This window comes from Choloepus didactylus, chromosome 3 (genome assembly GCF_015220235.1).
Source record: "Choloepus didactylus isolate mChoDid1 chromosome 3, mChoDid1.pri, whole genome shotgun sequence".
Lineage (NCBI taxonomy): Eukaryota > Metazoa > Chordata > Mammalia > Pilosa > Megalonychidae > Choloepus > Choloepus didactylus.
The window spans coordinates 189,127,629-189,271,807 of NC_051309.1; the positions used below are offsets into that span (position 1 = coordinate 189,127,629).

A 144,179-nucleotide genomic window follows, 5' to 3' on the forward strand; every position below is an offset into this window, starting at 1 on the left:
TGCATTGAACATATATTTATTTAGACCCTACTATTTGCCATGCACTGTGCTAAGAAGTGCTCATGAGATATATATATACGACTGGATGAACTGAGAGGGAACTCATTATCTCCTCTCATATTCTCCCTCTGAGCACCACCCTCCTCCCAACCTAACCAAATTTGCCCCTCACCTGTGTTCCTTCTGTTTATAATGGCAATACATTCTTCACAGTATTTGGAGTTATTTTTAACCCCTTCATCTTTATGTCCCACAGCCAGTAGTTTGCCAAGATGGTTTGCTTCCAAATGTCTCTCAAATCTTTCCTCTATCGTTTCCATTATCAATGACAATACTAAAGTTCAGACTTCCATCATATTTCACTCAATTATAGTTGCCTTCTCACTGATTTCTTTACACTACATTCTGTGGCTTTTCTACTACATATTTTAGATTGATATTAGAAAGATCTTCCTAAAACACAGATCAGAAATGACATATTTCTTCTTGAAAATCTCCAAATGCCTACAAAAATAAGTACCAATAACTTATCTTAGCTTACTCTGTCGTCAACGTATATTTTCCAGTTACCAGTAATTAACCCTTACCCAGTAATATACCTATTGAAATAACACTCATTCTTCCATACTCAGCTAGTCAGTATTAATTGCTCTCTCCTCTTTCTAAAATAATTGTTCTTTTAGAAATGTTCTTTAAACACATTTTCTACTGCTGTTCATTAAGGTTAGTAATTATACAAAAGGTACTTGGAAGCCAGTGTTTCTGCTAATCCCTTTAAATTGTCATGTGATCCTTCAAAAGTCACATAACTTCATAAAGACTGCAAAATTGTGATGATATATATATAAAGCATCATAGAATTGTATGTGATTATGGTTGCTTTCCTCTCACTGAAGCCCTTGAGGACAGGGGGCAGTTTTCTTCATTTTTGTCTCTTTCACACCACCTAATAAATCTCTTCCTTGTACAAAATTGGCCCTCTTTAAATGCGTGCTGATTTGAATATTTAAGAAGCTAAAATTGCACTGTAATATAAAATAATGCCCTAAATTTAGGTCATGTTATAGATACTCAGGGGCTATAGTGAATTTGAATATGATTAGTAGAACTTGAATATGTGAGAAATGAGATTTCCCTTTGAGTTAAACAATGAGAAAAGCACAAAATGGATCAGAATGGCTTTAGGAGAGCAGGTCTCTGTAATATGATAGACTGTACTAAGGCTTTAATGAATTGATGCAATAATTGAAAGTATTGGAGACATTCTAAGTCATTGAAAAGACAAATTGGAGAGAGAAACTAGTAAAACATTTTTCTGTTTAATAGTACAGAATGCAGAGAAATGTGGAAGCAAATGTTGGCTGTACTGGGGGAAGTGATCTCAGCTATTAGACTGTAAATGTGAAAAATCATCTCCATTGTATAATGGATACATTTGACTACTCTAGTACAATACAAAACATAAAGCATTTGATTCTGATAACTTCCCTTGCTCTAATTTTATGATCATCAATCAACTTTCTATAGGGTGATAAAGAGAAAGAGTGATCACATTCAGTATGATGTGACTGTAACATTTCCTTTAGTTCTGAGTTTAAAAATCAATCTCATGAAAAATTCATTTGCTTGTAGCAAAACCCTATTCTGAGCCTTCAAGGCTAAGAACCAGCCCCCAATTAATGCAAATCCATCACAGTCATAAATGCCATCCTGCGAGAGCTGTTACCAGGTATTTTCACCTGATCCCATATGACCTTGGCCTCTTTCAAGAGTTTTTCATTTCTCTGGTTTATTATTGAGAATGACCATAGCCTTTTGTTGGATAGAATTTTGGAAAATACTCTGTATTATTTTCTTTGTTATAAGATTAATTAAAGGAAGAAGGAAATCATATATTTAACTTATGCATCAAAAACAAAAATCTCCAAGGTGAAATAAAATGATAAATCTGAATTCCTTCCTATACTCAATTGCCTACATTGGATTTTGCAGTCTGTTTTTAGGAAACAAAAATATATATATATATATAATACAGCACCTAAATTGCAACAACACTAAAATTTACACACATAGAAAACCAATGATAAAAAAAGCCAGTTTTAAATTTTTGAGAATTTTAGAAATACAGTAAAAACTATTTGCTGGCTTCAGGATTCAAAGTGACATTTGTTTTGGAAGAAATTCTCTGCAGGGCAGTGCGATGGATGAGAATTGTGCTGGTGTGTACGCACACACAACTACTTCATTTTGCTTCCTTTTTCACCCTTTCAATAAGAGCAGCAGCCTTGATGTACTTTTCTAGGCATCTCCACTTTTTTGTGCTTGTCTCATACTTTACATAGGAATATGAGCAGATATTTACTGGAAGTCTGGTTCTGGTGGCAGGTTACTCTCTTCAGAGAGCAAACGTTCACACGGCTCAGAAGACACAACTACAAGAAATTGTATAACATGAAAGCACTCTTTATTTTTTTAAATAAAAAATGGCAAACATACATTGTTAAATTTTTACAAAAGTAGTCCTCAGGTGTCATACCCTCAAGATTTTTTCTGTAATGCTTTTGTTGGAAGAAATTTTTTGGCCTCACTCTTTAGGACAGTTTTTTAAAAAAGATTATAAACATTGATATTGCTTTTTTATGTGGTTAATTAAACACAGAAGCAAACATAGATATCACATTTTCTACCTTATAACTAGGCGTATTCAGTTGTTTTAGCTAATCATGTCATTGATTATTTGAAAATAGAAGTACATGAGTAAGTAAAAAAGGGTGTTTTAAGTCAGACTGCAAACTTATAGTTCAATTTAAAAACTTGATTATAAAATTAGGGCATGGTAATGGTTAAAAATGTGTTTTTCAAAAGTGGAAATCGTTTTACTTTTCAAAAAAGCTTCACCCTACTTAAGTAAAAAAAATGAAAAACAAAAATTAACCTGAGATATTAGAATTCTTTGTTCATTTATTATAAATTTTTAAATAAATTAGGAAGAAGGAATATTAGCAAATTTTTTTTTCTTGAAATAGTTTTCTTTGGAAGATAACAACTTAAATATTTTGAAAATGATTAACTATTTGCAAAAGGACTGAAATCAATATCTTAGGAATGTATGTCCCCAAAACACACTATTTCTGATTCAGACTTTTAAACTGTCAATACCCAAGAGACAATGCCATTGACATGTACCTGGCACTAGTCCTTCTAGTTAATTTTTTCCCTGGAGAGTGGTTTTGGGCGACAGAGTGGCGTCCGGGCTTCCCAGGTTGTTGCACTGACAAACTGCAGTGGTGGTAAAGTCAAGCAGTCTGACAAAATCTCATTAATCATTTTAAATTAAATCCAACCTTCCTGTCCAACCATGCCAAGAAGAAAGCTATTTTTCTTAAACAAATGAAAATTTCCTCAGTAAAGATTTGGTATCTTTCTCTTGTTGGTGTTTGGTTCAATTAGACAAAAAATAAAATAAAACAATCCACTTCTCTACCCTTGAAAACAAAACATCTGTCCAGCTCTGATTTAACAGATTGACCAAATGTCTTAAAAATAAAATGAATTTCGAATAAAAATAACATGCTGAGAGGAAACTATACTAGTTAGTTTAGGGACACCATTTATCTTTATTTTCTGAATAGTTTGATAAATTTGTTTTGTTCTATCTAAAATATAAAATATTTAATAATATTTTAAAGAGTTACATAAAAAAATTTCATTATCCATAATATTTTGGTATATTTTATTCCAGTAACTTTTTCATTCCATAGGTTTTTGCTTTGTTTTTCATAGCAACTATAATGCCTTATATACACACAAATACATACATACATATGTGTATATACATTTATGTGCAATTTGATATCCTATTTAATATTTATCATTATCATAAGTGTTTTCCCATATTACTCATAAGCATCATGGCATAGTAGTTGCATGTTATGAGGATGTATCTTGGTCTAATTGACCAGTGCCTAGCATAGTGTCTGGTACATAGTATGTATTCAAAATATTTGTTGGTTATTTATTGGAACAGCCCTAAGGGTTTTTTGTTTTATTATTATTATTATTATTATTATTATTATTATTATTGTAATTCTAAAAAATTCAAACAATGACATGATTAAGGGCATATATGCAACCTTTTCCCATTTTGGATTATTTTCTTAGGATGGCTTCCAAGAAATGGACATATTCATTTATGAAGGCTTGAAAAGAAACTGTAGGCAGTTGTGTTGTTAATAGTGGTATTTAAGAAAAACTTCACTTTAAACACAGGTAAATAGACTCCAATTAAAATAAGCAGGTTGTTACTTTTGGTATTAAAACCTATGAATAAGGTTACTTTCATTGAGCACCATATTAATAATATTTTTAAAAAAATTAAAGACTAATTCAGAGATATAACATCACTGATGTAAACTCTTGAAGTAAAAAGAAAAAGTAGACAATCTTAAAGTAGTAGGGATTCATCTAGATACTTAAAATTAGAAGTACTGGAGAGATTATTTAAATCTAGAATAATATATAAGTTGACTCTATCTTAACTAATATTTTTAGAAATTTAATTGTAGTATATTCTGATTTGTAAATTGTGTTCACCCAGAAGTTCTGATATACTTTTAAAAACTGGAAATAGTAAATCCATCTTTCTGTATTCTTAGGAACTGAATCAGCTAAAATAATTCAGTTAGATTTACTGAGAAACTGCTATGGGACAAAGGCTGTATTAGATACTGAGGTAGCTATAAGAAGAATATTTCCACATGTAAGAATTAGAAAAGTTGCCCTGGAGGGGAGAAAATCTGAGAAAACTTTGAAGGATGAATAATATTACAACAGGTAAACATGGGGACAGGGTTAAGAGCATTCCAGAAGAGAAAACAGAGCAAATGAGTGGAAGGAAAAAAATACAGGGTGCATATAAGGAAATAGTGAGATTAGAGATACTAGTTTTAACAGAATGTACCCTGGAAAAATTGTTGGAGGGCTCTAGAAGTTCTAAGCATTTTTTTTTTCTTTTCCTTTTCTTTAAAAAAAATCTGATCTGTATCTTCAAAAATATAACTGGTGGCTATGTATAGGAAGGACTCACTAGCAATACCCAGTTAGTATATTATGTTCTGGACTTCAAATAGCCCTTATTGAGGAAGGAATTTTAGAGAGGCCTGAGTTGCAATGGACCATAATATTGATACTATTGTGGGTTTCACCAGAGCTCAGATTTCACATCGAGTATGGGAGTATTTGGCCAGAGACAACATAACAGCCATTAGCACTACTGTGCTTTTACTAGCCTCCAAAGAACTAGAAAGGTAGAAAAGGTAAATTCAGAAAGGCCTGAGCATAGATGGGTAAAAACTGTGCTTAGTTGGGCTTCAGATAATGCAAAATTCAGGATCCTTCTTAAAACTCCTTTAGCTCTTAGGACGCTATTCTTCGCTGGTCCTTCTACAATTTTGATGAACCCTCTTTTTCTGACTCCTCTTTCTCTACCCAAACCGAAAATGCTGTGTTTTCCAGCTATTTCTTTTAACTCAATATACTCCCTAGGGGAGTAATCTTTTCCTATGTTTCACTTAGTATAACATATTTTTAAACACTAATATGACCTCCAAACTTACATATCCAGCCTGACAACTTTTTTTTTAAATTCTAGTTCCTATTTTCTAGCTGTTCTCAGTGAATGTTCTACAGACACTTCAAAATTCAAAATATCCAAAATTAGGGTCATTATCTTTTCCATTTCACTCCACCAGCTGCTTCACCTAGTAGTCAACTATCTTTGGTAACAAAATCAACATCAGCTTAGACTCTCATATGCTAGAAATCTTTCTCCAAAGCCACCAAACCCTATTAGCTTCCAGTGTACCTTTGTCCTTTCCTTTCCTTCCTTCCTCCCACCCTCCCTCCCTTCCTTATCCAATTCCTCCTCTCTAATCCATCTGCCACTTCCCTGGTTCAGGCGTTATAACAGGACCTGACAGTCTGGGAGCAGTCCTTGACTTTAATATGATCACATTCTATTGAATCAGCTGGACATGCAGATGATTATAGTATAATTAAAACAAATTATGTGCAGAGTGCTATGGTTCACAGGAAAAAACAATTAACACTAGTGGTATGAATAATAGAGACAGCCTTTGAGAGCTTTGATGAAGAAATTACATTTGAGGTGGAACTTAGATGATGAGTAGGGGAAATTTAGATACAGAAGGGAGCAGGATATTACAGAAAGAAAGAAGAGCTTGTGCAAAAGCAAAGAAAGAACAGATCACATCTGAGGCATGTTGTTGGAGATGAAGCTTTAAAGATTAGCTGAGGCCAGATTGTGAAAGGAGTTTTATGCCATGCTAAAGAAACTATTAATTCATTTTGTAGACAGAAGGGAGACATTGAAAGACTTTTAACAGATAATGTCATCAGGAGATTTTGTGTTTCAGGATAAACTTGGCATATCTGAAAGAAGATTCAATAGCTCCCAGCTTCAGGCACTTGGAAATATGTGGGACATTATTTGTATGTCACAGTGACTGGTAGATGCTACTGGCATCTAGTAGGCAGAATCATGGCATGTTTATGTCCTACATTACATTGGGTAGTCACCCATAATGAATAATATCCTTCCCAAAATGCTAGTAGCACCCCCACTGGGAAACACTGAATTGCTAATTTACTATGTAAATGTTTACTATTAAGATTTTTCAGAGACAGAACATTTTAAAAATCCTAATCTAAGTTTAAAAATAACCAGTAATAAATCCCTAATCAGTAAGCATAGGAATCAACAAAAAGAATACTGCCCAATTGGAAAGGGTTCCAAGTCAAGTTGTGGCCAAGTATTGCCTTGAGACCAATCCCATGACAAAAACTACAAACTCTGTACAAAATGTAAAAGTCAACCATGGAAAATCATGGAAAGCAACCAAAAGCAGATTGATAATACAGGGGAGAGAATACATGGAAGAAGAGAATAGTGTTGGGTAAGTTTTCCGTTTTTATACTGTTAGCCTGAGAGTAGTCTCCAGTCTGCATCACGTGGCACTTACAGTTTTACTAGTTTAAAGAACCACAGGACAGAGCTTGGGACAATGATAGCTGCTGGGAAATGCAGGGGGAAATCCTGACAAGAGAAACAGAGAAGGTTAGCCTTAAATTCTGTGTATAAACTCTACCCCAAACTCTGGCTGGCCTCTGAAGTATGTGTGCACATAACCCCAAGCAGAGCAGCCAGATTAAAGAACCGAACTGAAATTTGAGCTGCCACCAACTACTGGGTAGTTAGAGCTTGTAGGTAGAATTCAGTCAAATTAATGGTCTGCTTAAAACAAAACAGGTCTTCAGAGAACTGTATCAGAATCCAGGTTTCTATAACATTTTATTCACCGTGTCCACGACACAATCTAAATTACTCAACATATGAAGAAACAGGAAGATGTGAGCCATTCTCTAAAGAAAAGACAATAAAAAGATTGACACTGAGATGATCCAGATACAGGAATTAGCAGACAAAATTTTAAAGCAGCTATTAAAACTATGTTCAAGAATGTAAAGAAAAATGTGCTTATAGTGAATGAACAGATAGGAAATCTCAGCACAGAAATATAAATAAAAACTAACTAAACAGAAATTTGAGAACTAAGAAATATAATTAAAAAAAAGAAGTTCATTGCATGGGCTTAAAAGAAGAATGATTATGGAAGAGTCATTGAACTTAAATACAGATCAAGAGAAATAACCCAATATGATGACAGAAAAAAAAAGAAGATTGAAAAATACCAATAGAACCTCACAGACCTGTGGGTCAATATAAAAATGTCTGACATATGTATAACTGAAGTCTCAGAAGGAGCGGAAAGAGAAATGGGACTGAAAAAATACTCGAAGAATAGACCATCCAGAGGAAAACTGCATTGTTATACACAGGAGAACAATGATTTGAATTATTTGAATTTCCACTGACTTTTTGGTGGAAATAACATAGGCCAGAAGATAGAGGAACAATATCTCTAAAGTGCCAAAAGAAAAAAAAAACTGTCAACACAGAATTCTACATCCAGAAAAATATTCTTCAAGAAGGAAAACAATATAAAGATATTTTCAGGTAAAAGAAAACTAAGGTAATTATTTGTCAGCAGACCAGAACTGTAATAGAGATTAAATTAAGTTCTTCAGCTGAAAAGAATGATACTACAAGGAAACCTGGATCTTCAAGAAGGAATAAGATCAGAAATGATAATGTGGGTAAATATAAAGAATATGTTTTTCTTAATTTATTTAAAATGCAGATGTCTATTTAAAGAAAATTATAACATTATATTGCAGAGTTATAACATGTTATATGTAATACGTATGACAACTCTAAGATAAAGGATGGAGGGAGGGGATAGATGGACCTACAGAGTTTCAAAGTTTCTACACTTTACACAAAGTGGAACAATATTAACTGTAAATAGGCTGTTACGTAAAGTTGTGTATCTTGATAGGAGTTTGACTTACACAGGTGTAGGCATTTGTGAGGACTCAATGACTAGTGCACTTAAGATTTATACATTTAATTCTATGTAAATTTTACCTAAAAAAAACTTTAAAAAATATCAATCTCTAGTTAATAATACACAAGTTGAAATTTTGGGGAATGAAGTGTACTATACTAATGTTAGAAACTTACCTTGACCTGTCTTAAAACAATACAAATTGTTGGTGCATGGATAGAGGGATGGGTAGATATGTGATAAAGAAAATATAACGTAATTTAAATTGTGGAATATAGGTGGTGAGTATATGGGTATTTTCTGTGATATCTTCCAACTTTTCCATATGTTTGAAAATTTTCATAGTACTGGAATGAAAATTTTTGTAATGTCCTATATGTTGGGAAAATGAATATTGCCAACCCACATTTATAATCAGGTCAGGATGGGGTGGGGAAGGATAGAAAAAAGAAAGAGATTGGAAATGGAGGACAGAAGAAAAAAAAGAGCTATAGAAAGTAAAACTAAAACAGAGAGGCAGAAAGAACTAGATAGCAAGGGAAAGACAGGGTTGGTAAAAACAAAGAAGAAAAGATAGAAGCAGACAGAAGGAGAAAGCAAGGTGCTATTTACTGGAAAACAGGAAAGACAATACATCATGTTATCATGTTCCTTTGCATTTTGAAACAAATTAGTTTTGAAGTTAAAAATTAAAAATAATAATTATTTTGTAATTGAGTCAAAATACGCACATGTGAAAATTATTTAGATATTTGCTTTAGAATCTTAGAAATTGCTTACTATCAGTCTAAAAATCCCTTTGATATTCAAAATTGTTTGATTTTCTTACATTTTGTTCTTGAAAACTCTGTACTACATTATGACATTTATAGTATTACCAACCACTATTGACTTAGGACCAGAAGTGGAAGGAGGCCAGGATGCTACACCTTTAGTAAGTGTTTCTACTCTCTCAATCCTCTCCCTACACTAGCAGCTATTCCCATCACATAATGCATCATTCCAAAGCTGATGCTTTAATTAGAGGCACTTCCAGCAAATTTCTAAATTACCATGTAAATATATTGTTCCCTATAATTCCAGTGCTGTGTATTATAATTGGTAAACAATTGTTAATTAAGATATACTTCATATACTTGCTCTCCAGTAAGCCATAATTCTCCTCTCATTATCCAATCATGTAACATTTGTGAAGGCAGAGCCCATGTCTTGGTATCACTAGTACCTAGCACAGTGCTTAGTCCATGGTAGTCCCTTAATAACAATTTCTTGAATGAATGAATAAAGAGTATTTACTACAATAATTCACAGTATCTCTCTCTTGATTGATTCTGAACAGAGAGCATCAAGATTAGGACAAGAGTAAAGTCTGACTAATTCAGATATTAGTAAGCAAAGATTTACTAATTTCGGATAACATTTTGTTCTCATGTACGTGCACAGTTTACATTTTAACATATTTTTCTATCCTAAATGGTTAAAGAACTTAGGACTTGACTAAACCAGAAGTTTTAAAAATGAAAACATCAAATGATAAATTTATAGTATTAAAAAAAGTGCTGGTTTTGCATAGTAATATAGTAACAAATCAACACTCTTTTCCAAGTTCAAAGGAAAGGGAAATTGGTATTGTATTCTATCTGAAGTCAGAGCCTACTTTTATAGACGGTAATAATCTCAGATCAAAATCAAATAAATTCAGAACTCAGTTTGAGAGAAAAGGAAAAACTTTAGTTAAAATCTTTACAATAAAATAATTACGATTATAAATCTCTTTATAGTTAAATATGTACATATTACATGGTATTTTATAAAAGAATGGAACTGGATAAAGTTTTTCAGGCAAATCTAATGCACAAACACACATCTTTTAGAGTATAATGTCAGTTAAACATTCTTAAATAGCTGTGTCAGACAATGGCTCTGCTTTGTGCAAAACATGATAAGCAAAATTAAGAAAAATTCTGCAAAATTCTTTAGTTCCCCAAGGAAATTACTAAAAAAGAAAATAGTAAAAGAAATAAAGGTTGTACACTCAAGCTTGATTGTATACAGAGGCTAGAATGATCGGCACAATGTAACCCCCATATCTGCTAGAAATAAGTCCTTGGGTAGCTTTAGTTTGGAGTTAAAAGCTAAAGTCCTAGCAAATGTGCTTTTATGCAGCCACATGGCCAATAAGGTAGATGTTGTCATAAAGATGCCCTACAAAATCTTCACTAATGTTTTGAGCAGCACGACGGGTGTTTCGAATAAATTCTCTTTTTGACATTTTATTCTTCACATGAGGGCTAGTGAGGTCAATGGATAGTAGAATCAAAGAGTAGCACAGTACATAGACCGCATCTAGAAGGAAGAAGAGATACTTCAAATTATTAGCTGGTTTAAAAAATATGATCCCAGTGGGATCACATAAGGCAAAAATAAAAAAAAAATGTTCATAATTACAAGAGAACAAGATTAGATCATAACTGAACACATGGCAACTGACTGACCAGTTCCAGTTTGCCTGGGACTTTTCCGGGTTTAGCACTGAAAGTCCTACATCCTAGAAAAGTCCTTGGTCCTACCAATTCAGTGAGCATTTTCTTCAATTGAAAAGAACTTTAGAATAGTTTAAGAGTTTACAGTGAAATCTCATTCTAGATTTAAAAATGTCTGAATTGGCTTTATTCTTGTCTTTGCTTTCAAATGTGACAATCCCATTCAAGTGTCCATAAAATATATTTATACTGTCAGAATATTTATCTTTCTATTCTAAAAAAAAATCCACATATTTATTTACATAGAATGCTTTTACAAAAACCTAATTTAATTTGAAAGCATCTTTAATAACAAGAAAATGTATTAATTTGGTTCTAGAAAATAAAATGTAAAAAACTTGTAAAGGGATTAAAATTCTCATTTGAGAAATGTATTTAAAAGGTCTATGAAATTTACATATTAATTTTAAAAGTAAATCTTTGGGGAAAAGGTTGCTATACCTGAGCACCATGCATCAAAATAATTTTCTTCTTTATATATGCTTAATGTTAATAGTAAGATAGTATCAAACACCATGATATTTGCTATTACGACTTGATGCTTGCTACTACTACGGTACAATACTACTTGCTACTTGCTTCCACTATTTGCTGTTCATATTTTGGAATCCTGCAGTCTTAAGAAAGCTAAGTTAAATGTTATGTCTTGTAAAGCATGTTTGACAAATTTCATGAGAGGTAAATGCTTTGTAATCTCTGCTTAATAAGATGAGCACAATAAAATTTTTGATAGGAAGAGATAAGTGAAGCTATAGAAAATAAAAAAATACATAGGAGACTGGCTATACACATACACATATGCATATATATATATATATATATACATATATATAAAACACAGAGAAAATGAAAACTGTATTAAAATAAAATTTTAGTAGAAAAAGTCTAGGCGTTACCAATGTAATATGTGGATTATTAGAAGTTTTAAAATAATTTTTTAAGTTTTCAATTTAGACTAGAAAAAATATCCAAAGTTCAAGCAACAATAATTTTAAAGAGTTTATGCAGTCTTTCTTCCTAAACGGTATATTTACTGTATATAAAACAATAGCTATGACAAATTGAGGTATTATGTCTAAGCTCACATAAATGATGTATTTCATAGAAATAATGTCACAACCAGTAAAACAGCTATATATACAGGGAGAAAAAACGTCTCATATTCTACTGTCTTTACCTGGAAGAGGGTGGGGAGGAATTAATTAACTGTATATTCTTACCAGGACTAAGGCCAAGTTCTCGCATTAAATCAGGGTTACAAGCACAGAACCTATGTGAGAACTTTGTTATAAGAGTTTCAAGATATTCCCCACGCTCTTCAGGGGCATGGATATGACGAAAAAATTCTCTCAGTGCATTTGGCAAGAATTGATTTCTAAAATTATGCAGTGTTACAAGGTCATCCAAGACATCTCTCCTAGTAGAAAGAGAAAAAAAAATACAGCCTTAATTAACTTTTCTCTACTAAAAAAAAGTGATAGGAAAAATAATCATAATTTTTGGATGAAATACATCATTATTTTTTTAAATGCAATTTTATCGAGACATATTCATATACAGTCCTCCGAAGTATATGATCAGTTGTTCATAGTATCATCATATAGTTGTGCATTCATCAATCTTTGAACATTTTCATTACTCCAAAAAATTAAATAAAAATTAAAATAAAAAAGAACATTCAAAGTATTCCATTCCCCTGCTCCCCCATTGTTCATTTACTTATTTATCTTTTTTTAACACTCACTCATTGCTTTTTTTTTTAACTTTGTCAAAAAATTAAAAAACAAACAGTAAAAAAAATTTCAAAAAAAACCAAAACAAAGGAATAAGAAAAAACAAAAAACCTAAAATAACTACATGGCTTCCAACATGTTCCAACCATACCCCAAGAAAAATAACAAACCATTATTATTGATTACCAGATCAGCTAATCCTGTAAATTTATACCTAATTCTAAAATGTAAAAATATCTAGGTATGACTATTTAAGTCTTAAATAGAAATTTCATGAATAGGCTATAAAAAATACATAAAACCTAGTAATTCTAATTATAAAATGAAAAAAAAGGAATTTTGCAATATCAAAGAGAGTGATTTCTTTCCAAGCACCTTCTTATCTAAATTCATATAGAACAGAATTTTTTATTTTTTTCCTTACCAAAGTAATCAGTCTCTAACATCCACACCAAACCATATCACCAGCAGCAATGGCTGTTTATATAGACTTTTTTCATGCCTACATATACTACATGTATTGTTCTAAAACCTGCCTTGGTGTTTTCACATAGTATATCATAATCAACTTTTTGTATCTATACATATAGATCTACTTCATTCTTTTTAATGCCACACAGTATCCCATCTATGGGTGTTCACAATTCTATTGATATATAGATTTAGGCTATTTATAATTATATAAATATTTGTGTACATATATGTATACATAACTGTTTTTTATCAATAGCATTCTAATACAAAGTCATCCCTTGTTACATCTTCAATTCTTATTGAACTATCATAATCTTCAACTTCTACTGATTGCTTTTTTTTTAAATAAATAAAGTTTTGATAGAACATTGCCACATATTCATTTATGTATTGTTTATGTCTGCTTTCATGATATAATGGCAGAGTTAAATAACTGCAACAGAGATCATATGGCCTGCAACCTACAATATTTAGAACAAAGTCTGGTTCTTTACAGAAAAAGTTTGCAAATCCCTAAGTACCTGGCACTTAAGGACAAAAAGAGTTAATGACAACATCTAATGACAAATATGCTGTATTATAAATGCCTCAAAGATAGGGATAATGTCTTAATCATCTGTGAAACTCCTATTCTCTAGCATAGTGAATGGTTGCAGATTGTTTTTTGAATGTTTACAGAAAAAAGGTGGATGTGAACAGGGAAGTGACACTGTATTAATTTCTAAATCCAGTAATTCTAATAATAAATATTTCCTTAACATATATATCTCAGTGATACCTAGGATACTATAAAACATTATACTTCTGATTGTTAAGATTTCTAAAAGTAAATAAAACTGAGAAATAAAAAGATTGAGAATCAAATAAAAAGCAAATATACTTCTGAGCTATTCATTATATTAGAATGAGATCTATGATTTTAAATATGGTAGTTCAGTAATGTTACATCAAAATATTGTCCCAATATTTTTATGACCATTGATAATGAGAATTAAAAAGTGCAAATGAATGACTATCAAATTGGAACAATCTACCAGGCATCATCTCTACCTGTGTAAAATATACTATTAAATGTATGAAAAAAAAGGAACATAGACAAACAATATAATGCACATGACACCTGTATTATGTGTATTATCTATAAGCAAATATACACGTATCTTATATCATTAGGATTTGTGGATTTATGACTACAATTTGTCTATTAAATTTTTATATGAACAATTACATAATTTAGAGCTTCTAATTATTTAAACACTTGGGTTTTACAGCTAGTTATTAAGAAAAAGTTAGGGCTGCAGCTTCCTCAAAAAATATTTGGCTTTTGTTTGCTATTACAAAAATGTTGCATTTCCCTTTTATTTGTTAGGTTTTTGTTTTCTGTTTTTACAATGGCAACTTTCTCGTTAGCATGTTAAAGTTCACAAAAGAAATGATGTGTAAACTACAGAAATCTTTTCTCTTGTCTTTACTCAATTTTGCAACTAGATGGTTACTATATAGTTTTAAAAGTAGAACTGAACTCATTAAAAGCCTTACTTAACTCATTTCTAAAGAATGGTTTAAACATTTTTTTTACCTTTCATCAAGATAGATTCTCAGTTTCTTCCAATTTAGTGTTCTTGTACAGAAGATAAACTTTGCTATTTCCTTTGGTGAATCATCTAGGATACCCTTGGACATAAAGTAGCTCACTCCCTAAGGCAGAAAGACAAGTCTACATGAATAAAATCAGTCTTTATAAATTTAAATAACTAAGCAGTAGCGGAACAATAACTACAAATTCTTTTCAGCGTTAATACACTTTTTATAGCTTTAACATGCAAAATACAAGCTAGAACTTGAATTGAAAGTATTATTTGTGGTTGATATTTTACATGCAATGAAAAGTAGGAAATTCAAAGTTAAGCCTCCTAAAGAAATCCTCTTCAATTTTCTGGCCCATGTCAGTTAAAACTAACTATACACAAATATGGCCTAAATGGGAGGAAATAAGAAACCATTATACAGACTTTAAAATAAGTCTTTTAACAAAAACTTCTCCTGTCTAATAGAAAACATGATTTTTTTAAAGCTTAGATACATATTCTAGTACACTTTTCAAGGAAATAGCTTTTGGAGAAAAAAGATTCTCCAAATGAAAGGCTAACATAATTTTATTATGGAAAAGAAAAATAATTATTAAACTTAAAGTAAAGTAGGCATGGCTCTAGGCCAGCTCATGGGTCATACTTACTTTGACTTTAAACATTGCTACATTCTATAAGAATTTAGCTACAATACACGCTGAAGCAAAACATATGACAAAATAATGTTTTTCACTGGATTTACCTTTGAATTTCCTTTTCTCTGCATGCAATGTTTTCCACAGAAGCATTATCCATAAGTTTGTATCTACTTTAGAGTTAAATCAACAACAACAAAACATCAACAAAAAATCAAAAGCTGAAACCAATGCTTTCTCATGTATATGGAGGTCACATTCAAATAGATGCCTTATGTGAATTTGAATGTGCATTTATTGAAATAAAAAGCAGGTGTGTTTATTTCAACTCGCAGTTATCCAGATACATGTATTCCCATGAATGCTTATGTCTGGACAATAGCACACTGTGTGCAGTTAATTGGTAGAGAAAATGACATATTATATACACGCATCATACTGTTTTCACACATAAATTCCTTCGGAATTTCTTCACTTTACAAACACTTACATAGTACTCAGAAATATTGTACACATTAAGAATTCAAAACAGAAGAATTTTTATAAAAGACTCCTCAAAATAAAAACTTTCTCATAAAATTTTTTATATGAAAAATTTTAAAAAGCAATTTGTTACCATGAGGTAATGCTTTTGGGAGGTTATAATTATCTGTAAATTGTAATTCAAAGATAAGGCTTTTTATGTAAAACTAATTTTATGAGCCATCAGGATAATATCCTAATAGCAATGTTATCAAATTCTCATGTGAATTTTATTAGTACAAAAACAATGGTAAGGCACAGATTTTAAAAATGTTTACAAAGAAGAGCAGAAGGTGATAACATGAAACTTTCTTGTCAACTCAATCTTAAGCCATATTTCAGACTGATTCCTGGATACAAGGGCTAGAAAATGTAACATGATCAAGAAGGAAAGCCAAAAAATTAGTTTGGAATGAAAGTCACAGTAATTGGTCTGAGGGGACAGGAACTAGAGAAATATTAATGCTTGTTTCCATCCTTTCCTCCATTAGTTTGAAAAATCGAGAGTTGACTGTATATTTAATTGATCTGCCTAGCAAAACCTAAGTCCTGCTTAATTGTTTCCAAAATTCCTCAGGTTAAAAAAATAACAATATTTCATAAGTATTTCCATTGCTTAATTTTAATCCAAGTGATTTCAAGATAAAAATGTCAATGAAGTATTATTTAATAGATTCTTTATTCATACCTACTTGTAAATCAACTTTTAAAATTTTGCAAAATAAATCCACTAATATGATCCATTAAATGGTTATATAATTCTCAAATTATATGATATATGCCATTTTAATATCATTTGATACTACTTAGTTGTAAATTAAAATTGGTATTTGCCCTCATGTAAGCATCATAAAAACACTGCTAGCCTCTTTTCTTTTTATGCAATATGTTTTGAGAATACCTGATGTAAGTTCTCAAAAATCAACCAAATATAGGGGAGTAAACATAACACTTGAACAGTTTTAAATCTGATACTGATAACTGGGAACACAGCCTGACATTAGCCTATTCTATTGGTTTTATTGGGGGAAATGAAGCATTATTTTCAACCCTGGGATTCCTATGGAAAAGAAGACTACTTTAGAAGGGATCTAAAGTGAATGGTAAAGGGATGACAAAAAGAAAAGGGCACAGCACCAGATTTTATCTGTCTTCAATATGCAAAATGGCAATCATCCAAATTCCTATCTTTTTATGTAAGCACTGAAAAAAAAAAATCACAGCATAAAGTCTGTTAATAAATTAACATTTGTTTAATAAGTGGTATAAGTATTTCATTTTTTTAAATAAAGCTTTGGAAGAAAGGCACAAAGAGGTCCCTAGACCACATGGCATATTAATGATTAATAAGGATTAAAATCCTCAACACTGTGTGTGTGTGGGGGGGGGGGGTATCTCACAGGCAAAGAGAATCATGAACATTAATATTAGTCTTTACTAATAATTAATACTTTCCAGGAAAAGTAGCATGAGTCTACATGATTCACTATAAAAAATCCAATTCTGAATGCTGAATTTCATGAGGCATATTAGCAAACTAGAATTTAATTGGATAAAGGAAATCAGGACCTTGTAAGATTGTTGAAGGGTCCAGAATTCGTGTTTCATAAGGAAGAGTTGAGGAATACAGAGAAATCAAGTCTAAAGAAGATAATTAGGAAAGAAGAAAAGATTAAGACTTTAAAGATCTGAAAGGGTGTGTCATGAGTTAAAAAGAACAGACTTATTGTGTGTAGTTCCAGGGAAGCGCTTAGGTTCTTTTTAGGGTCATGGAACCCTTTCAATATAAAGAAAACTATAGAACTTCTTTCCAGAGTAAAAATACACATTTTGATATATAAATTAAATGCTTTCTAAAGCCTATCTAAGGACTGCAGGTTAGGACCTCTATTCTAGATGAGTGATGTATGTCAGTGAGTGTCAGTTAAAGGGAGGTTGGTTAGTGACACACAAGAGCATTCTTCCAACTACAGCTTATTGAGTTGACTTGTTTCAATTTTTCTTATTTTTAAAAAACAAGCTTAAGCTTTAAATTTGTTACTTTAATTTGCTTGCTTAATCTTTAGAAATTACAACTTCATTATGCAAACTCTACTCTGTTTTACTGTTAGAATTATCTAAATTGTTGCAGTCACAGTGTGCTTCCTTAGGGACTTTTATGCAGGGAGAATTATGACAGCTTTGTCAGGTAATTCTGAGATAAATCATGATGGTGCCAGTGCTATAATATCCATCCATAGCATAAAGGTAGGCTCTTGTTATCAGACAGGAAATGATTACCTAAAATGAATTTTATTAAAAAAATAATTTTAAAGGAAAGTTACAGTGAGGTAAAAAAAATTCATATTATGAAAATAGACTGGATCTTTAGTCCTCACATTTCTTAGGAAAATGGTAATGGGATGCTACATTATTATTATTTAATGCATTACAAACATTAAATTTCTTAGTAATATGACTTTTCTTTAAGAAGTACCCATTTAACTTTAGATTTAGAGACAAAAATGACTACCCAATGATTAGTTTGTAAAATAGATACGTGTTAAGTTTCTCTAAAACATTGAATCTAAACAAATATATTCAAAATGTCTACATATCATTTAAAAATGTATTAAGACTATACAAAGTATTCAGTGAGAGACACTGAGAAGTAGCTTTACCCTAAGAAAATTTACAGTCCATCTGGGGAGATGGGTACAAAAATAATAAGAATACACATGTGATAAATCAATGATATGAGACAGTCTAATAAACACTAAATGAATAGGTATGAAAAGTAAGTGTTTTAGTAGTTTACTATGGGACAGGATATTTGGAGAATATTTTCTAGAAGAATTTGGATTTGAGTACCTACTTTGAAGGAATGGTAGGGTTTAGATAGTTCAGAATGAGGGGAACACTGGAGAAGAATATTTTGGTTAATATTGCATTATATAAATAAAAATCATTATAAGATAAAACTCAGGCTATTTTCAGGAAAGAGGTAGAATTATCTTGGATTTGAGAACAAGTCTGGAGCCAGACTATAGTAATAATGTTGAATTTTAGGACAAGAAGTTTATTCTTTATCCTATATGTAACTGGAAGCCTCTGAAGTCTCTTTAACATGATAAAGTGATAGGCTGCAATGTGAATTTGACAGTGATATAAAAAGAAATAATGAAAGGGAAATTAGACAAGAGGCCGCCACAACTGCTCAGGCTTTAACATGTGGAAAAGCAGTAGAAATGAAATAGAAAAAATAAGTCCTCAAAACATATGAAAACAAAACAAAACAAACCCCAAAGAAACATATGCTACATATATGAGAATAAAGAAAGCACTTGGCAAATATGCTGTCTATCAAGCCAAGAGGGAATGAAAAGTGATAGGTAAAGGTAATATGTTTCTGGCTTAGGTGAAGAGGGAAATGCCTGACAGAAAAAAAAAGAAGCAGGCTATGGGGATAGGGAGTTGGTTTGAAGTAATGGTGATGAGTTTGGTCTTGGAAATGTTGAATTTAAGTTGATGATAGCCATAATTAGAAAGGCATGGTAGGCAGTTGTTAATTTAATGTTATATAAAGAAAAAGTCAAGGTTGGAGATATTAGGGATTGTGAATGAGAAGAATCAGTAAGGGAGCAAGTAATGAAGAGGACAAGAATAGAATAATGTTCCAGAGGCTAAGAGCCCTTGACATTTAAAGAAGAAAAGGGTGTACAATGTGATCACATAGTCTAGTTGAAAGAGCGTATTTTTTCAGAAGCAGAACCAAATCTGCCACTTAATGATTATATGAACATAAACAATTTACCCAACCTTTCTGAGCCTCAGTTTCCTAATCAGTAAAAATCTCAGATGGCTATGGTGATGATATGAAACTGCCTAATATAGACCATGGCTTTTTCCCTTTTCCTTTTAGATAGCTCAAAGATACTAACATGGAAAAAGAAGCCACTGGATTTGGTAACTGAGACAAAAGAAGTAGTGACTTTTAAGAAGTCTATTTCCACAGAGTAGTGGGGCTTAAGTCCAAGTACAGAAAGCTAAGCAATGAGCTCAAGGTAAGAAAACTATGTATAGCCCAATCACTTGAAACCTTTATTAGTACAAGAGAGGAAAAAAAAAATAAAAGAAAAAATTAAAGGACAAAAAATAAAATGAATTATTTTCAGCATAATTATGCCTGTAAAGAGACAAAGGAAGAAGGAGATTTCATGCAGACAAGACTGAAGTACAGGAAAAAGAGGAGATAATTAAAGCAGCACAGCAGAGAAAAAGCACGAGAAAGGACAAAAATATAGGGAGTTTATAATGCTTTCTAACTAAAGGACAGGGTAGTATCACCAGTCCAGAGAGAGGTTTATTAAGAAAGTGGTAAAAGCAGAAAACAAAGCCTATGTTGGTCTCCTTAGGGAGCACTAACCAACTGTGAGAGTCAGAAAAAAGATTGCTGATTTGGATTTTTGAACAAAATGGCGACAATTTCTATCAGCAATGGTGTGGGAGTACAACTGAGAAGCCACTAGGGATAAATAGAAGGGCCAAATGGTAATGGGAACCTAGATGAAGCTGCTGTGAATTCATCCCATCTCATGTTAAAAGATTTTCTTTAATAGAAGGGCTGTTTTCAATGATTTAAGGGGGAAAAAAACTTCAAAAAATTTGTAAAGCAGTTTCCATAAGGTATACGACTAAAATTTGTCATGTAAATGATAATACCAAAACTTATACAATCAAATTAGAGCGATGAGCTCTTTTGAGTGTAATTTGTTTAGGTAGCGAAGATTTAGTTTAAGAGAATAACAAATTACTTACACCAATACTAAGAAGGGATTTAGAAGAAAAAGCTATACTGGATCCTTGTCACCTATATAATGCATTTTTCCATTATTCTCATTTCTGTAAGAATGGCTCTTTTCCTTAATAACTCATGTTTGAAGATATGTCTACTCTTTCTTTTGTTACATAAATACCTGCATTTTCTCTCCCTTTTTTATAGTCTTATTGTTTTAATCAAATCATTATTACCAACAGTGAGCTCCAACAGCAAAATCTACCATATATATGTTCAGAAGCAGAAAATATGTATTTGGGAACAGAGTGAATTCCAGAAAACCAGTCATGTAAAGCCAAATGAAAAAGTACTGACTGATGGTACTCAAAGTACTACTGGCACAAGACACCTGGCAGAAACATTGTTTAACAGAAGGTGTGCAGTAATTAAACAATTAAACAAAATTGTGATACACTAGGAAGTATCCTTAATTTGTTTTCCTAAGGAACAGTTTTAATAAAGACATCTAGAAAAAATTTTTGATTCAGCTAGTTTTGTTCGAATTTGCCCTTTTGTGCAATGTAAAATCCAGTTATCATGGCCACTGTTTTTCAGGTAATAAACATTGTCCTTAAAGCATTATATAATAAAAAGTAAACCAGAGACTGCATTTAATTTTCCTTTTTAAAAGGGCATTTTGAAGACTTTAAAAAACAATGATCCATAAATTTTAGCAGTAAATATTATAAACCAAAATAGTTCAATCTAGATTTCTAATTTTCATGTATGCATTTTTAACCACAGTGAAATGAACTGAAATCTAAATCAAAATACTACACTTTCATAAAGTAATGTAAAAATTAAGAGATATAAATATGCTATGAAAAATTTACTCTCTGGATACTAAAAAATAAGCACATCAGAGGCAGCATTCCACAGGTAAAATGAGAGTATCGTCATTGTCTTATTTGAAATCAGCAGCAGCAGTGGTTAATATGACTGCTGATTCTATTATTTTCTACAGTGCTTTCAGAATCGCTAAGAGAAATGTAAAAACTACTAATTTTTGTTCAGCCCATCAGTCCTCAGCTACTTAATCAGAGAACATGTCCTCTGTAGTTACAATGAAAAAAAAAAAAACCCCACAGAATTTGAGTTGTGAGACTAATTCATCTGGGGATATGAAGAAATTGACATTTTGCTTTTTAGCAGTGGTAAAATAAATTCAGCAGATTGCTTAATAGGCAAATTTAAGACTAGATATATAAGTTTCTATCATATCATTTAATTTCATTCTGCCAATTTAATTTTGCAATAAATATTTTCTCCCTTCTGCAAGCTTCCATGCCTCTCTACTATGAGTGTGTAACACTGACCTTCAGCACATACTTCAGAAAGGTCACACATGGCTTTTATTCACGATAATTTCAACTGCTCATATATATTATAATGTTTATTCCTAATCTATGTGATAGACTCAAAGACTAAAGTAAAAAATATGTTCAGGTGTTTAAAGTTGTCCTATGGAGAAAGATTACTTTATAAGAGTAATAAGAAATGCTTTCCTCTTATTCAGGTACTCATGTCTAGGTTATTCATAGGTAGGCTCTGTGTTATTTATAATTAAGAGGAAAGGCAGTAAAGTATATTGGAAAATAAAATTGAAGATGATTTTGAAGTCAGTTTGAAATGAGAACTACAGATTTCAATTTCTTCACTTCCCTAGGAAAAAGAGAGAGCACACACTGTCCATACTCATGGGAGAAACAGCAGCTGTGAAGAGAAGAGACAGTGCCAATATCCTGTAGCCAATTCCCTCTTCACTGAAATAGATGATCAGAACATCACATTTTATCTGCAGGATAATAAAGAGTTACACTTCCATTCTGACGATAGGAATTAGGATGAAATCAGTTTATTTATGGACCTTGTTGAACTGGCAACAAAGAAGGATTTCAGCCCAAGAACAATTTATGAAGGACTTTTCAGTACATTAAAGTACAGGATGCTGAGACATTACTAAGGCCAATCATACATACACCTTAAATTATTTGTAGCTTGAAGCTGTCAACAGGAAAGCTCACATAAAGAAGGAATGCTTATAAGAAAATCAAAAGAAAAATTCCCTTTGGAATTTTCCCAGTGGAGCCCAAGGAAAATGGAGGTGGGGTATAGGACAGATCTTTCTTTCTGCTTTTTCCTCATGGGAAGAAAAGCAATGAAAGCAGACAAAATGACATGAACCTCATTTAGCTAAGGTTTTAAATAAATTACAAAAAGCCCCTATTAATTAATTCTAAATAGACCCAAACAGAGTAAACAACACATCTGCGACTGGGATGGATCAATAAGATGATGAATATGAAGGTATTTCCTAAATGGTAAATTACTACTAACAAGTTAATTATAACAATCATTACTGTAATTATCACTGACAACAGTTGCTGGTAGCTGAGGAAAAACTAGAGAAGCCCCTTCTATCTCTAACTTGTCTTTAAATTGTAAAAATGTAAAAAGTAAACAATCTAATCAAAATATAGATACAAAACTCTTTTAGGTTAAGGTATAATTAAGAATTCAAATTAATGAGAAAGTGACACACTTGAACCCTGATGTTTGCTAATTAATTATTCTTTATAAAAATCACACAGATATTACAGTTATAATGTGCATATAAACAACTATTTAAATAATTCTACTTGTGTAAACAAGTAAAAATTGCATTTCTTTCATATTACCTAGATTCTAAGATGTACATTTATAAATATATAAAAAGAACTCTGAAACATTACTGTTTAAACATTAAAAAAAACCCTTGGAATTTAAATTGTAATTTCACTGCCAGCATATGTGTATACTTAATTATTCATGTAACAAAAGTATTTTCTCATTTTCCCACAATTTCAGCTGAATAATTTAAATGGTACCAAGACCCATGTTTTAGTTTGAACATAATTTTGGACTCTAAGTATTGCTTAAAATTCCTTCAAAAGGATTAAACTGAGAAGCACCATTGGAAAAAAAGTTGTTTTAGCGAACAACTACTGATCACATGCTAGGAAATACAATTAAAGATAAAGAGCATCACCAAAGCCAGGAGATGTTGGTATGACAGATCCATACTTCATGAAAGACCATTACTCAAGTATCTAATAACTCTACTAGAATATAAAAGGTCCAGTAGAGGAAGAACCACAAGGCCTAGAGCTCTTGGTAGTATAAATTGTTGTAGTTGGACCTGTAGTACAAATACATAGCTGCATTTTCATGAGCACTTAGAGGCACTAAACACTTAACAAATATTATTTCATTTAATCTTCATAACAACACCATGATATAGGTACTATTATTATCTCCATTTTACAGATGGGGAAACTTAAGCACAAAGAGGTTAAATAACTTGCCCAAGATCAAAGCCATATAACCAGTAAGTGGTAGAGATACTTAATAAATATTTGTTGAATGAAAGTCTGAATCTTTCTATACAAAACTTCCAGCTGACTTTCAAGAGAAACGTAAAATTTAAGGATTATATAATTCAACTAAGGGAAAAAATAAAATAATAATAAAAATAAAAAATTATGAATCAAACCAAATAAGAAATGCAGATAAAATCTAGTATACTTTGAAGTGCCTCAAATTATATACTCTCAAAGGTTGGAATCACCAGCTCAAATAATGGAAAGCAGCATGACCCCCTGATGCTATATTTAACTGCTAATGGCCAAAAATGTTTCAAAAAGCTTTATATACTTTTATTATGAAGGAGTATCTAAAAATTATGATTGTGATCTGAAAGAAGAAAGTCTTATATAATCTTATGGGTAAATGTTCATTACAGTTAGTTGGTTAAAAAATTGCATTTAATGCAGCATTTCTTTCATACTCTTGTATTTCAAAAGCTGCAATTACATTGGTGGATGCCTTACAACTGATGATATCCAAGAATTGAGGAAATATTGTCTTTTAGATTTTTGATAAAGCACTCATATTTTGGAGTGACATCTCCTGTGACTTTGGTAGCTGCAATTGCTAAATTCAGGAAAGACAGGTAGGAGAGACAATCACCTTGGACATTACAGCTCAGAACCCAAATCTATGAAGTGATGTCAAGTTTCACTGAAACTGGACATGTCAAGGTGGTTAGATAGAGTATGCTAAAGAAATAAAAAGCAAATTCAGAATTTTCTTTGAAAGGTATGTAAAACACATTGAAAAGTCTCTAGGTATATTTATCTAAATTCGCAACAATAACAAAAAATTAAAAAGAAGAAAAATCTTGCTTTTAGCATTTCATATTTTTTTTTGGTGGGGGGGGAAGTGGTTGGTAGTGTGGGTGGTGGGTAGAAAAGATGGTGAAATATTCTTTTTTCTCTCCTTTGGATTAAAATCCTAAATCAATACATTGCCCATTAATTTCAGTTTACTCTTTCCCCAGACAATTCATACTAAATAAGATAACAAATTAGTATCTCCCATAGCACACTGACAGAAAAACAAGGGCAAAATGCATCAAGTGGTTTGATCAAGGAGTAATGTAATGTAAAGCTCTAGGCCTGAATTTCTTTTTCAATTAGACTCAGAATAGAAGAGGGTCTGGAAAATTTGTTTCTCTTTGAAGTTTCTTAAAGGCTCATGCTGAGTCCACAAACCTCCTTCTGTGGAATGATTCTAAGCCACATGCTGAGTGACTCTTGGAGACAAGGGAGGGGGAAAAGGGGTCAGGGCAGGGTATAAAGTGAAGTTGACCTAAGAGACACAGGATAAAGTTGCCTTATATAAACAATGGATCAGATTAAAAAGGAATATATATATATATATATATATATATATATATATATATATATATATAAACACACACATACAACATTGTCTAAATAAAAGTGAATGGTTCAGTTGGGTATCTGTGTTACACCTGAAACAGAGCTAGCGCTCGGCAGATATGAATACCAGTATTAACACATATACAAACTGTTAAAAAAAAAAAAAAGCTGAAATACAGCCCAGACTTCATTAGAGATATGAATAAAGCAGATCTGGTTAAGACTAGAGCAAATTGGGCCAAAGGGTAAAGACTGAAACTGATTGTGTTCAAACTTCAACTCCCATGTGAGACCAAGGGAAGAGATGTTTATTTGGTATAGGAGCTATATTTTCTAAACAATATAACTTCTATAGTCAGTTTGTTCAAACACTGCAATTACACAGAACTCTGAATAGGAAGTGAACTATGGTAGGTCTGTATAGATTAGAATGAAATAGCAACACATCCTAAAGTAATTTTGGTAGAGAATAAAAATATATATTCGGGGCCCCCCTGAAGAGCTGGGGGGGAATGCAAAGGTGTTGGACTTCCTCACCTGGATTGTTGCTGATGTTCTCACAAACACTGGGGACTCACTGCTTGATGTGCTGAGCCCTCTGTCTTGGGGCTGGCCCCTATGAAGCTTGTTGCTGCAAGGAAAGGCTAAACCTGCTTATAATTCTCCCCAAGTACCTCTTGGTTGCTCAGATGTGGCCCCCTCTCTCTAAATAAGCCACCTTGGTGGGTGATCTCACTGCCCTCCCCTCTACGTGGGACCTGACTCCCAGGGGTGTAAATCTTCCTGGCAACGCAGGATAAGACTCCCGGGGATGAATCTTGACCCAGCATCGTGGGATTGAGAACATCTTCTTGACCAAAAGGGGGATGCAAAATGAAACGATATAAAGCTTCAGTGGCTGAGAGATTTCAAATGGAGTCATGAGGTCACTCTGGTGGACATTATTACGCATTATATGGATAACACTTTTCAGGTTTTAATATATTGGAATATCTAGAGGTAAATACCTAAAACTGCCAACCTGCAATCCAGTAGCCTTGACTCTTGAAGACGATTGTATAACAATGTAGCTTTCAAGGGGTGACAATGTGATTATGAAAACCCTGTGGATCACACTCCCTTTATCCAGTGCATGGATGGATGAGTAGAAAAATGGGGACAAAACCTAAATCTAAACGAAAAATAGGGTGGGATTGGGAGGGGGGTGATTTGGGTGTTCTTTTTTTATTTTTATTTTTTACTCTGATTCTGATTTTTACTTTTTCTGGTGTAAGGAAAATGTTCAAAAATAGATTGGGGTGATGAATGCACAACTATAAGACAGTGCTGTGAACAGTTGATTGTACACCATGGATGCCTGTATGGTATGTGAATATATCTCAATAAAGGTGAATTAAAAAAAAAAAGTGAATGGTTTAGTATGACTTGAATGGCATAACCAGATTGAAGGTATTAACTTATCTAGAAAGAGAAAGGTATTTAGTGTTTGAGAGGTATAGTTTTGCACTTTAACTCCAATGCTGATCAAGGAAAAGGTGCTTTGCCAATGAACCTGAAAATCTTAGCTCCTTTGGGTAAGCAATACTTACAGAAGAGAAAGTTGTTTAAGCTGTAGTTGAGGGACTCCTCTCATTGTCAACCAGCTTTTTGTTCTGATTACATTCTTATCAGCAAATTTGGGGATAAAATTAATCGACTGCTGATGAGACAGTGTTTATTTTTATAAAAAATAATTTGTGTTCAGGGTACCAATCAAACGCCTATGAGTTTGGGTAACAATAACAACAACAACAACAAATCAAGATGCAAACCACAGAAATCCCAAATCAAAAAATGTAAGAGATTTATTACCGTACATAACAAGAAGTATCAAACTAATATGGCCCCCCGAGTTGTCAGGCTCACAGATGGCACCATAGACCCAATTTTTTCTTTCTTTCCAATCTGCTATTCTCATTGTGCAGCTAACACCCCTAATGGCTTCAAGATGGGTACAAGTGTTCCTGTCATTGCATGCACATACACCAAACCCCAGAGTGGTGCGCGTGCGCGCACACACACACACACACACACACACATAAGTGCTACATACTTTTGTTCTTTTTTTATGCTAAATGAAAATTTTTTTGCCTTTTGATTTTTTTCACATCTTTTAATTGTGAAATACAACATACACAGAAAAGTGATAACTTTCAAAGTATGGTTTAGTAAGTAGAGAGCAAATTTCAAAGAATGTTATGGGTTACAGTTCCACAATTTCAGTTATTTCCTTATTGTGAAGTATAACATATATATATATATATATATAGAAAGGTGATAACTTTCAAAGTATGATTTAATAAGTAGCTATAGAGTGAATTTCAAAGAATGTTATGGGTTACAAGAGCTTCTGTTCACATGTCTCCTCCCAAATCACATGTCAGAAATGGATTATATGGAGGCCAAGAGAAATGGAATTAACATGATTAGCTTGGACTAACCTACAGTCAACTATTGGTGCTGGGAATAGAGCCAGCTTCTCAGCTGTTTGAGATTCTTTATCTAGTGAGGAGTTAAGTGGTGGGATCTAAGCCCTGCTCATACAGGGCTACTGGGATCTTTTTATTAGTTTTAGCATAGTATATATTAGTATTAGAAAGAACTCTATAGAAAAATAGGGGAAGGAAACAAACAAACAGACAAAGGTACCCAGTGTTCTTTTTCACTTCAATTGCTCTTTTTCACTTTAATTATTATACTTATTATTTGTGTGTGTGTGCTAATGAAGGTGTCAGGGATTGATTTAGGTGATGAATGTACAACTATGTAATGGTACTGTGAACAATCGAATGTACGATTTGTTTTGTATGACTGCGTGGTATGTGAATATATCTCAATAAAATGAAGATTAAAAAAAAAAAAAAGATAGAACTCTAAGGTACCTCCTGAGCTCCACCTATATCTTCCTCCCCCACATCCCAGCCCCCCCCCCCACTTGGTAGTAATAATTATTTCTCTCTGGTAATTAGGCTTTTCCACCCCAACAATAGCATAAGCACCTCCCCTCATACGATTTTTCTTCTTTTGGTCTGTCTGCTCAGTGGCGAGAAGACTTAAAATGGCATAAAAGTAGTCTCAATTGAAATTCATGTTCTGGTGTCAATATTCCTCCTTTGGATACTACAGCCTCTAAACCAACAGAGTCCAGAAATAAGGGAAACAGAGTCATAAATTTTGCAAGTGGGTCACTAGTTAAAATAGTGTGGCAGATAGTGGATGTCTGCTCAAAGGCCATTCCCCTCTCTTCATTGCTTCTAGCATTTCAGTGGCAGTTGGTGAATCATGGTAAGTCCTGGCCAATCACGTAATCCTTTTTATTTTGTTCTCCCTTGGTCTAAGAGGGTTCCTGTGACTCTGTTCTAGCCAATAAGATGAGCAGAGTATGCCCAAGGCTTCTGGGAAAGGATTTTTCACCCCTAATAATGGTAAAGAATATGAGGAAAGAGCTTCTTTTTCTGCCCCTCTTCTTTATGCAGGGGTCACTGTCATCTGAGAATGTGTTACTTTGAGTTGTGGCAGCCATCTTGTGAATGAGAGGGCAAAAGTCAACACACTGAGGGTCCACGTTGAGAACAACAAGCCACCTAAAATAACCCTGGGATATCCACCTCTGGGACACTTTCTAAGTAAATAATGTATATGGTTTAAGCCACTATTAGTTAGGTTATCTGTTCCTTGCAGCTAAAAACATCTGAGGTGATACATAAAGGCAAAGGTGGGTGTTGCAAGAACTAAGGGTAAAACCTCAAAAGGCTTCAAAAGACTAAACCTCATTTGCCAAATAAAAGGCATCTTAGTGGCCTGTAAGCCTGCACTGGAATACCTCTGTGTTGATGGATGTAATAGAACCAGTGTAAACAATGAGATACCAAAGATATAATGATAAATGATCTGTTAGTTCCAAATTATTTGGCATGGCTACTTACATCAATTTCCATGAGCAGTTATTTGAATATAATGTTGCTATCATGTTGGTTGTCCTACCCTTATTTTTCAAACTAATACTTTCCCTAACATATTAGAAGAACATGGAAAAATCTCTCAGACTGTCAAGACTGAACTCTCAATTTTTTTTTTTTTTTGTAATTAACACTATCAAACTAAAGGAAAGAAAAAAATAATTATAGATCCAATAGGTTTTCAGAGAAGACTACAGGTAAAATTAACACCAGATAGCTCAAAATGAACAACTGCTCATTTCAGCCTTTCAATCCATTTAGGAACACATATTTATTTACACATGGAAAAAGTACTGATAAACTATATTTTAGAGTATGTTCCATAAGATGTACCTTTACTCCCCCCCCCCCGCCCCGACACACACACACCAAAAAAAGACATCATGGTCAAATAAATTTGGATAACACTGTATACAATATCCCCCTCTTAATATTCACAAGGTACACAAATGCATTAAAAGCTTTGAAAGTTATGCTGTAAATAAGCCAACTAATTGTACCATATCATTGCCTAAATCTGTTAGACTTGGGAATCCCTTTGACAATGTCTATTATCCTTTAGAATAACTGTTCCAAAGAATACGTTTCGGAAATGCTGATCTGTATATTCTAATGATACCAATCAGGGTTTTCCATCTCTGGGATTAAAAGTTATTTTTCACCATGTTGACGCTATGAAGTAACAGTCATGAACATTTCGCTGTTGTATGTTGGAGCAAAAAGCAAGATTCAGTATCTGAGATTTTGTAAGAATTGAGTATAAACTCCTAAAAATTTCAGGTTTATACTTTAGCTGATCCAATAACAAAAAGAATATGGCATCTTGAAAATAAATTACTTATACATTTCCATCCAAAACATGAGTATAGGTCAAATTACAAATATTTCTCAGAAGAGATTCTATCCAAGTTCAATCTAATAAAATGCATAAAATTGTATGCATGTGGATCTGTATGAACACAGGAAAAACATATAGCTTTAAAAAGGTTTCTTTTATCTGACCACAATAAGGATTTTTTTTAACTCCTTGTAAAAAACAGATTTTACACAAACAAAAATAAGCCTATAATATATTAAAGTGAAACCATGTTCACTATCAATTTTTCAGACTCTGAATTTAAAGATAACTATGTCAAAATATGTTTTACATACTAAATGGAACACAAGAAATACAGTGTACTGGTTGGTAAGAAACTACTTTATTACTATACTGTTAACGGAATAAAAATGACACAGTCAACTTGTACATGCAGGGGAAATACAGCCTAAAGTAAACAGACGGTTTTCAGCACATTCCTTTACTAGAATGTGGTCACCTGCCACAAAGTACACAAGCTCATGCACAAGATCAAGACATTACATACAGCTGAGATCACAATGTCATGCATTTAATAACAACGTGCTAGATAATCATACCACAAACTGTGCAGATGTTCTCCCCCACCCCATGAGCCACTGTCAGCAGTTGTTGTAGAGTTTGGTTACCCATATCCGTGACATGAACGGTGTCCTTTGGAGAATCTTGTTCCCTGTGGCTGTAAGTATTCTTATTTTTATAATATTTTAGTGATGCTTGCCAGCAAAATGTTAAGTACAGAACTATAAATTATGGAAAAGTAGACTTTTTTTTTTTTTACAATACTGAACAATTTTATACATCTTATCTCAGGCACTTACAGTAAACATCAGTTATATTTAAACATATCACCAAAACTAATTTACTTCTCAGGCTTAGATGAATGCCTGATTACAGTGTTCCACTGAGAGGAAAAAAAAATCACTCTCCAAAAAGTAGTCCTTGATTTCTAACACTCAAAAAACTTGGCAAGATTATTCTAATGACCTGGCCAAAGTATAGAGTTCTATATAATAACATTTATTAGGATAAATTTACTTACATGACTTCAAGTTTGAAGACTTGACTTGGTAAACCATTAACCAAATTGACATTCATTATTCATATTAGTCAATGAAAGAAATTATAAAATACAGTCATTAAAATGCTTCCCCTTATTTCTATGTACCTACTATTCCAATGTCCTTTTTTGCCTATTTACACCCTAAGTGTATTCTAATAAAGATAGAATTCCATTATGATATTAGGCGATACCTATTGAATTACTGACATTCATGAAAGCACAGAATCAGAATTCCGGAGCCACAGTATACTTTGAGTGGTTTAGCTCTAATGACTCTCTGCAGCACAATATGGGCCTATAGATCTTTGAATTCAACACTTCTGGAATGTGCTAAGATATCTTTAAATCAGGCCAGGGAGTAAAGAAAAAGAAAATACAGCCAACTCTCAATAACAATGGGAGGTAGGATGGATAAGTAAAATCTAAAGATCTAAAACTCGTATTCTAATTAATAACTTCAATCCCCTCTCTTAGCAAATACTTGATTCAAATTTTTAAAAACTTTTTGTTAGATAAAAAAGGACCTGAATTTTACCTCTTTTCTCTGTCCCTGCCTCCAAACACTCTAGAGGAGGTACTAACAAGAACTCTAGAGTTTGATATATGTAGCTGCAAAGGATGGAAACATATTTTTACATCTAGCTTTTCTAATTCAGATATTTAAAACTATCCATATCATATTCTATGATAGCCTATTTATATTTTCATCTTTGCATAAGAATGGTTTTAAAAAATCATAGCAAGGAATGACTACTTACCATAACCAATATCTGCAATTAATCCAACTTTTCTGACCTCATAAATCTACAACTCAATACTTACCAAGTCACATTTTCCTTAGAATGTAAGATTTGCAAGTGATATGAACTGAAGATGACAGATTTACGCACATCAATATAATTCATTATGGAAACCAGTATCCTGTGACTAGACATAAGACTATTGCTTGTGATACCTGCCTCTCCTGATTCGTATGTATTTAGGGTAAAACATTGTGCTATTCTCCTCAGTTGTTCTCCAGTCATCATCACTGAATTACTTCATGAGACTGCTACAAATATATATCTTATTATTAAGCTCTTCATATAATCAGTTTAATTAGCAACAACTAATGTCCAATTCTAATGGAGAATTAAGAATAATGAAGAATCTGAAACCATGTCATTTTTCAAATAATTAAGTGTGACAGAATCTCTTGTACAGAGCATGTATGCCATAGTGCAAGAACAAAAGGTGACATGCTTACTGATGCTACATATTTACAAAGAAGATACTGGGATTTGACCAAGAACAATGTAAAAACAAGCATTTAAGAATAAAAGGCATCAGAAAAAACTTGCAATAAATGGACAAGTAACAAGACCTAAATTTATGATGAATACGTGGTTTATTTATTCATTTATTTGCCTTGCTAAAGAATGATGGTGAGATCCTAAAAAGCAATACTGCATTGGTTAACATATAATTTGAATTTAACTTCCTATAAATCATTCTACTCTCATTAAAAATATCAGTCTTCTATTCATTGAAAGTAAAACCTCTTTGAACAGTGGTGAAGGGAGAGATTACAACTGTCTGAACTTAAATATTATACCAGGCTTTATAGTATATATATTATAAATATGTTACACTGTGGGGATAAGCCTTAATTGGTAGTGTGTGCATAAGTAAACCTTTGCAATGGTGTTTTATTTTTTAATTTATGTTCAAGAAAAATTATAAGTGAAAAGCAATTTGCTTTTTAAAATACAATGTCATTTATATTATTATTATAAATGTATTCATAAAATCACTATTTCTGTTTAAAATTAGAATATTTCATACAGGAGAAAACTACGTCCCTAATTATAACATGGCAAAAGTTAAGATTTTTTTTCATAAAATATTTGACTGCATGATTTAAATAGATCTTAATGTCTCTATAACAAGTTAAAAAAATACGTTTTTAAAAATTAAGTAAATTAAAATAAGTCAGTTAAATTTTCTGCAGGAAAATAATGCACCCAGAAGTAGTAGTAGTTCTGAGGGTTGCATAATTTCTATTAGGTTCCTAAGAATAAGTCTATCTGATATTTAAACACTTCTGAAAATACGAACTTTTCCAGAACATAAAAAAACGAGAATAGGAGAAAATAATCAGTGAAAGACTTATCTTCACATTCTATATTATTTTATGAAATAAATAATTAATACAAAATTATTCAATTTTATAACAAAATCTATAAGCAGTTTCTATGTCAATATGGAATTGTTTTTTAAAAGGCATTATTTATAGAATATTTTGATATGTCAGAAATTAGAACAATGTCCACTGTGATTATTTCTGATAAAAGTAACATTATCAATGGAATTATATTGTTAAAGGCATTATTTAAAGACAATGTTTTGATGTGTCAGAATCTAGAACAATGTTCTCTGTGACTATCTCTGAGAAAAATAACATCATTATTTAAAAGAAACAGTAAAACAGGAAAACCCTGCAGACACAATTTGAAGAGCAAATCCTGTGTTCTCATTATCAAAATTTTGTGCTCTACAGTTATAATGTCTTAATATCTCAATCAGGTCCAGTAGAGGACTGCATACATGTCACGGGAGCTGCCACATAAAATGTGCAGGCAGAAAGATTGGAATATGACGTGGTATGGTAAAGAAAAATGACTAGGTCATATAGCAATAACTTCAAATACTGGGCTTCTCAGTGATTGAAAAGGCACCTTCAATGACTTGTTATTTTACCTGCAAGTTTATTATATTGGAAAGCTGCAGTAAGATAGTAATAAAGTCCAACTGTTGCAAATACTAAAGTTCTTCACTTACCTCATCTGGGTTAGCATTGAAGGTGAGGCTGCCTTCATCCAGCTGCATATACAATTTTCTAAAAGAAAATCCTAGAGGTGGGTTCTTATTGTATATGGAACAGTGACCCCAAGTGGATTTGCACAGCCTGTAAAAATAAAGAGTAAATCAGACAAGAAAACATTAGCGTATTTAATTTCCTAAGTTAAACATGCATATATATCACACAATAGTCATATAATAAAATGATATAAAATTAGATTTTATGGCTCAAAAGTTGAAAATGTTTAATTTTGTACTTGTTTTTGTTTACTAGAGTACAACAGATACCTTAAATTTAGCAGTTTTAATAGTGCTTAATGAGTTACAAAGATTAACATGAGCTTACCACAAAGGAGAGTCTAAAGTTGTATGTAATGGTGCCTAAGAGTCTCCCTGAGTACCTCTTTGTTGCTCAGATGTGGCCCTCTCTCTCTCTAACTGAGCCATCTCAACAGGTGAACTCGCTGCCCTCCCCCCTACGTGGGACCCGACCCCCAGGGGTGTAAATCTCCCTGGCAACGCAGAGTATGACTCCCGGGGATGAATGTGGACCTGGCATCGTGGGACTGAGAGTATCTTCTTGACCAAAAGGGGGATGCAAAATGAGACAAAATAGTTTCAGTGGCTGAGAGATTTCAAATGGAGTCGAGAGGTCACTCTGGTGGACATTCTTATGCACTATATAGATAACACCTCTTAGGCTTTAATGTATTGGAATAGCTAGAAGTAAATACCTGAAGCTACCAAACTCCAACCCAGCAGTCTGGACTCCTGAAGACAATTATATAATAATGTAGATTACAAGGGGTGACAGTGTGATTGTGAAGACCTTGTGGATCACACCCCCTTTAGCTAGTGTATGGATGAGTGGAGGAATGGGGATAAAAACTAAAGGACAAATGGGGTGGGATGGGGGGATGATTTGGGTGTTCTTTTTTCACTTTTATTTTTTATTCTTGTTCTGGTTCTTTCTGATGTAAGGAAAATGTTCAGAGATAGATTGTGGTGATGAATGCATAACTATGTTATCATACTGTGGACAGTGGATTGTATATCATGGATGATTGTATGGTGTGTGAATGTATTTCAATAAAACTGAATTTAATAAAAAAAAAAAGATTAACATGAGCACTAATAATAACTGTAATAATAGTCAATATTTACTGAGTGCTCACTGGATGCCAGGAACTACTTTAAGTACTATGACATTGGTGCTACAGAGATGATAAATAAGTTGCCAAGTTCATGTACATGTAGGTACAGGATTTGAAATCTAGGAGTCCTACTCTAACCAGCAAACTAAACTGGATTTACTTAGTAACCCATATGCTCTATTGAGAAAGGCTCTGAAAACTGAATGGGGGGAAGTGATTGCTAGCCAGAGGGGAAAATTTTCTGCTTTTCAAACAATATATATATTATCAACAGGCAAATTAAGCATAAAAACTGTTCTTATTGCTGTGATGGTTAGGTTCATGTGTCAACTTGGCCAGGTGACCCAGCCGTCTGGTCAAGCAAACACTGGCCTAACAACTGCTGTGAGGACCTTTGAGGCTGGTTAATAAACCAACAGGCTGGTTTATTAAATCATCAGTCAATTGACTGCAGCTGTGACTGTTGACTCACCAAAGGGCGTGCCTTCCACAATGAGAGAATGTAATTGGCTGGATTTGATCCAATTAATCAGTTGAAGACTTATAAGCAAGACAGATAGAGGACCTTCACTTCTTCTTCAGCTGCCCAGTGAAGCATTTCCTGAGGAGTTCGTCGAAGTTGCTGGTTCGTTTCCTGAGGAGTTCATCGGACACGTTCGTCGAAGATCCCAGTTCATTTCCTGAGGAGTTCGTCAAAATTGCTGGTTCGTTTCCTGAGGAGTTCATCGGACATCTTCCTTGGAGTTGACAGTTTGTTGACGGCTCTACAGAATTTGGACTCGTGCATACCCACAGTTGTGTAAGTCACTTTTACAATTTGATAATCAGAGACACCTCTCATTGATTCTGTTTCCCTAGAGAACCCTAACTAATACAACTTGGTACCGGGAGTGGTTCTTGTGAAACAGAATCTTAAAATGGGCTTTTACAATTTGTTTTCTACTCTGATTAGATTCAGAGGCACTAATGACTCTATTTCCAATAATCAAGAGGGCACTGACAGTCCATGGCAGGAGTTGGCAAAGGAAATACGCAAAATAGCACCATTTGATTCTCCTAATCATACTCTAGTACGAAGCAAGGCTCTGGGTGACAGTGTTTTCGACACCTTCACGGAGTTTTGCAGTATTAAGAGGTATAATGATGTTGGCTGGCTGCTCTTAGATACTTTGGATAAAGTTGTAAGAGAAAGGGATGAGCTAAAGGCTTCAAATGCAAAACTTAAACGCCGTATGACAGATGTAAAGGTTTCCATGTGTGCCCTGAAAGAAAATCTTATTTCCTGTGCCAGCAGACTGGAAGTTTCTGAAAACCAGACGCAATCTCTCATTGTGCGAGTAGCACAATTACAATGTAAACTAAAATCTCAACCTCTCAGGGTGTCTGCTGTTAAAGTAAAGGCATTGATTGGAAAAGAATGGGATCCGGAAACTTGGGATGGGGACATATGGATTGATAATAATGGCAGTGAGGACATTGGAACCCTGGATTCTGCTGGGTCATTGTTAGATTTACCTGTAGAGGGCTTTTTATTTATTTATTTTTATTTATTTACCTGGAGAAACAGCTTCCCCACCTCCAGTCTGCCCTAAGGAGCCTGCCACCCAACCCCCACCTAAGGAGATTAACCCTTCAGTGCCTGCTAATCCTGTAATCACCTCCCCTGAGGAAGCAGCCCTCACTCCTTTGTCTGGAGAGATTAATCCTGTTTTAAGAGATGAAAATGCAACAGAACGTCCTGCGGTGAATGGCTTGAGAGATAATTCTAACTCTTTTCATGACCCACCCCCACCACCAGTTTTTGCTTCAAGACCTATAACTAGGCTCAAGTCCCAACAAGCCCCAAAGGGTGAGATACAAAGTGTGACCCATGAAGAGGTACGCTATACTCCAAAGGAACTGTATGAGTTTTCTAACTTACACAGACAGAAACCAGGGGAATATGTGTGGGAATGGATATTAAGAGTGTGGGATAATGGCGGAAGGAATATAAGGTTGGATCAGGCTGAATTTACTGATATGGGCCCACTAAGCAGAGATTCTGCACTCAATGTTGTAGCTCGAGGGGTTAGAAAGGGTGTTAACAGTTTGTTTGGGTGGCTGGCTGAAACATGGATCAAAAGGTGGCCGGCATTACCAGACGTTGAAATGCCAGAACTGCCCTGGTACAATGTGGAGGAGGGGACTCAAAGGCTTAGAGAGATTGGAATGTTAGAGTGAATTTATCATGGAAGACCTGCTCATACAGCCCTGGAATGTCCAGAGGACACACCTTTTACCAGGACTGTAAGGAATAAATTTGTGAGACTAGCTCCATCATCTCTGAAGAGCTCTGTAGTCGCCCTTCTTTGTAGGTCAGATATTACTGTAGGAACTGCTGTCACTGAGCTGGAATCTTTAAACACAATGGGGATAATCGGGTCCCGAGTTGGCAGAAGCCAAGTGGCTGCAGTTAATCGTGAGCATGGCTACCATAATGGAAAACAGGCTCAAAGCAGCAATCAAAATAATATGACTTGCAGAGACTTATGGCGTTGGCTAGTGGATCATGGAGTACCAAGTAGTAAAATAGATGGGCAATCTACTAAATTCTTGTTTGAACTATATAGACAGAAGAATTCTAGGTCACGTGAACAAAGTCTCCCTCGAATTACAAAAACAGAGAGTCACGGCTCCTTAATCAATTCCCAGACTTGAGACACTTTACAGATCCAGAGCCCCTTGAATGAAGGGAAGGCCAGGTACCCTTGGGGAAGGACCCTGTTACACTGCCAAAAATTTATACTGTTAATCTTCCTCCCAGCCTTCCCCAGGGGGACCTACGGCCTTTTACCAGGGTGACTGTGCATTGAGGAAAAGGAAATGATCAGATATTTCGTGGATTATTAGACACTGGTTGAGAAGTGACATTAATTCCCGGAGACCCAAAACGTCACTCTGGTCCACCAGTCAGAGTTGCGGCTTATGGAGGTCAGGTGATTGATGGAGTTTTAGCTCAGGTCCATCTCACAGTGGGTCCAGTGGGTCCCCGGACCCATTCTGTGGTTATTTCCCCAGTGCCGGAATGTATAATTGGAATAGACATACTCAGCAACTGGTGGAATCCTCACATTGGTTCCCTGACTCCTGGAGTGAGGGCTATTATGGTGGGAAAGGCCAAGTGGAAGCCACTAGAACTGCCCCTGCCTAGCAAAATAGTGAACCAGGAGCAATACCGGATTCCTGAAGGGATTGCAGAGATTAATGCCACTCTTAAGGACTTGAAGGATGCACGGGTGATGATTCCCACCACATCCCCATTCAACTCTCCTATCTGGCCTGTGCAGAAAACAGATGGGTCTTGGAGGATGACTGTAGATTATCGTAAGCTTAACCAGGTGGTGACTCCAATTGCAGCTGCTGTTCCAGATGTGGTATCATTGCTTGAGCAAATCAACACATCCCCTGGTACCTGGTATGCAGCTATTGATCTGGCAAATGCTTTTTTCTCAATTGCTGTCAGCAAGGACCACCAGAAACAGTTTGCATTCAGCTGGCAAGGCCAGTAGTTTACATTTACTGTGCTACCTCAGGGTTATATTAACTCTCCAGCCTTATGTCATAATATTGTCCGAGGGATCTTGATCATTTCTCCCTCCCACAAGACTTCACACTGGTTCATTATATTGATGATATCATGTTGATTGGACCTAGTGAGCAAGAAGTAGCAACTACTCTAGATTTGTTGGTGAGGTATTTGCGTGGCAGAGGATGGGAGATAAATCCAACAAAAATACAGGGGCCTTCCACCTCAGTAAAATTTCTAGGTGTTCAGTGGTGTGGGGCCTGTCGAGATATTCCTTCTAAGGTGAAGGCTAAGCTGTTGCATCTGGCCCCTCCTACAACCAAAAAAGAGGCACAATGCTTAGCTGGCCTCTTTGGGTTTTGGAGACAACATATTGCTCATTTAGGTGTGCTACTCTGGCCCATTTACCGAGTGACTAGAAACGCTTCTAGTTTTGAGTGGGGACTGGAACAAGATGAGGCTCTGCGACAGGTCCAGGCTGCTGTGCAAGCTGCTCTGCTGCTTGGACCATATGATCCAGCTGACCCAATGGAGCTGGAAGTGTCAGTGGCAAATAGAGATGCTGTTTGGAGCCTCCGGCAGACTCCTATAGGAGAATCACAAAGCAGGCCCTTAGGATTTTGGAGTAAAGCTTTACCATCCTCTGCAGATAACTACTCTCCTTTGAGAAACAGCTGTTGGCCTGCTACTGGGCCTATGTAGAGACAGAACGCTTAACCATGGGCCACCAAGTTTCCATGAGACCCGAGTTACCTATCATGAGCTGGGTGTTGTCTGACCCACCAAGCCATAAAGTTGGGTGTGCACAGCAGCACTCCATCATAAAATGGAAATGGTATATACGAGATAGAGCTCGAGCAGGTCCTGAAGGTACATGAGGTAAGTTACATGAGGAAGTGGCCCAAATGCCCATGGCCCCCACTCCTTCCACCTTACCTTCTCTTTCCCAGCCCATAGCTTTGGCATCTTGGGGAGTTCCTTACAGTCAGTTGACTGAGGAAGAGAAGACTCGGGCCTGGTTTACAGATGGTTCTGCACGATATGCAGGCACCACCCAAAAGTGGACAGTGGCAGCACTGCAGCCCCTTTCTGGGATGTCCCTGAAGGACAGTGGTGAGGGGAAATCCTCCCAGTGGGCAGAACTTCGAGCAGTGCACCTGGTTGTTCACTTTGCTTGGAAGGAGAACTGGCCAGAGGTGCATCTGTACACTGATTCCTGGGCTGTTGCTAATGGTTTGGCTGGATGGTCAGGGACTTGGAAGGAACATAATTGGAAGACTGGTGACAAAGAAGTCTGGGGAAGGGGTATGTGGATGCACCTTTCTGAGTGGGCAAACAACATGAAGATATTTGTGTCCCATGTGAATGTTCACCAGAGGGTGACTTCAGCAGAAGAAGGTTTTAATAACCAAGTGGATAAAATCACCTGTTTGGTGGATACCAATCAGCCTCTTTCCCCAGCAACTCCTGTCATTGCCCAATGGGCTCATGAACAAAGTGGTCATGGTGGTAGGGATGGAGGCTATGCATGGGCTCAGCACCACGGACTTGCACTCACCAAGGCTGACCTGGCCACAGCCACTGCTGAGTGCCCAATCTGCCAGCAGCAGAGACCCACACTCAGTCCCCGATATGGCAACATTCCTCGGGGTGATCAGCCTGCTACCTGGTGGCAGGTTGATTACATTGGACCACTTCCATCATGGAAGGGGCAGTGATTTGTTCTTACTGGAATAGACACATACTCTGGATATGGGTTTGCCTTCCCTGCATGACATGCTTCTGCCAAACCTACGATCCGTGGACTTACAGAATGCCTTATCCACTGTCATGGTATTCCATACAGCATTGCTTTGGACCAAGGAACCCACTTCACAGCAAATGAAGTGAGGGAATGGGCACATGCTCATGGAATTCTGTGGTGTTACCATGTCCCCCATCATCCAGAGGCAGCTGGGTTGACAGAACGGTGGAATGGCCTGTTGAAGACTCAACTGCAGCACCAACTAGGTGGCAATACCTTGCAGGGTTGGGGCAGTGTTCTCCAGGAGGCTGTGTATGCTCTGAATCAGTGTCCACTCTATGGTGCTGTTTCTCCCATAGCCAGGATTCATGGGTCCAGGAATCAAGGGGTGGAAACAGGAGTGGCACCACTCACTATCACTCCTAGTGATCCACTAGGGAAATTTTTGCTTCCTGTCCCTGCAAGCTTAAACTCTGCTGGTCTACAGGTCTTGGTTCCAAAAGGAGGAGTGCTTCCACCAGGAAACACAACAATAATCCCACTGAACTGGAAGTTAAGACTGGCCACTTTGGGCTTCTTATGCCTCTGAATCACCAGGCAAGGAAGGGGATTACTGTACTGGCTGGGGTGATTGATCCTGACTATCAAGGGGAAATAGCACTGCAACTACACAATGGAAGTAAAGAAGAGTTTTCCTGGAATACAGGAGATCCCCTAGGGCATCTCTTAGTACTACCATGCCCTGTGATTCAAGTCAATGGAAAACTGCAACAACCCAATCCAGGCAGGACTACCAATGGCCAAGAAACTTCAGGAATGAAGGTTTGGGTCACCCCACCAGGCAAAGAACCACAGCCAGCTGAAGTGCTTGCTGAGGGTAAAGGGAACATGGAATGGGTAGTGGAAGAAGGTCGTGATAAATATGAACTATGGCCACGTGACCAGTTACAGAAACGAGGACTATGATGACATGAATATTTCCTCCTCGTTTTGCTATGATTATGTTTGTATTTGTCTGTAAAGCAAATATCTTTGATTTCTTCTCTGTCTTATCCCCTTATCATATGGCATAAGCTGTAATGTTCATTTTGAAGGTATGGGTTTAGGTGATGTGTATAACTGCCAAGTTGACAAGGGGTGGACTGTGATCGTTAGGTTCATGTGTCAACTTGGCCAGGTGACCCAGCCGTCTGGTCAAGCAAACACTGGCCTAACAACTGCTGTGAGGACCTTTGAGGCTGGTTAATAAACCAACAGGCTGGTTTATTAAATCATCAGTCAATTGACTGCAGCTGTGACTGATGACTCACCAAAGGGCGTGCCTTCCACAATGAGAGAATGCAATTGGCTGGATTTGATCCAATTAATCAGTTGAAGACTTATAAGCAAGACAGATAGAGGACCTTCACTTCTTCTTCGGCTGCCCAGTGAAGCATTTCCTGAGGAGTTCGTCGAAGTTGCTGGTTCGTTTCCTGAGGAGTTCATCGGACACGTTCGTCGAAGATCCCAGTTCATTTCCTGAGGAGTTCGTCGAAGTTGCTGGTTCGTTTCTTGAGGAGTTCATCAGACATCTTCCTTGGAGTTGACAGTTTGTTGACGGCTCTACAGAATTTGGACTCGTGCATACCCACAGTTGCATAAGTCACCTTTACAATTTGTTAATCAGACACACCTCTCATTGATTCTGTTTCCCTAGAGAACCCTAACTAATACAAATGCCATAACCTCAAGACATCCATCAAAAATGGTGACATTAGTCATAGCTGTTTTTAGGTACTGCTTCAAAACACTGATTCTTTCCTATTACAATGATACATGATTGTTTAAAAATTCTATAAAACCTAAAATGCTAACAGTTCATTTCTCAAAACACTATTTTCTGCAAACTGGAATAGTTGTTCTCAACTCAGTACAGGTTATTATTTGAAAACTAAAGTGTTATCTTATTATAATGTCTGTAAATTCTGGATATATACCATAGACGCTTAAGTGCATTACTGTGGAAACATAGAGAATACTGAAATTGTATTTCAATATACTTTTAATGAGTCTTTGTGTCAAAAGTCCCTGATTTTTTGTGTTCTAAATCACCTGGTTCTTGCAGAGACAAACATACTTTCTCTTTCTAATATTTATTGTTGAGTTTTGCCTTAAATGTCCTTCTTTTCACATATACACAAAGTATAGGAAAACAAGGAAAAGTTATTGTCTCAACCTATACCTTTGAAAATCATGAGGAGAAGTGGGTAAAATACTTAATATAATATTAGAATATCCTCTTATAGGTTAATTTATGCCTTCACTATTTTTAACAACCAAATTAAATCACTGATTCTAAAATTGTAAGCACAATAACTTATTTAGAAATGATCAATATTTTAGCAGTCTCGTTAATCTAATCTCATAGATTTTGAGTTTTATTACTAAACTATATGAAAACAACATGATCTACCAATATCAGTAAGTATTCAAGACATCCAAAATTAAAATAAAAATTAAACCAGACTTTAATTTCAATACAGGCAATTTACTTTAAAGAAACAAAATCCAAGTACCATAAAAAAAGTAATAATTATATGATAAGCAATAAAGAAAGCATTTCTTTCAAAGTAAATAATCCAGGTTTAAACCTCAAATGAAGAATGCATTTTGATGGATTTTATATAAGCTTATAAATGAATTTTTTCTTTTAAGTTCATATAGAGGAATACAAGTTAAACTTTTTGGGAGTCCTAAATTTAGAAAAGGGGTTATAAATAATGAGTATTTTCCTCTTGAACTCTCATAATAATGACTAAAAAATTAACTGTAATTTATTTTACACACTACTAATCAATAGAATTTTCTCTCACTTTCACAGTACCTTCCCTATGTTAAAACAAAGAAAGAATAACAAGAGGATACTGGTGATTTTTATCTAATAAGAGGTGGAGAAATAAAGTAAATAATCCATATTATAGTTCTGTGATGTCAGGAAGCCAAAACTAGGAATATCATTCCTGGTAATACGTTTTTAATAAATTTAGGCAATTTACATTAATTTATTAATTATCTCCATTAGGTTTTTGTTTAGAAATTACTTAAAGTCTCAAAAAAAGACTTCAGTTTTTAGGAATGTCCTACATCTTTATTATACTGGCATAACAGATGCTAAAATTTCTATATTAATTACACTTTCAATTACGCAAATAAAGATTATTTCCTTGTTATGTAATATTTGCCTGCTTCACTGATGAAATGGTGTTTAGAGAAAATAAATGTAGATAACACTTTCACCAGTTAATGTATCTGTATCTTTGATAAACATATGTAAATAAGTAAACATAAATACATACACACTCCATTTGCAACCAATGGAAACAGTAAGACTTGGGGAATATTTATTATTTTTTAAATATACTTATTCTTCATATGGGATGCATATGGGAAACACAAACTACCCTACAGGTAAAAAGGGGTGAGAACACTTTAAATTTTGGATTAGAAATTCTCATTTCACAACTCTGTTGTATTTTTATAATAAACACATCTTGATTGGTAACTTCTCTTCTAACTATAAAATGATTATTCAACTTTCTTTTGTACTTTTCTTCTTTTCTCAATATCAAATTTCACTATGATGGTAATTGTCTCTTGATTTTTCCAGGTTTTAATAAACAGAAAATCAAAGTATAAGCCCAAGATAAAAAGAAATATTTCATAATAAATACAGATCTATCCTAAAAAGAACATTTAAACATGACTATGTTTACAGATATTTGAATCAAATATTAGTTGGTTTAACTTACCCTTGCCAGAGAAGTTCATCATTAGCAAGATCTTGCCAAACACATGAAGCCAAGCAGAGGTCAGTTGCATTCAGATAGGACAAGATGGTAAAGCTCAGCTCAGGAGGTAACATTTCCAAATTAATGAATCCTTCCTGTTCTTTAGATTTCCTTGTCTTCAAAAGATGATATATATCAATGCCTCCCTGGACTTGTTTACGATGATTGGTGTTAGAAGCGTTGCTTGCAGCCATTCTCCTGCTATGCTCTCTCGTGAGGTAGCGTGGCTCACTAAAACTTTCCTGTTGTAGCTGTTGGTTTCTGGCCACTCTCCACAGCCCCTGACCCATCTGCAAGCCTGGGGAGAAAGACATAATGTAATAAAAGCTTTACATTAAAAAAGTAACCCATCATTTCCAGTGGCATAACAAATCTGACAGGAAGCCTGCATTTATCAGAATTAAAATTCCTCATTAATACATATTAAAAAGTGATACATTACAAAGAATAGTTGGAGTGCTGTAAATACAAATTTGGACAGAGCAAGTTGCAGAAATATTTGATTTGCTCATCACCCTTATCCCAGTTTGCTAACTACTTTTAATGTCCACAGGTAACATAATCGTTTTTCACAGGGTAAGATTTAAAAGTTACTGATGTCCTCAAGACTTTTACAAATTATAATTCTGTGGACTTATGGGCCAGTATTAAATACAGCTCTGAGCAGAGCACAGGACTTGAGTTAAAGGGCCTCTAGACCCCGCTTTTTATCACTATTCAGCTAAGCTAAACCAAACCCCGATATATAACAGCTGTGAAACATGCTTTTAGTTTCATTCTTGCCAGACTATACTTATGTTGTAGACTGCAATAAAATATAACATAGGCCCTGAAGTCTAATTCAAGAACCTTATAAATTAGACACCTAGAACTCTATGATAAATAGCTCAGTAGTAACTGACTGTTTGGTTTTGTTGTTGCTTTAAATTAAAAATCATACTTTAGACCATTTTCCAATTCTCCATATAGCCCTATGGATTCCTCAGAAGTACTTGGGAAAGGCACAAGAAGGGGAAGGTGTACTCTATTCTCCCCCACTGCTACTTGACCTTCAACCAGAGGAGCTCTATTATGTTACATTTATTGGACTCTCTGGTATGCAGATATTTAGAAAACAACCAGCCTAGACTGCCTATTTGGTCTTGCCTTTTTTGGGCAAATAATTCATTGAGAAAAACTAAATGAGAAAAAGTTTTTAACTAATACAAATGATTACTTTCATAGTCTCTTCTTCAAACAAAGAATTCTTGTTTTATAAACCCAGGTTGACTACTGAAATGTGTGTGTGTGTGTGTGTGTGTGTGTGTGTGTGTGTGTGAGTATATATGTATGTATGTATGCATCTGTATACATGTATATTTCAAAATTTGGAAAAAATATTTCTGCATTAAACATTAAAATACTCAAATAAATTTCATAGCAAGACTACAATTTAAAACATGGTTTTAATTAGTTGTATATAATAAAGACTAAAAAACAACAACAAAAACCACACTTATGACTGGAAATTTTGGAATTTATTAGGAATAATTTTAAAATTTAGTAGGATTTATAAGAATATCAAAGATATTATTTTCTTAAGATTGAAAAAAGGCATGATCCATATAGATGTATATTTACTGAATTACTGGACATTGTTTGAACGGCCACTAAAGTAGGATACTTGCTCATCAAAATAGTTCAGGATAATTTTTAACTCCTTCCTTACAGAGTACCGTTTGGAATCCTAACAGCTTAAGCTATAAAAGGATGGAGAGCACAAAGAGAAGGAAGTAATGAGTAATTTAAAAATATGGGAAAATGTGTTTCTGCAAAGAAGCCACAAAGATACCTTTTTTCCTTCTTAAGACAAATACCATAATGACATTAGCTCTGAAATCAGTGGTTACATTATACAAATTAAATTCTTAAAAAATACAGAATATCAAAAAATTATGAGTTTTAAGTATGCTTAATGTTTGAATGTGATGTCATACTACAACATTAGTATAATTTAATTTAGAAACAAATTTGACATTTTAAGGCTCCCATTCAAGAAGAGTATTTCATTATCACTATTGCTATTCCTGTTTAACTCCTCAAGAAAATATGTAGAAATTGCATTGATTACCGAGCTCATCTAGCATATCCTTGGTCATTTTAAATCATGAAATGTATTGCTCTCCTTTGCCTTTGCTTAACTAAAGGCAAATAAACAAACATGCTAACTACGGTGTTTGAAGTCTTACGATTTAAGGCACTTAATATTAATTTCTGTGTATTTCCCTTACAGCATCTTTCTAGTGGCATATGGTTAAGCAGCTGTTGTTACTGGCAGGGCTGTTGCTAGGGAACCGAGAATCAGGGTGATTTCCCTAGGCTCTGGACTTTAATGGGGACCACTTAAATTGAGCACTGGATAATGTGACTCAGAAAGCATCCGGCAGGTAGAAAGAGGTAAAGTCAGCAGCTGGTTCTTAAAAAGGAAAAAAAGAGTTGCTGGGGAGGGTGGAGGGTTGAGCGAGGCTAATTCAGACAAAGAAACTAAGCAAGGTTGTATCTCATTTGCACATACTTCAGACAAAGAAAACTGCAAGATTATACCTCATTTTCTATTCTACTGCTAAACAATACTGCAGGTTGCCCTCTGGGGACTTCTTTTTCCCTTTACAGCAAACTTAATACCCGGTAAGAACACAGTATGATTTCCCCTGGATCATAAGTCACTCTGAAGAAACTTAATATAATACATTTAGCATTTGGAGAAAGGAAAGGGTGTCTCTAGTGTTCCATTCCCAACCCCAAATCTTCCTTACAGTAATAGGATGTAGAAAGTGGGTGCAGCTGTCCAAAAAGTGATACAACTCTCAAAAAGACATGACATTCACTGTATAAGTTGTGAAACAAGTCATGAAAGGAGTATAGTGTTGTGGGCTCTGAAGTCAGACAGACCTGAGTTTGAATGCTGGCTTCACTAGTTATTAAGTTTTAGTTTCTTCATATGCAAAGTAAAAATAATAATTGTTGTAGCTCAAAAGCCTGTTGTAAGTATTAAATGAGATAATGCAAATAAAGTTCATTCCACAGTTAACAGTCAATACATGTTAGATATTACTTTGTTTTGACAAAATCATATTTTCATTAAGAGAAAACGATCAGTGCTTTGGTAAAGTTTACTAATGATATTGCAACTGTCCTGAGGTTCTATCTGCTGAATGAACTTACTTATTCATGTTCATACTTGCAAAGCTTTATAGGGCTTGGTACACCCAATTCTTCAACTCCTTTAGTTATCTGATTTTAGCCATGGTTTTAATTTTTTTTTTCTTGAAAATGCAATTCTTTTGTATCAATGACCAAAAAAATAAAAACAAAAAACAAAAAAGGCTGTGTTATTTCCACAAAAAATTTCAAAGTGTTCACTCAGCATATCTGGCGATAGTACCAATACAGTGGCATAAAAAAAGTCCTTTTGTCATCAATAATATGTCTGTATCTAGCACTAACAGATGTAAAATACGATGCAGTTTAATACTGGGTTCTTGCATGATTTCAAATCCTTAAAAACAGATGTTCTGATTGATACAATTGAAACTTGATTTCAAAGTCCAATGCCTTTAGACTTGTCTTAAAAATTTTAAAATAAAATCAGAGCACAATTTATATCTTTGAAATGCAGCATTATATGATACAGTACTGCATCACTTGTGCCAATTATTCAGTAAAAAAAAATTCAGCTGCTTAGTGAATTCATCGAATATACAAAGAGTTTCAAACAGAATAAAAAAATTAAATATAAAAGGAGTGTGGGAACCCTGGGCCCCCAAGTGTCTTGAAGACTGCATCCAGAAGTTTGTTTGACTTAGGACACTTAATGTTTGACCTATTCTCCTCACCCATGCTAAATGTAATCTGTAACTACCTCCTCCTTGAGACTCCCTGAGATAGTTATCTACAAAATAATCTATAATCCTCCCCTCCTCCCTGTTGATTACAATCAATCCCTCCCCATGTTGCAAGCCCACCTTATGCTCTCATACCCATTGGAATGTGGAGCCCTTATAACCAGCTTATTCAGCCCCCACAAAGTGCGGAGTATTTTCATGTTGAGCTCTGTTCAGAGCAGTTCCTGAATTCAGGGCAATGTGACTCGACTCCCCACCCTGTCGGTAAGCCCCATGATAAAGGCTTATGTCTCAGAATGTGTCCAGTGCTTTCTTTTGTCTTTTGTCTACAAAAGCCCTCTAGGGCTGTGACAGTAGTTTTTGTATTCGAAGTCAGTAGTTTTGGAGTAAATATTGATTTTGTAATGAAATCATTGTTGATAATATTCACTCAAAACAGTTGAGGAAAGTAGACAATTATTTCTTGGGAAAATATTTACTCTTATAAAAGCATAATTAGTCTATTTTAAAAGACAACTTTTTGAGTTAGAAATCAGATGCAAAGATAATGGAGAAGACAATTTCAACAAAGGAGTTTGCAAATAGAGTCCTATAAAATGAAAAAAAAAGTGAAATTATTAGCACATTTAGACCAAAATGACCTGGAACATCTTGAATAACATTAATTTCTCTTCTCCAAAAATTAATAATATTTATCGATTTTTATCAATACTATAAGAAAATAATGGTACAGAATAGCTGTCACTTTGTATAAGGTATGGAAGAAATGTTTTAGACTATATCTAAAAATGTGTCTTTGATGTAGTGATCTTTGTGATTGACTCATTTCGCCCCAAAGGACAGGTCTAAGCATTTATGATAATCTCATTCCCTTTGCCAGTGCTTGGTTTAAAAACAGGTAACTGACACATCCTTGCCAAAAAACAGAGAGAAGATTACCTTTTTTTCTTATTGAGGGTAAAGTTGACCTAGGAAAGATAGCAGAGTAAGGAGATGAAAAGAATCTGGGATCTTGATATGTCATTCAGTTCATAACAATTATGTGAGCATTAACACATTTCCTTAAATTTCAAGCCAAGTTAATTGAGTCAAGATTTTCAGCTAAAGACATCCTTGCTGAATTCCTTGGATTTCAACAATGTCAAAGATTGGGACTCTTTTACGCAGAATTTAAAATAGATTGCTTGTTATTTGAATAAAGTATCTAGCCAGACTTGGGAAAGACAAATTTTAATGGAAAAGCTGACAGCTTAATGTAAATCTTTTGAATTTAGTATCAATAAAGTTTTATGAATAACTAAAGAAACTTATGCACGTTTTCAATACTATTGATGTTTTCTATATGTATATGTGAAAAGATCTGCAATTAATTTAAAAAACTAAGTGATATGAATATGCAATATGCAAGAAGCTATAAAATTCACTGAAAAGACACTGAGTATATGTTAACCGTAAATGGAGCACTTCCTATGATTATTTTAACATAAGTTGTTGGAAACAATTCTTCAAAGGCATAGTTGGGTTGTATTGGTCAACTCTGCTGCATAACAAACAATTAAAAAAATCTAAGTGGCCTACAATATGTCTGCTTTACTTTGCTCTAGTATCTTCTCATTCCAGAACCCAAATTGGTGAGTAGACCATAAGTGGAACATTCCCAGTGTCATGGTAGAAAGCAAGGTAAAGTAACGTGGCAAAATGTTAAAAATTGGTGAATCTAGGTAAAGGGTATAAATGAGTTATTTTCATTAATCTTACAACCTTTCTCCAACCAGAAATCTCCTGATTGTGGAATTCAGGCATTTGAATTTCAGAAAGCTCTGTATTTCAGTTTGCTGCACACTCAATTTAAGAATGACTGCCCTAGGGCTCAGTGTAACAGACTAAAAACCATTGCTAAGGAGATAAATTTTAGTATTATAAGAGTAGCAGAAGACTCCTGTCATGGAAAATATCAAGATACCCAGTAAGAACTTTTATTTTTGTGATTTTTGATAGAAATTTTATTTAAAAGGACAGGGAAATTTTTTTTAAAAGAGAGTAGGAGAAAAAAAACAACCCTTTAACTCTTTTTTTAGATTTAAGCCTTGGAATTCCTGGCTGTGTTCTCTCCTTTTGTACATAAAAATAGGAAGAAGGCTGTCTGTAATTTTAACATTATTGCTTTTGGCTAGAAACCACCATTTATTTACTACTTACTCTGTGCCAAGATCTGTGTTAAAATTTTTCACAGTATCTCATTTAATCCTCACAACAACCTTAATAGGCAGGTATTATTCCCCCAATTTTATAGCTGAGGAAACAGCAGGCCAGGGAGATTAAGCAACTTTGCCCAAGTTCTCATAGCTGAGTTGAAAACTTTTATTCTTAGCCATCAAACCATATGCCCACAGCTGCTGGAGCCCATAGATTGCAAAGGCAATCTAGAATCTGTTTCTTCATCACTGGCTCTCAACTCTTTTACCTCTGAAATTGCTTATTACCCCAGTGTTACTCGAAGCCACAGCTGCTCTTTCAGGCTACTGTGCTTGTGAAAAACACTTTGATGTGAAAAAAACCTTGGTTCAAACCCAGCACAGAATTTGATTAGCTTATGATCTCTGGTCCTCATTTTTCTCATCAGTAAAATAATGGATAATAATTCTTATCCCATGGGACTTAAAGACGTAACAGTTAGAGAACCTTGCCCCAAGTAGGTAGTTTATAATAAGAGGTAGCTTGTATTCACCCTTCTTTAAATAACTTATTTTGGTTAGTCCATTTCAGAGTACACCTGATTATTCTGGACTTAATTACCTGAGTAGTCATAATCTTGGTCTTAAATTTCATAAATTTAGGATCTGTGAAATTTGGAGAGATGCCATTTACCTTTGCTAGGAGAAAAAAATAACAAATAGTAAATATATAAATTAAGTAGAAGCTAATTTTGCTTAGATCAATATACTATATTATTTTTGTATCAAAACAGAATTTGACAAATAAGGTCAAGTATTTAATCAGCCAGTGATAACACAGATACCTTTTTGGCAGTTAAGCACTATCATCCTTTTTAATCCACTATCAATAAGTTTCTAGAAATAATAACTTCAAGAGTTCATGGGAAGATTCAACAAGTGAACAAATTCCTTTTGGTAGTCTAACAAAATAATACTACCAAAAGGAATTTGTTCAATTAATAAGAAGAAATTTCTACTATAGATCTTTATGACACCCTCATATCCCTGTTATCTGAATTACGAAGTATTTTGTGGATAGTAAGTTAACTTCTTATACCTTTGAAATCAATATTATAATTGTTGAGTTGGATATTTTAAAGCATATCTTGATTATAGTAAAATAATATTTAGTCAAACATTAAGACTAATAATTTTGGAACTCACCTATCATGTTGTGTTTTTGTTCCTTTTTATTAAGAGTTTATTTATTAAAGCAAAATGAATATTAATATATATTTTGTGTCATACCATGCTAACTACTGACTAACAGTTACCTTGGGACCATCCAAAGTGAGACCACAGTTTCAATATTCATAGGTTTTAGTTTTTAGTTAACATGATACTGTGCAAAATATGGACTGCCTGTAAGGACTAAGACAAGGAATTGATTCTACATGATAGGCTACCTGAATAAATCCAGTATCAAAAACTGCTTTGTACATGTTAGGTGCTCATAAATATTAGCTGACTGCATGAATGGATGAATGGTCAATCATTGACAAATAACTGAATTAGATGAACTTTGACCTAAACCTCACACTGTACAAACATTAATTCAAATGTAAAACTTTTAGGAAAAAACATAGGAGGGACTCTTTGGGATCTAGAGCTGGGCAAAGAGTTCTTAGATTCGATACCAAAAGCATGATCCATAAAAGTAAATATTGATAAATTGGACCTCATCAAAATTAAAAACTTTTGCTCTTTGAAAGCCCCTGTGAAGATGAAAAAAAGCTATAGATTAAGATAAGTTATTTGCAAACCATGTATCTCACAAAAGACTAGTATCTAGAATATATAACAACTCTCAAAACTCAACAGTAAAAAAAAAAAAAAATCCAATTTAAAAAGACAGAAGACATGAAATTAACATTTCACCAAAGATGAAAAATAGATGGCAAAAAAGCACATAAGATGTGCAACATCATTAGCAAAGGAGGGAAATGAGTGTAGTTAAAAGGGCAACAGGAGGGATCTCCTGTTATACTGAAACTTCTCAGTGTCATGGATGTGATGGCAGACTTGTGAACCTGTATAGAACTGAATAACATACATACACACATGAGTCAAAGTAAAATTGAGAATCTGAATAAGATAGGTGGATTCTATCAATATCAATATCCTGGTTGTAATATCTCATCTCATCTCATAACATATCATATCATATTAATATTTTTGCAAAATGTTCCCTTCTGGGGAAACTCAGCAAAGTGCACAAAGGATATCTTTGAATATTTCTTGCAACTGCATGGCTATCTACAATTATCTTTAAGAAAAGGCACGGGGAATTATATATTTAAAATGTATGAATTTTATGGTATGTAAATGATGTCTCAGTAAAGCTGTTAAAAAATGAATTAGAGAGAAACTCTAATGAATGCTTTAAGGAGGTAGACCAACGAAACAGCAAGTCTAGTGTCATCTGACAAAGAGTAAGTATATTAGATTTTAAGCAATCCAACAAATTATTAACAATTTACTACTTATGAATTATCTCTGACTTCATGGAATTTACCACATGGATCAAAAGTAGACAATCAAGGAATATAAATCCTTAAAAAATATAATGATGTTTTGACTATTTACATAGGAGGTATCAATTATTTGGCTAAGGAATAAATTACAAAAGGACTGACACTTATGTGACTCTTCTTTGGTCTAATAAAAAAGGCAATGTAAATATAAAATATGTTATAGTGAAAATTGATATAATTTCTCATAAAAAACAAAGAACATAAACTAATGTGATTAATGTGGATTGCTTCAAATAGTATTGTCACATATTTTCAGTATGTGGAAATAATGAAGATTTTATTTTAAAATATTTTAAAAATCACATTAACTTCTGTTTAAATCTCCGAAATTCTTATATATCCTTGTTTCTATTCAAATACCAATAGCAATATTAATAATACCGTCATTATTCATTGACCCAATCATTATATGGAAAGGCTTTTATTAAAAAAAAAAATCTAAGAGTTTAGGTCTTTTTTTTTTAAATTAATTTCCAACTTCATTATGCTAAGATTAGAGAATGCAGGCTATAAAATGTCTGCTTTAGAGAAATTGAGGGGTTTCTGGCACCAATACTTCAGGGTGAATCTAAGGTTGGAATCCAGTTATGCCATAACTTGCTGTGTAACTTTAGGCATTTCAAAGTTTCTGAGCCTCAGTTTCCTACAAAATGGGGGAAATAACTCTTACCTATTTTACACGGTTACTATAATATAAGCTATAACTAGCACAATGTATATGAAAGCATCTTTTAATTGGTAAAGCAGTATGTAGTTCCTGGCTCGATTTCTTATTTTCCAACACAAAAATTTAATGGTATTTTTGCACTGGAGTACAGCTGACTCTTTAACATGGTTTGGGATGTAGTTTTCTTATTTTTAAAAAAGAAGTAAAGTCTAATCTAAGCAAACTGTTGTAACATGGCATAAAGGAACTTCCACCTAGAAGGTAGTACAAATAACTTTAATTTATAGTACCAATACTGGTAGTTACCAATAACTACGTAGTTTACTAATAACTAAATTATTTGCAGTTACCAATAACTATATCAATTACTAATTTATTAAAGTTTATAAGAATAATAATAGTTCTATACTGCTTACTTCCAGTAGATGGCTACATTTCTAAAAGAAGTGGTATTTTTTTACTGTATTTGTAATGTTCTGCTCTCTTTTCAAAATAGTATGTTTCCACAAAAGAATAAATAGACCTTTATTAATAGCTGTTGGTATGTCTAATATCAGACCATGTGTACAATATTAAGCAGTTTTAATCAAAATATCAATGTTGGAACAAGCTGAACATCAAATAAAGTAGTATTCTTATAGGAAAAAGGCAATTGTTCTAACGCTTTTAGAAATTATAGAAAAAAGGTAATTGTTCTAACACTTTTAGTAATTTCATGATACTAAACATTCAAATGGCACATGCTGTGGAGACAAATCTGTGCAATAAAGAATGGTTTATATACCAGATAAGTAGAGAGTACAGAGTGGAGGATGGGAAGAATAAAACTTGAGTATGGAGGTTTCATGAAAGTATTCTGCTTTAAATACTTTTGTTTGAAGCAAACTAATTCCGTAAGTCTCTTCCCGAGGAAACAGTATTAAATCATTGGTATGTGATGATCAGCATATGAATAGCCTCATTTAAATACCAATTATAAAGGGTTAGTTTTCTTCAATATTTCCTAAGCAACAAAACAGTGGGAGTTATAAATAAGAAATATGCTATCTCAGATAAAGATCCAAAATGTAATAAAAGACTTACTCTTAAAACGCAAATTCTATTAAGATTTAAAGATGAGAAAATTCACTTATTTCTATCTTTTTAGAAATGTTCAATCTTTTTCAAGAAGAAAGAAACAACTCGAGTTTTGTTTGTTTTAGGTCTGAAAACATCTTTAAATGATATCATGAGATATTATTCAATGGTATAAGAATGAGGGAAAATCTGTGAGACATTTAAAATCAAATTGGCAGTCCAGCATTTATTTCTGTACTTCCAAAAGAACAGACCACCAAAGTAGTTCAGAACAGACTGGGTAGAAATTTTTTAAAAATCTCATACCAATCACATCCTTAAAACTTAAAGGGAACAAGTACAGAGAAATGAAGGAAGGGTAAGCCCACAAGGAGGTTTTTCTAAGTAAAAAAAGGGAAATTGCTAAGTACCAAGAGGTCATAAGGTACATTAAACACATAAAAAGAAACCCACTCATTAAATTTAAAGATCTGGTCCTGCAAGAACAGTTTTGTTACTAAAAGGAATACCATTTGTAGTTTTTTGTCTTTTATTATTCAAAAAGATTTACAATATCACTTTGTTTTCTGAAGGTTTTCTTCCTGTACCTTAATTTCATTCTATGTGAAACTAAAATGGCCTTTAAACAATTGTAAAAATTAAGATGTGTCATTTAAATGTTAACAGAAAGCTGAGAATTTCAGGCTTACTTAATTTCTTCAGTTTGTTTTGCAAGAAATGTTACACTGTTTTTAACTTCAAAATAAGATAATTTTGTCATATTTCTCACAAAATTATTTTTAATTGTACTGGTTCATACTTAACTGAGCTACTATTTATTCAATCAACACGACTGTAATCAGCAGCAGCCACAGCAGTGTATCCCAACCCACTTCCTCAGAGCACATCACACTCCCTGCCCACTAACCACATGGCCATTCCTATGAATGCTATACAATTAAAAACAAAACAAAATTATAATTTTCACTGAGTTGCTTTTACCAAAATAAAGCAAGGTATTAAAAGAAAGTAAATACTAAGAGGAAAAGGAATAGGAGGAAAGTAATAATGAGATGAGAAAACAGCCAGTAATGAAGAGACTGACAGAAAACATGGATTTGATTCAGGCTCCTCGTTTAGTTAGGTCCTAAGTATCCGCCAAGTCACTTAAATTATGAAGTTTAATTTAAACCCCTCTAAAACAAGGGGTTTGAACTTGATCGCCAAGGTCTCTTTTAGGTTTAAAATTCTATAATTCTACCAAAATAAAATGGAGAGGTAATGGATGTGTGTGTGTGTGTGTGTGCACATAGTAAGCATGTGCCCTTTCCATTTCTTTTCTCCCCCATATTCATGACTTCTACAAATTACTACTCAGTATAAACAGACAGGAGCTCTCCAAGCTTGGCTCACTTGGTTCCTTCATCAAACAGCTTATGAAATCCAATATAATCTATTCTTAAAGAACACAAAACTGCTGGTCACAGAGCTACACTCCCTAAACCTTATGCCTAAACTTGAAAGGACAGATATCTTTCCTCATCACTATATCACTAAAACAAGTGCTCCAAATATGATGTAAACTTACTCAAGTCAGCCAAGGATGTCTTAGTTTATTGTAGAATTTATGCCAAGATATTCTTTGGAAAAATTAAAACAATGAAAAAAAAAAGAAACAGAGAACATAAATTGCTAGATGTATTTCATTAAAATTGCTTTTAAAATTACTCAAGCAAAATATTGCACTGAAAAAGCAACATGAGTTAGATGTACACATTTCAAAAGCTTTAGTATTATTGATTCTGATGTATTGTCATAGGCTGCCGATGCAATAGCCTCAGTTTCCAAACCTGAATCAACACATAGAACGAAAAATTAGTTGTGTGTTAGCAGTTGGTTAAGTAATGGACTAAGAAATCATAAACCTGAATGACTAATTTCAATGTACTGTGATCAAAGAAAAAATCAATCTCTTGATAATTAAATATTTTTATATTGTGAAATGGGGAAAATGATTTTTTTTTAACCTATAGGAAAGCCCAGGGAGCACAGAAAATATGCCCCATTAAACTGATCATATATATTAAATTATAATGCAAGTTTTGGCTCATCTAGAAGTTACTACCATATGATATTTTGTGGAGAGAAGTATTCAAACCATTATTTTCTGAAACATACATTTAAAATTTTGCATAAATCTAAGCATCCAAAACTATCCTGGTTAATTGGCTGTAACCTACTACAAATGAAGTGTGTTACCCTGAGAGGAAGCCCTGATTTGAAAGCCAAATTTTACAATTTGAGAATTGACACATTCAGGCTGGTGTTAAACACCTGAGATATCAGAAACAAACTTGAATAATACTTTACTAAAAGATTTACAACATCTTTCAAACAGTGAAGAAACATAGGCAATTTTGCATTGGATCACAGCAAAAATAATGTTAAGATGAACCCTGAAGGATGTACCTTTTATTTTCAATAAGCTTATATGGTTGACTGACAAAAAGCTGTGCTGGGATATGCAGCCAAGGATTTCAGAAAGAGGTGATACTTGTCACCTAATAATGTTTAAAAAGAGGAAACCCAGGGATTGATTTAGATGATGAATGTACAACTATGTAATGGCACTGTGAACAATCGAATGTACAATTTGTTTTGTACGACTGCGTGGTATGTGAATATATATCAATAAAATGAAGATTAAAAAAAAAAAAAAAAGAGACAACCAAGATACATTTCTGTTCTAAGACATTCTTCCCTCCAGCCACTATTTGATCTCACACATAAAGGCTGCCACTGACCTGCATTCTTTCAAAAGCTACCTTTGCTCATGTTTATTTTGACTCAAATTCAACCATATAAAATGGCAGTGAGTAAGGAACACACATTCACTAATTGTAATATGCTCTGTTCATGTTGCCCCAAGAAACACACACATGCCTCTCATTTCATATCATCTCCCAAGCAGAGCTTCCTAAGAAAAATAAGAAATATGCCTCTCACTAGATAAGTAATGCGGGGGGGGGGGGGGGAGGGGGGGCAGGGAATGGGACACAAAAAAAGCCTTTTTCCAAGAAAGAGAATGCTTATTCAAGTTTGTCTTATTTATTTCCTTACAATCAGGGATTTTTCCTTGTCTGATTGCATTTCTTTAGGAAACATTTTTGCTAAAGTAATTCTGCCTATTAACTCATAAAAATTATCAACCAGAGTGTTTATGTTAGGTAGCCTCTGATGGCCCCCAATGATACCTGCCTCCTTGAATTCATGCCCTTAGTGTGATCCCCTCCCCTTGATTTTGGGTTGGATTTATTGACTCATTTCTAACAAACAAAACATGGCAGTAGTGATGGGATATCAATTCTGAGATTAGGTCATAAACAACTGTGGCTTCTATCTTGGGTGTTCATTTCTTGATAGCCTGCCTTAGAGGAAGCCAGCTGACACATGGCGAGGCAGCCTCCCACAGAGGCCCATGTAAGGAGGGACCAAGGCCTATCAATAATCACATTAGTGTACTTGGAAATGGATACTCCTAACCCTCAGCAGATGAGATCACAGCTCCTGCCTATATTTAGACCACAAAATTATGAGAGAGCTTGAACCAGAGGCCCTTTGCTAAGTTGTGCCCGAATTTCTGACCCACAGGAAGTATGAGATAATAAATATTTGCTGTTTTAAGCTGCTGCATTTTGGAGTAACTTGTTACTCAGCAATAACTAAAACACTATCTTATCAGACAAATTTTCAGAGGGATAAAAATGGGAAGTTTCCTACTCAACCTGACAAACATAATAAAAATTCATTCCATTCTGAAACTGCTTTTATCATAAGGCATTTTCTTGGGTAAAAGAACAGTAACAACAACAAACCTCCTAACTCACAAATACGGTAACCAAACTCATGAAATTAAGGAGAAGGAAAGCTGAAATAAAAAACATACATTAGGTTCACTTTGCAGTAATAAAAGTCATGATACATTGATTTGGGGAGAAACACTTAGGATCCTTGAATTTAAAAATTTCACTTGTAAAACAAGTAGACACAATAAATAAGTTGTAAATACATCAGAGAACCTAAAAATGAAATAAAAAACTTAAATGTCCGAGGAATAGGATTCATCTATGTAATTTCGTCCAATGAATATTTATTTAACACCTATTATGTAAGAGATTAGATACCAATCACAGAGTTGCAAATAAAAGAAAAATTAAGAGTTTCCAAAAAGCTGTGAACAAAGTCTGACGGCTGAAGCAACTGACAATCTCGTTGTGACCCTAACTATATGTGTTGGCATTCATATGCACTCGAAAGTATGTAAAGAACCAAAAAATGAGGTTAGGCACCAAAACAACATTTCAACTATATTAAAAGTATAGTTGGACTGGAATAGAATAATCATTGGCGTTTCTCGGCTTCATTTCAGAATGTCGCCTGGTCACTACCTGAGGTCCCAAGCGCATACTCCAATGGCCCAGAAACAAGGCACACATCCCTCCCGCCTCTTAGCAGTGATTCCTCACTTTAATAAGCCATCACTGCTGTCACTCAAGATGCTTTGCACTATCATTGGTCCCAAACTCTTACTGGTCGACAAGTTTCTGCCAACTGGCAAGCACCGATCGTCTTTATTTCCGAGAAGGTGTACAGGGAAAAAAGGCAAGAGACTTGAAATATCTAGGCTGACGCTTGTACCTGAGTGACCTGCGATCCCCACCGCCGCCGCGACGAATCGGCCTCTGGGCGGGGGCTTTTAGCCAGAAGGAAAATGCTTAGCCGGGAACTGGTGCCCAGGCCATGGAGAAGCCGGTTCAGACTTTACTTGCTCACGCCGATGGAGGTGACGGCCGTGAGAATAACAGAAATACCACTAGATCCCTCCAAACTCAGGGCACCTCAAGCTGCAGCAGCCGGAGCTGCCGTCTGTCGGAGTTTTGACGTTTCCTATTGTTGCCGGAAGTGACGTTGCGAGTTCTGGCCCTTAAAGAAGAAGCATTTTTATCCTCGCTGTTTAAGATTCGCTATAGATTCCTTGGTTCTCGCTGCGCAGTCTGAGCTCTGTGGCCATCAAAAACTATTACAAACTTCTAATCTGCACCTTGGGAACGGAGGAGTTATTGAGAAGGTTCCCAGCGGAGTCAGCCTCCTGAGGGGTATGGACAAACGGGATGTGGAATCTGCAGCAAGGAATCCTGGAGCGCTGAGTAGCCGGTACCTTTGAAGGTCTTGCCGCGGATCGTGGCGGGCTTCAACCCATGGTTCTGGATACAAACGGTCGGCGCGAGTAGCGCCTCTGGGCGCAGGCGCCGGGCCACTGGGACTTGTCGGTGGAGCCCATGCTCAGGTTTTGCCTCTGTTTCCATATGTTTCCTCCTTCTTTCCAAGTGGTACGGAGCTAGAGGCCTTCAAAGCCCACTTCCATGCTCGCGGCTGCTGGGTGAGCCCAGGGAGCCGGCGAGGGTGCGCCTTAGTTGGACAGAGGTCCCCTCTCTTCGTTGCTCTTACCGAGGCCCCAGGCGGGACGAATGACCAGGTCTGCCTTTTCATCCTTTTAAATGAAATAGTGGGAAGGGAGCCCTAGATATGCCTTGCCCCAGCAACAAGGACTTGGGAAGAATCGTGCCAGCGAATCTTCTCCGCTTAGGTTGTGACTTAGAGTTGGGAAGTTGTAGCCTGACTGATTCCTTCTAATCTGAACATCTGAGCTGAGGAGCGGTCTGGCTTCTCGTAGATACTCCCCAGAAGGAAAAGAAGAGAGTAGACTGTTTTCCTTCTTGCTTTTCCCTGGTGTTTGGGATATTTCTCCATCTTTCTAGAGGACTACAGATTTTTCCGTACTGTGAAAAATTAAATTTGGAATTTTTATCCTTTTTTAAATTCTGGAATTATGGCTGTAATAGACTGTTTTCCTAAAATTAGCCGCAAAACTTTTAACAACTTGGCGAACACAACTGCACCGCTGAGCTTGATACTTACCCTTACTCCCGTTGTTTCTTTCCAGTTTTCTTAATGTTCTCTCTTTCTCCCTATCTCTTAGAACAGTATTTCCCTAATATATTTTTTAAGAGTTTCATAAACTTAATTTTTCCTCATCTCTACGCCACTTTTTTTTCCTTTTTTTTCATTAGAGAAATTGTAGGTTTACAGAAAAATCATGCAGAAAATAAAGCGTTCCCCTGTACTCCCCCTATTATTAACACCTTGTATTACTGTGGTATCTTTGTTGCAACTGATATGAAAATGTTATTAACTGTAGTATTAACTACTATTAATAGTCGCTAGTTTGCACTAGGGTTCACGGTTTGTGTTGTACCTTCTTATCCCTTCATTTTTACACCAGGATTTTTAGATATTATCCAGCTTTATAAGTTATGTTTGCTTGACTCCAAAAAATCACTTTGAGCCCAGTGGCATTCCTTTGGAAGGCATCATTGTAATGATCTCTAAAAACAAGGAGATCGAGCCAGGTTAAAAATCTCTTATTTGCTGCAGTATACCACTTGTACTGCTTCTCCGTAATAAGTTCAGTTGTAGATCTGAGTTGTAGGCAGAACTCTTTGGAGGAAGCTGGGAAGCAATATTAAGACCTTGTTGATTGAATCTGTTACAAGCTGAGTAATATCTCCTTTCTGCTTTTAATTTCCTTTGTTAAGGGTTATAAAGTGAAAATGTTAATTTCTTAAGTAAACTATTTTTCTTCTCTGAAAGTACAGTGTTAAAATGTGCATAAGCAGAAGATTGGGTTCTTTTAATCTTAATTTTGTTGTTTTTTAGTTTTATAATAAATAATTTAGTCAAGCCATTCATGAAAATGTAGACCAGTAGCTGTAATTTTTTTCCCTTTATTTTTGGAAAACTGTCTTTTCCCCCTATAATGCTAAGATATTTTTAATCCTTTTTTTTTCCATCCTGTTTTATCACTTATTTCCTTCACCTACAGATCCAAGCTGTACTTGTATCTTACTCTTCTTCAAAATATTTATTCTGCTGTTAATGAAGAGGATGTGTTCCAGGGACATACTTTGTTGTCAGAAATTCCATTACCAGAGGTAGAAATAACATATGAGGCACTTACATGTGTTCCAGGATATCAGAAAAAGGAAAAAGGAAAAGATACCATAAAATGTTAAACATAATTACATGTACTGGAAAGGTGGACTGTATATCTTGAACGGTTAAAGGAAGTTTGTGGGAAGAGATAATTTATCTTAAAGTTATAGACTGTCTTAGGGGAAGAAGGCACCCTTAGAAAATTGTGTTAGGTGAGATGGATCTGGAAAACAAGCTCAGACCTGCTATATGGGCCAGTGGTAACACCCATTAATAGGCTTCTAGCAGATACAAGCAGATTAGCTCCCACTCCATCTTTCCCAGTAAAGTAAAGCCTAGTCTTTTAATCATCTCTCTAATTGTCCATCATTTAGTCATCCTAAATGATCCTAAAAGATGTTAAATATTTTACCTTCTTTGCTAGTATTTTGTTTATAGTGTGAATTCAGAATCACTTCTTTGTCTAGTTATCGCCCGTCTGACTATATCTGAAATTCCCATGCCTAGTGTTATGAAAATTAAACTCATAAGATATGTGTTTAGTTGAGGTAATTGAGTACATTGGATTCTATGCACTAGTGTACAGAAGTTTATTAAATAACCTATGTTTACTGTCTTGATAAGGAAGCAGAAACTAGGAACAGGAACATATTGCATTCCTAAAGAGAGGGAGCAGTAATCATTCTACTATGGGGAAAAGGGTTGAGATATTGGAAGCTAGGAGCTTAAAATAGAAAATGTACTAAATTTAGGATTTTGCAAATTGCTAACCTTATCTCCATTTATATATAGATATGGAGGTGTGTGAGGAGATGATTTTTGTACTTGGCAACTGTTTGAATGCTGGTTAGGGGAAAAAGGTCATATAAACTCTATTTAACCTGATTTATGAATTTTTCTGTTTTGTTTCGTTTTTAATGTCAATGACTTCATTTTAAAGGAGCTTCATTCCAAGAGGATTCATTACTCAAGGTACTGTTATATATTATTTTCCTTCAGTGACGTGTCCATGGACAGTACTTACAAATAGATATTTTAAAGTGTGTTGTTGAGCTTTCTCCCTTACTGGTTTTAGTTAAATAGACTTGGATTTCAGAAATTCTTTTATCTCCTTCTATTAAAGGTTCTTAACTATTGATGGATTTTACAACTCTCCTTTGGGAATAACCTCCTTTGAGAACCTAATGAAAGCTCTACCCTCTGCAGTTAAATGAATCATTTAAAAATGTAATTCTATGGTATCATTTTCTTTGGGATTTAAAAAAAAATTAGCTAATTTATTTAAAATCCCAAAGACTGTTCAGATCTTTTGTGCATATGTATATATTTCTACTATGTATATTCCTGGAAGTCACATTTTTTTGTTTTGTTTTATACTTTGGGTTATGCAGGCTCTACTTCATTTTGTTGCCCAAATCTTTCCACCTTTGGCCTTTGGAAGCTCTTTCAGTTGGCTCCTGTCTCCCTTTAACATTCCTCCATTAATGTGGGGTAGGCTTGCTTATTTATTGAGTACTTTCTGACTATGTTGATCATTCATGGTGCCTTTTCAGTCTAGAAACTCATGACATTTAGTTCTGAGAAATGTTTTGGTATTATTTCACAATTTCCTGATCTCTTTTTGAGATTCCATTCATCAGATACTGGAGCTTTTGATTTGGTCCTCTAATTTTTGTGTACTTTCACATTTTTCAGTCTTTTCATCCTTTTATTCTACATCTGGAATATTTCCTCAATCTCATCTTCTAACTTTTATTGAGATTTTTATTTCTACTATCAATTTAAATTCTTTATTTTTTATAGTTTCCTGTTCTTATTGTGTTGTAATACTTTTTCTAATCTCATTGAAAAAATTAAACTGTTTTGTATTGAAACTTCTGTTCACTTCCTGCATTGTTTCTATTTTTACCAGATTTTTCTGTTTTTTTTTGTTGTTGTTGTTGTATATTTGTCTCTACCTTTTGTACTGCAGACTTTTCCTCTAACATCTGTAGACCCTTGAGTTTGTAATCAGTTTTAAGAGTGAGGCTCTTAAAAAGGTGATTGGTAGTTCTTTGTGCAAAAGAGGAGACTTGTTAGTGAGTGAACTTTGCTACAGGCTTATTGAGTGAGGCCCTAGCCTTTTCATTGGGGGTCACCCTCAGCTGTTAGATTCTGTTGGATGTTTCTCTTTGGGTCCATCTACCTTTTCTAGAGTAGAATTTGCCAATATGCTGGCATAGAGTATATAAGTCTACCTTCTTTAAGCTGAGCTATAGTAGGAAACTGCACTATTTAAAATGTTGATTTTCATTTAACATTTTTGCCTTTCAGTTCTTGTTCCATACTCTTTGCCTTGCCTGATGTTTCTGAGTTTGGTGCCTCTTTGGTACAATTTCTTTAGAGTGTAGAACTCTTCTTCTTCCAGGGAAGTTGAGGTGGTTGCCTTGCTGAGCATGTTAAGTTTGTACAGGGGTGTGGGAGGAAACAAAAATCCAGGGTTTGTCTGCTTCTTATATAGACTTCCAAATAATCATCATATTTCAGTCCCTCCTGCACCTTTCAGAAGTTATTAGGTTTCCCTAATTTCTGAATCCATCTTGCTTCTGTTGGTTTCTTCCTAAATAGTCAGATGGGATTGGCTTGTTTCTGCTCTGCTACATTGGTTATCACTCATCTATCTGCTTACCATCTTCCAGAATTTTGTTGATACTACTTTGGTCACATGGAATCTCCTTTAGTTCTCCTTACCTCAGTGGGGATATAAGTTTTCATTTTAGTGGTTTTTAGAAGGACATGATGGGTAACATGTATTTAATATGCCATATTTAACCAAATGAACCTGTATATATTTTTTTAACTCACTTTTTTTTTTTTTTTTAAATTAAACAAAGGCATTTGGTGACTGTATGAGGTTAGGACCCTGGAAATAATTACTAAACCTTTCAGATTTTATTTTGTAGCCTCTATAAGCATTAGTGCAAATTATTTCAGATCAGTGCATTTTCTCAAATGGTACTTTTCTGTCCAAAATAAAGTTTTGGGGAGAGTGTCTTATAGCATGAAGCACATTGTAAGAGTGTAAATGTAGGGCAAACTTGTTTTTTCCTAAGGAAAAAAATTGGGGGGGAAATGCTCACTTTTTCTTCAGGCATATGTAATAGATAACAAGGCGATACTACAGCAGTAGGAAAGATAAATTAGGGGGAAAAAAGTTGGTGTTAGATAAATATGGTAAGTGCCTATAGAGATATAGACAAAATAGAATAGAGAAGCTTCAGAAAATATACAGACTTAAAATCCATGTTTCATGAATTTTTATTTTTTAGGTGAAAGTTTTAATTATTTCGAGAGTTGGAGGTGAATTGAACTTTAAATAATGGCAACAGGTGACTTAAAAAGAAGCTTACGGAACCTAGAACAAGTGCTTCGCTTGCTAAATTATCCCAAAGAGGTAGATTGTGTAGGGTAAGCTATAATATCAGAATTATTTGGATTCTTTTTGGTAATGATTTGAGATAATATGAGACATGGGGGGAGTATCTATAAAAGATACAGATTTTATATGGATCCTATTTAAATGTGCCTAGAAGTGGTTAAAAAAACTAATTTAGAAAGCATGGAAGTACAGGATTTTGTTTTTAGGTAAGTACAAATTAATGAAAAATTCCAACCCAAGAGATTTAAAACACCTTTCAGCAGCAGTCTATTTCAAAATAATGAATTTCATTAATTATATTATTGGCCACCCTCTAACATTTAGTTAGATGATAGTTTTTATTTTTAAATATATCCAGAATGAACAGAGATCATTCATTTCTTGTCAGCCCTATCTTTGTTTATTCATTTTTTTTTTATTCATTTGATTGAGATATATTCACATACCACGCAGTCATACGAAACAAATCGTACATTTGATTTTTCACAGTACCATTACATAGTTGTACATTCATTACCAAAATCAATCCCCAACACCCTCATTACCACACACACACAAATAACCAGTGTTTATTCATTTTTATGGAAGACATGTTTTATACATGTAAACCTTTTTTTTTTTGATGTGGGATATTCTAGTCAATTGGTTTCTTATGACAACTTATACCGTGCTTGAAGATTGTTTAATAGACCCCACTTTGAACCTTTCACTTTAGGTTCCACTTTCCAAAACATGAATTATTAGCTTTTGAGGAATATAGCAGCATACATTTCCTCCTGTATTCATGTCAATCTAGGATGCTACTGCAGTCATTCTCTATCCTTTAATTCTCCGTTTTCTTCATAGTACTTATTCTTAACTGGTCATTGATTAACTGATTGATTGAATATGTTCACCACTGGAATATAACCTAATACGTGGGACTTTGTTTAGCTCCCTGCTTATCTCCATATCTAGAATTTTTATTGGTACATACTAGGAGTTAATTAGATTTTTACTGAATGAATAAGTATCGTGGGACAAGTCCAGATTAGGCATATGTTCAAGTACTAGAGTGGAAGTTGGTTAAACCAAGTAAAAGTAGAATTCCAGAGTAATGGGCTTCATGTTCTGCATTAGGGAGTGCTAACACCATTAAAAAGACATATAGATCAAGAGAAGGCTATGAATGAAATGACAGGACAGTAAGGAAAAAGTGTAGCCCCAGTTATTGTAATATAGGTAATATGTGTGAGTAGCAGGTATGAAACAAATGTAATTCATTTGTTATGTTTCACAAACATAGAAAAATCTCAACTATCTAGAACTTGCAGGGACTCAACCAGTTTAAATAGCTAATTTTTTTGCTTACCACCTGAAGTGTCAACATTTTTAAAAGGCATTTGGTATGGAAATAATCCTAAAATATACTGATTATTCTGTCTTCTGAGTAGAATGTGTAAGCATTAATTTTTTTTATTGATCCAAGAGCATCATTAAAAACAATAATTTTTAGATTTTCCATAACATAATAATAGGAATATTTGCAGGTTCTGTTGATAGGCAAGGCTTCTTGCTTCTACCACAGAGTCCTGGACTGCTCTTTCTCTTTGTCCCACCCCCAGCATATATTCACATGCACACACACATACCATATATGTTTCAATTCTTTTCTTTTTCATTGTTTTTTTTTTTTTTTTTTTTTTTTTTGCTATCAGCTGTTTTTTCCTGTTGGTTTATGATACCTGCTTTTCTTACTGTTTCTAATCTGCTGAGTCCTTAAAAATTGGATAACCAAGCTTTTGAAGAGGTGTTATATGTAGGCTTGGCTGTCTTCTATTCATAATGTGCGTAAGTTGGGCATCTATTTTACTGCTTAAAAGTATTTTTCCATTTCCTTGCTTTTGACTGTATTCCAGATAGACAGTGTTGCCAGAGCAGTGTTCTAATTGGGTGACATAGTATTGTACCCATAAAGAAATGTAAAAGAGAAACAATTTATATTGGTCCTTGTATTAGTTAGGGTTCTCTAGGGAAACAGAACCAACAGGAGATATCTGTAAATATGAGATTTTTTTAAAAGTGTCTCATGCAACCTTGGGGATGCATGAGTCCAAATTCCATATTGCAGGATGCACGAGTTTAAATTCTGTAAGGTAGGCAGAGAGCTGGGAACGCCAATGAAGGTTTTCAGTGAACTCACTAGGAGATGTTGGCTGGCTGAAGAAGAAAAGAAAGTTCTCTCTCTTCTCCCTTAAAAGTCTTCACCTGATTTGATTAAATCCAGCTGATCGAATTCTCTCATTGTGGAAGGCAGCCCTTTGTTGATGTAATCAGCCACAGATGAAATCAGTTGATTAATTTAATAAACCCAACTTCTAGTTTATTAACCAGCCATAAATGGACTTGCAGAAATGGTTAGACCAGTGCTTGCTTGACCAGACACCTGGATACCATCACCTGGCCAAGTTGGCGCATGAACCTAATCATCACAGTCCTGGAAAATAAAATACAGTGTTATCATGTATTTGTTCTCTGCCTTATCAGAAAATGTGGGAAGGGATGGGGAGATTTATCTACATGTCTTGAATATGTTTATGTAAGTACAGTGTTAACTTCAATTCAACACATATTACTAATTGAATTACTGCCTCCTGTGCTTTGTTGAATCTGTGAGGGTACTTCACATTGAGAAAAGATTTGAATGTGTAGAAAATGAGAAAACAGTAGAACACAGAGAAGAAAGTAACAGATAATGAGTACTTTGGGAGTCATTCTGTGAGAGATCATTATGGGTCAGAAAGTTAAGGGGTGGCTTCATAGCAAGGCTTGAGATTTGACAAATGATTCCTAAAGAGTGAAAAACAGATAGGCAAAGAAGAGTGGGATAAGTTTCTAGACCAGAGAAATCAGCATAAACAAAGGTACAGGTTTAGATTGAGCCTGATATAAGTAGAAGATAGTTGAACAGCCTGGTCACAGTAGATGCTTTTTCCTCATTTTTCTGTATCTTAGATGTCATAATATTTACCTATGTAGGTTTGTGGTAAAGAGAAAATGAGGTAATGTAATAAGTGTTTGCAAAACCATAAAATGCATTTGACCACTGTAAGGTGGTACATTTATTTTGTTAATGGGAGAAAATGGACTAGATCGAAAGAGGGCAAGCATTGGAAATCAATAAATACTATGATAAATAGACTATTGGTGTTGTAAAGTTGTAAATTTTTGAGCTGATTGGTGATAATATTTTATAATTATCTGGCTAAACTGGTTTAGAGTGGGAGATGAATCTAGGGGGTCTTGTGTGTCACTTAATTATTATGGCTATAGTTTTAAGTTTTAATTATTGACAGCATTTCTAACATTTCCCTGACTATCTGACTTCGTAAGTTTATGCTCACTAAAAGCCTTTTTCTTTTTCCCTTAACAGTTTGATAAAGGGAGAGACAGCAGCATCTTTGCCCATCATCAGCTATTCTCTTACATCATATTCACCTTATATAGCAGAACTTCTGATGGAATCCAATGTAGAGATCATAGCAAAGAATGACTTGCGTTTTATAGATGCTGTCTATAAGGTATTCTGAGTTTGTGAAACTAATTATTTTAGAAGTTATTGATTGATTTTTAAAAATCAATGTTTTTGTAATCACTTCTTAAAAGCAGCATGTACAGTTGACAGATTATTTTCATGTGCATTTATCTCATTTAAATGTAGTCCCTATTGAAATCAAGTTGTAATTCAAGTTTGTTTTGTGGAGGTTTCATACTTTATATGGTAACTGGTAAATATGAAACATTTGTCATTGTCTATCATTTGGTACTCTGGCAGTGGTTAGAGAGAAATGTGATTTTTTGTATAAAGTTTGTGGTTCATAGAATTCAGTTCATTTAATTGTTTATATGAAGGAAATAAAACTGACAAATTGTGTTCTTTGAGGTCTGACTTACATTGTTTCTATCCTAATATACACACTTGTATGTATAGTGAATGAACACAGACTCATCTTTGAGTTTTTTTAAAAACCTACTTTTTATCATTAAATTTTGCTCAAGTACTGTGGCTTTCTTATATATATATATTTTTTAATGGTAAAGCCCATTTATCAAATCAAATCTTAAAAAAAATAAGTAAAGTTGCATTGGATGAAATGGGAGCTTTTATATGTAGAGTCTCTGTTTAATCTTTCTTTTTTTAACCTCAAATCCCTAGAAACCTTCCATGGTAGCCTAAGGGGCAGTTCTGAGAAATCCTAGGGCTCCACGGAGCATTTTGAAAACTACCAGTCTAGTCTTGTTCTTTCATTTTACAAACAAAAAAGTGCTACTCAGTTGCCAACTGACTTGTCTAAAAACATAGTCAAATAATTATAACTAAATCAAATTGTGGTTTTCTGACATCTGGTATGGTATTTCTTCTATAGTGAGCTAAGGAGTTTGTTCCAGTTTGCTAATGCTGCCGTTATGCAAAATACCAGAAGTGGATTGGCTTATATAAAGGGGGTTTATTTGGTTACACAATTACAATCTTTAAGGCCATAAAGTGTCCAGGGTAAGGCATCAACAATCAAGTACCTTCACTGGAGGATGGCCAATGGCATCCAGAAAACCTGTTAGCTGGGAAGGCATGTGGCTGGTATCTGCTCCAGAGTTCTGATTTCAAAATGGCTTTCTCCAAAATGTCATTGTCAGCTTCCAATGGCCGTCTTCAAAATGTATCTCTCAGCTGTAGTACTCCCTTCTGTCTGTGAACACTTTTATAGGACTCCAGTGATTCAATTAAGACCCACCCATATAGGGTGGGGTAACACCTCCATGGAAATTATCCAATCAAAGATCTCACCCATAGGTGATTGAGTCACATCTCCATGGAAACACTCATTCAAAGAATTGCAACCTAATCAACACTAATACGTCTGCCCCCACAAGATTGCATCAAAGAAAATGGCGTTTTGGGGGACATAACACATCCAAAGCGGCACAGAGTTATTCTAGTACCCATGAGAATATTTGAAATTTTTGGTGATAGATTATATTTTCCTATCTTCCTGGATAGCTGTCTATTCTCCAACAGATTTCTAGCTCTCTGTTTTATATCTGGATACCTCCCCTACTTTGTCATTAGGCATACAACTTCTGTCTTCTGTGACTTTCTTTAGTACTCCTTAGTTAATGGCTTGATCCCTTTGTCCTCTCAAAGATGGCCAGGGGGCCATTTATCATTTTAGATTTTAGAAAAAAGCTTGCTTCTGATTTTTATGTCCATATGTTCCTTCTTTGTAGCTTCTTCGTGATCAATTTAATTATAAACCAATTTTGACAAAAATGCAGTTTCTCCAAAGTGGGTTTGCAGAATGGAAAATACAAATTATCTGTGATATTTTAAATTGTGTGATGAAAAAACACAAGGAGTTGAGTAGTCTTGAGAAGGTAATTTTATGGCTATATTTTAATACTAAGTTATGCTCAGTTGTCCAGTACTAATTTAGTGTGTAAAATCAAAATCCTAGTTAGAAATCTAATGCATAGCACAGTTACTGCTTTATTCATAGATTTGAGTACCCTTCCACAACTTGATGTTTGCTTTAACTATTAGTCACTTGTTTTTATATGTCTTTTGACTTGAAGCTGTGATCCTAAACTGTTCAAACGTAATACATTTTCACCACATCTTCATTTTCAAAAGATGTAGTCTCATTAGAGTCTTATTACTTGAGAGTTATATTTCACTATGAAAATTTAAATGGTAGTAGAATTTAAATGTACATAATACCCTCACACAAGATTTATTAGCACTTCTAATAGTATTTATTTATTTATTTGTTTATTTATTTTAAGGCTTCATCACAACAAAGAAAGAAAAATAGTTCTGGTAAGTCAGAGCTTCTGGATAATGAGAAAACACCTACAGAACCTGTTGGCATTGACATCACTGGCAGGTTTATGACATCAGGAAAGGTATGAAAATACAAAGGAAATGTGTCATAGATTAAGACTTGTCTATCTAATTAATCCAATACACAAGTCTCACTTTCTTATTGTCACCTGGTAAAAGATTCTAGTCAGATCTTAGAAGGTAGAGATTTTTAAAGATGTCTACTGTGTATTTATCTGGGGGACGTTCCTAAAGTTGTAAGAAAAGGGTAAAAATGTAAAGTTTAACAAGCTCTCTCTTTTATGTTTCTAAGTCCTAATTTTGCCTCATTTCCCAGATAGAATAGCAAGATTTAGGAAGGTTATGGTATGCAGTCATTTGTATTTACTCTTTATTACATAGGTGCTCTTCCTAATAGATGGAAAAATATGAACACCGTTAGTAATGGTGATAAGTTATGATGACTGATTTACATGCATTCATATTTCTATAACCAAGTGTAGTGATTTGAAGCTGTGTGTACACCAAAAAATGTTCTTAAATTTAATCTATTCCTGTGGGTGTGAACCCATTATAAGTAGGACATTCTGATGAGGTTATTTCAGGTAAGATGTGGCCCACTTCAACCAGGATGGGTTTTAATCCTATTACTGGTGTCCTTTATAAGAGGATGAAATTCAGACAGAGAGAAAGCCACAGATAGAGCAGCTAGAAGCTGAAATCAATGGACTCTGGAAGAGAATTCCAGATTCCTGGAGATGCCACCATGTGTCTTGCCATGTGACAAGATAAGGACCAAGGATCACTGACATCCAGCCCCAGACTGTCTCAGTCGTGGGAAGATTTTATAGTGCATAAGTGGACCTTTTCATTAATGATGCCTTGATTTGGACATTTTCCCAGCCTCAAAACCATGAGCAAGTAAATTTCCATTGTTTAACCCAATCTATTTCATGGTATTTGCTTTGAGCAGCCTAGGAAACTAAAACACCAGGGGTATTAATTATGTGATGATTCATAGTGCCTAAAACCTGTAATCTGGTTTTGAATATTTTCTCTTTTGTTGATATTTTCTCTGCCCTTGGTACTTTGTGCATCTGTGCCTGAATGAGTCCAGTCCATTTAGAGATATAGTTTTTCTATTTCCATAAGAAATTAAAACCAAAATATTTTATAATGATAAATATACTTTCAGCTGTTTTCCAACTGGGACAAACCATTTCTGTGACTGAATGATAGGACCAGCTCAATAATCAATGTGTAATTAGAGAAAAGAAGTGAATAGTTTCTGGCTAAAGTAAAATGTAGAGAATTATTTCTGCTCTAATCCATATTTCCACTTAGTAAATATGAGGTGATATAATGAAATGTACTTTCTATTTCAGTATTGGAGTTGGAGAGTTATTCTAATTGTCAAAACAAAGGAAGATTCAAAATGTCAAGTCATTAAACTTGTTTTTCTTTTCTTAAAACAAAATTTTCTTTATTGAATTTTAATAATTTATATCAGATCTTTATCAGAATTTTGAATAAATAATAAAAGTTCTCAGATTTAGAAAAGTTGGAGTCAATAAGTACATTTCTTGGTTTACAGGCAAAAGTTGAGATGATACTAAACCAAATTGCCTCCCTTCCTAGTACCTTCTATAAAATGCTTTTCGTGACTTTTATGTCACATATGCTAAGATTTTATAGTGCATAAGTGGACCTCTTGTGGAAAAGGATTCAACAGTTTAACCAAGATACAAAGGACTTGTACACAGAAAACTGCAATACATTGCTGAAAGAAGTGAAAGACCTAAATGAATAGAAGGACATACTGTGTTCATGGGTTGGAAGACTAAATATTGTTATGATGTCAGTTCTACCCAGGGCAATTTACAGATTCAACATACTCCCAATCAGGATTCCAACAGCTTACCTTTCAGAAATGGAGAAGCCAGTCATCAAATTCATATGGAAGGGTAAGGGACCCCAAATAGCTAAACACATTTTGAAAAACAAAACAAAGTTGGAGGACTCACACTTCCCAAGTCTAAAACTTACTACAAACCTACAGTAATCAAAACATTGTGGTACTGGCACAAAAACAGAAATATAGACCAATGGAAACCAATTTAGAGTTCAGAAATAAACCCTTACATCTATGGCCAATTAAGTTTTGACAAGGGTGTGAAGACCACTGTGCCAGTTTGAATGTATTGTGTCCCCCAAACACCGTTATCTTTGATGTAGTCTTGTGGGGCAGACTTTTTGGTACCGATTAGATTTGCTTGGAATGTGCCCCACCCAGCTGTGGGTGATGACTCTGATAAGATATTCCCATGGAGGCATGGCCCCACCCATTCAGGGTGAGACTTGATCAGTGGAGCCATATAAATGAGCTGACATAACAGAAGGAACTCAGTGCAGCTGTGAGTGATGTTTTGAAGAGGAGCTACAGCCAAGAGAGATACTTGAAGAAAGCACAGGAGCTGCAGATGAGAGACATTTTGCAGATGGCCATTGAAAGCAGATTCTTGCTCCAGAGAAGCTGAGAGAGGAGAAATATCCCAAGTGCAACTAAGAGTGACATTTTTGAGGAACTGCAACCTAGAGAGGAATGTCCTGGGAGAAAGCCATTTTGAAACCAGAACTTTGGAGCAGACGCCAGCCACGTGCCTTCCCAGATAACAGAGGTTTTCCGGACGCCATTGGCCATCCTCCAGTGAAGGTACCCAATTACTGATGTGTTACCTTGGACAGTTTATGGCCTTAAGACTGTAACTGTGTAGGCAAATAAACCCCCTTTTTATAAAAGTCAGTCCTTCTCTGGTGTTTTGCATTCCACAGCATTAGCAAACTAGAACAACCACTCAATGGGGAAACAATAGTCTCTTCAACGGTGGTGCTGGGAAAAGTGGATATCCATATGCACAAGAATCAGGGTTCTTGATTACAAAATCCTTACACCATTTACAAAAATTAATGCAAAATGGATCAGAGACCTACATATGAGAACTAAATCTATAAAACTCTTAGAAGAAAACACAAGGAAGCATCTTCAGGACCTTGCATTAGACTTACACCAAAAGCATGAGCAACAAAAGAAAAATAGATAAATGGGACTTCATCAAAATTAAAAACTTTTGCACATTATAGGACAGTATCAAGAAAGTACAAAGACAACCTGCAGAATGGGAGAAAATATTTGGAAGCCATATATACCTTATAAGGGTCTGATATCCAGAATATATAGAACTTCCTATAACTCAACAATAAAAAGATAACAATCCTGATTAAAAAAATGGGCTAAGGACTTGAATATACATTTCTCCAAAGAAGATATACAGGTGGTTAATAATTACATGAAAAGATGCTCCACATTATTAGCTATTAGGGAAATACACATCAAAACCATTACGAGATACTGTTTCACACCCACTAGAATGGCTACTATTAAAAAAAAAAAAAAAAAACAGAAAATAACAGATGTTAGCAAGAATGTGGAGAAATAGGAACACTCATTCAATGCTGGTGGGAATGTAAAATGGCACAGCCCCTGTGGAAGACAGTTTGGCTTTTCCTGAGAAAGTTAAGTATAGAGCTATATGACCTGGCATTCCCTCTTCTAGGTATATACCCAAAGGAATTGAAAGCAGGGAGTTAAACAGATTATTTGCACACTGATGTTCATAGTAACATTATTCACAATTGCCAAAAGATGGAAGCCACTGAAGTATCCATCAATAGATGAATGGATAAACAAAATGTGTTATGTACACACTGTGGAATATTAATTGAACGTTAAAAGTAATGAAGCTCTGATATATATGACAACATGGATTAGCCTTGAAGACATCATGTTCAGTAAAATAAACTAGACACAAAAGGACAAATATCATATGCTCTCACTCATGAAATAATTAGAACATGTAAGCTCATAAAGTCAGAAATTAGAATACAATTTACCAGGGACAGTGGTTGGAGTGGGATGGAGAGTTAACCTTTAATTGGTGCAGAGTTTCTGTTTGGGGTCATTAAAGAGTTTTGGTAATGACTGATGGTCATGGTAGCACAACATTATTAATGTATTTAACACCACTGAACTGTATACTTGAAAGTGGTTAAAATGGGAAATTTTAGTTTAAATATGTTCCCAAAATAAAAATTTTTTTGAACTCATAGCACTGTACTATACAAAGAGTAAACTCTAATGTAGACAGACTATCGATTATAGTTAATAGTACAATTGTAATAATATTGTTTCAGGAGTTGTAACAAAGGTACCACACTAATGAAAAGTGATATAATAATAGGAAAAATTGTGTGAGTACATGGGGTGGGGGTTTGTATATGGGAACTTTTTTCTGCATGATTTTTCTGTAAACCATAAGTGCTCTAATAAAAAATTTTTTTAACTAAAAACAAAAGACAAACAACAACAAAAAAGAGGTAGGTAAAAGAGTCCTGTGCACAGGTATACTTTGATCTAATGTTTCTACTCTTAGGACTTTCCCTCTGTCATTGACTTGAATTGTTAGCTGAAGGTCTAGTATTTTATTGTTCGTTTAATAAAAATTTTTAATGTCTTACACAGCCAGTTCTTGATTATTTCTATGTGGATTATGTGTTAAGCTTTTTTTTTCCCAATAACTTTTTTTTAATGGGCAGTTTCAGACATTTACAAAAGTACCCATCACCTAGTTTCAACAGTTATCAACTCAGCATTAATCATATTTCTGTCTTTATTCTAACCACTTTCTTCAACACCGTTCTCCGTCCCAAACTGAAACATTTTGAAACAAATCTTGTATATCTTTGGATAAATATTTCAGCATTTTTCCTAAAATATAGGAATATTTTTAAAAAATTAAGATCTCAATTTCATCATTACATATAAAATAGTAATAGAATGATAATAAATTTAATCCTTTAATCATGTATGTGGTAATTTAAACTTTTATAAGTCTTATAAAGAAATTAAGATGTTTCTTTTACAAAATTACTGTGGATATTTAAAATAATTGTGAGGAAAACATTGATGCAGCTCTCATATCTCTGCAGAAGAAAGCTGTGGTGATCCGTCACCTGTATAATGAAGATAGTGTTGACATTCCTGAAGATATTTTAAGTAAAGAAACTGATGTCAATGAAGCATTTGATGTATCTGACTTAAAGGCTACTGAAAGAAAGATTCCTGAAGTTAAGGCTCCCGAAATCAAGTCTGAACAACAAGTAAGAATTTTGGACTTCTTTAACAAATGTTAATATTTCTTACTTTGGTGTCAGTGATTATTTCAGTATCTAAACTTTAGAATATTTCTAGCCCTCGGAATTACTTATCATGATACATTACCTACGTTACTGTTACTTTAGAATTAATGCATCTTATTGAATATCATTCAACAGATATTTGTTGCATATGTTTAGGGAACTGGGTTAGGTGATTTAGGTAATGAAGGATGAATAAGACATGGTACTTGGCTTCAAGGAATTTGCAACAAACTACCACCTGTGATTATGGAAAAGATTGGCACATCATTGCCTTTTGTTTTTGCTTTTTGAGGCCTTACTACCCTTTCCAGTCTCTTAGAAGACCATTTCTTTTTATCTTTATTGCCATAGATCCCATTATAGTAGAGATTTCTAACTTCTACTACTTCTGTTAAAACTTCTTTTTCTAACCTTCTATGTCTTGTGACTTCTATACATTTCAGTATATGGCTGCTATTTATTAAAACTACCAGATGGCCATTGGGTCTATTTCCTGTTATACGGCAAACTGAGCAATGCCAATTCATTGTGTTGCTCTTTTGGTCCTTTTCTCCTCTTATCTTTGTGCTATGTGTTGTTAGGAGAAGCTACTTAGTGTTTTATTGTACTATTGGATATTGTTTTAAGAATTTTATGTGCAAATTACTCATTTAAACCTCAGGAGAACCAGATAAAATAGATACTCTTGTTATCTCTATTTTTACATAAGGAAACTGAAGCATGAAGTTCGTAGGGTTTTTATTAACTGGTTGAAGCCCCCAAGCTGTCTACCTCCAGAGATAGCACTCGTTAACGATCATGCTTTAGTACTGCCTTTCATAACTATTGAAAGAACATGATGGAAATGGGAATATGTTGATTTTACAGGAATTTCAGTTTGTTTACTATTATTTTAAATCTTTCTAATCATTTTAGGATATGAAAGTTAATACTGAGATTATTACACTACAGACTATGCTTGCTGAATGCCAAGAAAAACTTAAGACGCTGACTGGGTTAGAGACTAGGTTAGACTGTTTAGAAGAGAAAATGAAAGGAAAAGTGATGGTAAATGAGAAGACCTGGACTAATCTTCTAAGTCGTGTCACTCTTCTTGAAACAGAAATACTTTTGTCTAAAAAGGTATTTTCTTTTCTTAACATTTATAGAATATCTCAGATACTATGAAGTACTTCTTTCATTCAATGTAGTTTGTGTCTTCTTTTGGAAATGTTAAATAAGACACTCTTTAAGTGATAAGAAAATGTTTAGTTAAAACGAAGTTTTTGTTATATACAGCCTGTTTTGTTGTTGAAGCTATTGTTTTTCTCTTCCATCAAATAAAATAATCTGGCAAACCTGTAAATTGATCTTTTACAGCTGTAAATATTATTTAAAGCACGTTAAATAAGGTAAGAAAATATTTTACTTAGTTTATGAAAAATATGAAATTATTTTGTATTCTTTAATAGCACAAATAACCTGTTTTCATAAGGTGGGGAAAAAATGGCAGGAGAGGAAAACTTAAAATTATAACTCTTCCTTTTCTTACTCATTTCCTTCAATCACATTCTGAAATTCACAGAAAGTTACTAAATTTGTCATTGCCTTAACAAATGTGAGAAACTTGTTTCTTTATTTACTTAGGATTTCGATTTCTGGGCTACTTATCCTTTCTAGAAAATGAAGTTAATATTAACAGATTCAAGAAATTTGCTATCTGCTTCCATATTTAAAAGATTGTATATTTCTAAAACACAGGAATATTTATGTATGGCTTATAAATAAAATAATTAAAAATAGTTAAACATTCATCATTCTGTTTTTATACTTTATGCTTGGTGATAAGAATATAAAATGAGAACATTTTGTTTAATCATTTCATTCTAAATACTAAACTGTATTATTCCAGAATGATGAATATACCAAGTTTAATGAAATGAGTACAGACTATTCTTCTGGTAGAGATATGGATCCTCTGAATCCTGGTAAGTTCTTAATGATATTGATATTGTGGTATGATGAGGAGTTTGCAGAGAGAGAAATGATTTTGATGGCTACTTGGTAAATTTAATATTCTTAACCTTATATTTTGTGGAATTGTGAAGCTCCTGGGAACAAAGAAAAGAATGAAGCTACAGACTACTGAAGCCAAGGAGAGCTTAAGAAGCCACTTAGAGTGCCTGAATAAATTCCATTGTGCAAAATTGGGAGCTTTTAGAGGTGTTTTACTCTTTAATCAAAAAAGTGCTCTAGAATAAAAACAATCCCCCAGAATTTCTAATTTAAACTTAAGTAGCTTTCTCCTATGTAAATATTAGATGTAAGAGAAGAAACCACATTTGTTAATAACTGTCAAATGTTACAAACCTTTTGCATTTAAACAATCTGCTAATGATTATAACGTGAGAAGGATCTGAAATTAGGCCATGTCTTCTTCTTGTCACTTAACTTCACTAAGCTACTGACAATTTCAGTGTGATTGAGAAGCAAGGATAAAAATTTCTGGCGTGTTTTTCAGGGACAGCTTTTATTTTTTTAATTCTTACATTTTTTGATATGACAGTAATTTGGTAATGTCTGAATTCTGTCTTGTATTTGTGATTAAATCGTATTTGTAGAAGAGATGTTTTGTCCAATTCAGAATTCATAATGAAATTAAAATTTAAAATCTGTGGATGTTTGTCATTAAGCCTTTCAACCACTATATACATGACAATTTAGTAATAGCAGCAGCAACAACAGTACATTATTATGCTAAATATGTGTTGGCACTATTAACTCATTTAATTCTCAAAGCAGCCCTGTAAGGTAAGTACTACTATTATCTACATTTTATAGATGAGGAAACTGAGTTACAGACAGGTTATGTAGCTATGCCAAAGGTCACACAGCTGTTCGATGGTGAAGCAGATTTGAATCCAGGCAACTTGGTGCTGAAGCTTTCTCTTAACCACTATATATTTAATGCCAATTTCATTTCCCAGAGAATAATTTCAGCGATTATGCTGTTAAATATAATTATTTGAAATGTCATTTCAGGTGCTAAATTTAATGTAGACCACAAAATTCAGATTTGGTAAAATGTTGATTTTTTTTAATCATTTATCATTCATTCTTTTATTGAACAAATATGTTAGACCCTAAGATCCTTGAAAGCAAGAAATATATCTTATGGGCTATCTGTCTAGTCTGAAAGTATATCTGTATTTCTGTCTGTCTTCAGTATCTACATATAGTAGAGCTCAAACTTTTATGCACTGAAAGAATATTAAGTGCCTTCTACTAATCCAAGTTTGATTCCACATGTTTCAGGTTAAGTTTTTTAAATAACATTATTAAAGAACATACTTTTAGTAAACACATAAACAAGTTTAAGTGCTAGGACATAAGAGTGATGAGCAGATAGGTCATTATCTGAAGTGGTTACAGATTATGAATAAAGTGAATACCTGTTCTCAAAAGAATTTTGTAATCTAAACTAGATAAATTGAAAAAATCAAATTTCTAGAGTCTTACATAATTATGCCTTACATATACCTGCTACTTGGAGGCAGAGGGTTTGATTTCCTTTGGATGCAGAGTGCAATAATTTACCACTCTGGTTTGAGGATCAGGTTAAATTGGGAATGGTTTTTGTGAAATTCTAGATTCATTGTCCCATTATCAGACATACAGTGTTCTATGTCATCTCAGTGTCCCAGTAAAAATGAGTTAGTAAAGGCTTTTGCTATAAGGATTTGGTTGTGTTGGGTGACTTTGTGGAAGACTTGAGGAAGTGAGGGTTCATCTGGTTTGGGTGCTGTCACGAAGCAAGAGTAAGTGGACAATTGATGATATGAATGAAGTGGAGCAGAAATTTTCATTAGAAAGGAAGGAATAGTCACTCATAATATCTGGGAGAGGATTATGTCTGATCATTTTTGTGGTTGCATGGTGTCCTTGTTTTGTCTATGGTCAGACATAATTACAGAGTGGTCTTTTTTGTTTGTTTTTTTCCTGTTCCATCAGTGTTGTGAAGTGACCTCATATGATGTTCATTTTCTGTGAAATTATTTATGTTCACTAGAGGTTATTAGTTGCCAGGCATGTCACCAACTATCAGGGGGCTGTTTTTACTTTTTTTGTTGTTGTTTGCTTTGTTTTGTGCCTTTTTTCCCATAAGAAAATACATTATTTATTTATTTATTTATTTTGCATTTTTTTTATTTTGAAACAAATTCAAAGTTATAGGAACAGTTGCAAAAACAATACTAACCCCATACACAGAATTCCATCATACCCTGACCCCCCTCCCCCGATAGCTCAATCCACCAACTTTAGCCTGCTGTCACATTGCTATTTCTTTCCCTCCCTCCGTCCCTTCTTCCCTGCCTATCTATCATCCATCATCTATTTCTCTGTCTTCTGAACATATGAGAGCTAGCTGCCCACATCCTTGAACATACACTATAATTCACGTATACACTTCCCATGAATAAGAACATTCTTTTATGCAATCCCATTAAGCGCAGCTAAGAAGTACAAGAGATTCAACAATGATAAGAAACTTACATTCTATATTTCCGTTTCCTTATGTCTCAACTGTGTCTCTTTGAGCCACCTGTCCTCTATCCTCCAATCCCATCCAAGTTCATCCTTGGCATTCAATTGTTGTCTATTTAGACTGTCTTTTTTTTTTTTTTTCCAGTTGTGGAAACATATATACAGCCTAAATCTTCCCATTCCACCCCCTCCCTAGCCTTCCATTAGTGGGATTAATCACATTTAGAATGTTGTAATGCTCTTTCCCACCATCCATTACTAGAAATTTCCCTTCACCTCAAACAGCAACCCTACACTCATTTCTTAACTCCCCATTGCCCCTTCCCCCATTTCTCTTAACCCAAACTCTACTTTTCATCTCTATGGTTATATTCTCTGATAATTTCTTTGTGTTTACTGTGGGGCTTAACCTCTTAAATCCATATCAATCTTGTTTTTCTTTGATACCACCTTCACTTCAATAGGACACATAAACTATGTTTCTATACTCCTACATTGCCCCACCTTTATATAGTTGTCTAAAATTACATATTTTACGTTGAGTTCAAAACCTCTGATTTGTCATTAGAGTTTGTGTATTTTATATCATGTAGGAAGTAAATAGTGGAGTTACAGTTCAAAAATTATTGAGTTCTATTTGTATTCCATTGTGGTTGGAGAATGTGCTTTGAGTATATTCCTTTTTTTTTTTTTTTTTTTTTTTTTTTTTTAATTTCTTGAGGCTTGTTTTATGTCCCAGCTTATGTTCCCTTTTGGAGAAAGATCTGTGATCACTGGAGAAAAATGAGTGTCCTGGTGATTTGGGATATAAGGTACTATATATGTCAGTTAAAATTCTCTCTATCTCTTTCTCCTTTCTTTGTTTTTCTGTTGTTAGGGGTCCCTCTAGTATCTGAAGTAGGGCAGGTCTTTTATTGGCAAAGTCTCTCAGCATTTGTTTGTGAAAAATTTAAGCTCTCCCTCAAATTTGAAGGAGAGTTTTGCTGGATAAAGTATTCTTGGTTGGAAATTTTTCTCTCTCAGAATTTTAAATATGTCATGCCACTGCCTTCTCGCCTCCATTGTGGCCACTGAGTAGTCACAACTTAGTCTTATGTTGTTTCCTTTGTATGTGGTGAATTGCTTTTCTCTTGCTGCTTTCAGAACTTGATCCTTCTCTTCAGTATTTGAGTCTGATCAGAATATGTCTCGGAGTGGGTTTATTTGAATTTATTCTATTTGGAGTTCGCTGGGCATTTATGCTTTGTGTATTTATATTGTGTAAAAGGTTTGGGAAGTTTCCCCCAACAGTTTCTTTGACTAGTCTTTCTAGACCTTTACCCTTCTCTTCCCCTTCTGGGACACCAATGAGTCTTAAGTTTGGATGTTTTATTTTATCTATCGTATCCCTGAGATCCATTTCGATTTTTTTTATTTTTTTCTTCATTCTTTCTTTTGTTCTTTCATTTTCTGTTCTGTGGACTTCTAGGACACTGAGATGTTGTTCAGCTTCCTCTAGTCTTATATTGTGAATATCCAGAGTCTTTTTAATTTGGCCAACAGTTTCTTTTATTTCTTCTATTTTTTTATTTACTCTTGCAATGTCTTCTTTATGCTCTTCTAGGGTCTTTATGCTCTTCTAGGGTCTTTGTGTCGCTTATATCCTGGGCCATGGTCTTCTTGATGTCCTTTAAATCCTTTGCCATGTTTTCGTTCCTCGATTGTAGTTCTTTGATTAATTGTGCGAGGTATAGTGTTTCTTCTGATATCTTGATTTGTTTGTTTAGAGTTGGATTCTCCATATCATCTGGTTTTATCATGTGCATTAATATTTTCTGTTGTTTTTGGCCTCTTGGCATTTGCTTTGCTTGATAGGGTTCTTTCAAGTTGAAAAAAAAAAATACCTATCTAATTTTTCAGAAACACAGTTTGGTGGCGTACACTTTCTCTAACTAACCAGCAGATGGCGTCTGTGAGGCACCTATACCCTTCAAGTCAGTTCTTCACCTTGTCCCCGCAGTGTGTGGGGAAATGATTCTTGTGGGGTTTAGTTGTTGAACTCAGCTTGGGTGTGTTGCTGGAGCCGTCCACCCTGAATGTGGGGCGTGTGTATGGGTGGCCAGGAAGGAAGGACAGTTTTAATATTCAAATCTCCCAGGTTCCCAGAGATTCAAGGCTGCTGCAAGAGTTTAAGCCTTCATTTCATTTCAGCCCCAGACCCTCTCTTTCTTACTGTCCCACAAACCACCAGACTTGGCTTAGTGTCCCTGGGTTCTCCGAGCGGGTCCCCCTGCCCAGCTGCGATTCTCTAGGACCTCTGCCAAGGGAATGCCGTGCTACGTCACCAGTGCGCGCCGTCCCTCAAGGGAAGCCCGGGGCCGCCGGGCCGAGCCGGCTCGCTTTCAGCCTGATGCAAAGATAGCCGAACAGGGCTTCTCCACACCCCCCTCCTTGCATAGTTCCTCCTTCCCAGCTCCGGGACAACTGGTGGGACTCTGGGCTGTGGGCACGGCCCCAGGCAGGAGTTTATTCAGCCCTCCTGGGAGCGAGCTGCTAGCCGCAGGGTTTCTTTCAGCTTCCAGCTCCCCGCTCCGTTCCCCCGGCCCCAGGGATATGTGCAGCGGGCTATCTTCCAGGCCAGACACCGAGAGGCTGGCCCAGCCCCCTCTTGCTGTGTTTTGCTGCGTGGTTCCCACTATTGCTGCTGTAGCCACTCCGGGGTTTTTCCTTTTTTTTTTTTTTCTTAAAAGAGCCCGTCAGTCTCCAAATGCCAAACCCCAGCTTCCCCAGACTGCCATGTGGCTGTGGGTCTTCTAGCCAGCTCACTCACTTGTTTCAGAATGCAGACTCTCGGTTTCACCAAGTATACAGCCCCTTTGAAACTAGAAGATCTCACCCAGCTGGTGCATTGCTGTAACCAGTATTCTGGATCACCCTCTGGTTTTTATCTAGTGTTTTTCACGGAGGTGTTTTTTCGTCCTGTCTCACCTAGCCGCCATCTTAGTTTTTTTCAGAAAATACATTATTAATAAATACCTGGTTAGAAGGCAGGGTATATGTGAGGACATGAACAAAGCTAAAGCAGAGATGTAGAAAAAGCAAATCATGGAGTTTATTCCAAAGCAACTGAAGGATTTTTAGCAAGGCTAATAGTATCAGGTCTGTGTTTCATAAAGATCATCATAAAAGCAGTGACTGGTTAAAGAAAAGTAAGAAGGCAAGGCCATTTCCTTGAAGGATATTTTGGCCTCTACTAAGGCTATTGTGATGAAGATAAAGAGGAGGTGATTTTATTTTGGAAATACTTAGCAATTAGAATTGATAGGCCTTGTATACTGATAGGTGTAGAAGGGGTGAAGGAGAGGAAAAAAAGTCAAAACTGACTCTATTTTGGCTCATGTAGATTGAGTAGATAGTTGTTAGTCTCTAATAAAATAGGGAATTCAAGAGGAGGAGAAGTCTGGGAAAAAGATAACGGGTACACTCTTGTATATATTAAATTATGTGTGAAACACCAAGGCAAAATATCCAGAAATCAGTTGGATAAACAGATTGTTCCTTGATTTGGAAGTACCGGCTTACAAATTATAATTAAACAGCAAAGGACACACCTGGTTCTGCTAATAAAATATGGTCATAATTCTCTAAAGTTGGAAGTAGAAGAGTAATAGTCATAAAGAGGGAGTTGGCTAGACCTAGTGTCCCATACCTTAGAGAATCCTTTTCTTCACTGGGATCTATCAGCAGTCGCTAGTGCTACTTCAAAACAACCCTGGTTTCAGGGCTACTAGTTACCCTTTCCTTTCCAACCTGAACTTTACCAATTCTTTTCTCAGTTCCGCATAAGAGACCTTTATGTTTAAACAAGCAAGACTTTACTAAAGACTGAGGAAAGAAATGGGCAAAATTGTCACAGAATGTAATATGCACTTAATTGATCTGGTTATTAAATATGAATGGTGTTCTGTATATGCCCCACTCTGTAACCTCTGGAATTCCCTATAATAGGACTGTCTCCCACCTTGAGACACACACTTGAAAAAGGCTAAATACCATAAAGTCTAGCCCCAGAATGAAGGGCTAAGAGAGGTATGCCTTCATCCTGCTTCTAATGTCTGTCTTCCCAATCCCAATTTCCTGTCCTAGGACCCACCTCTTTTTTAGAATGATATAAGAAATAGTACTTTCAGAGGGCACCCATCTATACCTGTGGAACATAATCCAAGATTTAGGGCATAGTAGATATAGTTCCTGCCTAATTTCTAATTATTCCTTGAAATTATCTATTGCCCACAGCCCCTGCTAAAACAATTGGGTCTAACTAGTATTCCAAGTTGTATCATGTCATTTTGGCCCCAGGTTCACTACTGGATCAAGAGTAGATATCTAACCCAGGGAATACCAATCTAAAGCATTTTGAGCCAAATCATATCTCAGGTGTTTGGAATTAGGGCATCAAGAGTGTGTCAGGCAAATGACATTGAGACTGGGCTAGAATGGCCATTTTGTCCCTGTCCATACTGATGAATAAGCAGAGAAATGTAGCTGATGATTAAGAGATTTAGGAAAAAGAGAGTGTGGGGCTCCATGAGAGATAAAGGTCTTGCTAGTTGTTTCAGCATCCAGTGGTAATATTTTATTTCCTTTTTGAGATTGACTATGTAGGCTTACAATAAAACTGCATTTAAGCCAGTTTAAATGAATGTCTGATTGGAGGTGGGGGGGTGTCTTTGGGCCCTGATTTTGCAGCCAAATGTACGCTGATTAAAACATAGGGTGTGCAGGATTAATTCAACAGAAACAGGGATTGGTGAGGGAAATGAGCATGCTTCTTAGACTGGACAGTGAAAGGTAAAGCCATGAGAGGATTATTGGTTTGGGAGAAGTGAGTAGGGTAGATGTGTGAAATGATTAGAAATTTTCTTGAGATTGAACAAAGTAGTAGGAATAAGAAAAGATCATTGAAGGCTAGTAGGAGATTGTAGGTATTCAGAAATTTAAAGTTTCAAAATGGTTCAGACAAACAAGGTCCACATGTGACTATGGATGAAGTGAGGTGGAAGTGAAAGTAAAAAGAGAGCCAAGAAATAGAAGCCTAGGTTTGGGTGGGTGGTGGACATTGAAATTTCTGTTTGGCTATCTTAGTAGAATTGAATGAGAATGGAAGAACTTTGGTTCAAATTAAAATCGTAACTTTTTTAAATATATGTATGCCTGAATATTTGCTTTGGGTAGGACTTCCGGTAACCCACAAAATATCAAAACTTTGGTGGATTTAAATGTCAATCATTATTACAAATTCCCTACATTTAGATTCATGTATTTAATACTAAATATAAAGATATTCTTTTTATTTTTCTGAATATTAAGATTTAGATATTGATTCCAGGTTACTGTCCTTCCCCTCCAAAACCACAGTTAACTATATGAACACTTTTCTTACAGAACTTTCCTTTTTAAAACTACAATGTATGCATGTTTGAATTCTTCTCATTTAGCTTCTATATAAAAATACTTAAATGTTACAGTATTCTTGAAAGAAAAAGGGACAATTCCACTAAGAACAGTAGAAAAGTCACAGCCCCCACCCTGCCATCATATAGTGCTCTGAATGATAAGAATGATGAGCAAATAATTATTGGGGTCTACAACCATTGTGGTAACTTGACTTAGCTGAATAACCCTTGTACTATTGATTCCTTCCAGATTTACTTTATATTGTCCTACAAAATGAAGCTATAGGAAGTAATAAGCATACTGGTAGTTAACTAGTTATCTACTTAGATTATATTTTATTGGGAAAGATCATGAAAAAGGAGCGTGGAAGACTTGTCCCAGATTCTTCTTCATTAGCAAGTCTGAGACTGTTGCTTTCTTGACAAAATAATTTCACAGGAAATTTTTGAAAATTTTTGGAGCTTATATTTATGTTTCCACTCAGTTGATCTGTGAGCAAAATGATTTTATTAATAGTGAAGCATATCTGGAATAACAAATCAAGTTAATTATGCTACACTAATATTTATAGAGCATTTACTATGTGCCAACCCATTGAACTAAGTATTTTATAGGCTAAATTCTGTTATCTCCATTTGACAGATGAGAAACTAAAAGTTTATTTTCCCAAGTCACCCAAACAGTAGATAACTGTCTTATTCCAAAGTCTGTGCTTTTGTTCTGAAACAACTTAAGAACATATAACAACAATCTTTAACAATGTTAAATATCCATAGAGAAGTTCACCTTTTTGAGTGCCAATTTAGGAGAAAGAACATTATTAAGTTTGAAATCCGTGGTTTTAAAAGCACTGTTTTGACATTAGCAAGGATTGTTTATATATATATATATATTTCCTTGTTGATTGTATAGCTGTTAACTGTTATGCATGTAATTTTTGCAAACCTTTTAATTACAAAATGCCATAGAGTTCTCAGATAGTGATTTTGATATTGTTAGAGTTTGAAGCTTGAGCGTTTTTGTAGAAAACATGAATACCTAGTGATCTTATAAGGCTTAAAATTAGGCACATTATCTGTAATGGGTTGTAATTGATACAGCTGTAGAAAGAATTTGCTATAATTTTGTTGAATGAATAATGCTAAGACACTGGATATGGAAAGCTGTTCAATTCTTCAGTAAAAGAATTGTGAATTCTGTGAATCCAGAATTCTGAGCATTATTTCTTAAAACGTTAATTGCCACCTGCCACAGAACGTTAGTGAAAAGTTTGCAGAATGCTTAGGCGTTGCTGGATGAAAACGTCATAAAAGATTCATTGATTCTTATGATATAAATACTATCATTTTAAGGAAATGTACATGAGTCAGTTGCATATTTTAAAAAATAAGTTATTAGGTTGCCTGTTTATTTAAATTGATTGCCTATCACGGTAAAGATAATTTTACATTTGTTGATTTGTATTGGCCAATTTTAAGATCTATATCTCACATGTAGGCCATTATTCTAAAAGAATATTTAGAACTCCTTTTGGATCTCTTCTATACTCAGTAGCCATTTTATATTAAAATAATGTTTCCTTTTCTGCCATCTGTAATTGAAATTTTTAGATTTTATACCCAACTGTGAAAGGAAAAAGCAACTAAAATTAATTTCTCCACAGATAGAAAAAGCAAAGAGGAGAAGCCAACAAGTCTTACTCTGTCTTCTGGGTATAATACATTATCATCAGATTCAACTTCCAGGACCTCAACTATTAATTACTGTGGTTTGAAAGAGATTTCAGAGGTAAGGAAAACTGGCAGCTGCTTAGATGATTTCCTCTCTAAGGTCAGGAGAACAAGCAAGCATTAGTTTTAGTTGTATATACTACTGGCAAGAAAAATAGCAAAATTGTGTAAATCTTAATCTCTTATAAGAATTCTTTCTGATAAGTAAGCAGTACTTAATGCACTGTTTTAGACTGTGTTTTATATGTTCAAGGTCCATCTTTGATGGTTTACTCTGAGAAATAGCCTAAATTTGTTGCTTTTTAAATTAAAGGAAACAACAATCCAGAAAATGGAAAGGATGAAAAAAATGTAAGTAACAGAAAAGGGCAACAGAAATTCATTTCTCTGTAGGGAATTGTATTAGATTACAGTATATATAGAATGTGCATATGTGTTTCAAACCTTAAAGTCTTTCAGTCAGGTGTGGAATTTCCTTCAGGACTCTAGTGGATAATAAATCCACCTACAGTTATGTGTTTGTGAGATGAGTCACTGTTTTGGTTTCTAACAAGTGATGTAAAACATTGTTAATGGAATTAACCTGGATTAAAGGGTGCAGAGATTTTTTTTGGTTGATAGTTAATCAAGAGTATTACCTATCTGTTATAACTAGTTTATCAAAATATTAAAGAATATATGTGGCTGGATAGTTCAGAAGCATTTTGAGTATCGTTAAAATATTACTAGTCTTTTCGGCAAGTTAAAAATAAAAATATTCTTACTTGGTACGTATGAAATTATGCTTATTTAAAGAGCAGTTCAAAGAAAATATATAATGAAATTGTTTATGGTATTATGTATCTTATCACTTAAAATAAAACTATATTTTAAAATTTTAAAAATACTGAAATAACTTATGCTTCAAAAATTAACGACTTATAATTGACTCTAGTTGTCCCCCAGTCCTTACCACCTTAGCCATGCAACTTAGTTTATTAAATATAGTGGTAAGGCAAAGGTAAGCTGTACCTATAGATACGAAAAATATTCAAATTTATTTTAGGCTCAAAAGCATAATTTTAAAAACTTAATGTTATATGCTTTATTGTGAATTATTCATTTACGTAGTATATTATTTATTATATTTCAGGTTTGAAGAAACTGCAGAGCTATTGAAATGTTCAAATCACTAATTGTAGAATTTTCTACATGAACTTCTCTAAGACTTGGGCTCTGCATATGTTGTATATTTTAAGAATTCTCTATAATTTAAACATATTGCAATATTTTTATTAAGAATTTGAATTTCATTTGATGAGTTTTTTCATTCACTATTGAATAAATACTTTTTTTGAGCTGTGGTTGGCTATACTGCTTTACTGTGTTTTACTTTTCTTAGGAAAACTTCTGTTCCAGTACATTTCTTTTACATCGTGAAGTCATTATAGCACTGTAGTTTTGTGTTGACATTTGTTGGCAGTGTGCTAAGTAATATGTTTTTTAAAGTACAGGCTTGAGGACCGTGGTTTACATCCTGTTGGAAATGCTCCAACTGGGACTTGCATATTGTACCCAGGAGGCTTTCTTACATACCATCTTGCCATATGTACTGATGAATAACTTGTAATGAAAAGTTATATATGCTCATTGAAAATTAAATAAAACAAAAATACACCTATTTCATGCTTAGTCAAAAATCAGGAACATATTTTCAGTTAACAATGAGAAAGTAAGGGTATGATTCTTCTTTTGTATTTGGAAATAGGTCTGAATGTTCACTATGAGAAATGTATTATGTATTTTAGTGTTATATTCTGTAACACGTTTTAATACTAGCAGCAGAGACACAGATGGTGGCTGTCCAGTATTACAAGATACACAGAGTATTTTTGCAATGATGGGAAGTTTTAAATTTTTTTGGAAAGAGATGTTTTAAAGAGTCTTAGATGAAGTTAAATGAAGAGAAAAATGAAATCAATTTTTATAAAATTAAGTTTTTTTTTTAGCTTTGTAGATCACAAAATGAGAAATGACACCATTACTTGGAAGAAGGAGAGAGTTTTCTTTATTATCAAGTAGATCATCTGATTACGTTTAATTTATTCAGCTATTTATATTACATATATGAATAACTGGATATTTCACTGTAAATATAAAGCATTAAGTTATAATTCTAAGTAGAAATAACTTTTAAGTGTTAAAACATTTTAGTTTCTAATACATGTTTTGTCATTAGACTTTCAAATCTGAACTTTGAAGTTGGCATATAGAAGCGTACAATCTGGAATTTAGTCATTTCAGTAAATATTTTTGGAATGAAAGAATCCTGTTATCTTTTTTCTCAGTTTCAAAGGCAGTATATTTATAAAAGTAGGTTACAGTTAGAAGAAAAAAAAATCAATTAACTTCTAAAATATCAGTGCCAGCATGGAATGATAGCACCACCTTGTGGCTCATAGGCCCCTATTTTATTTACCTTTTATTAAAATAGGTGATTTCCCACAAAATATAGGAACATATTATCCCTTTTGTAAAACTAGATTCTGATTTTAAAAAGAAACATTTTTGAAGTTTTGTTGTGGAGGATAGAAGAAAAAGTAAGTCTCTTTTTATCCCCTCCCTGTTCATATACACACAATTAGATGATTTTGAAACATTTATTACCTCCTAATTTTTATATAGTATACAAAATATAAATATCGAAAACAGTAGAATATATCTATGTTAGCAAATAGAATTTGAAATTCAAATATTCTTATATTCTTTTAAAACAAATCTTTTACCTAACAACTTCAATAGGAACTAATAAAAACAACTCTTAGTAACACCATACATTTACATTTAAAAAGAATCTCACTATGCTATTTTGAAAAACATAAGCTTTTGAGAAATAAACCAAATTTGACTTTGTTGAAGTTTTTAAAAGAATAGCCAAATAAGTTGTTATTCTAACTCTATTGGAAATAGAAAAAATTAAGTTGCCTTTCTTTTGCAATTTGGTAATGTTGTGTAATCATAAACCAGCCCCTTCTGATCTTGAGAAGGTGAGGTAGGAAACTCATGGAGATATTATCTGGAGCTACATCATTAACCTTTAGTTAACTGGAATTTTTACTAACTCCATTCACTTAATTTTCCCATCCAAATTTCTCCATAAATTGGATGAAAAATAATTCATTATACTACCAACAAAGGGATCAGCAGTTTGTGCTGCACTATCTTTACTATACTCTATGACTAGGTCTGGGTAGAGATCATATAGAAGTACTATGAAGAGTGCTTAAAATACCAGTGAGAAAGTTAAAAAAAAAAAAAGAAAAAAAAAGGCTTCTGATCAAACAAGAAGTCAACATGAGGTGCTATGGGGTTCCATCCTTCCAAGAATATTTGAAAAACAAGCAAAAGCTAGGAGAGTCATCTTCCTCAGAGCTCCAGAAAACACTAAACACTTGCAGTAAATGGGCAAGTACAGAATCAAGAAAAAGGCAACAGGATTATTTTAGGAAAAGATCATGGGGTCCTTGATGGCCTGCTCCCCACCCCTTCTGGCTTGGTGTGGATTAAATCTGTCCTCTCAGTACAGGCCCTTGGTCCTGTTCCCAGAAAGAGCAGAGTAACCCCTGTGCACATACTCGGGTGCATGTATGTCTGTGCTGATCTATCTGGTATTAGTATAAGGACTAATCCAGGACACTCTCTGGCTTGCATCTCAAACTTGCCCTACAGGCAGAAGCAGCTTGCAGACAGCTACATCAGTGCAAGAAACAATTAGTGGCCAATGGCCAAGAATTACCAGATTTAAAACAAGAACTCAAAAGACTATTTCTTTGGGAGAAAAGGGGGGCATTTGGGTCCCTATAAATGGGGGAATTCCTAAGGCCGGAAGCACATGCCCAGGACAAGACACATGCTCAGAAAAGATCAGAAAGGGCCCTGTACTTTCACCTGATCTTCAGGCTGATCTTCAGATTCATTGTTAGGAGGGCTAAGTTCTCAAGGTGAGTCAGCCAACACAGCCAATTTGCAAACAGAGATTTTTATTGCATTGGATTATTTGTTTTTGTTAGCTCTTGGCACTCAAGGAAATCTCTGTGATATTACTAGCTAGATACAAACTGAAGAAACAGACAACTCAGGGACCAAATCCAAGAGTTTGCATGTTAAAATACTAAAATGTACAGTGTGTAACAAAAGATTACAAAACAAGAAATGATGGCCCATTTGTTGGAACAAGATAGTAACATCAGAGGCCATTAAAATGACCAGACTTTGGACATACCAGAAAAAATACTTCAAACATAAAATGGTCTTCAATATGCCCAAAGTGCCAAAGGAAAACATGGAAAAAGAACTAAAGGATAGCAGGAAAATGATGCATGAGCAATGTGAGAATCTCAATATAAATTATAAAAAGGTACCAAACATATATTGCAATAAAGACCTTAATAACTGATAAAAATTTCCATGGAAGGTTTCAACAGCAGATTGGAATTGGCAGAGGAAAGAATCAGTGAACCCGCTGATTAGACAATTGAAATGAATCAAACTGGGGAACAGAGAAAACAGAGTGAAAAAAAGTAAACAGCATAAGACACTATCAAGCATACCAATATACACATATGGGAGTCCTAGAAAAGGAAGTAAAAGAGAAAGAGATGGAATATTCAAAGAAATGATGGCAGAAAACTTCCAAAGTTTCACAAAAGACATGAATATACACTATCAGGAAGCCCAGCAAATGCCAAACAGGATAAACTTAAAGAGATCCATGCCCAGGCACATTATAATCCAATTGTTCAATACCAGAGACAAAATGCTGAAAGGTACAAGAGAGAAGCAGTGTGTCAAGTAGGAGGCAGCACCAATAAGATGTGTCAATTTGTTATCAGAAACCATGGAGGAAACAAGGCAGTGGGATGAAATATTTAAAATCCTGAAAGCAATTGCCCATCAAAAATTTTATAAACTGTGAAACTGTCTTTCAAAAATGAGTGAGAAATTAAGACATTCCCAGAGAAACAAAAGCTGAGGGAATTCATCAAAATGACACAAAGAAAGAAAGACCTCCAGTAAAGGTAACCATATGGGTAGTTATAACTACCAATGCAGCAGTACTGTTTGTTGTTTTTGTTTTTTGTTTTTTGTTTTTGGTATATAGCTCCACTTTTTACTTTTTACAAATTTTATAATGCAAATCCATTAAAAGTAATGGTCTCTGGACCCACAGTGTATAAAGATATAATTTGTGACAGGAGCAACAAAAAAGTGGGGGAGTTAGAGGGGTATAGGAATGTAGTTTGTGTACGCTATTGAAGTTAAGTTGGTATCAAGTCAAATGCAATTGTTATAGAAGAATTGAGGGAAAAACAAGTATGAGACTTACAAACCCAGATAGCAAAATTGCAGAAGAAAGTCCTGTATTATGAGTCCTGTGTTATTATTTTAAATGTAAATGGCTTAAACTCTTCAATCAAAATGCAGAGATTGACAGAATGGAGGAAAAAACATGACCCAACAATATGCTGTTTACAAAAGACTCATCTTAAATTCAAAGATACAAGTGAAAGGGTGGAAAAAATATTCCATGAAAATAGTAACCAAAAGAGAGCAGGGTTTGCTATACTAATATCAGGCAAATTAGACTTTAAGTCAAAAACTTAAAACAGACAAAGGAGGTCACTGTATACTGATAAAGGGGTCAATTCAACAAGTCATAATTATGTACCTAATGGCAGAGCCTCAAAATACTGAAGCAGCATTCATAGATTCGTAGAAAGTAATAGCTGGTTCTACACTAATAAAAGGGACTTCAATACCCCACATTTAATAAGTGATAGAACATCTGGACAGAAGATCAGTAAGGAAATAGAAGACTTGAATGGTACTAAGAACAAACTAGACCTAATAAACATATATAGAACACTTCACCACCACCAACAGACTACACATTCTTTTCTAGGGCATGTGGATAATCTCTAGGATAGACCATATATTATGTCACAAAACATCTCAATAAATTTTGAAAGATTGCAATAATACATGTATCTTCTCCATCCACAGTGGAATGCATCTAGAAATTAATAACAGGAAAAATGGAAAATTAATAAATTTGTGGAAATAATATACATTCAAACAACTAATGAATCAAAGAAGAAATCACTAGGGAATTAGGAAATGTCTTTAGGCAAATGAAAACAAAAATCACAATATACCAAACTCTATGGGATGCATCAAAGATAGTACTAAGAGAGAAATTTATACTTCTAAATGCTTACATTAAAAAGGAAGAAAGATCTCTCATCAGAGACCTAATCTCACAAGTGGAGGATCTAGAAAAAGAAGAGCAAACTAAACCCAAAGTATGAAGAAGGCAGGAAATAAAGATCAGAGTGGAGATAATTGAAATAGAGAATAAAAAAATAGAATCGATGAAACCCAAAGTTCGTTCTTTGAAAACATTAATAAAATCAGCAAACCTTTAGTTAAACTGACCAAAACAGGATGCAAATAACTAAAATCAGAAATGAAAGGCGGACATTACTACCAACCCCACAGAAATAAAAAAGCATTGTTTTGGAGTACTTGAACAATTGACAGCAAATTAGATAACCATGATGAAATGGACAACTTCTAAGAAGCACAAAAATTACCTACACTGACTCAAGAAGATATTGAGTATCTCAGCAGACTAATAACAAAGTGACTGAAGCAGTAATCAAAAATCTCCCAGAAAATAAAAATTCAAGGCCAGATGTCTTTTCTGGGGAGTTTTTCCAGACTTTCAAAGAAGAATGAACACCTATCCTGCTCAAACTCTTCCAAGAAATTAAAGAGGAGCAAACACTTCCTAAGTCATTCTGTGAAGCCAACATCACTCTTATAGCAAAGCCAGATAAAGATACCACAAGAAAAGAAAGTTACAAAACAGTAAGTGTTATAAGTACAGAGGTAAAAATTAAAAAAAAAAAAAAAATTGCTGGCAAACCAAATCCAACAGCACATTAAAAGAATTGTACACCATGACCAACTGGGATTTATCCCAGGAATGTAAGGATGGTTCAACATAAGAAAATCAATTAATATCATACACTACCTTAATAGAATGAAGAAAAAACAAAACCACATAATTATCTCAGTTGATGCAGAAATGGCATTTGACAGAATCCAGTCCCCCTTCATGGTAAAACGCTAGAAAAACTAGGAATAGAAGGAAGTTTCCAACATGGTAAAGGCTATATATGAAAAGCCCACAGCTAACTTTATACTCCATGGTAAAAACTTTCAGGTGCCCTCTACCCCCAAATCAGAAAGAGGACTAGGATTCCACTGACACCACTGTCACTAAACATTATACTGGAAGTTCTAACCAGAGCAATTAGGCAAGAAAATTAAAAGGCATCCAAATTGGAAAGGATAGAGTAAAACCCTATAACTGCAAATAACATGATCCCATGTGTAGAACAACCTGAAACATCCACAACAAAGCTACTAGAGCTAATAAAGTCAGTAAAGTGGCAGGCAAGAAGATCAATATGCAAAAATCAGTGGTGTTTCTATACACTAGTAATAAACAACCTGAAGGAGAAATTAAGAAAAATATTCCATTTGTAATGGCAACTAAAAGAAATATCTAGATATAAATTTAAGCAAGGATGTAAAGGACTTGTACACGGAAAACTACAAAACATTGTTAAAAGAAATTAAGGAAGACCTAATTAAATGGAAGAACACTGTGTGTGCTTGTATTTGAAGGTGAAATACTGTCTTACTAAAGATGGTCAATTCTACTGTAAGCGATTTACAGATGCAACATAATCTCAAAATTCCAACGTCTTTTGACAAATGGAAAAGCCCATCATCAAATTTATATGGAAGAGTAAGGGGCCTCAAATAGCCAAAACCATCTTGAAAAGGAAGGAAGAAGTTAGAGGACTCACATTTCCCAATTTCAAAACTTACTACAGAGCTACGGTAATCAAAAGAATGGTACTGGCACAGGGACAGAATTATAGATCAACAGAGTCAACTTGGAAGTTCAGAAATAGACTTCTCACATCCATGCCAGTTGATTTGACAATAGGCGTCAAGTCCATTCAGTGGCAAAAGTAGGAGGGTGGATCCTTAACTTACACCACGTATAAAAATTAACTCACTATGGATCAAAGATCTCAATATACAAATCAACACTGTAAAACTAGAAGAAAATATAGAGTAACATCTTCAGGACCTTGTGTTAGGTTAATGGTTTCTTAGACTTTTCTCCTAAAGTATGAACAATAGAAAAAAAATTAATGTTAAAAAAAGAATTATATTAAAACTATGTAAAGCTAAGAACTAGTAAATTGCAAAAAGTAGTCCTATCATTTTTTAAATTTACTCCAACATTTTTAATGTAATGTTTTAACATGTAAAATACTCCCTAAGCTATTAAACTTAAAGGCTTTAGAAATGTGTTTAATGCCAGTCAATACTCACAGCTGTACCTAATTGACAGGTATCTAGGGAAGCTTTAAAAAGTAAAAGAATCTTGTCAATTTTACAAACTACAAACTACAACACCTCTTTGAGTTCAAGTAACTTAAGAGCTCTAATTTTTATTTTTTTTGCAATCCCCAAGTGTGTCTGTCTCCTTTCTTTGAAGCTGAAGGGTATAGAAAGGTGGAGATGGTATGGAACTTTGAAGTTAAATTATAAATTGAAACATTAATTGTTATGTCATTTGAGCTTTAATAATATTTCTAGTGACAAGTACGGGTTTCCTATACTACTCAGAGTGAAGAAGCTGGAAAACAAATGCTAACAACAGTAGCAATGCTGAGAAAATGCAAATTTATTTTAAAATAAAAACATTCATTAATTGTCATTAATGTTTATTTCTAATAATTATTTCTTGTAGCAGGGATGGGGAATATGTACATTTTTTTTTTCTCTGAAGTCCACTAACAGAACACTTTAATTTGATTTTGTTTTTTATGTTTTAAATGTAAAATGTTTCAACTCAACATTTTAAAATTTAAAACTAAGAACAGGATCCCAAATGCATAAACTCTTGTGATTTTGAGTGTTAAGAAAGAAAGAGGAGACTATCCATAGTATTAATCACCCAGGAAAGTTGAACATTCTACATTAGTGGGTGAGGAGAGGATAGTAAACTAATTTTTAGTCTAATACCCTGTTAATTGGTGTGGTCCTAGACTGGAATCTTACTAGAAATACAAATTTTCAAGCCCCATCCCTGACGTGCTTAGGATCCCAAAGATCCAAAAGTGATGTGTGAGTACCTCATTTACATTTACATACCTCTTGCTTTGTAATAATCAACATTCAAATCTAAGACTTCAAATTCATATTTTGCTGTGTTACTTTCACCAGCTTTTACAAGCATTGCTTTATACTCTGTGTTCAGTATCTTGGATTCTTTAGCATCTTTGAATGGATAGTATTATTTCAAAGCTTATCAAAGAATTTAAGGGTTTTGAATGCATTTCCCATTTAGTTAAAACTCATAATGCCTTTTTATGTTGAGTTTCATATAACCGGAAATTAAAACATCCAGTTTGGAAATGGGGTGTACACTTTGTACAGACAAATGTATGTTGCCTCATCAGTAATGGTCCTTCACTAAGCATGCACAGGTCACACCTTTCTCCTTTACCTTTGAAAAATCTGTATTTAGGCTAAGAAAATTCCTATGTTTTTACTTGTAAAATTATGTTCCTCAAAGTATAACAGGCGTCTTCTGCAAACACATTAGCTTTTCAAAGTCTCTCACAAAGTGACTTTTTGAAGACACAAGAAAGTGATTTTTAGGGATTCATATTCCATATTTAAATTAAAATTCAGCAATACACAGTATTCCCAACTTTTAAAAAAACTATTTGCTAAATACAAGCCAATTTGAGAAGTGTTAAAGTGAGGGAAGAAAATTTGCATTTTAGATAAGAAAATATATTTAGGAAGTGGTATCAATAGATGGAGTATCTGTGAGGAAGGGAAAATGGAAACACTAAGAATTCACAAACTTTTCCCTATTGCTATGTCCTCCTTCAGCTTTGTTATCTTATTTTAAAGTACTTAGGGTAGAAATTAATTCATGTTTTCATACTTTTATGGTATTCAAACTAGAAAAATAAAACCAATACTACAGCCTAAATTTTTTTAATGCACATCAAAAAATTTAAAATGTTATTTTTAATTTTGTATATTTTTGTTTAAATTAATTAAAATAATTCAAATAAATTAAATATTTATTTTGTTTGTTACCACACAGTGAAAATTAAGGAAAAAAAGATTCCATAAAAAATCAGTGTAAACCTCCAGGGTAGCTCTTACCACATCGGATCAAAATTTCCTGACTGGTTGTCCAGTGAGAAATTTGAGAGCAGGGATTGTATTTGATTTTTTTCCTTTGTAACCTGGTACCTACTACATAGGAAATGCTCAGTAAGTCTTTAAATTAAATAAGAAAGCATCTCAATATTCCAATGATCCCTTTCTCAATTTTGCAACATTTTTAATCACTATGTTGTTTTCTTCCTTTCTTCCTCTCTTTGTCTCTTCCTTTCTTCTTTTCTTTCTCCCCCTCTCTCTCTCCCTCTCCCCCTCCTTCCCTTCCTTCCTTCCTTCCTTCCTTCCTTCCTTCCTTCCTTTCCTTCTCTCCTTTCCTTCCTTCTTTCCCTTCCTTCCTTCCTTCTTTTCTTCCTCCCTTCCTCCGCCTCTCTCTTTCTCTTTCCTTCCTTTCTTCCTCCCTCCCTCCCTCCCTCCCTCCTTCCTTCCTTCCTTCCTTTTTGCCTTGATTCATTTGGACTATGCCTTAACTGAAGTAACTTCATCAAAAGGTCCTATCTACAATGGGTTCATACCCACAGAAATGGATTAAGTTTAAGAACATGTCTGTTGGAGGTACATATTTACAAACCATAATGGGATAAATACTGTTCTGTCTATGTGAAATGCTCTTTATTCCCCATTCTTCGTTTCTTATCCCCTGTACCATATTATCTGGCTAACTCCTGTTTATCCTCCAGGTTTCAGATTAAACATTATTTTCTCCAGGTAACTTCCTGATTCCCCGGAGTAGGTTAGGCTCTCTGTTGAATACTATTTCCCTTCCTCACAGACACTGAATCACCCTGTGATTTTTCTTCATTCCAGTTTGTACATAAACTTATTAAACCCACTATTTGCAATTGTTGCATAAGGTTTGTCTTCCCTGTTAAAATCGAAGCTTCATGCGAGTAGAGCCTGAGTTTTGTTAATTGCTCTGTCTTCCCTGTTCAGCACAATGCCTGGTACATAAGACATTCTCAGTTCATTTTGTGGTTTAATAAATAAACACTTAGGACACTCCCAAATGCTCACCTGCACATATTACTATAATTTCAATTTTGTAGGCAAATGTTTTACTGATTTCTAAATTGTCTTAAATTAATTTCATTTAGTATCATTATTTATTTAGATTATGTATTACAATTCTGTCTCTGATAGTATCTTTAATTTTAGCATATAGTATGCAGCATCAATTCCCAAACTGGTGACTTTAAAAGTAGTTTCTCCATACTTTAAGCATTAATATTTTTGAGATATAAAATAGTGAATTTTTCCCAAAAAAAGGTGAGGAGATTTTATGAACTACCATATTTGTAAAGCTTGCTCACAAAAGTACCCAGGTCCCATTTAAAGCACTAAAAGGTGAATTTTAAGAAAAAATGAGATTTCTGCTTGCATCAATATGGCAGACAAGATATTTTGATAAAAAAGGGGGGGGGGACTTCCTTTGACAAATCATCAAATATTCTAAAGGAAATACAATAAATAGTCTTAAATATTTATCAAAGATATCACAAGAAATTAAAAGAATAAACCCAAGGGCCATAAATGAAGAGGAAGTAGAAATTCAGGGTATTAAACTTGCCCTGAAACAGCAGCTACCATGATGTCATTTGCTAGGGCCTTGACAAAGATTTTTCCCCTCTTTTTTTTACCCTGTCAGCTTTACTGATGCTTTTTTACTTACACTAAAATTCACCAATTAAAGTTATAATTCAGCTACTTTGGACAAATATATACATTCATGAACTACCACCACAATCAGGATATAGAACATGTCTCTTGGCAATCAGTCCTCTCCTTCCATCCTTGGCCCTAGCAACCACTGATTTGCATTGTCACTTTAATTTTGCCATTTCCAGAATTTCATATAAATTTAATAACACAGTATTTAGTCTTTTATGGCTGGCTTCTTTCATTTAGTATAATGCTTTTGAGGTTCACCCATGTGTGTCATATGTATTAATTGAGTGGAAATACCACAATTTCTTTATGATTCATCAGTTCATGGACATTTGGGTTGTTTCCAGTTTGGGGTTATTGTAAATAAAGTGACTGTGAACATTAAAATACAAGTCTTTTAGTGGACATATATTTTTACTTCTTGTAAAAATACCTAGGAGTGGGATGGCTGGTAAAAGTATATCTAGCTTTATCAGTAAACTGTTTTCCAAAGTGGCTATACCATTTTACTTTCCCTATCAGTAATATATGAGAGTTCTAGTTGTGTCAGTATTGGAATTATTGGAATTATTATAATTCAAACTATAGAACTGTAATACTCAAAGTGAGGTCTGTGAATTGCAGCTTGGACATCTCCTAGGGCCTAACTCTGCCTTTAAAAATATTTCTAGGTAATTATATGCATATTAAAGTTTGAGAAGCACTGGTAAAGATTATCTTTATGACATTGGGGTAGGGATACAGTTCTTAAAACACAAACTGCACAAACCAGTAAAGAAAAATGGTGGCTTTCTAGAGGACTAATTGCAGATAGAGAGTAGTCCTGCAAGTATGTCCGGGCTGAAAGACTCAGAGATCATCCCCATTGCATGGATAGGTGACAGAAAGCTCTACTTAAACTGACTTAAGAATGAAAGGGAATTAACTGGCTTTTTGATCTGGTAAGCAAGGGGAACCAGACATAGCAGAGCCTAGCAAACTCACATAGTAGGATGAGAAGGAACTAAGAACTAAATTGTAGCCCTGTGGGCATCCTAACTCTGAAGGGTAGAAAACTGGGCCCTGGGATTAAGGTTAGTGTCAGCCTATAGTGAGGATGAAGTGGAGATGGCGAGGGTTCATGACTGCCCCATGCTACTAAACAGATGTCCACAAAGTTCAGGTGTGTGTTGAGGATCAACTGCCTGAACCTGTCTAGGAAATGTTGCCTAAAGCAGAGTGATTTAACAGCACTTAAACCAACACCCTTACTTTTTCTCAGAAAATAATTGAGATGGTTGTGCAGACTAAACCCAGGATTAAAAAAGAGCCATGTCTGCTGGTGGTCATGGACTGGATGTCAGGCCTGACCGTGGACTCCCAAGAGCTGTTAAGCTGCCTTATATGAACTGGAAGTAATCTCCTCCTTCACCTTCTACCGGGCAAAAGATCAAACTGTCAGTTGTGGAGAATGGCTAGACCATCCCTCTCCCATTGGTTTTGCATACTGTCCTTATTTGCACCTGACTGCATTGCCAGCCTTTATCCTTTCTGGTAGAGCACATGAAGAAATTTGTTCCAGACCTCGTATTTCTTCTTTGATTTTATTTATATCCACAATAGAACCAACGAGACAAGAAGGCAAGCTAATAATCTGGGTGCCAAGGACACAAGTTCAAGTATGAAGTGACACTGGCTGGGGTCCTCAATCTGCACACTGCAGAGCCAAATTGCTGGAGTGGTCTTGCTGGGTGTGGAGGACAAGGCCTCTGAGTTTGAGGCCAGTACCTGAGCCATCCTGGCACTCTAGTATTCTTCCCCATCTGTTCTGGTTTGCTGATGCTACCCTTATGCAAAATACCAGAAATGGTTTGGCTTTTATAAAGGGGGTTTATTTGGTTACAAATTTACAGTCTGAAGGCCATGAAAATGTCCAAATTAAGGCATCAACACAAGTATACTTTCACTGAAGGAAGGCCAAATGGTGTCCGGAAAACCTCTGAGCTGGGAAGGCATGTGGCTGGCATCTGCTGATCCTGGGTTGTATTCCAGCTCCAATCTCAGCTCCTGTGCATTCTTCAAAATGTTGCTCTTGGGGCATTTTGTCTTCTCTTAGTTTCTCCAGAGCAAACACTGGGCTAGCATCTCCAATGTGTCAGCAAAAGTTTGCTTTCTGCAGCCATCTCCAAAATGTCTCTCTAAGCTGCTCTCCAAAATGTCACTCTCAGCAGCTCTGAGGTCCTTCTGTTTGTGAGCTCTTTTATAGGACTGCAGTGATTAAATCAAGACCCACCCTAAATGGGTGGGGTCCATATCTCCATGGAAATAATTCAATCAAAAATTTCACTCACAGTTGATTGAGTCACATCTCCAAGGAAACACTCAAAGGATTCCACCCTAATCAACACTAATACATCTGCCCCCACAAGATTGCATTAAAGAATATGGCTTTTGCTGGGACATGGTATATCCAAACTAGCACAGCAACCATTCCTTCCTGATCATAGTGGTAGAGGAGGCGGTCACCACCAGGGGTTCTGGAGCAATTGCTCAACTTCTCTAGGCCTTGGTTTCTCCCCCTGTACAAGGAAGTTTGGCCCAGGGTACCAATTCTCTAAGTGGGCACCATGGAATGTATGGAGGTTCCAGATGTTGCTGGAGGTCTCTAGGAGAAAACCTGGAAGTTCCAGGAGGACTTCATGGGATCTGAGCACTCATCACCCATGATTTGCAGTCCGTATCCCACTGTCAGTTTGTCAGTTAAACTTTTGTGAATTTCCCGTGTGCTTTCATCACTGAAATAAAATTTTAAGAATTTTTTAAAAAAATTCTTAAAGATTTTTTTAAAAATTTCAGCCTATTGAAATGTGAGATAAAGTAGAAATGGAAGTTTTTTTCAATATAAATAACTAATTAAAGATTAGTATCCAGAATATATAAAGGACATCTATAAATAAATAAGAAAGGACAATCCAATAGAAAAGCATACAAGAAGACAATAGGAATTATTCAGAAAAGGAATCCCAAATGCCCAAAAGTACATAAGAAATTATACTCAGATGAGACACCCACCAGATTTACAAAATTTAAAAGGTCAAGATTTAAGTTTGTTAAAGTTGTCAACAGGAAGTCTTATGTACTGCTAGTGGGAGTGCAATCATTACAACCACTTTGCAAAATACTTTGGCAACATCTAGTAAAGCCAAAGTTGTGCATACCCTAAGAACCAGCAATACCATTCCATATTCATATGGCAAATATTGGTAGTAACCAGTGGTGAGAAATGAGTCTGGAGAAATATAATCTTATATATCATCCTGAGGAACTTCAGACTTTACTTTGTGAGATGGTGGGGCACAATTGAGCATGAGAATTTCATTTTTGAGAGATTATTCTGGCAGTATTTTGGAATTAGAAGAAGGCAAAACTAGAGTTACTAGCAGCAGTTAGGGAAACCTTGCAGCATCTGGGAGAGAAATGGGGTGGCGGTGGCCAGGTAAAGAAAGAGCAGTGGCATTAAAGAGAAGGAGACAGAAAAAAGAAATGTTAAGGAAATAGATCAAGGAATTGTTGACTAGCAGGATAAGAAAAGGAAAGGAAATGAAGTTTCTGCCTTGGATGGATGATAAGTCACTGAAGAAATGTTGACAGTGGTCCTGTGTCAAGTCAAACCTGAAGAGTCTTGTTTCCTGATGGCCACTAGGCTGAATCATCTCCAATCTATAACTCCAGGTAATTAAATAAATGCATTCACTTGTTGGATAGCCTTATTTACATTGATATGAATTTAGTACAGTGTCTGTCCCCAAACGATGATTTAGTTGCTGCATAGTTAATCATAATTTTCTGGTAGTAGATTCACAAAATTTTCCAAGAGACTCAAGCATAACTGCTTTTATTGGTTTTTCTTTTTTTTTTTAAATACCACCTAATATGAACTCTGCTATGGAAGGACACCATCCTTCTCTGTTCGCTCAATGCTATTAAAATACAGGCTTTGTGGACTCATCAATAATCTGGGATCTATTTTCAGGAAAAAAAAGCATGCCACATCATTCATTTTGGCCATGGAATTGAAGGCCATAGAATCAGCTATGGATTTTGGCTGTTTTCCCTGAAACATGAGTGAGAAAAACAATGACTAACATGGAGTAGCCTATATAATTGTGATGGGTACACTGTATCATTGTTTGCTGTCCAGGCTTCAGTTCCCTTCCCTTGGGGAATTTACCTAAATTTCCCAAGGAAAACCATGCCTCCCCTTTCCGAGCTTGAGGTACACAATTTAAGTAAATTGACATCCAGCTTCAGGAGAGGGCCCACTCTCCTCGTTCTACTTAACCCCAGACACTGATGGACGGATGAGCAGATAACTGAACTGTAAGCAAGGAGCTTTGGCTGGGCCTTCTGGAAAGAGAAACTTTCTCCTTTTCCACAGTAGTTACCAGAAAAGATTCTTTCCTACTCAATACCGTGTAGTCTGAGGATGTGAGTCTGGAGATGATTATAGCTATTTGTGATTGAGTGAAAATCTGCCCACCTGGAACCCAAGGATAAAGCCAGTATCTCAAAAGGTATGATGGTAAAACAGGGAAAAACTGTCCTCAATGACTCTTTTTGAACTGCTTCATCCATACCCAGGTCTAAAGATAGGCTTTTCAGTAGTATGAGCTAATATATTGCCATTATTATTAGAGGCTTTATGGAGTATCCAGAAATTGTGTGTGAATTTTAGGTAAAACTCAAACATATTTCTTTCTTTCTTTTCTCATTGCAAAGAACTGCTCAGTAAATATGACTTTTTAATCCTAATACTTTGACACATATATATGACATTGTTTCTATGTAACTCAAGCTAATTAAATTGTATCAGAGAAAGTATCAGTCGCTCTTTACTTTCAGGGCCTGAACCATCTTAACAATATAAATTAAATTGATTTTTTAAATATGAATTTACATAGAAAATTTTAGGATAAATCATTTAGCATTTAAGATTATGATGTAAAGGAGTAATGGCAATTATACTTTCCCATTCTATTAGGAAGGTGAATCAGGATGAATAGGAAAATGTCACAGGAAAGTACTTTGCCCACAAAGGAAAAATTATATATTTTAATAAGAAAATCATAGGAATTTTTAGGAAAATTGTTAGCCCTTCCTCTCTTAGTACAGTTTTAGCTGATTTTAAGTTGTAAAAGTTAACTTAAATGGAGACATGTATTAAAATTGTTTTGACATATCTTCAAAGATATAAAAGTTATAAAGTAATCAATGTTATAAATCTGTTATATTATAAATATTTTGCTTCCAATATAATCTTCTCACACTATAGTTTAAGATATACTTTACTCATAGGAACCAAAAATGTTATTTATTTTTTTTATAATTACACTCTTAACTACAGTTTATAGTTGACATTAGGGTTCATTGTGTTGTACAGTCCTATGGCTTTTTTTTAATATATGTTTTTTATTGAGATTGTTCACATACCATACAACTATCCAAAGGTCCGAAGTATACAATCATTTGTGCATGGTACCATCATACAGCTGTTCATCCATCAACACAATTAATTTTTTTCAATTTTTAGAACATTTTCATTACTCCAGAAAAGAAATAAAGACAAAAAAGGAAACTCAGATCCTCCCATACCCCTAACTATGCCCACCTCCATTATTGATTCATAGTTTTGGTACAGTACATTTGTTACTGTTGATGAGAGAATGTTAAAATACTACTAACTGTAATATATAGTTTGCAATAAGTATATATTTTTTCTACATGGCTCCCTCTTATTAACTTCTAGTTACAGTGTCATTAATTTGTTCTAGTTCGTGAGAGAGATTTCTAATATTTGTATAGTTAATCATGGACATTGTCCACCACAAGATTCAGTGTTTTATACATTCCCATCTTTTAACCTCCAACTTTCCTTCAGGTGACATGTGTGACTCTGAGTTTACCCTTTCTACCACCTTCACACACCTTTCAGCACTGTTTGTTATTCTCACAACATGCTACCATCACCCCTGTCCATTTCCAAACATTTACGTTCACCCTAGTTGAACATTCTGCTCATAATAAGCAACTGCTCCCCATTCTTTAGCCTCATTCTATAACCTGGTAACTTATATTTCATGTCTATGAGTTTACATATAATAACTAGTTCATATCAGTGAGACCCTGCAATATTTGACTTTATGTGTCTGTCTTATTTCACTCAATCTAATACCCTCAAGGTTTCTTCATCAACCCATTTCTTTTAAGATGGTGTTGTTCACACACCATACATTTCATCCTAAGTAAAATAGTTGTTGGTTCCCTGTATAATCACGTATTTATGTATTCAGCAGCATCGCCACGATCTATATAAGGACATCTCCATTTCTTCCATACAGATGGAAGAAGAGTCAAAGAAGGCAAAAGGCCAAAGAAAAAGAAAGGAGAAAGAGAGAAAAACAAACAAACAAAACAAAACTTGATAGCTAGAAAGTGACGAAAGGAAAGATAGCATTAACGTAAAGTAGAATAAAGAATCACACAACATCACCAATGCCAGTAGTCCCATACCCTTCCCCTATTCCCACCCCCCCATATGCATTTAGCTTCGTATATTGCCTTTGTTACATTAAAGGAAGCATAATACAATGTTTCCATAAATTATCGTCTCTAGTTTGCATTGATTTTATTTTCCCCCCAATCCCACCCTATTTTTAAACACCTTGCAATGTTGACATTCATTTGTTCTACCTCATGTAAAAATATAGTTGTACCTTTTATTATAATTGTTGAGCACCCTAGGTTTCACTGAGTTATACAGTCCCAGTCTTTATCCTTTGTCTTTTGTTCTGGTGTCCCACATAGTCCCAGCCTTCCTCTTTCAACCATATTCACAGTCATCTTTGTTCAGTGTATTTACATTGTTGTGCTACTATCTCCCCAAATTGTTTTCCAAACCTCTCACTCCTGTCTTTTTCTTTCCATCTGCAGTGCTTCCTTTACTGTTTCCTGTAGAGCAGGTATCTTGTTCACAAACTCTGTCATTGTCTGTTTGAGAATATTTTAAGCTCTCCCTCATATTTGAAGGATAGTTTTGCTGGATATAGGATTCTTGGTTGGTGGTTTTTCTCTTTCAGTATCTTAAATGTATCACTCCACTTCCTTCTTGCCTCCATGGTTTCTATTGAGAAATCCACACATAATCTTATCAAGCTTCCTTTGTATGTGATGGATCACTTTTCTCTTGCTGCTTTCAGGATCCTCTCTTTATCTTTGATGCTTGATAATCTGATTATTAAGTGTCTTGGCATAGGCCTATTCAGATCTATTCTGTTTGGGGTACACTGCACTTCTTGGATCCATAATTTCATGTCTTTCATAAGAGATGGGAAAATTTCATTGATTATTTCTCTATATTATTGCTTCTACCCCTTTTCCTTCTCTTCTCCTTCTGGGACACCAATGATACACATATTCTTGCTTTTCATTTTGTTCTTAAGTTCCTGGAGATGTTGCTCATATTTTTCCATTCTTTTCTCTATCTGTTCTTTTGTGTGTAGGCTTTCAGTTTCCTTGTTCTCCAGTTCCTGAGTGTTTTCTTCTGCCTCTTGAGATCTGCTGTTGTATGTTTCCATTGTGTCTTTCATCTCTTGTGTTGTGCCTTTCATTTTCATAGATTCTGCCAGTTGGTTTTTTGAACTTACAATTTCTGCCTTATGTACGCCCAGTGTTTCCATTATATGGTTCAGCTCTTTCACCATATCTTCCCTAAACTTTTTGAATTGACGTGTTATTAGTTGTTTCAATTTCTGTGTCTCAGTTGAAGTGTAAGTTTGTTCCTTTGACTGGGCCATAACTTCATTTTTCTTAGTGTAGGTTGTAGTTTTCTGTTGTCTAGACATGGTTTCCTTGGTTATCCCAATCAGGTTTTCCCAGACCAGAATGGGCTCAGGTCCCAGAAGGAAGAAATATTCAGTATCAGGGTGTGTCTTAGAAAATTGGTACACCCTGTGATGCCTTCAGGTCACTGTGCTTTTCTGCCCAGGAGGTGGTGCTTGTCAGCCTGTAACTCCAGACTGGTGTAAGGAGGTGTGGCCCGTGGCTGTTTTCCTCCCTGCGTTGGGGTCTGGTTCTGAATGGAAGGCAGGTAGTAGAGCTGGGCCCCACCACTTTCCTCTTAGAGAGGTCATTAGCATTTCAATGGTCTCTCTCTGCCTGTGCTATCTCCACTCTTGTCTGGGTCAGAGCACCGGAAACTGTAAATGGCTGAGGCTTTCTCCACTGAGCTGAAACAGGGACTGAAAACCCCTTCAGGGCTAGTCTGCAGCAACCCCCTGGCTCTTCAAGGTCAGTCATCACTCAAAGCTTCTGTCTGCTTGTTTGGGATTCACAGCTCATAGTGAGCAGTCCACATTCACTAATTAAAACCCCAGTTGGAGCTCAGCTGAGCTATATTTGCTTGCTGGGAGAGAGCTTCTCTTTAGCACCATGAGGCTTTGCACCTCCGGCTGTGGGGGGAGGGGTCCCCTGGCTTGGATCCACAGTTTTTACTTACAGATTTTATGCTATGATTTTGGGCACTCCTCCCAATTCAGGTTGGTGTATGATGAGTGGATGGTCATGTTTGTCCCTCCGCAGTTATTCCGGATTATTTACTAGTTGTTGCTGGTTTTTTATTAGTTGTTTCAGGCAGACTAACTAGCTTCCACTCCTCTCTATGCCACCATCTTCAAAAATGGTATGTTTTGAGAAACAAAAGAGAAAAAAGTTTGAAAGGTAGTCCATGACTGCTTTTCTTTTTTTTTTTTTAGATTTAGGAAAAGAATAAACTGTGTATATTACATTGTTCCTTGACTTAGTAAAAAAAGAGCTAATGAATATATGTTAACCTGCAGGTTATCATCATTCTTGCTCAAGATAAATGTGTGGTAAAAATCAACTACTGAACTGTCTTGTTAAATTTTTAAAGATGAATTTGATTGAGTTACAAGTAACATTCTCTACCCTTCAGTCAAAAATAATATGTAAACTTGAATTTTTTAGTTAAGAAGACTTATTATATGTGCCAGTTTGAATGTATTGTGTCCCCCAAATGCCATTATCTTCGTGGTCTTGTGTGGGGCAGACGCTTGGGTGCTGGTTGGATTTGCTTGGAGTGTGCCCCACCCAGCAGTTGGTGATACTTTTGATGAGATGTTCCATGGAGGTGTGGCCCCGCCCATTCAGGGTGGGCCCTTATCGGTGGAGCTATATAAATGAGCTGACTCCGGGGGGAAGAAAGAGAGTGCAGCTGGGAGTGATGTTTTGAAGAGGAGCAAGCTTGCTAGAGAGGAACGTCCTGGGAGAAAGCCGTTTTGAGGCCGGAGCTTTGGAGCAGATGCCAGCTGCCTTCCTAGCTAACAGAGGTTTTCTGGAGGCCATTGGCCATCCTCCGGTGAGGGTACCCAATTGCTGATGTGTTACCTTGGACGCTTTGTGGCCTTAAGACTGTAATTGTGTAGTGAAATAAACCCCTGTTTTATAAAAGCCTATCCATCTCTGGTGTTTTGCATTCTGCAGCATTAGCAAACTAGAACATTATAGTTTCAGCTTTTATACTTATTACAATGATTACATAAGGATGTGTAATCTCTTTTTGTTTTTTATCTGAATAGCGAAGTAACTGTCTTGTTTGAAAATAAAAATAAATACAGAGTAAATTCACCCATAAATAAAATTTTTAAATATTTTGATTCATCTTAGTTTTAACTTTTTTCTGTTAGTTTATTTGCATGTATGTGGTTTTTTTAAAAATGGAGATAATATAGATGCAATTTGTTTTTTGCACATAGAGATAGTGATTATTTTCCATGGCATTAAATACTTTTTCAAATCCAAATTATGGATTTTAATAACTACAAAATATTCTCACTTGGAACTTCAGCAAACTTTTTGACCTTCTTCAATGTGCCAGATACAATAGAATAATTTTTAAATCATTCTATTCTGTATTTGGTTAGTTATAAGTTTCATTGCAAAAAGTGCCACTCTACACAGAAATATTTGATGATATGTATAATTATTTCCTTAGGATGTTTTCAGGGTATGCAATGGCTAAGCTACTTGATATCTGTTGCTAAGTTTATGTCCACAAAATTACACTAATTCTATAGGTGATTTGTTTAAATGTACACTCACCACAACTGAATATTTTCATTTTTATTCTAGTAATTTACTAAGTTACTAATCTAATAAATTTTAGTAAATTAATTAATGTGATTAATGCTAATTAATATAACAATATGTCATCATTTTGTTTATTGCTACTTTAAAAAAAAATTAAAGTTAGACAATTTCATAGGTTTCTTTTTTCCCACCTATGTCCTCACTTGACTCCTATTCCAAAAAGGAAAAATCTTTGAACAGTTTAGCTATTTGTTCTAGTGTTTAACTATATATTTCTAAATAATGTGGTTATAGTTTGTTTTTTGGTCACTTTAGGCATTACCTTTGGACTGCCTATTATGTGACAGGAGAGGTTAGCACTCTGGCACTGCCCTAATTCCTTCCCACTCATCCTGCCCATCTATTTATGTCATAGTTTAATTTATCATTTTGTGCTTTTTCCCTAGAATCTTTCCAAATGGAACCATCCGTCCACTTGTTCCAGTCTGACTAGGCTGCTCTCTAGGTCTAGTCCATTTCATCACAGAGCTTCCCATGGCCTTTCTCCTCTGATTAATCTTTGTTTCTTGGATTCCATGTCTTTCTTGCTGTGCTCTGATGTTTCCTTATCCTCTAAGTCTAGAGGATCTCCAGAATTCAGCCTGGAAAGTGGGCTCCCTCCTCAGCTGCAGCTTTTTCAGTGGGTATTCCTGCTTCTTAGGCAACACATCTCCATCTGATTTCAAATTCCCCCGAAATTTGTTAAAAGCCTGCTGATCATCTCTCACGCATACTCTTCATTCTTGTGAGTTCATAACTTTCATATTCTTCTATTGTAATTTAAATGGGCGCTCTGGAGAGTGGGGAAATCCATGCTTTCTTAAAATAGAAGTCCTTCATTGACTTAAATATTTTTATCAACTTCAGAAAAAAATTACGAAGTTAGTAAAAGATCCTAGAAAAACTCAAAATTATGCAAATGTCCAAGTTGCCCATCCTTACTATCATCCCGTCATCCATTAAGTCCAAACTAAGATAGTGTTGTAAATCCAGAATGGGGACAGAGGCAAATACTAGTTGACGGAGGTAAAAATTAAGACATTCCTGAACAGGAAAGAGCTGGGCAGGGTTGATAGCCTAGTGGCATAGTGTTCCACATAAATGGTGGCAATAAGAAAAGAAACTATAATTTAACTCTTCTGTATCTAAGATCCCTACTCCTGATGAAGTGTTGATTACATATTCTAATCTGAACTTTGTCATTCATTTCAGTGGAGTAGAGTAGGGAAAGTCAGTGGCAGTGGAAGAAGGGAAAATCATGGGGACAGAATTTTTTCATTCTTTGAAAATGCAACTCTAGCAATGCTCTAGATTCATTCTATTAGTTACAACAACCACATCTTATAAAACACATATGTAATAGGCTTTGACTCCATTAACTGCACTTACTTAATTGCTTACACATAATTTTTTTTGCACCATTTTCCTCAAAAAAAAAAATTCACTTTAATTTTTATGATCATACTTAAAACGGAAAATTTCTCCCCAAATGATCTGAGCCTCAAAGTGGCATAGATTTTATGTTCTTCACATTTAAACTGCCAAAAATCTCAGGCAAAATATGCATTAATCATGATCACTTACTCTACTGATTCAGATGTTTGCTTAAAACATAAGGGTTTGAATTATCATACCTTAGGCTAAAGTGAAATTACTCATGTAAAACACGTCTATGGATTCTGGCTCATGCAATGTGTTTTTGGAGTAATAAATGCAATTCCCTTACTTACTGAAAGAATTAATACTTAGTTAAGACTGAACATGTTGCCTTCCTGGAATTGAATCTAGAACACTATGGAGAAATTCCTTTCAACTGCATTTGCTAATTGAAGCAACCCACCAGGATGTTGAGCCAATATTTCTAGTAGAGAGAAGAGTCCTTTGGAATTTACTGAGAATGGATACTGATTATATTGGGCACAGAGGACATTTATAGTTTTAGAAACACTTTAGGTAAGACTGTAAAAAGCAAGAAATCACTTTTGGGGGTATTTATAGGCAAATGTTATACTCTTTTTTGTTATTTTCAATAGACATAAAATGAGTTATGTTGATACTGATAGACATTAGGTGGTTAATTAAAGACTGTAACCTAAACAAATGAATTGTTCTAACAGTTTCAAATTTTTCTTTATTAAATACAGTTCCATTTTGTGGTCTGGCAAATACCAAATAACCATTTATCTAGCATGCATACCTTTCCACAGCTGGATTTTCAAATATGATTGTGACGTTCATATGACATAACTATTCAGAAGATAAATGTCAGCAGGCTTTGCTTTATTTTATGTATTTATTCTGAATGTAACATATTTTAGTATAAACATGGACTACGCTCTAAGACATTTTGCCAGAAGTATTCAAGTATAGTATCATTTGAGATTGTAGAAGGTGATTTAGAAACACCTGGGTTGATTATTTATATCCATGCCTTAGATCCTAAAAGCCTTGCAGTTTTATAGTCCTTTTGGGGAAAGACAGGAACTATATTAACACTTGTTAGTGTGACAGTTAATGCATTGCTGAGCAAGGCTTTAAAAAAAAATCAGAAAATCAGGCAAAGAAATGAAGATTAGAAAGGATTAGTATTTGATTAGTTTTTATAGGTTAAGGTGTATATATTTTGGGGTTTAGGGACACAAAGAGAAGATATATTGTAATAAAACTCTATATATTATATTTAAATGAGCATCATTGCTCATGGTAACATTTAATGGAATGTAGCTAAGAGTCCAGCTAATAGTGATACAAGAATTAGTAAGATAGTCTTCTCAAGCTTGCTCTATGTGGTCCTCTTGGTACCTGTGCCAGTTTGTATATATTATGTCCCCCAGAAAAAGCCATGTTCTTTAACGCAATCTTGTGGGGCCAGTCGTATTAGTGTTAATTAGGTTGAAACATTCAAATTATGTTGTTTCCATCTAGATGTGACCCACTCAGCTGTAGGTGATAACTCTGATTAGATAATTTCCATGGAGGTGTGGCCCCACCCATTCAGCATGGGCCTTGATTAGTTTACTAGAGCACTATCTAAGAGCTCAGACAGAAGGAGCTGCTGCTGCAGCTGAAACAGACATTTTGAAGACTGCTGTTGACAGGACACTGACATTTTGGAGAATGCCATTTTGAAACGCAACCTGGGAGCAAGCAGATGCCAGCCACGTGCCTTTCCAGCTAACAGAGGTTTTCCGGACCCCATTGGCCTTCCTTCAGCAAAGGTACCTGATTGTTGATGACTTAGCTTGGACACTATTATGGCCTTAAGACTGTAACTTTGTAACCAAGTAACCCCCCTTTATAAAAGCCAATCCATTTCTGGTGTTTTGCAAAATGGCAGCATTAGCAAACAAGAACAGTACCTCTGTCTTAATGATATTATTCCTATTCTTTCCTCCCTCCCTCCTGCACATCTGTTTCATCCAACTTGATGCAATACAAGGAAAAAAAGCTTACTTAATGTGATGAGTATGAGCTGATAGATTAGTAGGGAGACTAACCATAACACCTTTTCCTCTCTTCACTGACAACATATTTATATTTAATTACAATCACTGAGAGAAGCACATCCACCTTTCTTGTCAGTAAGAGTAACTTTAGGACAGTTTGGCAGGAGTGCAACACTGTAGCTTGTGAAGAAATATTTTTTGCAGAGTGGGAACTTTTGTAAGCTGTCATACAACACATGAAGCCCCTCAGAAGATAATCTTTATCACTTGTAAAGTTAACATTAATAATTGCCAACAAATTCGAATACTTACTCTGTGCCAAGCACTAAATGGTTTACATATATTATCTCATTGAAATCTCACAACAATCCTATGAAGTAGGTAATTTTCTTATCCCTTTTTTACTGATATCCATATCAATTATCTTCTGTGATTATCAAACTATGTCCAAAATTAGTGGCTTAAAATATCATCCTTTAAGTTAGCTCATGTTTCTGTGAGTTGGTGATTTGGGTGGTGTTTATCAGGATAGTTCTTGGTCTTGACCAAGCTTGAATGATCTTGGCTGGGATTTATGAACATGTCGTCAGCTGGTGAGTCATTTGGACTGGTTGGTCTAAAAGGCCTTAATTAAGACAACTGAACCTCTCTCTACATAAGTATCTCATTCTCCAGCCTAATAGCCAGGTTTGTTCAAGTAGTAGTCTCAGAGTTCCAACAGCTTAAGAGTGGAAATGCAAGATCACTTGAGGCTAAGACTTGGAACTAGCACAACCTCATTTCTAGTACATTCTGATGGTCAAAGAAAGTCACAAGGCCAGCATGATTCAAAGGGTAAGGAAATAGACTGTAATTCTTGATGGGAAGAAGTTCATTGTGATTATTTTTGCATTCTACCGTAGTTTTGGAGTCGGAGAGATATCATTGCTTGCCAAAGATCACAGTTAATAAGTAAAGGAATTAGATTCAAATCCAGACATTTTAAAGTCACTGCATTGCACAATTCTACATAGGATCCCAAATGTCAGTGCCAAACCTTTAGTACTAAAAGGCCCATTAAACCTTCTACTTATGATTTCTCTTTGAAATAATGCTGCTATCTCTGAATGTGGAAACTGGGAATTGTTAAGTAATCGGTGCAAAAATCAGAAGAGTCTAGACCAGAATGTTGTAGACTCGACATGAGTCTCAAGAGTTCATCAAGTCTTTCAGAAAAGGAGAAAAAAGGAAGGGTGTCAGCTGTGATACTCTATCTCAGCCTTACTAAATGACAGAGGACTTTTAACCTTTTTAGAATGATCTTTGGGATAAGCAGCTGAATGTGAAGACTGCAAGTGGCTTTTGGGATAAGAGACTAGACTTGAAGGCAAGTCACTGGACCCCAAATGTACAAGATAATATGAGTTACCAAATAGTTTTCCTACCCCAAAACCCCTGCCCTTCATTAAAGCAAATTCTGAGTCAGTTTTAGTCCCGGTGGAGTTTTATTTGCTAATCCCTTATGGTCATTGGCTTTCATTTTGGTTTCCAGATTATTTTGGTTCTTTTTCCTGCAGTATTTAACTATGGATTCAGTGTATGCCTTATTTAAGCTCCATAGGGTGACTTTAACATCCTCACCCCACTAAGCCTGTTGGCAGGGACTATTCAAATTAAATATTTCTAATATCCAAGCTTTCTCAATTGGAAACATGGTTAGCCTCCCCTAACCCCAAAGTTTCTTCCTGTATACCTTGGTACTAGGGTAGTTTTTTTTTTTTTTTTTTTTTAATCCTGATTTCTACTTTTCTCTTTGATTTAGGAAGAGAATTGAATCCAGCTGAAACCATTTTTTCCCTTCTTCTCTTCTTTTCCTTTCCTTCCTATCCATTGCCAAGTCTACTAGTTATCCCTATATTATATATGAAAGAACAAGCTCAGAATTCATCTTAGGACCTTATGGGATGAGAAAAGCTACCCACCACAATAGCTATAGTCCTCCAACTAGTCCAGGTACTAGACTAGACTAGCAGATTCTCTACTTGATGTTAGCAGTGGGGATCAGTCTCAAAAAATGGTCATATTCAGCTATGTTGTAAAAAAGATGGAATGGTTCCTGACTGATCATTTTGATCCATAATTACTATTTGGAATCTCCTGTCCTTTATATTTGTCAAACAGACCCATGGTTCTTCTTTAGCCTTGAATAAATGGGAAGATATTTTTTATTTACTCTTAATGGTATATCTAACAAACACATATATCACTTAATAAGTGCCAAGCATCTTTCTAAGTGCTTTACCAATATTAAATTATTTAATCCTTATAATAACCATAAGTGGTAGGTACTGTATAAGATAATTCCAAATGTTGATAAATTCTATGATGAAAATTAATGGAGAAACATGAGGTCAGACAGTCTCTCTGAGAACATGAAATCTGAACTGAAATCTAAATGATGCACATTTCTTGTCTCCAGAGAAATTTGATTGGCTGTGAGGTATGGCAGTTAATTTGGATCATGGGACAGTGGAAGATCATGTGGGATCTCCCATTGGACTTGTACTGGGAGATGTTAAAGCACTGGGTTCTTGGGAAGACGGACACCAGGAAGAAGTACAGAGTTCCAGAAAAGTAGGCAAAAATATATCAAAGACAAATTTGCAAATTTTTAAATGCTGTTTAGGTAGAGAAAATAAAGAATTTTGTATGTATACATACATTGCTATATCTATATCTATATTTATATCTATATCTGTATCTGTATCTGTATCTGTATCTGTATCTATATCATCTATCGCTTAGCTCTGGTCTTTTAAATTTTAGCCAATTAAATGAAAGTGAGCAGTTTTTTGTTGCAGTTTTAATTTGCATTTCCCTGATGACTAATGATGTTAAACATCTTTTCATCAACAAATCTGTGCTGATTTGCCATTCATGTATCTTCTTCTGTGAAGTGTCTGTTCAAATCTTTTACACATTTTTAGACTGGTTGGTTGTCTTCTTTTTATTCACTTGTTGGCTTCTTTACGTATTCTGGATACAAGTCCTTTGTCTGTCATATGTGTTGTGAATATCTTCTCCCAGTTTGTGGCTTGCCATTTCATTTTCTTAATGGCATTTTTTAAAGAGTAAAATTTTTTCATTTTGATGAAGTCCAATATATCAAGTTTTGTTTTTTTTTCTCTTTCATGTTTTGTGCCTTTGGTGTTCTAGTTAATGATCAATGAGTGAATTGAAAGAATTTGACAGGAGTCAAAGTGTGGCCTTGAAGATCTGGGGATATATCCTGAAGTGGTCCAAGTGTTTTTTTTTTTTTTTTTTTAAATTCAAGTGAATTTTACATTCTATTTGATAAAATAACTATAACTATCCACTTTAACATAAAATAATGCTTTATGTAACCAATGAGTTTATCTCATTCTCAGGAAAAAGGCACAAGTTTCTTCATGGTACACTACCACACACCTTCAGAACATAAGAATTCTATGTTGAGAATCACAGAACTGAATGGCCACTTGCTTCAAAAAACACATTGTGTTATTATACATTATTAAGTATAGTGAGCTCCAATGCAAATAAAAAAGATAGGGTCATAATTTTATATAATTATGTAATCAATACTGTCTTAATCTTTCCTGACCATTGAACTTTTTACATAGGTTCATCTGTTTAAATATGTCTAGGCTACTAATAAGGTTCCCTGAATACAAAGCAGATGAACAGCTGAATATAAATGAAAAAAGATGCCTGAAAGAAAATCCAGAATTTCATCAACCCCTTTCACTTACATGTTTTCCCTAAAAAGCTTATATGTGCCTATAGCATATTGCCAAAGTTCATTGACTTTTTCCAAAATTTTTGTATGAAATTATGATTATGATCTCAGAGAGTTCAGGACTGTAGACTAAAGAGTGTATGTCCCCAGGATGCTATTTCAAAGGAGTCAGTACCCCATGGGATGGGGCAAGAGGGGAGAGAAGCACACAGATTCATTCGAGCACATGCTATTTGTTCTGCAATCAAGTAGCTGACTATGTTTGCAATAAGGTTATTTAGTATTATGTATTATATAGTAATACAATCTTAATAGTAATAAAATCTTAATGTACAAGATATCTTTGATAAATCAATGCATTTAAAATAAGTAGTTTTAAAACTATGTATATTTGGAAGGACCCTTAATTCTGAAAGAATGTATTCCCTTTTTTTTAAGATTAAAATGTATTTCTTACTATTTCAAAATTTAATAACTAGCTCTACCTTCCCAAAGACAACTTCTCTTAACACAGATTTTGTTCTAGTACTTTTTTAAAATTTATTTTTACACAGCTGTGACCAGACTTTTTGTGTGTGCATGACCATACCCTTTATATAGTTTTATATCCTGCTTTTAAACAGAATTAAAGCATAAACTTTTTCTATAATATTACAAAAACCTTCATGCATATAACTTAAAAACCTATCAAGTTCTTGGGACTTGCCCTTATGAAGCTTTTTACTGCAAAGGAGAAGCTAAGCCTACTTATAATTGTGCTAAAGCATTTCCCCCAGAGAACCTCTTGGTTGTTCAGGTGTGGCCCTCTCTTTCTAGCTGAGCCAACTCAGCAGGTAACTCACTGCCCTTTCCCCTACATTAGACCTGACTCCCAGGGGTGTAAATCTCCCTGGTAATGCAGGCTGTGACTCCCGGGGATGAGTCTGGACCCAGCATCCTGAGATTGAGAAAATCTTCCTGGACAAAAGCGGGAAGCAAAATGAAACAGTTTCAGTGGCTGAGAGGTTTCAAATAGAGTTGAGAGGTCACTCTGGAGGGCATTCTTATGCACTATATAGATATCCCTTTTTAAGTTTTAGTGTATTGGAATAGCTAGAAGGAAATATCTGAAACTGTCAAACTGCAACCCAGTAGCCTTGATTCTTGAAGATGATTACATAACTATGAAGCTTACATGTTGTTATGATGTGATTGTGAAAACCTTGTGGCTCACACTCCCTTTACCCAGTGTATGGATGAATGAGTAGAAAAATGGGGACAAAAACTAAATGAAAAATAGGGTGGGATGGGGTGGGGAATGGAAGGATTTGGGAGTTCTTTTTTAGTTTTATCTTTTATTCTTATTTTTATTCTTTTTGGTGTAAGGAAAATGTCCAAGGATTGATTGGGGTGATGAATGTACAACTATATGATGGTACTGTGAACAGTTGATTGTATACCATGGACAATTGTATGGTATGTGAATATACCTCAATAAAACTGAATAAAAAAATAAACATATTATGTACCATAATTACTGTAGTTAATCCCATAATATATCACATTTAAATTTGCTAATGTAAAAATGAACATTTTACACATGAAGCTCTTTCACAAATATCAGATTATTTCTTTTAGTTAGGGTATCAAGCAGGGTTCAACCAGAGAAACAGAACCAGTAGAAAATATATATGAAGAGATTTGTTGCAAGGAAGTGGCTTACTTGATTGTGCAAGCTAGCTACTAAGTGTTGCAGCCCATGAGGGCCAAGCCAGTCCAGAGGCCAAAGAAGACAACGAGCATTTTCTGATACATGAACTTTTATTCGGGGCTTCCTTACAGGGTGAGAAGTTGTGGAGAGATCTTGACGGCTCTTTCATGCTGAGCAGGCATCGCATTCCCAGGGAAGTCAACCAAGCAATGCAAAGAGGACAGAAAGCCACTTATAAGGGTTTAAGACAAAGGCATTCCTAAGGGTGGGGGGAGCATCGACAAGGGTACAGGTCACTCTGACCTGAGGGGTGGTGCAGGAAGGATTAGAATAACACTTGAACAGTTACATTTTGCTCTTTTTGTGAGACTAACAGCCTCTCACCTCTTGCCTGCTTCCCATAAAGTTACATTTTAAGGTCAATTTACCCTTTTCCTCTTTACTAGTTTACAAAGGCAATAGGTTAAACATTAGCTGCCTAGGTCATGCAGACTGCTGTGCACCAAAGATCTGCAGGCCTGATTTGCTCAGGCCATGGGCTGCCACACTAAGCAAGTTCCAAATCCTTAGGGGAGAATGTCAGAAGTGCAGGCTGGAACTTCCTGGCATGGGCTAAAGCTGCTGTCCACAGGCACAAAATCTTCTTCAGGGAAGCCTCAGCTCTGCATCTAAGATCTTCAAACTGATTGAATTAGGCTAACTCAGATTATCTAGGATAACTTCCTTTACTTTCAGCCAACTAATTATGGGCTTCAATCACACTTAAAAATTACCTTCCCAGCAACACCTAGATTTGTGTTTGTGAATAACTGGAAACTGTAGGTTAGCCAAGTTGACAGTCAAAAGGCTAGACTCTCAAAAGAATTTTTGAGAATTTTTGAGTCAAAAGAAAAAAATTTGTTTAAAAAATTGGATACTTTTTTTCAAATTCCTTTTTTAAATGGTCATAATAATTTTGTTTACTTTCCCACTCTATTACTTCCTTCCCCTGGGTTACTTAATACACCGTGATCCCTAATACAGTTAATAGTGCCCCTAAAGTAAAAACTATCAGTGTCTCAAGCTGAGCACACGTCCCAGCAGTAAGTGCTTAGGGACTTATTCCATGTCTACATCCAGCCCCCGACACTGTATGAGCCTCACTGCATAACTGTCCAGATCTATTTATGGATGTGAATATAAATTACAATTTTTTATTTACTATCTATAGCCAATTCATTAGGCATTTTAGGTGATGCAATTATTAATCCTGTCCTCAAAAAGTTCAAAGTTAAGCCCCAAATTTTCAAATAAATATTTCTACCATAAATAGGTAGAAATTGGGAGGAAGAGGAGAGGCTAAGAAATATTTCCTAGGTATAAGCAACAAGATTTGGCCTCCTCTCAGATTTCAGAGTTGAGGAAAAGGAAGAAATGAGGAATGACATAGCAAGTCTTAGCCCAAGAGAGTAGGAGCATAATTAAAGAATCAAGAAGGAGGGATGCCTTCTTGGTAGTCTTAAAAACATCTAAATTTTTAGATTTGGACAGCCAGGGCCATTGTCTTCCTAGTAAAACTAATTTCCCTTAATAGAGTGAAAATAAGCTACCCTGATCAGCTGGGGAGGATATGGGAGTTAAGAAAGAGGACATATCAAGTATGACTACACTTTTAAGAAAATTGATAATGAAAAGAAGGAGGAATATAGGAACTTGATGAAATTTTGAAATTGGAGATAACTGATCCAGCAAAGCCTGTAAGTAGGCAGGAAGTATTAAGAGATGTCAGCCAGAGAAGGCTTCCTTTTCTACTTTATTCTAAATCAATAGTACCTAAGTAATTGCCATTAATAACAGTTTTTTTTTTATTAAATTCAGTTTTATTGAAATACATTCACACACCATACAATCATCCATGGTATACAATCCACTGTCCACAATATGATAACATAGTTATGCGTTCATCACCACAATCTATCTCTGAACATTTTCCTTACATCAGAAAGAACCAGAACAAGAATAAAAAATAAAAGTGAAAAAAGAACACCCAAATCATCCCCCCATCCCACCCCATTTGTCCTTTACTTTTTATCCCCATTTTTCTACTCATCCATATACTAGATAAAGGGGGTGTGATCCACAAGGTCTTCACAATCACACTGTCACCCCTTGTAATCTACAATATTATATAATTGTCTTCAGGAGTCCAGACTGCTGGGTTGGAGTTTGGTAGTTTCAGGTATTTACTTCTAGCTATTCCAATACATTAAAACCTAAGAGGTATTATCTATATAGTGCATAAGAATGTCCACCAGAGTGACCTCTCGACTCCATTTGAAATCTCTCAGCCACTGAAACTATTTCATCTCATTTTGCATCCCCCTTTTGGTCAAGAAGATACTCTCAGTCCCATGACGCTGGGTCCACATTCATCCCCAGGAGTCATATCCTGTGTTGCCAGGGAGATTTACACCCCTGGGAGTCGGGTCCCATGTAGGGGGGAGGGCAGCGAGTTCACCTGTTGAGATGGCTCAGTTAGAGAGAGAGAGGGCCACATCTGAGCAACAAAGAGGTACTCAGGGGGAGACTCTTAGGTACCATTACATACAAGTTTAGACTCTCCTTTGTGGTAATGAGCTTCATAAGGGCAAGTCCCATGCTCGAGGGCTCAGCACATCAAACCACCAGTCCCAATGTTTGTGACAACATCAACACCAGTCCAGGTGAGGATGTCCAACACATCCGCACCTTTCCCCAGATCTTCGGGGCTGGGGAGGGGGAGGCTGCAAATATATTTTTTATTATCTGCCCAAATTACTCTGGGATGTGTCACTATTTCACTCCAGCCTATACTAACCTACCATATCTCACTTCCTATTCAAAGTTCCATGCAATTTTGGTGTTTGAACAAATCAACTGTAGAGTTGTACCATTTAGAAAATTTAGATCCTGTACCAAATAGATATCTATTCCCTTGGTCTCATATGGAAGTTGAAGTTTTAAAACACAATCAGTTTCAACCTTTACCCTTTGGCCTGGCTTGCCCTGGTCTTAACCAGACCTGCTTCATTCATATCACTAATTGAAGTCTGTAATAACAGGTTTTTGAGTGAGTGCTGCATATATATAAAACCCAAAGCCATGGTATTCTGGTTTGCTAATGCTGCCATTTTGCAAAATACCAGGAATGGATTGGCTTTTATAAAGGGGATTTATTAAGTTACAAATTTTAAGTTCTAATGCCATAACAGTGTCCAAACAAAGGCATGAAAAGCAGGTACCTTCGTTGAAGGATAGGCCAATGGCATCTGAAAAACCTCTGTTAGCTGGGAAGGCATGTGGCTGGCATCTGCTGATCCCGGGTTGTGTTCCAGCTCTTCTCTCAGCTCTTGTGCATACTTCAAAATGTTGCTTTTGAGATGTCTTGTCCTCTCTTTGCTTCTCTGGAGCAAACTCTGGGCTAGCATCTCCAACGTATCAGCAAAAGTCTGCTTTCAATGACTGTCTCCAAAATGTCTCTCTCAGCTGCTCTGAGCTCCTTCTGTCTGTGAACTATTTTATAGGGCTAAAATGATTTAAAGAGACCCACCCTGAATGGGTGGGGTAACACCTACATGGAAATTATCTAATCAAAGGCCTCACCCACAGGTGATTGAGTCACAACTCCATGGAAACAATCAATAGGTTCCAAGGGAATCAACACTAATATGTCTGCCCCCACAAGATTGTGTTAAAGAACATGGTTTTTCCTGGGGGACATAGTATAACCAAACCAGCATACATGGATATGGATATATCTTCCATAAAGTTCTCTATTGTCTCTCCTTTGCCCCCAGGATAAAATCCTAAAACCTGTCTCAGTAGCTCTTACAGGCTGGTCCCTGGATCTGCAGGATCAGCATCACCTGGGAAAGTTAACAATGCAAATTGCCAGCCCCCACCCTAGACTTACAGAAACAAACTCTTTGGCCCGTTGGTCTGAGATATAATAAGCCCTCCAGGTGATTCTGATTTACATTAAAATTGAGAACCACTGTCTTAACTGGCTAGGAGAAGAATCTTTTCTGGACACTACCAGACTTCGTAGCCTCTACTGCATTCATATTTCTCATGCATTTTATGCTCCTGCCTAATTGACCTTCTCATATTACAAATGCCAGACTTTGAAACTGTTCTTTCTGGCTGAAAAATGCCACACTTGTATTTATTTTTCTTGGCAAATTGCTGTTATTTTTCAATATCCATCTCAAATGCTGAGAGCTTGAACTTCCCTCAAGAAACACAGTTGTCCTGTTCTCCATCAGCATTTTTTCCACATCCCTGTAGTAGCATTTACCATGTTGTATTTTAACTTATCTATTTATATATATATAATATTTTCCTCTTCCACAGTGAATTCCTCAGGTATACAGACTACATCTTGTTCATTTTTGCACACCTAGTGTCCTATCTTGCTGTTTTCTAGTTTTCTTTTTTTTTTCTCATTCATTACATGAGGGATTTATGAAAATTTGGAAAATATTTTTGAAATGAAACATTTCTATTGAGTACATAATGGTAATTAAGAAGCTTGACAACGATTACAGCATTTTAAAGGCATTTACAGCATATCAGAATAACCAGTTTCCAATTGTCCACCTGCTAACATAAAATGACAGTAATTATTTGAGAGCTGTACTGATTCCTCTCATGCTCTTACCATATGTTATTTCTATTCCTACTTTATCTGTGTGTCCCAATGGGCCCCTTTATACAATTTCCTTTGTGATCTTGAGATTCTGACAACAAGGATATAATGTTTCCCAGGTGATTTCTCTCTACTCTTCAAAAATCCTGTTGCTTTAGGTTCAGCAATTTTCAATTCCCTCTCCTGTTATTTTACTTTATTATTATTTTTTAAAAGTCTGCCATTTTCAGATGAAGGCACACTGTGTGGGTGAAGAAGTGAAGGCACTGAGTAAATGAGGCTCTTCACTGCCACCCCCTCAGGGTTTGGACTCTGTCTGATGGACTCTTTAAAATATATCCCTGTCTTCCTCGTATTTAATTCATTAAGATAGAAAGAACTGTAAATAAAAAGAGGCGTCTTACTCAATGTGTGAAAATATATTACCTTAAGAAAGATGAAAGCTGATATTTGCAGATTAGATTGGGGTAGCTAACTGTTTAATAAATAACTACCTCAAAGCACCACATTTAATTCATTAGCTTAAAAGCTTAATGCAGTTTCAACTGGTGATTGTACATTGATAGACAGTATCATGTGCTTTGTGTCAGAGAAATGAAATTAGAGAGTTAGGTCAAAATAGATTATTTTAATCACCAATAAAAAGCAAGCTGGGAACTTTTTTTGATTAAAATCTAAAGAAGCAAAATCAACTAATAATTTTTAAATGACCTTGTTATTTCATCATTGGATATTTGATATTTCTTGATTACTTCCACAGATTTGTTTCATATGATAGGTAGAAAACCACATCTGCAAAGCCAAAAGGAGGGTGACTTCTTGAATGTTATTTTTACTGTCATTGAAAGTGACAGATTTTTGACAAAAGTCAGGGTTTACTCTGAACTATTATAGCCGTTTATTTTCAACAACAAGTAATGTCAACTCATCATAATGGTTATTGTGGATATCTAACTCATGAGTTAAATCACCTAAACCCCTAGCTGCTAAATTTCCTTCAAGTTGGGGCATTTCAGGGTCAACCTGTAGCAGTTTCTTACAGAAAAGAAACAGAATTGTTACAGTACTTTGAACTGCAGATATATGAGAGACATAAAATTGATGTGCTTCTGTTGCTCCATTTCAAGATAACAACAATGGATCTATTGTTAAGGTACATAAAACTGAAGCTATTTGAACCTTAATGTCTATGAAGAGGATTCCTTAGCAGAGCAGTTTGAGGTGCTGATGTACTGCCCATATGTCTCAAACTGCTGTAGTGGGACTGAAGCAATATAATACCGGATACTTTTTTCCCTAGAGTATCTGAAGAATCCTTTTCCTTCAGAACCTCATGCTACAACAGGGCCTGCACTTGAACTCTTTAGCCTCTCTCAATGAGCAGAAGTTGTTGATCACCTATCCTAAAACTTGGCTTCCCTGAGCATATCCGAATGTTCACCCCAAATTTTGCCTGCTATTATGGTATCTATTATGATCATTCAGAGGTGGGAGAATAGTCAGCCTCATTCTGTATCTAAAAAATTTAGGTAGGGATCTCTGCTGACTACAAAATTGTCTGCATGGTAAGGAAAGATTGTAGCATCTTGGTAATATATATTGTACCCTTCTTAGCAACCTATTGCTCAAAGTACAAAGTCAACAACAAATCCTGTTAATATTTGTTTCTTCTCATTTATCCTCTGAGAAGGGTGATCTCCCTGAACACCACTGAGGAGTGCTGAATGAGCCTCTGATATAAGGCAGTGATGCCTCTTGGGCTGTGAGAAGGTGTGTGTGAATGTTCTACTCAACAGCTGTTCTACTTCCATTATCTGATCTTCAACTGTTGCAGTTTATGGTGGAGGACAAGAGACCTCCTTGGACTCTTCTCTGCAATGAATGTCAGGGTGCATCTAAATGGCCAAGATGTTTGTTAGATGCACTGCAGAATGATGGAGAAAGGGCAGCTCCACATCAACCTTCCCATGTGGGAGGCTTATAGGCAATATTCACTGATAAGAAGCCTGGAGTTAAAATTTTAAAATGATAAATTGAAAATGATAAATTAGTGAAAGTGACAGAAAAAAATAAGGCCCAAATAGTGAGTCTTTCTGCTTAGACTTTATTTTAGGAAAAAAGTTACTCAGAGAAGAAGTACCCATTCTTTTCCTACATAGCTAGTCAAAGATTTTGGGTTGGTTTTAATTGATTTTGACTAATTCTTATGGTTGTGTCAGAGCTGATGAGTCTGGTGATTTAAATGGATGGAAAAAAATGTATGTTTAACATCTTCAGCCAGATATGGCTTCAATTTATTAATTCATTTATTCATTCAACACATATATATTAATCATCAACTATGTTCCAGGCAGAGGTTGGCATGGGAGATACTCCTTGAGGAAAGCCTGAACATTATTTTTATGATCATAGTGTGATAAACTAGGTGGCTTATTTTACTTCCTCTGGGCTTACATGTCAAGGAAAATATTGTTAAAATAAGTTATGCTAATCCAATCAACTCAGATGGCTTCTGTGGCTATGGAAGCATATGTCAGAATATCGGAGGAAAGTTATTACCCAGTTCTTTGGAGATAAGCTAATAAAACTTAATGAACCATGAATTGTAAGACTGTCAGACAAAAATCCTATATTCAGAGCTGGATGCTAATAGCAATAGTCGAAGACCAACTCATTCTAATTCATTCAAATAACAATTTTGTTTGGATGTTAAAATAAATTATAGAGGGATGATGAGGAACCTCCTTCAGTAATTTCACTATGTTTTTTAAAATTCAGCTTTACTGAGATATGTTCACATACCATAGAATCATCTATGGTGTACAATCAGCTGTTCACAGTACCATCATATAGTTGTGCACTCATTACCCCAATCTATTTTTGGACATTTTCCTTATACCAGAAAGAATCAGAATAAGAACAAAAAACAAAAATAAAGAACACCCAAATCATCCCCCCATCCCACCCTATTTTTCATTTAGTTTTTGCCTCATTTATCTACTCATCCATCCATACACTGGATAAAGGGAGTGTGATCCACAAGGTTTTCACAATCACACTGTCACCCCTTGTAAACTACATTGTTATAAAATTGTCTTCAAGGGTCAAGGCTACTGGGTTCACTAACTATTTTTTGAACAACTTAATAGTACTCAAAGCTTACAGTCTAGTAGGGGAAGATGTAGAAACCAATAACTGCACTACGATGTAGACAATCTGAAATAAAAGGTTTACAGGACTACATGGGGACCTAAAAGACATTTGAAAAGTCAAAGAATATTAAAGCTAACCAATGAGATAATATTCCCAGCATTCTCTTAAACATTCTGACTCCTTAAAAAGAAAAAATGATATAAATAAAACAAACAGCATCAGGTGCTATCCTTAGCAGTCAGATATTTATAGCAGTTATCTTAAACCTTTTTCTGTTTGTTTTCATCCTGCTTAACTAAATAGCTTTTGTTGACAGAACCTCTTAGAAGGATAGGTGGAAAGAGGGAATACAGGAAGAATTTAGGTCCCAGAGAGAAGAATCAAAGTTAGGATGGCTTTAGAAAAAAAGAGCTCCTTGGGAAGCCACACAACAATGGTAAGAGGTAAATAGAGTTTTCTGGATTTACATGTTTAAAATTATATTTTCATTAAAGGTTAATCCAGAGTGATGATGCTACCAGTAATTTGCTTAAATGTTTATTCAACTTAAGCCTGGTTCCTGATATTTTAAAAATACTGATAAAGTTACTGTTGGGACCCAGGGCCTGGGTTCCCATGCCCTAATTGGGAGCAAGGCCCCATAGCAAGTCGCAGCCTATGTGACCGGATGCAAGTTGAAGGTCATCAGACCTTCTCAAGGAAGAAAGTATGTACAGATGGATTGTAAACAAAGCATTGAAACTCCCCTCCCCTGATCACTGTTGATAACAAACCTCCAGACCCCTGTTTCAGGAAACTCTGCTGAAACTCTGTTTTACAACCTACGGAGTGTCTTTGTCCTAAACTTTTATAAACTGCCCTTTGCACTTGCCACACTTGCAGAGCACTAACTTCCATTTCCCCTGTCTGGCCACCACCATGGGACCATCTCCTGTTCATAAATCCTAATTAAACTCATGTCTAACTCTGTGCCTGGCATGTTCTTTGGTCTTGGGGTTGAGCTGGGTTGGAACAGTCCCCTTTATGCTAAACTATATGTAAAGTGGTTTTATCTTGTGGCAGCCCAGGGCCTGGGTCCCCTCATAAATGGCTGGTAACAAATCTGATTTAGCCAAGGACAAAGGTCAAGAAAGTTAACATATCCCCAGAGGGGTAAGAATGTAACCACAGAAGTGAAAAATGGCATTGATTGTATCTTAGTCTTAAACACTAATCTTAGTAAAATATCAGGTTTTAGTCCCTGTGGCAGCCCATGGCCTGAGCAAAACAGTCCTGCAGATCTTGGTGCACAGCAGTCTGCATGACCTAGGCAGCTAATGTTTAACCTATTGTCTTTGTAAGCCAGTAAAGAGAAAAAGGGTAAATTGACCTTAAAATGTAACTTTAAAATGTGAGAGGCTCCTGGTCTCACAAAAGGGCAACAATGTTAATCTAGTTTACCTGCTTCCTGGCCCCCAAATTGTAACACTCTTGTGGTTATTTACAAAGCCCCATCCTATAATTCTTTCTTTCCTGCACCACCCTCCAGGTCTCAGTGACCTGTTCCTGCATCTATGCTCCCCCACCCTTAGGAAGGCCTTTGTCTTAAACCCTTATAAATGGCTTGCTGTCCTCTTCATCATGCAGTCAGCTTCCCTGAGAACATGATGCCCACCTGGCCTGAGAGAGTCATCATGATCTCTCCATGACTTCTTACCATGTAGGTAAGCCCTGAATAAAAGTTTATGTATCAGAAAATGCTAGTTGTCTTCTTTGGCCTCTGGACTAGCATGGCCCTCTTGGGCTGCAACAGGCCCTTTTGGTTATGCTAGAGACCTGATGTCCTCATACTGTATGGAATGTCTTTGTTCTAAAAACATATATTATGCCCCCCCCCCCAGGCCTGCACTCCTATTCCTTGTGGCACACTAAACCTCTGGATCAACCACCACTGAAGAACCTCTCATGTTGGTAAGTCCCAATACATCTATGTCTGCCTCTGTGCTTGGTGTGTTTTTCAGTCTCTCAGCAGCACAAGTCTGTGTTCTGCACGAACTCAGTCTGGACCCGAACACCTATTATTCACAGAATTATAAAGCTAACATAAAGTAAGTTATTATTAAATTAAAACCCAGAGTATTTATTAAATGTGGTGTTCAGTTATTAATCTTGAGGTAGTAGGAGGGAAGTTTTTTGATTTGTGCTGGCCTTGGAAGAGCTATTGTCTTCTCAGGGAGAAAGAACCACAAAAAATAATACAAACAGAATATAGTCAGGTGTCAAAATGTGTGTAAGTATTATAGATGTTTAGAGAATCTTGTTGATTATTGGTTGAAAGCCTCATGAAACATGTGTGTTGGTCTGGAGGTGATCCCAAAGAACTAAGTGTTACTACAGGTTCCACCCCTCCCCCCCAGAGGCATATTGGGGGAAATTTCCTAATATTTCATGGCCTTAGAGCCCTCATCTGTAAAGTGAGGATAAAGAGGGCTCACTTGATTGCCTAGAATTAAATGAAATAAACCTTTGAGTAGTCATTTGTCCCAATCAGTGATTTTCAACAAGGCCACACCAAGTTTGTCTTATTCAAAAACCGACAAAAGAGTATAACCAGGTTTAGTGAAGATTATCCTAACAGCTGGTCCAGAATTCCTCTGTAAGCCATTTATGTTCTGTAAACATGTTCATAAATTCAAGAAGGGTATCGGCTGGTATACTCAGAGGAGGGAGAAGCTGCTGTATATGAGGTAAGAGGAATGTATTGTGCCACTTCTGAGAAGACTGGAGAGAAAAATGGAGTAAAGAGGTGGGGAAAAGTTGAGAGACAAGTCAGCAAACTAGAAAATTAGGTGTTGCAGAGAAAGAGCCAGGAGAGAAACTTCTGGTGGTTTGTGGTAAATATGGACTTGGGGAATAGGACAATATAATATATGAAGTATTATTGCCCCCTTCCCCTCCACCTCTCCAATTATCAGTGCAATCTGTATAATCGGTTATACTCAGCTGTGCTTTGGTTCAAGTTTTGTGGAACACAATAATGGAGTTATTTTACATCCGGGTCAACATGATCAGCACCTAGTTGGCATGTGTGGAAACAAGCCCAAGCAACAGGGGAGGCCATCAGATAGTAAGCTGTCCAGGCATAAGCCAAAAGCTTGGGATGTTGTTGGACTTTTGTAGGAAATGGAAATATGGGGTTCATTCCAGGTATATCTAGATCACCAAGGGTCAGATGAATTTGCATATTGCATCTGAATTACACCAATTTTAAAGACACCAGGAAAGTGTTCACATTGTTGCAAAGTCTGCTCCAGTAGTGGGCAAGTATTTTTAACATTGAATGAAATTCTCACCCTATCCCAGATTTTCTTTGTTCAGCTGAACCAAATCAGCATTGAATTTTCCCAAATCAAATACTTCTCTCTGGATCTATTACCTTCACTGACATGGTCTACAGAACAGAAATATGAATCACTCTACTGGAGATCTAAATAGAAATGCCTTATAAAACTATATTTGTACCTTTCTTCTCACTTAAGTATTTTTTAAATTATAATTAAGCATCCTACTCTTTGATTACAAAGTGAAGTGTTGTCATATTTTTAATTTAATCTAGACCAAAAAAGAAATATTCTTCTTGCTACTAGCAACATTGTATCTTTCACTTTGGCTATTTTCTCTCTTCTCTAACTGAGCCCTCCCAACTGAATTGTGCTCCAGGTGCCTTGTTCCTTCTCTGATCATCCCTGTAATATAAATTTGGAGGGGTAGGTAAGCTCACATTTAGAGCAAATGCAAACAGACTCATTTGCAATAGTGTAAGTCTTACCAACTAGGCAAATTTTAACCCTGGATAAACATGTGATGAGATCTCAATAAAATGTTGTACAACTTCAGTGTCATCTAAGTGCTTTGTCATGCTTTCAGAGGAATCTTTAGAGGAAATGGACACTGTATCATGACTAAGTCATGCCCATACTAGAAGGGTTGGGGTGATAAATAGTCATTATAGGACAAATAGAAGTCACTGTAAAAAGATTTGAGCAGTTAATGTTTAAACCCTTTAAAATCATAGCCTGTAAAATGGATCCTTACGTGTTAGTAAAATCACCTAAGCAATTTCCATCAGTCAGTGGCAGCCTTGTCAGAAGTTCTAGGTTAATTTCAGTTGTGTCCTATTTCAGGTCAGTAAAGTTTCAAATGTAGTGTGAAAGAAAAATGTAGGTTTTTCCATTCTGTGAAGCTGATTCAATGTCCACAAATAGAATTATGGATGGTCATTGGTTTTGTGCTCATGTTCATGAAAAATCTTTGCTTCTGCATTCTAATAAAATTATCAATAAATTCATCAGTCAAGATTCAAGAAGACATAAGAATATTACCTGGAGTACTTTTGTTCTTTATTCCTTTACTTAAAAATATATCTCCAATTTAGATTGTGCAAGTAACTCCCAAGATATACAAAGACCATCAAACTTAGAGTTCCTTAATCTCATTGTTTTGTTCCTTCACAGTGTGCTATCATCAATCAGCTAAGCAACAGGCATTTTATTTTGGCATCCTACAGAGGACTGGACACTATGGTGGTATTCTAAAATATACAAACTTTATTCCTGAGGGGTCATAATGATCGAATTTTAAAATTCCTGACTCTGAAGGAATTTTTGTAATATATATTATTTTTGTCAGAGAACTTTAATTTCATAAGTAAAAACTTTAAATAAATTTGTTTTATATCATAATTTAAGCATCTCACAAACCACAAATAAATGTGAACAGAGGAGAACCTAAGATGGTGGCTAGGAGAGACAGGGCAAAAAAGCACCTCCATGAAAAATACTAGATAAAAGCCAGAAAGTGACCCAGAACACCAGTTCCAGCAATGCACCAGCTGGACAAGGTCTGCTAAATCCACAAGGACCATGCACTTGGTGAAACTGGGAGTCTGCATTCTGAAATGAGTAAGCTGCTGAATATCCGGCAGCCACCACGCTTCGGTGTGGGGAAACTGAGGGTTGGCATTTGGAGGTGGACTAGTTCTTTTTTAAAAAAAACCCCAAAGCAGCTGCAGATACAGCAGTGAAAACCACACAGTGAAGCATGGCAGGAATGGGCTGTGCAAACACCTCAATATCTGGTGTGGAAGATAGCCTTTCACACACCTGCTGCTAATTGTCTCAGAGCGAGGAAGGCAGAGGTTAGCAAAAAGGGGAAAAAATCCCCTTGCAGCCATCTTTCTGGCGGGCTGGGAGTGCTCCTGCCCGGAGCTGGAGCCACAGCCTAGAGCCACACCAAAAAGCCCAGTGTGACAGGAAGTGTTTCCAGTAACACATGTACATGCCACAATATCAGGCGTGGACAGTAGCTTTTCGTGCATTCACAGCTAATTGTCCCGGAACTGGGAAGGCAGACCTGTGCAAAAAGGGGGAAATTAACACGCCTCATTCAGCCATCCTTTCAGCAGGCTGGGAACACCCCTACACGGCCTGGCAGCCCAGATCTTCCCTTGAGGGATGGCGCACACTTGTGATGTAGCACAACCTTCCCTCAGCAGAGGCCCTAGAAGGCATGGCTTGGAAGAGGGACCCACTCGGAAATCCCAGGGACTATACACCAATACCAAGGACTTGTGGGTCAGCAGCAGAGACTATCTGTGGTGAGACTGAAATGAAGGTTTACACTCTTGCAACAGCCTTAAATCTCCAGGAATACCTGGGGGGTTTGACTGTTAAAACTGTGCTCCCTCCCTAACCACTCAGACACACACCCTACATTCAGGGCAGACAGCACCAACAACACACCCAAACTTGGTGCACCAATTGGACCCTACAAGAATCAGACCCACACACACCACAAAGACAAAGTTGGGGAGAACTGACTTGAGGGGAATAGGTGACTCGTGGACACCATCTGCTAGTTAGTTAGAGAAAGTGTACGCCACCAAGCTGTACATCTGACAAATTAGAGATTCATTGTTGAATAATCCTACATATCCTAAAAGAACCCTATCAAGTAAAGCAAATGCCCAGAGGCCAAAAACAACAGAAAATTTTAAAGCATATGATAAAACCAGACAATATGGATAACCCAAACCCAATCACCCAAATCAAAAGATCAGAGGAGACACAGTACTTGGAGCGATTAATCAAAGAACTAAAGACAAACAACGAGAGCATGGCACAGGATTTAAAGGACATGAAGAAGAGCATGGCACAGGATATAAAGGACATGAAGAAGACCCTAGAAGAGCATAAAGAAGAAATTGCAACAGTAAATAAAAAAAATAGATGATCTTATGGAAATAAAAGAAACTGTTGACCAAATTAAAAAGATTCTGGATACTCATAGTACAAGAGTAGTGGAAGCCGAACAACGAATCAGTGACCTCAAGGACCACAGAATGGAAAATGAAACAACAAAAGACAGAATGGGGGAAAAAACCAAAAAACCAAAATGGACCTCAGGGATATGATAGATAAAATAAAACGTCCAAATGTAAGACTCATCGGTGTCCCAGAAGGGGAAGAGAAGGGTAAAGGTCTAGAAAGTGTATTCAAACAAATTGTTGGGGAAAACTTCCCAAATCTTGTACATAATGTAAATGCACAAAGCATAAATGCCCAGCAAACTCCAAATAGAATAAATCCAAATAAACCCACTCCAAGACATATTCTGATCAGACTGTCAAATACTGAAGAGAAGTAGCAAGTTCTGAAAGTAGCAAGAGAAAAGCAATTCACCACATACAAAGGAAACAACATAAGACTAAGTAGTGACTACTCAGCAGCCACCATGGAGGTGAGAAGGCAGTGGCATGACATATTTAAAATTCTGAGGGAGAAAAACTTTCCAACCAAGAATACTTTATCCAGCAAAACTCTCCTTCAAATTCGAGGGAGAGCTTAAATTTTTCACAAACAAACAAATGCTGAGAGATTTTGCTAATAAAAGTCCTGCCCTACTTCAGATACTAAAGGGAGCCCTACCAACAGAGAAACAGAGAAAGGAGAGAGAGAGATGGAGAAAGGTTCAGGACTAAAGAGATTCAATATTGGTTCATTAAAGGACATTAAGAGAGAGAGGGAAAAAATATATCTCACAAACATAAACCAAAGGATAGGATGGCTGATTTAAGAAATGCCTGCATGGTAATAACATTGTATGTAAATAGATTAAACTCCCCAATTAAAATATACAGACTGGCAGAATGGATCAAAAAATATGAAACATCAATATGTTGCATACAAGAGACTCATCTTAGACACAGGGACACAAAGAAATTGAAAGTGAAAGGATGGAAAAATATTTTATGCAAGCTATAGCCAAAAGAAAGCAGGAGTAGCAATATTAATCTCAGATAAGATAGACTTTAAATGCAAGGATGTTATGAGAGACAAAGAAGACCACTACATACTAATAAAAGGGGCAATTCAACGAGAAGAAATAACAATCATAAATGTTTATGCACCCAATCCTGGTGTCACAAAATACATGAGACAAATACTGGCAAAACTAAAGAAAGCAATGGATGTTTCCACAATAATTGTGGGAGACTTCAACACATCACTCTCTCCTATAGACAGATCAGCCAGACAGAAGACCAATAAGGAAACTGAGAACCTAAACAATCTGATAAATGAATTGGATTTAACAGGCATATATAGAACATCACATCCCAAATCACCAGGACACACATTCTTCTCCAGTGATCACAGAACTTTCTCCAGAATAGACCATAAGCTGGGACATAAAACAAGCCTCAATAAATTTAAAAAAATTGAAATTATTCAAAGCACATTCTCTGACCACAATGGAATACAATTAGAAGTCAATAGCCATCAAAGACTTAGAAAATTCACAAGCCCCTGGAGGTTAAACAACACACTCCTAAAATAAATGGTTTATAATGTAGAATGTAGGGGAACTAGCGATAGAGAGCACTTAATGAAGGGGGAATGATAACCCAATAAGAACAGATAAGCTATCATGGGTAAATCTAACATTCTGGGAATGCCCAGGAATGACTATGGTTTGCTAATTTCTGATGGGTATGGTAGGAACAAGTTCACAGAAATGTTGCTATATTAGGTTATTTTTTTGGGGTAGAGTAGGAACATGTTGGAAGTAAAGTAGTTATTTTAGGTTAGTTGCCTTTTTCTTACTTCCTTGTTATGGTTTGTTTGAAAATTTTTTTATTGTATATCTTTAAAAATTTTTTTTGATATAGTTAATTTAAAAAAAGAGTTAATTAAGAATTAATTACAATCAATTCAATATATGATACAGGAGTGGATCTAAGAATGGAGGAGAAAAGCTCAAAAAGGGCATAAGAAAAAATTGGAATATAGAATTTAAGCTTTATATCCATATTAATTTTCTTGAATTAACTGCAGTTAAGTGAATGACATAAGTAAATATCCTTGTTCATAGGAAATATACCTGGAAGTGTTAGGAGTTCAAGGAGTATGATATATGCAGCCTGCTCTCAAATGTTCAGAAGATGATAAATGGGTAGATAGATAATTGATAGAAAGATAATAGATATAGTTGAAAGAAAGAGAGGGGGGAGGGAGAGAGGGAGAGAGGAAGGAAGGAAGGAAGGAAAGAGAAAGAAAGGTACTGCAAAGGTAGCATAATGTAAAATTGGTAGATATGGATATCTGGGAGTGGGGGGGTGTTGGAGTTCTCTGTATGGGGTTTGCATTGTATTTGCAACTGTCCTATATGTTTGAAATCATTTCAAAATAAAAATAAAAAAAGATGTGAACAGAATACTATGGACTTTCCTTTTAGAATAGGTACAGGATTATAGCCTTTGTTTTTCATCTAACAGTATTTGCAAGAATATCTTTCTGTTCTCTGGCCAGCAAAAGGCTTTGTATCGTCTTTATGTGCTCTGTGATTTTCAGTTTTGCCCCCCTTCCCTACCCCACTTCTGGGTTGGAGCTTCTACTAGTTCTAAATTTAAAAATCCATGTTTATTCATGAATATGCTAATATTTCACTTTAACTCCAACTTTTTAGACTCTGAGCTTTGACTAAGACTATTTCTTAACACAAAGAAATTTCTTTGAAATTTCTTCTCCTAATATATGTACAACAAAACGCTCACTATGTTTGGTTGTACTTTAAAGTTCACATTTCTAAGGTGTGTTTCTTTGAATAATTCAGAGTTACCAGCCTCAGCAGAGGGAGGAGTGTGGGCAGCCTAGTGTTGGAGGAGATCAGAGCCCTCTCTGGCATTTCTTTAAAGACCAGGCCAAATATCCTGGTGGCGAAACAAAATAAAAACAGTTCAACCTATGTCTTTCCTCTGTGAATGTTCTTCCCAGCTTGAGGTATGTAACTGTGCACTGGGTGTATGCACTGTAATATACTTATCTAATACTTACCGTATGATCTTGGGCAGCATCTTTGGTGCCCACCTCATCTAGTCACGAGCATTAAATGAAGCCCTAGACAGCGCCTGGTACACCGTAAGTGCTCAATAAGTGTTAACCGTTATCAGGATAGCACCTTTGCATTTCCATTCCTGCTGCTGGAGGTCAGACTTGGACCCCTTTACAGAAGACTTGTTGCAACAGCCTTTTAATTAGTATTCCTCTCTCCAGGTCTACCCTTCCCTAATCTAGCTTGTATACCAGTGTTAGGCTAATTTTCCCAAAGTATGCCTTTATTTACGTCGCTTTCCTTTTAAAAATCATCGATGGTATCCCATTATTGGAGGATAAATAAATTTTAACGTCCTTAACCTTTGTCCTCTTACTCTGTTTGGCTTCTCTAGTCTCAACTAATTTTGTATATCAATTTGTCCATAATATGAACATTCTACACCTTTCAAATGGATTTACTAGCAGTGTCCCATATGCACATTCTCCTTTACTTGAAACATCTTGCTTATTTTTCTTAGTTTAACAATTCACCATTGCTTAAATAGAGTGTTTAATAACTACATCTTCCCGAATATTCTTGACATTGCCAATGCTCAGTGTTTTCTAAGACTTCAGTACTCTTTCGCATTGACTTGACTTGATATCACTACTGATTTATCACAGAGATGTATGACATCATTCTTTACCTAGAGGAAACAGCCTTTAACAATAGCTTAATTCTGTGGGCAAATATAATCTTGAGGAAGGCAGAGCTAATAATTTTAGTAAATCAGGAGTATAGGATTGTATAATATTTGTTTAGTGTTTTACTTCTGAGTGTGAGTTGTGAGAGTTTAAAGGTTTCCTTTTGTTTTGCTGGTTGTTACTTGCTTATAAATGGATGTGCTCAGTTAGCTTGTCTATAATTCTCCACATTCTTCAAATGCATATATAAAATAATTTCTTATGTGACCTTAAAGAATGACAATTCTGTTTCAAAGATTATTCAGAACTTACTAGAAAACAAAACAAAAACTGACACTATAATTTTTATTCTAACAGTGAATGTAGTTTTTACTATCTTCATGTGTAGGTTGTTGTGAGAGTTAAATTAAATAATATACATAATAATACTTTGCTACTCTAAAGATCTATACAGATGCTCTTGTTTTATTAGCTATTTTCAAAATGCCAAAAACTAATAATAGCCTCATTTCTGCAGGTAACAGCAATCTTGGACCAGATTCCTATGTCCTCCCTCCCTCCACGCTGGTTATGATCACACTTCCTTGGATGCATGACCTATATTTAGGTGTGAAGGAAAAGGAGAGACAGGCTGTCACTGGTCAAAAGAAACAGATGCACAGGTGTTCAGGTCACTCCCACTGAGTCGGGATGTTCCATCATCAAGGATTTTTCACGGCTGTAGTGAGAGATTTCTCCTTCCAGTTCTCATGCCAAAATGGTTTAGCCTAGCGGTCCATGCAAGCTTTGACTATGCTATTAGGAAAGATGGATATGATCCTGAAAGGAGAGATACGTATATTTCACAATCCGAAGATTTATGCTTCTCAAAAAGATTATGTTCTTCAAACTATTAAAAGTTGCAAAGTAATCCATAGGAAAAAGAGGCCCAGTACAATGCTATTAGTTTTTAAATGTTAATAGACTAGAATGGAGAGAGTGATGTCAAGAAGACTTTGATTTTCAAGTTGGATCTATTTACTTATTGCATGGATATAAACCACCTTTTTCATTTTTCATTTTAATGAAATTGCTAAAGTACTTACTGTTTTGTTCCAACGACTGCTTCCATGTGTAGCCTAGAGACTCCAGGAACTTAGTAGACTAGCAGCCTGTTCAACTTTTCTTTCAAACTAATGATATATTCATAAAAATACATATTATGAATTGTATCGTATCATTATGCCATAATGCCACTTATGGAATATTCTTTGTTGGTAACCACTTCTTATCTAGGCTAATTAAGTTGATCCAACTCTGCTATTCTTTTATAGCAGAAATTGGCTTAATCTGTATTTCTTTCTCTTGGCATACAAAGAAACTTAATTTTCATGAGTTTGCTAAATTTTGGCCCTGTCCTTAGAAACTGGGTCAATAGAGTGTTGAGATTCTCCAGCACTCAAATTACACATAGGTATTACTGATATGGAATCTGGTTAGTCTCATAAACCTCTGGGAACAATAGTTTCCCTCTCTTTTCTCTGTTCTGTGTCTGAATTTTATGTACAGACATTTCACCAAAAAGAGCTATAGATGGCAAATTAGCACATGAAAAGTTTGGAATCATTAGCCTTTAGGGAAATGCACATTAAAACCACAATGAGATATTGCCACACAGAATGGCTAAAATAAAAAATAGTGATAAAACCAAATGCTGGAGAGAATGCAGAGAAACAGGATCTGTCATATGTTGTTGGTGGGAATGTGAAATTATGTAATCACTCTGGCAAGTAGTATGTCAGTTTCTTATAAAAGTAAACATGAAGTTAATATATAACTCAGCTATCACACTCCTGGGTATTTATCTCATAAAAATGAAAACAAATGTTCTCAAAAAACCTATGTATGGGTGCTCACAGCAGCTTTATTTATAACAGCCAAATATTGGAAGCAGCCCAATTGTTTTTCAATGAGTGAATGGTTAACAAACTCTGGAACATCCAAGTAAACAAAAACTATTCAGCAATGAGAATGAATGAGAGATTGATACATTCAACAACTTGGATGGATCTCAAGGGCATTGTGTTTAGTGAAGAAAAGCCAGTCTCATAGGTCATATATTATATGATTCCATTTATATAACATCCTGGAATTAAAAAAAAATAAAGAGATAGAATCAATTATTGGTTGCTGGGGATAGGACAATGGGGGTGGGTGTGACTATAAAGAGGTAGCACAAGGGATTTCCTTTTTATGACGAAACAGTTCTGTATCTTAACTGTGGTAACGATAATATGAACCTATGGATGGGATCAAATTGTATAGAACTACATACATACACAATAAGTGCAGGTAAAAACTGGTGAAAACTGAATGAATGGTGAATTACAGTATTGAGTCAATATCAATGTTATATTCAATTATATAAGATGATATTAATTACAGTTACATCTACAACTGTAGATAGATAAGGGGTTCATGGAATCCATGTACTATTTTTGCAACTTCCTGTGGATCTATAATCATTTCTAATAAAAAGTAAAAAAGAATCACTTGTGAAACATATACTAAGTTATGTCAAATAACTTGTTAAATATATACTAAGTTGGAAATAGGCTATTACTGCATTTATTTTGTTGCAATGATGAAAATAACATTATTGATAATAATGTACATAAAATAGATATTTATAGATTTGTATAAAGTTTTAGTCTCTATTTTGGATGGAAGTATTTAAAAAATTCCAGTCATTTAAACAAAGCAAACAAACAAAACAACAACAACATCCAACTCCTTTTAAAATGCTAGTCATGGCTTGTTGCAGCAAAAAAAAAAACGTTTTATTTGAAAAAAATTTAGAGAACCACTGGGTGGCAGTAGAAGTTTGGGTTTTTGTTCATTTAGGATTTCTTTGGGAAGTTGAGAAAATAAAGGACTAATTTGGTTTTGCTCTCAGCAAATAAAAAATCTGTAATGATAGACATTATTGGTGATTGACAACTTTGAAGCTGCAAATACAATCATTAAAAAAATCAGTGTCGGTGTAAGTTAAAGAAAACTCCCAATACATAACTCACAAGCTGTGAGGCAGGCACCACATACAGAGTAAATTCTTGTAAAAGTAAAACTTGAGCTGACAGTCTGAGATGAAAATGAACAATTTTAGAGACAAAAAAATGTTTGGCATTGAGTTCTGTGATGGTATTTGGGATTTTCTGGTTCAAATTCTTAATGACTTTCAGAAATTCTGAATAACACATTTCTTTCTCTGTTCCCTCCTACTGATAATTATACAAAATTCAGCTGCTCATTTCTTATCTGGAAAAGGCTTTTTAAAAATTTATAGATTAAAGAAATCCACTATATCAGGCAGAATAAAATTCCGTTGTTTCTGTAGTATCACATTTGAAATACTCAATGTCTTTCATCTTGAAAAAGCTGAGAGAAAAACTTTAGAACTTGCTAGGGGCAAATTGAGACACTGACTTTAAATCAAGTTTCAAGATATCCTGAACTTTTCTTCTTATCACCATTAAGACATCTCATTCTAAATAAATATTGTCATAAAGGATATTTCTGAAGTGTTTCTTTGCAGATGATTGCTCTTTTGTGTCATCTTAATGTCAGATGAAATGAAATAATGGACTTTTGGTTTAGGATGACCTATGTAGGAGTAATACTTTCAAAATGTCTGCTTAAAATTCATAGCAGTGTTGTCAAACCAAATTTCCTTGTGAGCTAGACATAATAACAATTCTTACAACCCAAATGGTCCAATATACTTTCTATAATGTCATCCAAACCTTATGGACCCTAGACAATGAGGGAGGCATGGAATGTCCATAATGAGACAAACACAGTGAGATTGTTGTCGTAATACATTATCGCATTGTTGTGTGCCTTGAATGTGGTAGCACCAAGTAAGAGCTTGACACAGTGCCCACCACAGGACAGATGACCATAAGACCTACCTGCTGTGAATATGTGGTTGGGATCAGAAGATGTTAATGTAGGGTAGACTCTTAGCACAGTAAACTGTTTAAAACTAAGAGCTGATATTAATGCCTTAGTAGAAGGAATGATATATTTGCTGATTTTTATTCTTACTTTATCCTCATCAGCAAAACTGAAGAATGCTGTTTTTCATGAAGTAATAGTAATTGTATACATCCTGCTTTACATAAATAGCAAAACAAGCTTTCTGATGAATGCTGATGCCTGTAAGGTCTATTTTTCATTAAATGAATAAGATTTTGAAAAATTTTCTCTATAGTTCTGTAAGTCAATAATAAAATAGATAAATTGTGAATAATTTGAGTAAGTTTATTATAACCATTTGGTAATGAGATGAAGGAACTATTATTTCCTCATCCTTTCATTTTTTTTTAACTTTTCACTTTTTCCTTAACCTCCACAATAGACATTACCTTGGATATTCAGAGTGAAAAGTTTCCTGAAGAAAACTCTTGGGAGACATCTAGGCTAATGAAGAGATAAATAATTAGTGATTTTAAAAAATCCATTGGGGTATAATCTTTTTATCCTCTTTCACCTCAGTTTTTTTTTTTTCTCAAAAACTTGGCACACGTGAAGACACTTGATAACCTTGCACAAGATATATATTTCTTTTATTAGAAAAGTTGTATTTCCAGGAAAAAAATGCAAAAAATAGAGTTCCCATATAGCCCCCTCGCACACACAGTTTTAACCTATTATTAAGACTTGGCATTAGTGTGGCACTTTTATTACAATTGACAATATTATTATAAATATGCTATTAACAATAGACCATAGTTTACATTAGGAATGACAGTGTTGTACAGTCCTATGGTATTTTTTAAAATTTTTACTCTAACATATATACAATCTAAAATTTCTTCTGTTAACCATATTTAAATATATAATTTAGTGCTGTAAATTACATTCACAGTGTGTGCCACCATCACCACCATTCAATACAAAAACTTTTCCATGATGTAACTGAGAATTGAATTTCACCATTTAAACATTTTTTGAACTAAGTTTTGACTCAGAGAAATGTAGTAATTTATCCCAAAGTTAAGATGCTTTTTACCACTTGCATGCTTTCAATAGGAAAAAAAAAAAAAAAAAAAAACAAACAGAACCAAAACAAAACAAATAAACAAGTAATAGAGAAGTAGTGACACAAAAAATCAGAAATGGCCCATAATGCTTAGATAGCTATTTGTAATTGTGCTTTCACATTATGTTTCATAGTATGTAAATTTGAGTCAAACCTTTTAAAGCAGCACACATTACCTAAATAAACAGCTTTATATGAGATCATAGCTTACGTGATGATATAGAAAAAACTATATTAACATTTAATGTTCTTTAGTAAAAAGAATCATGATATTCAGTTACTCTCCCACCTGAACAAATCTGAACACTTTTGTACCCTAGGCCATCCATCTATTTAGGGATGCAAGACACCATGTGGGTTGTTGATTTTCATGGGAGTGATCCAAGCTTTTGGCTTTTTAGACTGGACCTTTTTTTTTTTTTTTTACAGTTGTATACCCTACAATCATCCACAGTGTACAATCATTTATTCACAGTATCATCATATAGTTGTACATTCATCACCAGAATCAACTTTTGAACATTTTTCTTACTCCAAAAGTAAAATAAAATAAAATAAAAATTAAAGTAAAAGTAAAATTAAAAAGAACACCCAAAACATTTCATTCCCCATCCCACCCTATTTTTCATTTACTTTTTGTCCCCATTTTTCTACTCATCTGTCCATATACTGGACACAAGGGAGTGTGAGCCACAAGGTTTTCATAATCACACAGTCACACCATGTAAGCTACAAAGTAATGCAGTCATCTTCAAAAATGAAGGCTACTACTGGGTTGCAGTTCAGCAGTTTCAGGTTATTTCTTTCTAGCTATTCCAATACACTAAAAACTAAAAAGGGATATCTTTATAGCACATAAGAATGCCCTCCAGAGTGATTTCTCAACTCCATTTGAGATCTCTCAGCCATTGAAACTTATTTTTGTTACATTTCTCTTCCCCTTTTTGGTCAAGAAGGCTTTCTCACTCCCACAGTGCCAGAGCCAGGCTGATCCCCAGGAGTCATGTCCCACGCAGTGGGGAGGCCAGTGAGTTCATCCACTGCATTGGACCAGACTTTGTTGACTAATTACCTCTTGAGACTGTGGTAGAGCTCAGTACTCTGTTACTGTTATATGTTGGCAGAAATATTATGTCTTTTTTAAAAGCAGTTTTGTTGAGATATATTCACATACGATACAATCCATCCAAAGTGTACAATGACTTTTAGTATATTCACAGAGTTGTGCATTCATCACCACAAACAATTTTAGAACATCTTCATTACTCCAAAGAGAAAACCCAGACCCCTTAGCAGTCACTTCTCAATCCTCTATCTTTCTCTAACCATACATAACCACTAATCTATTTCTTTCAGAGCAAATACTTTTTTCTCTATATAAATTTATTTATATTTACATTTTATATAAATTGAGTCAAACAATATATAGTAATGTGTGTCTAGTTTCTTTCACTTTGCATAATGGTTTTGTTGTTGTTTGAAATTGGTGGAAGAATATTCATATATTACTATTCACTACAGTACATAATTTGCTTTTGGTGTATTTTTATCACTCTATTATTAACACTTTCTAATAGTATTGTACATTTTTTCTAATTCATGGAAGAACATTCTTATATTTGAACTATTGACCATGCTCATCACCCACAAGAGGGTTCACTATGTTATACAGTCCTATTTTATCTTCTAGCTTTCCTTCTGGTAACATACACGACCCTAAACTTTCCCTTTCAATCACAATCACACCCACTTTACACTATGTTAATTACACTCATCATAATGTGCTATTATCACCTCTATCCATTTCCAAACATTTACACTCAATCTTATTACAAGTTCTGTACAAATTAAACACCAGTTCCCCATTCTCTGTCCTCATTCTATCTTCTGGTGACATATTCAAGATATTAATT

The 144,179-nt window shown here is 35.2% G+C and overlaps 2 protein-coding genes across 10 annotated transcripts; one reads left to right on the plus strand and one right to left on the minus strand.

The window, feature by feature from the left end:
• Positions 1-5,909: 5,909 nt before the first annotated feature.
• FBXO8 (F-box protein 8) lies at positions 5,910-59,927 on the minus strand. Its single transcript, XM_037831034.1, has 6 exons — positions 59,665-59,927; positions 44,571-44,907; positions 34,299-34,425; positions 14,816-14,934; positions 12,250-12,446; positions 5,910-10,832 (listed from the first exon to the last, which is right to left on the minus strand). Exons 2-6 carry the CDS (start codon positions 44,897-44,899, stop codon positions 10,645-10,647), a joined length of 960 nt encoding a protein of 319 aa, XP_037686962.1. The 5' UTR covers positions 44,900-44,907; positions 59,665-59,927; the 3' UTR covers positions 5,910-10,644.
• CEP44 (centrosomal protein 44) lies at positions 59,806-90,131 on the plus strand. Of its 9 annotated transcripts, none has more exons than XM_037831026.1 (12): positions 59,810-60,502; positions 61,910-62,018; positions 62,960-62,991; positions 68,850-68,997; positions 70,703-70,849; positions 71,258-71,377; positions 76,341-76,511; positions 77,502-77,672; positions 78,442-78,517; positions 88,174-88,298; positions 88,554-88,591; positions 89,373-90,131. In XM_037831026.1, exons 1-12 carry the CDS (start codon positions 60,495-60,497, stop codon positions 89,413-89,415), a joined length of 1,188 nt encoding a protein of 395 aa, XP_037686954.1. In that variant the 5' UTR covers positions 59,810-60,494; the 3' UTR covers positions 89,416-90,131. The 9 variants fall into 9 exon arrangements, 8 of the variants coding, with proteins under 8 accessions (XP_037686954.1, XP_037686953.1, XP_037686958.1 ...); XM_037831025.1 differs by having other exon boundaries at positions 59,820-60,502; positions 77,466-77,672; positions 89,373-90,126; XM_037831030.1 differs by lacking the exon at positions 61,910-62,018 and adding an exon at positions 65,328-65,466 and having other exon boundaries at positions 59,827-60,313; positions 77,466-77,672; positions 89,373-90,123.
• Positions 90,132-144,179: the final 54,048 nt, after the last annotated feature.

Coding starts and splice junctions, on each gene's coding strand:
- FBXO8 (XM_037831034.1), bottom strand. CDS start 44,899: ATGGGTCAGGGGCTGTGGAGAGTGGCCAGAAACCAACAGCTACAACAG. Junction 12,447..14,815: donor AGAATCTATCTTGATGAAAG/GTAAAAAAAATG, acceptor TCTTTCTACTAG/GAGAGATGTCTTGGATGACC. Junction 10,833..12,249: donor AGAACTTGGCCTTAGTCCTG/GTAAGAATATAC, acceptor TCTTCCTTCTAG/ATGCGGTCTATGTACTGTGC.
- CEP44 (XM_037831025.1), top strand. Junction 78,518..88,173: donor TATGGATCCTCTGAATCCTG/GTAAGTTCTTAA, acceptor ATTTCTCCACAG/ATAGAAAAAGCAAAGAGGAG. Junction 88,299..88,553: donor GTTTGAAAGAGATTTCAGAG/GTAAGGAAAACT, acceptor TTTAAATTAAAG/GAAACAACAATCCAGAAAAT.